The 121,896-nt window shown below is 41.2% G+C and overlaps 3 protein-coding genes across 8 annotated transcripts; 2 read left to right on the top strand and 1 right to left on the bottom strand.

Moving 5' to 3' along the window:
• The first annotated feature begins 1,059 nt into the window (after positions 1–1,059).
• On the top strand, positions 1,060–14,891 carry TMPPE (transmembrane protein with metallophosphoesterase domain). Of its 3 annotated transcripts, none has more exons than XM_078151766.1 (2): positions 1,060–1,275; positions 5,499–14,891. In XM_078151766.1, exon 2 carries the CDS (start codon positions 5,589–5,591, stop codon positions 6,924–6,926), a length of 1,338 nt encoding a protein of 445 aa, XP_078007892.1. In that variant the 5' UTR covers positions 1,060–1,275; positions 5,499–5,588; the 3' UTR covers positions 6,927–14,891. The 3 variants fall into 3 exon arrangements, with proteins under 3 accessions (XP_078007892.1, XP_020843059.1, XP_020843060.1); XM_020987400.2 differs by lacking the exon at positions 1,060–1,275 and adding an exon at positions 1,532–1,622; XM_020987401.2 differs by lacking the exon at positions 1,060–1,275 and adding an exon at positions 1,539–1,622 and having other exon boundaries at positions 5,503–14,891.
• Positions 1,437–80,070, top strand: GLB1 (galactosidase beta 1). Of its 3 annotated transcripts, XM_020987397.2 has the most exons (16): positions 1,441–1,622; positions 19,043–19,206; positions 23,587–23,737; positions 24,833–24,893; positions 28,580–28,674; positions 34,611–34,791; positions 38,399–38,457; positions 39,102–39,223; positions 39,847–39,887; positions 43,588–43,700; positions 52,587–52,661; positions 55,939–56,028; positions 63,342–63,452; positions 63,577–63,708; positions 69,326–69,553; positions 79,339–80,070. In XM_020987397.2, exons 1-16 carry the CDS (start codon positions 1,494–1,496, stop codon positions 79,561–79,563), a joined length of 1,977 nt encoding a protein of 658 aa, XP_020843056.1. In that variant the 5' UTR covers positions 1,441–1,493; the 3' UTR covers positions 79,564–80,070. The 3 variants fall into 3 exon arrangements, with proteins under 3 accessions (XP_078007883.1, XP_020843056.1, XP_078007885.1); XM_078151757.1 differs by lacking the exon at positions 69,326–69,553 and having other exon boundaries at positions 1,437–1,622; XM_078151759.1 differs by lacking the exon at positions 1,441–1,622 and having other exon boundaries at positions 19,206–19,277.
• Positions 80,071–106,975: 26,905 nt separating this feature from the next.
• On the bottom strand, positions 106,976–115,307 carry CCR4 (C-C motif chemokine receptor 4). 2 transcript variants are annotated; one of them, XM_078151754.1, is made up of 3 exons: positions 115,135–115,307; positions 112,120–112,302; positions 106,976–110,030 (listed from the first exon to the last, which is right to left on the bottom strand). In XM_078151754.1, the coding sequence occupies exons 2-3, from the start codon at positions 112,151–112,153 to the stop codon at positions 108,958–108,960; spliced, it is 1,107 nt and encodes a 368-aa protein (XP_078007880.1). In that variant the 5' UTR covers positions 112,154–112,302; positions 115,135–115,307; the 3' UTR covers positions 106,976–108,957. The 2 variants fall into 2 exon arrangements, with proteins under 2 accessions (XP_078007880.1, XP_020843169.1); XM_020987510.2 differs by lacking the exon at positions 112,120–112,302.
• Between the last annotated feature and the right edge of the window lie 6,589 nt (positions 115,308–121,896).

Below are 121,896 nucleotides of genomic sequence, written 5' to 3'. Positions count from 1 at the left end.
GGCAAAGACAGTGGAGTGGTTTGCTATTTCCTTCTCCAGCTCATTTTACAGATGAGAAAGCTGAGGCCAACAGGGTGAAGTGACTTGTTCAGAATCACATAAGTGTCTGACACCAAATCTGAATTACAAAGTCTTCCTGACTCCAGTCCTGGTACTCTATCCAGTGTGCTACCTACCTGCCATATTTTGATGACTATTTCAACATAGTTTCCTTTGCAATCCTATGTATTTTATGCATCTAAAAACCACTATTTTGGGAAGGTTTCATACTGTCCAAGGGGTCCATAACCAAAAAATAAAAAAAGTGAGGAAGCTCTAGCTCAACTTCTCCCTTCACCTCCTCCATTTTCCACATGACGAAACTAAGGCCCAAGTATATTCCACAATGCAAAATCCAGTCTGTGAAAAGCTTAGCTGAAAGCTTCCGGAGAGATGATCCCTAAGGCTCCTGTATAAGAAAGGGCAGATCATAAATTTCAAATGCTACAATAACTCAGCAGTTTATTCATACTAGAGTACTAGTACTATATACTAGCACTATACTTAGAGACGGAGAGTGGGACCAGTCAGTCATGCTACAAGCATTTATTAAGTGCCTACTATGTGCCAGGAGCTGCGCTAAGGCCAGGACCAACTGGACAGGAAGACAAGCCTGGACTTTTCTTTTGACGTGTGAATGATGGTGTCCGAACCCCCAGCGTTTCCCACTTTTTCAACTCTCTAGGCTTTAACTTTAGGGCCGAAGGGTGGGGTCCAAGTCACCAAATGTCATTTGAAGGTAGGAGACTGCTGGATAAGCAAAGTCAGAAAGTCCTCTGGAAAGCAGAGATATCTTTACAATCGCACTTCTGGGCCCTTTCCCCCCAGGAGATGCCGTCACGTGTTCCACGTGGAGCTCAGGAGCAGAACGTAAAACAAAAACAATCCCGCCCCCACCCCCCTCTTGCTGTCAGCCCCTAGGCCAGCCGGGCAGCGTTGATGATGCAAGCTCTGCAGATAGCGGCTGAGGGTATGTAAGCAGCGGCAGGCTGGCCACAGGGCTAGAAGGAGGCGGCGGAGGTGACTCGGAGGAGGAGGGGGAGGAGACTAGCCGGGAGAGGCCGGCTCGGGGCTGGGGCTAGAGTGCCATCCGGTGACTCAGGGCGGGCCCCGCAGGGCTCCTCTTGCTCGTACGGCTCGGCTCACGTGGCTAGGGCATCGGTCATGTCTCTTCGGGCGCTCTGGCGTTTCCTGCTTCTGCAGCCGCTGTTGACGGCCGCGGGGCGCAGTCTGCAGGTACTGTGCTCGGAGGGGAGGGGGCCGGCCTGGGGCCCGGGCTGCAGTAGGAGCAGCAGCAGCAGCAGCAGCAGCAGCTCCGACTGCAGCTCCTGTCCGGCCAAGCCACCCCCTCCCAACCCCTCCTCATCTGGGTGTTCTTCCGGGACCCCACGCGAAGGGTGTGTCGCGCCGTTTGTGCGTGGGTTGGGCGGGACGCAGTGTTCTCCTGCCGGGGGATGTGTGGTAATACGTGTTGTGTTGGTGCTTGCGTGGTGGTGAAAGCAGATGCTGTAGCGGGGTGCAGAGGGCTGGCTCGCCACTCGCATCTACTGGATGCTTCTGGAGACAGGGTGCTGGGCTCCCAGGTGAGCTGCAAGCTGGGGGCTGGGCGCTGGCGGCTGGCTTCTTCCCGCTCCTCTTCCTCGAGTTTCACGCTAGGAAGGCTGGCGGTTCCGGACCTTCCTCCGACTCTGCCTGTCTGTCCCCGGCCCGGGAGGCTTTTGTTTTACCTCCGCACTCTCCTGCGCAGTGGGCAGCAGTTGGGGTGGGGGTGGTGAGACGGAGAAAGCTTTCTTGAGCCTAGGGCCTGGCTGGGGTTTGGCTTGTTTGCTGGGGCACAGCTTCTTCCTCGCATTTCTTTCTTTTCTCGGGGTCAGGGAGGGCCATTCAGCCTGGGCATATTTGCCGAACTCTGCGCTGGCTTCTTTCCCAGGGCTGGAAGGATCGAGTCAAGTTTCCTACTTGGCCCCGGGGGAGGCTGGGCTGGAAAAAGGAAGTGGGGGTCCTGCTAGCATCTTAGCACTCCGGAGCGTTTGCGGAAGTCGGTGGCAGGAGCTCGTGGAGGAAATCCCCTCCTGGGCTCACGGAGTCAGTGCTGCCCGGCACCTTAGGGGCCGTCTGGGCCAACCCCTCCTTTTACAGGTGGGGAAACGGAGGCAAGAAGCCCGGCGACTTGCCCGAGACGTGGTAGCCTATTTCCACCCAGGGTCCGCTTTGGTTTGCTTGGTTTCCCAGGGGGCATTTCCCATCTTTGTCCCAGAAGTACTCAAATGAGTGCTTTTAAGCACTTTTAAGTTCTTAATACCCACCTCCAATTGGCCAGCTCAGCTCTGACAGCTTATCAGCAGGCTTGCCATGGTTTGAGCAGGAATTTTTAGTTGGGTGACCAGATGTGGGCAAAATTCACCATTGTACACAGTCAAAGGACGCTAGGATAGGGTGTGAGATGCATTTCTGCTGTAAAAGAAGGCAGAGGCGTGAGGGGTGGGGGCATACAAGTCACCTTGAAAGCATAGGCACCAGCTACCTGGGCTTGTTAAACATAGTATGGAGAGAAGCCTGGATCATTGAGTCATCAGGTGGGAGGTGAAATGCGTTATTGCTTGTGGATCTTGGCTTCCAGGATGGGGGCTGGGGAGGAAAGAATCATCCACCCACCTCTTGGTTGGAGAATGAGTGGGTGAATCAGAAACTCCCACAGCTCTGGCTTACTCTGTTTTCTGTTGGGAGAATGAAGGAATTCCTTAGCCAGCAAGCAATGGGACATTTTGTTTTTTATAAAGCAGAATTTAGTTGAATAAAATTTCACTTTTTGATGATAATTATTCAGGACACCTTGCATACCCAGTTTAAAAATGTTTTTGATAAAAGGCACAGAACTCTAAAAGCAGAGTCAGCAGCAGTATTATTGGTTTTATTTAAAAATTTTTATTTTGTTAAACGTTTTCCAATTTACATGTAAAATTTTTTTAACATTCTTTTTTTAGAATTTTGAATTCCCTCAGGTTCCTTCCCCACCCATTGAAAAGCAATCAGTATAAGGGGCAGCAGTGGATAGCACTCTAGCCCTGGATTCAGAAGGACCTGAGTTCAAATCCAGCCTCAGACACTTGACACTAGCTGTATGACCCTGGGCAGGTCACTGAACCCCAATTGCCTCACCAAAAAGGAAAAAAAAAATCTGAGGCAGGAGGGTCTTAATTTGGTATCCCTGCATAGATTTTTAGAGAGGGCATCCATTTCACTAACCTTTAACAGAATTTGAACATTTCTTTCAATTATTTAAAAACATTATTGTGAGAAGGGGTCCATCACCAGGATGCCAAAGGGGTCCATGACTCTGGACTAAGGGAAGGGTAATTTAAAAGCTGGGTATTGGCCCAAATAAAATCAAATGAGATAATAGTTAAAAAAAAAGCATGTACCTGGCTTTGAAAATTATATATATATATATATATAATATATATATATATATTATATATATATACATACACATACATAAATATATATATGTGTATATATTTGTGTATATATATGTATATATACACATCTACTTAGAAAACCACATGCCTGGCACTGTAAATTTACATATATGTATATATTTACAAAATTCATGCCAAGCACTTCTAAATTTATGTATATTTTTATTTATAAAAGCATATACCTGGCACTGTAAATTTAAATATATTTATTTATAAAAGCAAATACCAGGCACCATAAATTTACGTATATTTATTTATAAAAGCATATGCCTGGCACTGTGAAGATGCATGTATGCATGCATATTTATATGTGCATATGTATATGTGTATCCCCCATATAGCCTCCAGCTCCTTGAGAATTCCCTATCAGACAGGTTAGGATCCTCCCAGGGGCTCTTAGATTCCAAGGTACAAGGCCAGTGATGAATTCCAAGGTTCAAGACCAGTTTGCTGTTAGTGAACTACAGGCCATGTCAATGCAGGTTATATGAATGCTGTGAACTGGCTTCTTCTAACTCATGAGTGTTCCCCTTTTAGTCCCTTCTTTCTAGACTTTAAGATATTAAAATAGTCTGCTACAAAATTACCACCCCCACTTAATGTATAATTTCCTATGATTTCAGTATAGGAAAATTTGAAAACTAGCAGTCTAATTTTGTTCTTGGGAACATTCTGGCTTACTTTAAGGAAATCACAGGAATATAGATTGACAGTTGGAGGGGACCTCAGAACTCATTTAATCCAAGTATTTTACAGTTGAGGAAACTGAGGCATAGTCAATAAGCATTTGTTTAAGCCCCTGTTCTGTGCCAGGCGAGAGAATATGTGAATTGCCCAAGGTCAGATGGGAGATATAGAGCTAGAAGGGACCTTTGAGGTCTTCTAGCCCATCCCCCTCCATTTTTTTTTCCAGCAAGGAAGTTGGGGTTGAATGACTTGCCCAGGGTCACATAGCTAGTAAGTATTAAGTGTCTGGTCTGAGCCCAGACTTGAACTCAGGTCCTCCTGACTCCAGGGAAAGTGCTCTATCCACTGCACCACCTACCAGCCCCATCCCCTCTGTTTTACAGATAAGAGAAACTGAGACCCAGAGGAGTTAACTTTAGATTTGCTGAGAGTTATAGTCTGAGTGTCTGAGGTGGGATTTGAACCCAGGTCTTCCTGATTCCAAGCCCAGCATTCTGTCCATTATACCAAGTAACGGGTTCTAGATTTGGACTTGGGTGCTCTGACTCCAAATTCATGACTTTTCCCCCTGCTAATTAAGGTGACAACATGGGTTCAAACCATTTAGAACTCTGCTTAGGCCACACTTAATACCTTGAGGTGCAAATAGACCATAGGAGGCAAGTGTAGAGCCCCTATTTCATTTGTAACCTTTTAAGGTATCACTCTGCTTTGCATTTGATTCAGTAATATTAATAGAAGATTTTTTTTAAGGTTTACATATCACCTTGTCTTTTTTCCTTTCCAACAACCCTATGAGGAAGGGGCTACTATCATTCCCATTTTGAGGAGACTGATCCTGAGAGAATTTAAGGGATTTGTCCAGGGTCCCACGAGATTTGAATCCAGGTCTTCCTGATTTTTTCTCTCTACCTCTCACACTACTCCTGCCTTTCTCTGCCAGCTGCATCTTTCAAAGGGGTCTTTGAGCCTACCTCTGTATAGAAAGCACTGCAATCCATGGAGATAGTCTCATCTTGAAAATTTCATTCTAGTAGGCATCATAGTGCCCCTCACATTCACAGTGACCTGGACAAAGCCGCTCTAGCATTTTGTGTGTGTGTGTGTGTGTGTGTGTGTCTGTCTGTCTGTGATATGTATGTTCATTTTTCAATCATGAAGTCCTAACTGCCTGCTGCCTCTCTTTGTTTAGTTCAGGATAGGGGAGGGTAGGATTTGGGCAGATTTCCTTTTGTGTAGGGGAAAGGGATACTTGGATATTGAAAAAGAGCTGACGCAGGTTCCTGGTTGCAGGCAGACCCGACCTGGACTCATCTTCCCAGCTGGAGTGCTGCCTAAAGGACCTCCTCCCATTTGGACATCTCTCCCTGGGGAGCCAAAACAATGATTGTCCTCAGACCGCTGTCCCTGGAGGCAAAGGCCGGCTTGGCTGCGGCTGGAGTCTTCTTCTCCATCATGGTATCCCGGACCTTCCTGTTGGGAAACCTGGAGATTGGGGTGCGGCGCTGGCTGTTGAGGCTACAGACGGCCCTGTTTGCCAACGTGCTTATGCTGATTGGCTCCGTGTACATTTGGAGGAGAACGGTCACTCCCCTGTACCACTCCCCTGCGGTTGAGTGGAGGTGTTTGTGGCCCTGGAAGGTGGCCATCTTGGCCTTCCTGGGCTTGGCCCACTCTAGCTTTTTCACCATGCTCTTTCTTGTGGCCGAGGAGCCCTACCTGCTCACCATGGTGGCCTACTCTAGCCTTGGTGCTTATATCATTATGATTTTCTTCCTCTTTATCCTTGGTTGCATGGAGCAGGGGTTCCAGCTCTTGGCCTGGAGGGGGGGCAGGGTCAGCAGAAGCATTGATAAGACCAGGAAGACGGTCCTGAAGCCTGTCCTGGCTGTGGCTGTGACCGCCGTGCTCAGTGTGGTTGGGCTTCTCAATGCCGCCCAGCCTCCGGCGGTGAAGACCGTGGAGGTGCCCATTCACCAGCTGCCGCCGTCGATGGACAACCTGAAGGTTGTGCTCCTCTCAGACATCCACCTGGGCCCCACGGTCGGCAGGACCAAGATGGAGTTGTTTGTGCGCATGGTGGAGGCTCTCAAGCCGGACGTCACTGTGATAGTGGGGGACCTGTCTGACGCCGAGGCCTCCGTCGTCAGGACGGCCGTGGAGCCCCTGGGCCAGCTGTATTCTCGCCTCGGCACCTACTTTGTCACAGGGAACCATGAGTACTACACGTCCGATGTCAACAACTGGTTTGACCTCCTCAAGTCCCTGAATGTCCAGCCCCTCCACAATGAGAATGTGAAGATCACCACCTCTGGGACAACGTCAGCGAAGGGTGAAGATGACTGGATCTGCCTGGCCGGGGTGGATGACATCGCGGCGGACACCTTGCATTACTTCGGCCATGGCATGGACCTGAGCAAGGCTTTGGACGGCTGTGGCCCTGACCGCGCCTCTATCTTATTGGCTCACCAGCCCCTGGCGGCCAAGCGGGCCCTTCAGGCCCGGCCAGACATCAACTTGATCCTTTCTGGGCATACCCATGGTGGGCAGATCTTCCCGCTGAATGTGGGCGCTTACTTGCTGAACCCCTTCTTTGTTGGGCTGTACAAAGTGGGGCAGAGTACCTTTGTGTATGTCAGTCCGGGGACAGCCTATTTTGGGATACCAATGAGACTGGGAAGCCGGGCAGAAATTACAGAGATCATCCTTCACTCTCCCTGAACCCGAAGCCTTTTTCTCAACTTCTCTGCCCTCCCCTCACCCATTCCCAATTCAGATGATTTTGTCTGCCTTAACCTGTACTGATCCACCCTCTTTAGCCTTACAAACAGATAGTGGGCTGCTAGCCCAGGTTGAGTTGGAATTGATAATGGTATGATGTCAAGAAATCAGATTTCTTATTTTTCTATGTAAGTGGGGAAGGGCAGGTTGGTTAAATATTTATGGGGGAAAGTCATCTTTTCCTATTTATTTGTTCGGGGCAAGGAGCTGTTTGGAACAGACACACTGTAATGTCCAAGATCTTTAGATGATAGGGGAATGTTGAATATTTAGCAATATGTATTTTTTTCTGTTAGGACTTTCTTTTTCAGGATTTAACTCAAACAGGTTTCCAGGGACTTTCTGATTCAGGACCTTTTTTTTAGAAAGAGTTAGTGGGAAGGCCAAAGAGGAAATAAATAGTCTCTCTTTCCAGTTCCATCCATCTTTCTACCAGCTACTCTGGAAATGCAACTAACACAAAGACAGAAAAAAATCTTGGTTTCCTTATTTTCTATTAAAATCCTGACAGTATCAAATTCTGCCATATAGACCTAGATCTCATAGTCCTCCAAAGTACTTGACTGAAATAATTAACTACCAGCCACCTGTCCTAGAGAGATGTTACCTAATTAACTCTTATCCCTTCAGCTTTTGAAGAAAAACTACATAAAGCCTTGAGTGTTGCAGTTAAAACCTGTTAATAATATGAATACATTTGTATAACTCTTACACTGTATGTAATGGTTCGGCATACCCTTTGTGGTAGGTTGGATGAATGGTAGTCTTCTCATTTAAAGATGGCACCTACCTTCCAGGGTTGGTTGTTATGAGGATAAAATGAAATATTTGTAAAGCTCTTTGCAAACCTTAAAGCACTATATAGATCCTAGTTGTTAGTATTATTTGCAGAAGAGACTGAGGGCTCAGAGAGGTTCAGATGAACCACCCAGGTTCACACAGCTGGAAGATGTGAGGCAGAATTCAGGTACATTGACTGATAGTGCTGGGCACTCTTTCAGTGACCCCAAGCTGCTTTGTATAGCTGGCTGATTCCTACGCAGTATTTAATTTTTGAATTTACCAGAGCTGGGATTCCTTCCTTCCTTGGGACACCCTTTCAAGTTACTAGCAAACTAATTTATTTTGCTGCAGGTTAAATATTCATTGGCTCCATGGCTCAGGAATTGGGGGTAGGGGGCATCTGGTTTCTCAGGGACATGGTAAACTGACAAAGGGGACAGAGTTTGCCTTCCCTCCCCACTTAGCCTCCCAATGATTATTAAGTCAAGACTTGAATATGGTTGTTAGCCACTAAGCAAAGACTCATAGGAAGATGCATAGAGTCCTAGACTTGCAGCTGGAAAATGGACCTTAGTTACTGTACAATCCAGTTTCTTCATTTTATAGATGAGGAAACAGGTCCAGGGAAGTTAATCATCAGAAGTGGCATTTGAACCCAGGACCTTGGACTCCAGAATCAGTGTCATGCTTCTACTCTGGGTGTGAAGAATTCTCCCCAAACTCCAGAGAGATTCTCTGCCCATTCATGTTAGCCTGTCATACCCGGTATGGTCTCCAAATTACCCAGTGTCATTTAAATGGGAGCAACTCTGTACCTTTTGTGGGGCCTTTCCCTTCCATAGCACCCTAATTTTGGAAGAGCCCTCTGTCAGCGATCCAGTGACTTCTGCAGAGGAGGTCTTTACCTGTGCCTGCCCATTTAGGGAATAGCAAACCCAGCAGCACTGGATGGGCTCTGGTCCTGTAAGCCTGGGTAACTAATGATCACAGGCGTGGTGGGCTTCAGACACACGCCCACCGGGCATCTTATTAGCAGTGGACGATCCCAGAGTTGAATTGGAATTGAATAGACTGGGATTTTCACTTACCCATTTATTTTCCTGTTGCTTCAAGGGGACTGGCCCCTTGACAGAGACCATAGGAATTTACCACTATTTGAATGTGCTTCTGAATGGAAGCCCAAAGATACTTTTAAAAGCCCTGTTAACATGGGATCCTTCTCTGAACGTCTAGGATTAGACCTCAGGTACATAAGGAACGTTGGGCAGTTAATCCTGGGGAGAATGTTCTTATTGTGGAGGCCTCTCTATGTGTTAAACAATATTACTTGTATGTATAAAAATACTTTTTGAGTTTGTTTTACTGTATGCAGCTTGATTTTTTAAAAATATCTTCATTGGCCGTTGATGTCAACTGGCCTAATCTGAAAAGGCTTATTTTCTTAATAGATTTCGAGCTGGAAAGCCCTTGGCAGACATCTGGACCAATCCTTTTACTTTAAAGCTGAGGACACTTAAGTTTTTAGAAATGAAATGGCCTGCCCGTAGCCACCCAGATAGTTAAGTGAGAGAGACTAGATTCAAACCCAGGTCTTCTGACTTCAAATCCGACTTTCAGTGCCGTAGGAAGGTGCATTTTTCCCTTTCCTTTTTCTCTCATCTTCTTCCTGTTAGGGTATCACAGTTAGAAAGTAGTATGGTCTGCAATTCTGTTTCCCAACTTGAAACGTCCTAGGGACCAGGAAGGTATCTAAAGTCCCCACTGGACCACTCAGCTCGCCATGGTCTTAGTGTTCAGGCTCTCAGCAGCTGGGAGGAGTAGAGGAGGAGTGAGAGTGGGTGAAGGAGAGGAGGGCAACCAGAGCTGGAAAGAAGCCTGAAGCTAGAGTAGAAAAGAGCCACATGCTAGCAGAGGCTTCAAGAAGTGAGGAGCACTGGTAGGAAGGGGTTGGGGGCCCAATCAGAGTCATTGCTTTCTGTGGAGTAGAAAGAAGACACTACTCAACTCCAGGTAGATACTACCTACAGCCTTCTGGTAATAGAGCAGCAGGTGGGGAGCATGGATGTTGGGTGCGCCCTGTGCCTCAGTTTCCTTCTCAAATGTTACTTTTTAAAGTTTGAATTCAGCGAAGGGATTGTTCCCTTAAGGATCCTTGCAGTTCTAAAATACCATGACTGCTGGATGCTTTTTCTTCTTCTGGTGTGATGTGCCTTGCATATAGTAGGCACTTAATAAATGCTGGCTAATTAATGGGGTGAAGAGTCAGACAACAATTAATTGATCAGCAGCTAGGTGTTGAAATGGATAGAGCATCTGGCCTAGAGTCAGGAAGACCTGAGTTCAAATCCATCCTTAGAGATTAGTTGTGTGACTCTGGGAAAACCCTGTTTGCCTTAGTTTCCTGATCTGTAAAATGGGTGGAGAAGGAAATGGCAAACCATCCCATTCTCTCTTCCAAGAAAACCCCAAATGGGGTCACAAAGAGTCTGACGTGACTGAAATGACTGAACGACCACGACAGATTAATTGATCCATATGTTTGTCATTCTTCAAAAATGTCTAGAATGATAGAATATTTACTTGAGCTTGGCACTAATGTGTGTTACCATGTGCAGGGTTGAGACCATCTACGTCCTTGGCAGAGCTTACTGTTTCAAAAGGAGATTGGATCTGCATGAGGGCACATATAATAAACATAAGTGATTTCAGCCATTAATAAGTATATCTATGTGGGTTTTCTTAAAGTGATGAAGGTATTTATTACTTAGTTCTTCCATGGAATTCTAGTCCTAAAAAGGGCTTTTTGGGATGTTCTTTTTTTTTTTTTTGGCAATTGGGGTTAGGGTCACACAGCTAGTAAGTGACAAGTGTTTGGTCTGAGGCTGGATTTGAACTCAGGTCCTCCTGACTCCAGGTTTGGTGCTCTATCCACTACACCACCCAGCTGACTCCTTTTGGGATGTTCTTGTCCAGCATCCTCCTCTTACAAATGAGGGAATGAGGGGCTAAAGAGATAAAAATACCAGTGTGGGCACCAGGTAGTGTTTGTTTTCAGCAGTTATCCCTTGTATTTTGTTCCTTTCCAAGCATTTGTGCCTGGCTCGGTCTCCTAGGAGTGCCCAGTTAATTGTGCCTCTCTACATGGCTGTTAGTTCCTTGCATGTTCTTGAATCAGAATTTTACACATGGGAGGGACTATAGGGGTCTTTTAGTCTAATCCATAGTTCATCAGGCTTCTTTGTAACATTTAAGATGAGGTCATCCCAACTCCGGTGGTCAGCTTGACATCCTGCCCACTACTTCCTTAAAAAATTAATAAAGAAAAAAACTTTTGAATCCCAAATTCTTTCTCGCTTTCCAGCCCCTCCTCCACCTATTGAGAAGGCAAGTAATATGATACCCATGATACATGTTGAAGTCACGCAAGACGTATTTTGGTGGTGCTCACCACTTCCAAGACCCAGTTATTGCACTCTTGCCGTCTGGCCTTTACAAGATCAAAGAAAACCATAATTATGAGGGACATGTAGTCCAATCCATACTTGAATGAGAATTCATTCTCTGTCACACCAGTACAAGAAAGGAATCTCACCCGACAAGTTCTGATGACCCCATTCCCTTGGAGATCTCTGGTGAGGAGGAAGTGATGATCTCCCTGAGTGCCCTTTTTCCATGCTGGACAGCTCTCAGTGTTAGGAAGCTGTTTCTCACATCCCACCTAAATTAGAATTTTTTACAACGTCCATCCATGATTACCATCCATCCGTGGTTACTGGTTCTACCTCGAGACCAAGGGGAAGAACACTAGCCCCTTTAAGTACTTGAAGATGGCTCCCATTCCCCTCCGCCCACAGTCCCCATTTGAGTGCGCTCGGCTTTCTATGCTCTTCTGCCGTTGCAGGGCCTTTTTAGCCTTCCCCTTTTTTAACAGTACTGGCTTTTGTCCCCTGTCTCCTCAGAGGAGTGATATTAACCCATTTTCTTTGATCTTGCTGCCCTTTAACTCTGCTCCTTCCTTGTCCTCACTTATACTTTCCTTTGTAGCATTTACCTTTTAGATTCCTCTACAGATTTCATCAGCTTATCACTTCAGCTTATCACTTCATCAGTCATTCCTATATATGTTGAGAAATGCATTTCAGATGTTCATCTCAAGGGTGCCTCAGGAGACCCCCTCATGGTAGTCATCTCTTTAACTGCAGGAGGCCTCAGTTGAACCAGTTGTCCTGAAATTCGTCCTTTCTCAGGTTCATGCCTTTGTGGAAAAAAGACATCATGGGATTTGGGGGGGGGTAGTGTTTGTTAGGCCTGATGGCTGTGATGGATGCACACCTTCCTTTTTATTCCTCTGGTGAGTACAAGAGTTGGTTTTAGGGGTGGGGATCCTGGGCTGGTTTAAGTGATTGTCTCCAGGGTCCCTCTCAAATCTAGGATGCTATGGCTTTATGGGCAACTTCTGTCAAGCCACCTTCCACCTTCTTCCTCCATAATTTTTCCCTCTTTCCCCTTGGTTACGAGAACCAGCATACTTCACACACAAGTTTCATGGAATGACCCAGAGATGACCCAGGAGTCATTGTGTCCCACAAGCCATTTTCTCCATTAGTCCCATTTACCTTGTACTTACCAGGTTCAGTCTGATGGTGCCTCCCTTCTGGCTTTTGAACAGCTCATAGGAACTTTCTTTAGTAGTCATGCCAAAATAAATCTTTCTCCTTCATCTGTGACCCAGGTAATCCTGGCATGGCCTTATTCCCTTCTGGGTCTTTGTGAAATGTCTACTAAGTTTAATGTTGCCATCCTCCCTCCACCTTTCTGCCCACTAAAATTCTATTCATCTGTCATGCGTGACCAGCTCATATCCTGCCCTCTCTCACAGGCCTTTCTACCCAAGAGTCAACTCCTGCGTAGAACCAGACTTCTTCCTCCTTGGTGTTCTTCTAACTCCTCCCTCTTTTTTGCACTTGGTGAATATTTAGCATAGTGCCTTGCATGTAGTAGGGGCTTAATGTTTATTGATTTGACATTCCATATTTTATTTTCTGACAAACTGTTTTATTTTCCTTACTAGAAGCCTCTTGAGATCAAGGGCCGTGTTTTAATCATCTTTGCATCCCCTTCAGTACTTCCCCTGGGTGTTTTTCCATGTAATTAATTCTCTTGAATTAGAGGAATTATGGGATGGTAATCTTACTATATTTAGAAGTGAAAGTAGCCCAGGGGCCATCTAGTATATCCTCATTTAACAAATGAACAAATAGAGATTTAAAGAAGAGGGTGTGGCCTTATAGGAGTGCCTTCCTGTGGCTATAGGAATATCTAACCTGAACTCCATACCAGAAGAGGGCTCATCGTGGGGAAGGGGTGGATGTAGTCATTGATTTGGAGCCAAAAGGGACCTCAAGGGCCAGCTGGTTTAATCCCTTTATTTTTAACAGATGTGGTAACAGGTCAAGTTTCAGAGGTGAGAGTCAAACCCACATCCATCCTCTTTCTTCCTGGTCCTCCTTCATCTTAGTGCCTTCCTTCTGAGACTACTCTTGACTTCTCCTGTGTATATGTTGTTTGTAACCTCAAATGGAGTCACAAAGAGTCAGGAATAACTAAAAAACAACTGTACAACAGCAAACAGTTGTATGCAGGTTGTCTCCCCCTATTAGACTGAGAGCAGGGATGGTGTTTTTGGTTTTGTTTGTTTGTTTGTTTGTTTTGGCTTTTATTTGTACCCCAGTGCTTAGCATGGCGATTGGCATGTGGTATGTGCTTCATAAATGCTTGTTGCTTGGATTAACTCTAGAATCAGTACTCTTTCTCCTGTACTAGATTCCTTCTTGGCTCCACTGTGAAGTGGTCTTTGGGATCACTTGACACACCCCGATGGTTTGAACCTCTTGAGAAACCCTGACACATTTCCAGATCTTTCCAATGGAGCATTAGCATGGTAGCTCATTGGAGAGACTAGGGAAGTCAAATATGGAAATGTTAAAAAAAAAACCCAGCATGTTGGCCAGCAGGTGGCAGTGTTTTGTAGGAAGTGGAGCTCTGGGCTTCGAGTCTGAGGACCTGGCTTTGAATTCCACCCCTGTTATTTGACTGCTCTGTGATTCCTCATCTGTGAAATGGGAGTAACAGGAGATAATAGGTTATCTCTAGGGCTGTTAAGAGGATTCAGTGAGATGATGTATGCAGCACACTTTGCCACCCTCAAAAATGCTCTCCATAAATGGTAACTATTATTAGGTGATAAGTTTCTGACCATACTAACCCATCAAATATAGCTCTTTCTTGACAGACTAGTAGCTCAGATTCTCTGTCAATCATCAGCAAGCATTTAATGGGTGCCTACTATATACCAGGACTGTGTATGCTGTGGGAGTAGAAAGTCACAAAGAAAAAAAAGACTGCCCCTGTCCTCAAGTAGCTTCCATTCCAAAGGATTCTCTGAAACCTTGCAGCTGAGGTTACTCACATGAAGGACTCTTAGTGAAGTCTCAAGGCCATGGGGAGGGCTTATACCCAGTACATAACTGTGGAACTTGAGGGTGGCATGGCACACATCCCTCGTAACCATAGATCTCATGGCATGAAGCCTAAGTTGCTGCTATTAATGTTCTCACATGCTCTAGAAAATATCTGTTGTGATTATATTGTGCTGTAAACAGTTGCTTTTCCTTTCTCGCAGTCCTGAAATGTGCACAAATAATGTAACAAGAGCTGAGGCAAAGGGTAGAAAAATGGAGGGAATCTTCATAGATCCCCATTATGTGAATTGAATGTTATATGCAGTGTTTTAGGAAGGATTGTTGTCAGTGACTGTTGGAATATTTCAGCAGGAGAGATAACTTTGAAAAAGACAAGAGCAGTTAAGAAGCACTTATTTTATTATATGTCCACTGTGAGTTTCCACCTCTTCTGTTGCGTTAAGGAGTATTTATATCATGTCCATGTGAGGGATGATGATGGGGTCTGTGGTACGTATGTGTTTTGCTTTGCACTGAATTATTTCTGTAGCTAATGAGTTTTTCTGGAATCACATAAGTTGTAAACACTAGAATCTCAACAACAGCCAGACACTGCATTCTGATTATGAAATAAAAATGTCACACTTGGATTAACATTTCAGTGCTTGTGCCAGTTAATTTATTTGATTTTCCCCTGCAGATTGCTTGCCTAAGGCCCAAATATTTACCCAGTAAATCTTATCTCCTGGTCTGAATCCCTACCACCTGTCCCTGACTTATTTCTGGCCTTCACACCAATTTTTTTGTTTTTTTAACAGTAACCTGTATGTGGAACATGACATTCATTTTCAAATGTTCCTTCTCCCTTTATCCCATTAATGATGGGAGCTCAGGGCATGTGGTATAGCCATTACTATACTGTACTTATAGCTGGAAGACCTAGCTTCAAACCGTGTCTGAGATACTCTATGACCCTGGCCAGTCACTTAATTCAAGTAAACCTCAGTTTCTTCAACTGTGAAATGGGTGTGATAGCTCCTATCTTACAGTGCTGTTGTGTATAGATTTTTGTGAACTGTACTTACATAAATGTGAACTATTATATTATTCTTTTGAGATGTTTTAATATCTATCCTCCCTTCCTATTGTCACCATCCCAGTCCAAGACTTTATTTTTTCTACCTTGATTATTTTAATTGCTTATTAATTTCCTCTTTCTACTCTCTGATTCACAATTCACCAGATGGTCAGTCTTCCAGAGAGAGAGATAGAGACAGATAGACAGAAGCACTCTTGAAGGAAATACAAGAAAGTATTTTGTGGCCTCTGGCATCAGGGTGTTTATACTCTAAATGGGAAGAAAGAACCTTCACACATGAAGATTACAAGAACTCAAGACAATATATTGCTCCACAATATATTGAGGTTCAGTCACTTGGACCAGCAGTATCAGGAAAATTTCATGAGATGCAGTCAGAAGGCCTGCCATTTACTAGCTGTATACCCAGGGAAAGTAAGAGGTGGCCTTGTACTCTTACAGGCAGCTTTATGAGGTCGTTCAGTGTTTTCCTGAGCAAAGCTGTGTTGTGCACAGCTAACTCAGCTCACCACAAGAGCAAGGATCCTATACTAACTCTGAAGGGATGAGGCCAGCTTAACCTTCTGTCTCGAATGTGCATTGATGAGGCGGGAGACAAGATGGAAGCAACTCCGTTTCATTTTAACAAAGCATTCACTTAAGTAGTAAGGTAACAGGAACTTCTCAGGTTACAATGACGTAGAGCTCATGCTGTGCTAAGGACAGTGCATTCACATCCTGTGCACTTATCTGACTCCAATCACAGATAAACTGCTAATGACCGTACAATAACGAGGGGAGTTAAAGATTGTTAAAGATCCATAGAATGGAGCACCCAACCAGGTGACCTTTGCTCATGGATCAGTCACCCGAGAGGGCCTCCGCCCATCATTGAGATCTCATGAACAGCCTGTGGCCCTCTACATCCTTACACATCCCCAACAAAGCTGGGCTTGTCAGGTCCATGATTGTGTGGAACAAGGACAAACCCCAAGACTCATTTGCTTTGAATTTCTCAGAATCATACCAAGCAGTGGTGGACATAGTCATTCAGGAAGGACACAAGAAGACCTCTGCATTCCACTGTATCGTGCCCCCATGATTTGTCTGACTCAATGAAATAAAGCCACCTTCATCCAGACCTAGTAAGACCTCCAGGTAGTCTGTGGCCATTAGGGGCAATATGGTGGCTTCATAAAGAGCAACTTCTTTGAATGAATGCACCAATCTGAGCTTAAGCAAGCCCCAGGAGTTGTGACTCTGATTAAAATCATGAGTAGATCAAATAAGGGATGGGTAGGATTCCTTTGGAGTTGGGGGCTGTGCTTAGGTGCATTCACTGATCCCTCTGGTGTTTTGGTTTTCATGTTCCCCCTTTTCACCATCCGAGGGCAGACACCCAGTCTAACCAGCCCCATTAAAGGCAAAAGGGGAAAAAAATTCCAGTTACAGTGACTTTGAAGCCAGAGCATATTCTGGCTAAATTCTGCTTATTAAAAGACCCATAATACCTGTGTGACCTTGGACAAGTCACTCAAGCTTTATTTTATACATCAGATGTGCTGTGAGTATAATTTGGAAGTGATTTAACTGACACCCAGTCTTATGCAGCTGCTGATACTTGTGCTTTGGATGTGGCTGGAAGCATCCCAAGGATACTCCCAAATGGTAGAACCCACCTTTTTAAAAAATTGCAGGACCAATTTAAAGAAATCCCCATTGCCCTTTGTCAAGGAGACTGATGATTTCTGACCCCTCCTCCTGGTCTACTTGGCCTTTCTTGACGCAAACACGAATGCTGAGATGCCATCTAGATATGGCAGCCAAGAAAGTCAGTCTGACCCTGGGCTCCAGTTAAGAGGTGTATTTGATTCTGTTAAATTTAACATATTTAAATAATAAATACATTTAACATTTAATATGTTCAGTAGTTCAGTTTTATATACAAGCCTCTTTTTCTTTTTGTCATACATGGAAATATTGAGATCTCTTGATTTTTAAACTCATAATTTAAAAAGGTGGAAAATACCTAGAGAAATGTCATTTCCAAGAATAGAAAGGTGATAATTTTCCTCAACTTTTTTCCTGTTGGTGTGGTCTGGGGGCTGTAATTTAGGAAGGACGTTAATAGGCTTCTAGAATAGGGTTACCAGCATGGTGAAGAGTCTCAGTTTCATGCCCTGTGAAAATTGATTAGAAAAACTGGTGGAATACTGGGTAGAGGGGGACATCGTGGCAGTCTTCAGTTTTTTGAAGGGATGGGATGGCAAAAAGCGGTCAGAGTTGTTCATTTTGGCCCCAGACAGTGAGACCTAGAAATAGAGGGGGGAAGCTGCCAAGAGGCTTGAGGTAAGGGGGATCAGATTGCCAAGGCTCAGATAGCCAGTAGTGGGAGGGGGCTGCTCCAGGAGGAGGTCTGGGCTTCTTCCTCATTTTCAGGCCTTCGAAGCAAAGGTTGGTTGACATTGATTGGGTAGGTCACAGAGGGAATTCTGGTTCAGTTATTGATGAGGCTAGAATCGAGAGGTTTATAACTTCTGGGTTGTGAACTTTAAAAAATATTTTATTTTGAGTATTTCAGTAAATGAATTTCTTATGTATTTTATGTTGTGCATTTAAAAATCACTAGGCTGATTGTTGAAGCAGTCCAGGACTCAAAAAAATTTTTTTAGAACCCTTAGGGACTCTAGTTTCTGGGATTCCGTAATTCTGCTTTTCTCCACTAGAGGACAATAGTACCTTGGCTGTATTCTCTGTCTCAGGGAGGGTAACAGGATACGTCTCACTTCATCTTCATCATTTTCTCCTTGGGCCATGAGTATGACCTAGATAGTTACTGAGCAGAGGTCTCACAGTGACAGGGATATTTGCCTGTGGTTTCTCTTCTCATAGGTCGTAGGATTTGGAGCTGGAAGGGACTGTAAGAGGCTTACCCACTCCATTTTCTTCATTTTGGAGATGAAGAAATAGAAGATTTGAGTTTAAATCCTGCCTGTTGCTATCTGTGAGGCCTTGGGCAAATTACTTAACCGCTATGGGCCTGTGTTCCTCACTTGTAAAATAAAGGGGTTGGTCCCTTTATAACCCCTTTGTATAGGAACAGATCCCTACAGGCAGCACATTGACTTAGAACACCACAAATTAGCGTTATGGTGTGTTGTATTTTTATTTATTTGGTTAAACATTGCCCAGTTACATTTTAATCTGGTTCCTTTTATCTGGTATCTGAGGTCCCTTCCAGCAATAAATCTCTGATCCTGTGTCCTGTGGTACCTCATATAGCTAGTTATGTGCCAGAGATGGAGTTTGGACTCATATCATCCTGAGTCTAGATTTGGCTCCTAATCATAGGGTCCTGTACGTGCTTCCCATCTGCAGATACGATTTGAGTAGCGTGGATACTCTTACCCAATACCACAAAGGATGAGAGGCCTTTCTGCCCTTTGGTCTCAGTGGGCTGTTTTATCATTCTAGTTTTGTGTCGGTGTGTTCTGTAGCTTGGAGAGAAACTATAGGGAAAAAAAAATCATATCGTTTAGTTATTTAAGCTTGTTGCAGATTACAGATAAATGTGGTATTTTTAGATAAAGGTCCCTTTGTGATTTTATTCCAAGCTCCCAATGGCTTCTGCCAACTCCAGCAGGTGGAGCAGTGAGGCAATTCTGACGGAATCTTGTCTAAGAATGACTGAATGTACAAATTCACACACACGTTCGTTTTGTTGTTTTATACAGGCCAACAGAACCTTTAAGATAGACTACAATGGGGACCAGTTCCTCAAGGATGGCCAGCCGTTCCGCTACATCTCTGGGAGCATCCATTACTCCCGCATACCTCGGTTCTACTGGAAGGATCGTCTTCTCAAGATGAAGATGGCTGGGCTCAACGCCATCCAGACGTGAGTCACTAAGTACTTCTAAGGTTGGAATTGGGAATGAAGGCTGGCCTTGGGATCCCATCCCACTGGAAGTAAGTGGTCCTAAAGTCTCCCCATCAGCACCTGAAAAGAAGGGTTGATTGGGCAAGAGTATGGCTTACCAATGCAAGTAGGGATAGGAGTTTTTTGAGGGGTATGTTTTGTTTTTTGTGGTCAACTACCTCTCATTATCTCAAACGTTAGTAACTAGACCTTCATAATATTGTTGTGGTTATTATTATTTTGGTCCAGACCTGTGATCTTATCAGTGTTGGGAATTCCCAGTGTATGAACTCCATCCACCAATGTACTTTCCTGCTACTCATCCTAGAAAGTTGCCTGGGCCCCAGGTTAAGTGACTTGCTCATGGTCACACACAAGAGAAAAAGGAAGTTAGCATGTATCAGAGATGGGACGCAAGTACAGGTCTTCCCTGACTCCAAGGCTGGTGCTGGAATGTTAGCTTCTCTCTTTGTGTCCTTGGACAGTGCTGACATGTAGGTGCTTAATAGTGGATTGTTATTTTTATTGTCTAGACCTGATACATCTCTACCACTTTGGTTTTTCTAGGCTATTTGGGAAAATTGCTCTTGAGGTGAGGAGAGATGTTTCCCACCTCTCATTTGCCCTTATCCCCTTTCTTTCCTCTTAATCTATGACTAACCAGGTCACCACCTCCAGAGAAGGCTTTCGTGGAGATATTTCCTTCATCCCTATTAATTACTTCTTCTCTTAGTATAGTGCTTAACAGAGCAGGAAGCTCAGCTGAAATATCTGCCCTGGCTTTTGCAGAGCTGATTATCAGCATTGATGATTTTTAAAGATATGAAAAAACCCAGAGGCTGGTGGTGACGGAGATAATTCACTGGAGAAAGCCCTGCATCCGATGAATCACCCACCTCTGTGACCTTTGTACAAAGAGACAAGAGGCCGAATGACCTCGCTGTCCGTAGCCATTAGATGCTATGTGGTTTAGGCATTCCTTGGCCAAAGATTTCAGGCTTCTTTTCCTCTTCAAACTCAGAACCAAGGAGCAGGAAGTACCCTCAGGAATTATGAAGGCAGCTGTGTGGTACAATAGATAGAATGCCAGATTTGAAGTTTGGAAGACATGAGTTCAAATCCTGTCTCAGACACAGTGATCTTCAGCAAGTCACTTGACTGCCCCAAGTCTCAGTTTTTATATCTGTAAAATGGTCATTATAATAGCACAACAATCGCAGGATTGTGAGGACCAAGTGAAATAAGGTTTGCAAACTTTGAAATGCTAAGTAAATGCTCACTATTATTACTACTACCAATACTAATGATTTCAGGCTTTTTCAGTCGTATTCGACTCTTTGTGACCCCATTTGGGGTTTTCTTGACAAAGATACTGGACTGGTTTGTCATTTCCTTTTCCAGCTCATTTTATAGATGAGGAAACTGAGGCAAATAGGGTTAAGTCACTTGCTCAGAGTCACACAGCTTGTAAGTGTCTGAGGCTAGATTTGAACTAATAATAATAATAACAACAACAAATTATTCTCATAGTTAACACATTAAATTGAAATGATGTGGTTTGAGAGGTTCAGGAACTCCTTAAGGACCAGAGTACAGGACAGGATCTGGAATGAATTCATGGACTCAGGCATTCTTTAAGTCAAGTTGGCAAAGGTTTATTATTACACTATTCAGTGAGCAAAAGTTCTTAAGGCACCTGTGGCCTTAGAGGGGGACATAAAGTTTATATAGAATAAACTATATGTGCCAGATGTGCTAACTAGGTGATTCAGAGCAGGGATTAGGAAGTGATTAAAGAGTGGTCAGTTCTTAAAGGTAAATGCACTTTTTGTATCTACTGTGCAGGTGTTTTACCCAGAGTTCACCAGGAAAAGCCCAAGGGGGTGGGGGGGTTAACAGGGAGGTGTGGTTTTTAGGTCTGCTCAGTTAATTAGTGCTCAGGGCAAACTGAGGGTTGCCCAATCTACTGCCAAACAATGTCTTGTTTGGCAAGATAGATGTAGGGAGTCTATCTATCTATCTATCTATCTATCTATCTATCTATCTATCTATCTATATGGCTTAAGTCTAGGATATACATGAGGAGTCCAGGATGCAGATAATGAAGTAGGGAGTTAGTATAGATAGTCCGGTGGGTACCAGTATCTTTTATGAGCCAGCACAAAGCCATTTCAAACTCATAACTTCTACAAGTGTGGTTTGTAACTGCACCAGGGAGAGAGATAAGTGTGTTGCTGTGGCTCACTCATGAGTAATTGTTAGGCATAGTGTCCACGGGCTGGGGAGAAACTGCCACGGATAATGTTTCTGAGGCTAGGGAGAAATATGGTCTTGGAACTGGGATCTGAGTACAAGCACCCAAGCACTCCATCAATACTACACGGAACCTTGAAAGACGTTTGCTAAATCAGAGGTGGGGAGCCTGTTGCCTTGAGGCCACATTTGGCCTTCTGACAGAGTCCAAGTTTTATAGAACAAGTCCTTTTGTTAAGAGGATTTGTTCTGTGAAGTCTGGATTCAGTCAAAGGGTCGCACTTGAGGACCTAGAGGGCCACATGTGGCCTTGAGGCCCCAGGTTCCACACCTCTGTGCTAAATATTTGGCCTAAAAATACCAAAATCCTTAAGACATTAAAAAAAAGAAAATGAAACCAATGAGGTCCTTAGTTTCTTCATTTATATAGTAACTTGTACTAGATGCTGTCTAAAGACACTTCCAGTTCTAAATCCTGTCATCCAGTGGAATGAAGCTAATTTGCAATATTCTTACGTCCTCAGTTGTTGGTAGATGCCACAGGCACTTGTAATTTTGAAGGATTGGCACTAGGTGGCAGCATTTTGTGAGTATGGTTATTATCTGCTTTGAGTTTCAGTGCTATGGATGCTATGGAAATAATCATTGAGGCCTTTCCTGCAACAAATAATTGATAAGATTGAGTGCATTTTAGGTGCTTCCTCTAGGTTTGCAGCTGTGTAGGCATTTATGTACTTTATTTAAGAAGTCATGTTGGCATTTCAGAGGCATGCATAAAAATAATATAATAATAGCTAGCATTTATGTAGCGCATGCTTTAGACACATCATCATAGCTTCACAGCAACCCTCAGCCCTGGAAGGTAGGGGCTAATGTTATCCCCGTTTTACAGATGAGGAAACGGAGGCAGGCAGAGGTTAAATGACTTACTCAAGCTCATACAACTGGCAAGTATCTGAGGACAGATTTGAACTCAGGTCTTCCTGACTACAGGTCCAGCACTCTACCCACTGCCCCACCTAGGTGCCTTCCAATTCTGAATGAATGTACTGAATGAACAATACATCTCTAGCAGGGTTTCTACTTCTAGAGCAAATCTAGTTTCTTCTCTAAAATGAACTTTTTTGTTTTTTTGGTGAGGCATTTGGGGTTAAATGATTTGCCCAGGGTCATACAGCTAGTGAGTGTTATGTGTCTGAGGCTGGATTTGAACTCAGTTCCTCCTGACCCCAGGGCCAGTGCTCTATCCACTGTGCCACCTAGCTGCCCTGCCTTTTTTTTTTAAACCTTTCCCTCCAACTTTATTTTATTTATTTATTTTTTGCTAGGCAGTGGAGTTAAGTGACTTGCCCAGGGTTACACAGCTAGTAAGTGTTATGTATCAGAGGCAGGATTTGAACTCGGGTCCTCCTGAATCCATGGCTGATGCTATATCCACTGCTCCACCTAGTTACCCCCAACTTTATTTTTTTTAAAAGAGAAACAAATCATTTTATTTTCTTGTGCTAGTAGTATTTTTCCCAATTACATGTAAAAATAGTTTTCAACATTCATTTTTACAAGATTTTGAGCTCCAGATTTTTCCCCCTCCATCCTTTCCCTCCCCCTCCCCAAGGCAGCAAGCAATCTGATATAGGCTGTACATATACAATCATGTTAAACATATTTCCACATTAGTCACGCTGTGAAAGAAGAATTAGAACACAAGGAAAAAACAATGAGGAAAAAAACAAAAAACAACAGCATAAAGTGAAAACAGTGTGCTTTGATCTGCATTCAGACTCCATAGTTCTTTCTCTAGGTGTGGATAACGTTTTCTATCACCAGTCTTTTGGAATTGTCTTATTAAAATAGTTTTCTTTATGAAAGCTGAAGGACTATAACATGGAGCAAGATTTAAAAGAAAAACAAACATCTACGTATCACTTTTAGGATCTGGATTCCTTCTTGTAGGAAGTTTTAGGCTTCTTGTCTTGAATACAAGATGCTTTTCTAATTAAGCACTCCCTTCTCTGTTCTTTTTTTTTTTTAACTTATTAATGCTTAAGCAAAAGTCTTTATCGACTTTGTCAAATGCTTTAGAAGAAAATGTTCTTGTCTTGCCAGATATGTGCCCTGGAACTTCCATGAACCCCTTCCTGGAATGTACCAGTTCTCTGGCGATCGTGATCTGGAGTATTTCTTACAGCTTGCTGATGAGATTGGACTATTAGTTATACTGAGGCCAGGACCTTACATCTGTGCAGAGTGGGACATGGTAAGTGATTCCTGAAGGTGGTTTCTGTCCTTTGGTGCTGAATTACATATGTAGTTGTGTGTTTTCTTTTGCAGCATGGCTAATATGGAAATATTTTTTGCATGACTACACATGTATAATCTACATCAAATTGTTTGCCTTCCCAAGGAGTGGGGAGGAGAAGCAGGAGGGAGGAATTCAAAACTTAAAAATATTAATGTTAAAAAATTTTTACATGTCATTGGGAAGTATTTAACAAAAATAGATAAAAATATAGTAAATGAATGACATGTATACTCTTGCCTGGCAGAAGTTAAGCTTCCTTTCAGCAAATGGATGGATGCCTGTGTTGAAGATAGAATGAGGAAAGGAAACTGGGAAAAGTGGATTGGATTTCTTATTATACTTCCCTTCATTTAAATTGCGGGCAAGCCTAATAAGAAATGGCCCCTTCTTTCTAACAGTTTAGGTTATTAAAGTTTCCTAGCAATTCTGGGAAGGTAGCTATTATTACAGGTATGATTGTCCCCATTTTCACAGATGAGGAAACTGAGGTCCAGAGAATGTTAAGTGACTTGCCCAGTGTCACACGACCAATATGTGTCAGAATAGGAATTTGAAACCCAAGTCTTTCCTATCCTAAGCTCAGGACACTATCCGCTTTTCCCTGTTGCCTCTTAATAAACAGTTTAAAAATTATCCTAGAAAAGCATATGTATTCATAAGAGGTTATCTCATTGGAAAAAGTCTTACTCTAAGGAAGGCTTTCTGTTATTTTAATTTTACAAAATGGGATTAAAATGGTTCTTCCTCAAGACACATAGTGCCTAAATAATGTTCATAAAAGAATGGTAAGAGGAAGCTGAGCTCTTATCTTGGCCCTGGAAAACAGCTAATGAAACACAACTTTCTTTTCCCTGGGCAGAGGGGTGGAGGACTCACATTCTTCGATGTTTTCACTTAGCTATTTATCTTTGTTTCTAGGGAAACATCAGTGCTTGGGGTTGTAGGGGTAGGAGAGGAGGGGTCATAGCCATAAATAACTGATTTTAAAAACAAAAACCATCAATACATCTTTTTAAAAAAAATAATTCTCTTTTCCCCCTCCTACCCTAGGGTGGCTTGCCTGCTTGGCTGTTAGAGAAAAAGTCTATTGTTCTCCGTTCTTCTGATGTTGGTGAGTTGCTACCATTTGATAAACACATTGTTGATAGCCACAAGAAAAAAAAAGTAATTTCAGATGTTTTGATAGAGCAAGGTAACATTAATCTTTTTAGAAGCTTAGTAAATTTGAAAAGTTAGTTATAACCAGGCTCTAAATTCTCCCTAGATAAGGGCCTCTTCATGCTCTTTTGTGTGTATCATAGAGCCCTTTGGTAATTTGGTGAAGCCTATAGACCCCTTCCGAGAGTAATGTGTTTAAATGCATGCAATAAAAGCATAAGATTACAAGGAAACCAACTGTGTTTAGATACAGTTAATAAGTACTCTCGAAACAAGCTTTTAGACCCCAGTTTAAGAAACCCAGCTCTGGATAAAGTATAGAATAAGTTTCACCAAAGATGATAGTATCTACAATATTTGGCCAGATGCCAATAAGGAAACTCCCTCTATGTTGGTAGAGGGCATCTGTGGTACTCAGAGGACCACACAGTCAGTATCTCTTAGTGGTGAGATGTGAACCCCTGTCTTCCTGACCTCAGGACTGGGCCAGCTTTCTCTCTACTACAGATTATGCCACCTTGCCTATCTGGCATTTACATTTGCCATTTACTCTTATCACAGAGCTAATAGAATCATTGTCTCCATCCCTCTGTGTGTCTCTCTCTCCCTCCCTTTCCCCCTCCCCTTCTTTCTCTCTCCCACTCCCCTTCTTTCTCTCTCTCCTTCCCTCTCTCTCTCTTCCCATCCCCCTTCCCCCCTCTCTTCCTCTCCCACTCCTTCCCTCTCTCTCTCTCTCTCCTCTTTTTCTCTCTTTCCTCTTTCCTTTCTCTGTCTTTGTCTTTCTCTTCTTCTATCTTTTCTCTGTTTCTTATTTTCTCTCTTCCTTTGTCCTCTCTCTCTCTCTCCCCTTTTCCCTCCATCTGTCCTTTCTTTCTCTGTCTCTCTCTGTCCTTTCTCTCATTCTCTCTCTCCCTCTGTCCTTTCTGTCTCTCCCTTTCTCTTCCTCTCCTTTCTCTCTTTCTCTATCTCTGTGTCTGCGTCTCTCTGTCCTTTCTCTCCTCCCTTTCTCTTCCTGTCCTTTCTTTCTTTCTGTGTCTGTCTCTGTCCTTTCTCTCTCATTCTCTCTCCCTCTGTCTTTTCTCTCTCTGTTTCTCATTGACTCCATCTGTCTGTCCTTTCTCTCTACTCTCTGACTCTCCTCCCTCCCCAAATGTCTACTTCACTAAGAGAAAGTCGTTTCTTAGGCATTAGCAAGATCAGGCTAATGAAGTCAATGGTGGAAACTTAGGTAGTGTTGATATCTGGGGTGGTAACAGTACCTCCTATTTCTTTGGCAACTTTCAGCGTAATACTTGACCCTGAACCCATAATGCTATTTGTGTTCATTCCACCCAACTGGTGATGGTTATATTGGTATGCAGAATAACCAGGGATGAATTTTCATGAGCCATTTAACTGCTTTTTCATCCTCAAAGGCTCAAGTTCCTGATCGATAATGGATAATGACTTTGGTACATTATTAAGGAGGAGACCTAATGTTTCTATGTCAGTTTAAGGTTTACAAAGCTCTTTTGCATGTTATGTTGTTTAATCCCCACAACAACCTTGGGACATGTGCTATTCATATGCTCCTTCTATAGATGAGGAAACTGAGGATGAGAAAATATAAGTGACTTGCCCAGAGGTCCATAGTAAATGTCTGAGGTGAGATTTGAAAACAACATTCTATTCATTGTGCCACCTAGTTACCTCTCTCTATATTGTATGTGCCCACACCCACACCCACTAATATATGTGTGTGTGTGTGTGTGTGTGTGTGTATGTACATGTATATATATATGTAGTATACACACAGACATACACACATAGAAATACATATATATATATATGTACACATGTATATGCACATACATATACAGTGTATGTACATAGAGACATGCAGGGGTGTGCTGGAGCCGTCTCGTAGTGGCTCATAAGAGCTGATTGTTAAATTTTCAGTGTTAGCATTTACCTTTTAAGCTTCAGAAATCATCAAGTGGTCCAATTTGGGGCTTGATTTATTATTATATTTATTTTGTCTAGACTTAAGTGATGTTAATAGGGCATATTAAACATAAAAGTGTGCCGTGTCTACTTCCTCCCCCTCCATTGGAGAGCTGATTGTTAAACATCTAGCACATTGCTGCTATATGTATATATACACATATATGGTGGGTGGGGAAAGAGAGAGAGGGAAGTAGAGAGAGAGAGAGAGAGAGAGACAAAGGGAGAAAGAGAGAGGAGGGAAAGAGAGAGAGGGGAAATATTAATTGGATCTTAATGGGGGTAGGGAGAGATAAGCAGGACAAGGGAGGGGACTTAACATTTACCTACTTCATAGGGTAAAGTTAAGCTTTTGTTAAACGACATTGCTATTTCTGGGGACATGATTTGACAGTGGTATATTAAAAATTCCCCAAATAACCAAGCCCTGTTATAACACACTTCTGGTCCTGCTCCAGGACATTGTAGTGACCCTGTGTTCCTTTTTTATTTAATGTTTTCTTGATTTTTTTTCTTTCATATTCTCACTCCCCAGTAATAATCCCCCAACCCCAGCCCACGTAAGACCTTCTCCACCTGTAACAAAGAAGGAACATTAAGCAGAACCCTCTAAACTTGTGCCAAAGGGGACAAGCTCTGGCAGATATTACCTAGATGCGGAAAGGCTTAGGAGTAGGGGCCCCATGATGGACTTTCATTCATCACCAGATTGGCCACAGGGTGGTCAATGTCACTGAAAAGATCTTGTGTTATGAATTTAACAAACATGAGCAGTTATGAACATTTTAGGATACAAAGGGCAGAAAAGAAGATAATATATGAAATGGTGAAATTCTATTTCACACATTATGGTTTTTGTGTTAAAAAAAATTAATGGCTTAACAAAATTGTTCCACATGTCTGTGTCCCCTTTCTGAACTTCTGACTGCTCTTATTATCTGTTTGTTCATATCTCATATTTTTCCTTCCCTTCCCTTCCCTTCTTTCCTGTCTTCTTTTTTCTTCTTCTTCTTTTTTTTTAAGGCAGTCGGGGTTAAGTGACTTGCCCAGGGTCACACAGCTAGTAAGTGTCTGATGTTTGGTCTGAGGCCGGATTTGAACTCAGGTCCTCCTGACTTCAGGGCTGGTGCTCTATCCACTGTGCCACCTAGCTGCCCCTTTCTCTTTTATTCTCTCCTCTCCTCTCCTCTCCACTCTCCTCCCTTCCCCTCTCTTTTTCTTCTCTTTTTTTCATCACAATCACTACCCATCATCTCTCAAGCTAAACACTTCATCTTAGCTTGAAAATCTCTAAGTTCTTCTAGAACAGAAGGGGTAATGAATTTTTAAGCCATAGTAACTCTGGAATTGTCTAAATTGTAGAGGATTTCATTTTTTTTTTTTTTTGGAGCGGCTAGGTGGCACCATAGTGCATAGAGTGCTAGAGATAATTATTAGCTGTGTGACCCTGGGCAAGTCACTTAACTGTGTTTGCCTCAATTCCCTCATCTGTAAAATGAGCCAGAGAAGGAAATTATCCTTCTCATTCCGTTATCTTTGCCAAGAAAACTCTGAATGGAGTCATAAAGAGTTAAATATGACTAAACATTTTTTTGTGACAAGATTTTGGAAACACAAGTGGTGAGCTGTATGTGCCTTGTTCCTTTTGCCTCTCAGATTACCTCAAAGCAGTGGATAACTGGTTGGGAATCCTTCTGCCCAAGATGAAGCCTTACCTCTATCAAAATGGAGGGCCAATTATAACAGTCCAGGTAAGGAGTCAGGAGGGCTCTAGCCCCACGCCCACATGCTTCCTTTCAAGGAGCTTCTGAGGGATGTGATTTTATGTCCAGTTACGCCTGCTTTCAGGACAAAATGCTGTCTTGTGTCATCATTCTGTTTTAGCTTTTTCTTATCGAGAAGATACAATTCAGAACAAAACAAAATACTTCTTTCGTTGTGTTTCTTTATCATGTAGAAAAATACCATGGCGTAGTGGATAGAGGGTCCTGAACTTGGAATGAGGAAAGCCTGGGTTCACATTCTTTCCTTGATGCTTTTTAATTGAAAGACCCTTCTCTGAGCCTCCGTTTCCCCATCGGTAAACGGGGCTAATAGTGTAATACCTACCTCACAGGGTTGTTGTGAAACTCCAGTGGGACAGTGCATGGAAAGTACCATAATAATTATTATTGCTCTCTGAAGGAAACATCAGATTGCTTACAGCATGTTGTAATAATAATCATAATCATTATAGAGGTGCTTTGCATGCATTCATGACCCTCACAGCAATCACGTGAGGGAAATGCTGTGGTTAAATTATTATCCCCATTTTGTGGATGAGGAAATGGAAATTCAGAAAAAGTTAATTGACTTGTCCAAGGTTTGAGGGTGGGGCTTGAACTCCGAGTGTAATACTCTGCCCACCATACCATTCTGCTACTGCTTTACAGTTCATTTAGTGCCTCTGGGGTTGTTTCTTCATCTTTAAAATAAAAGGATTGGACGGAATCACCTCTGAGATCCATCCAAGATTCTGTGTAACAGGGGAAGAAAGTAGAAATGGACAGATGTGTTTTTTCTTTCTCCCCCCCCCCATAGGCTTTTAGGATTTAGAGCTGGCATGGAGTCCAATCCTTTCATTTTAAAGATGAAGAAACTGAGTCTCAAAAGCTTAAATGACTTGCCCAAGGTCTTGTAGTGAGCTTTGGAAGCAGAATTTGAACCAAAAGGCTCTGACTGTAGAGGCAACTGTTCTTTCAATTTATTGCACTTTGTCCTATCCTCTTTTCTATTTCTTGATTTCCTTCTTATATCTTTATTTTTCCTTGCCCTCTTCTATTTTCTTTCTTTCTTCCTTCCTTCCTTCCTTCCTTCCTTCCTTCCTTCCTTCCTTCCTTCCTTCCTTTCTTTTTCTTTCTTTTTCTTCCTTTCTTTCTTTCTTTCTTTCTTTCTTTCTTTCTTTCTTTCTTTCTTTCTTTCTTTCTTTCTTTCTTTCTTTCTTTCTTTCTTTCTTTCTTTCTTTCTTTCTTTCTTTCTTTCTTTCTTTCGCAATGGGGTTAAATTACTTGCCCAGGGTCACACAGCTAGTAAGTGTTATGTGTCTGAGGCCATATTTGAACTCAGGTCCTCCTGAATCCAGGGCCGGTGCTCTATCCACTGTGCCAGCTAGCTGCCCTCCTCTTCTGCTGCTTCTGGGAAGGTATCTGATAAATGGTTTCAGTGGTAAGGATGGATCAGACACTACTGTACATTAAAAATATCCCAGGCTGGATTTCAGAATGAAAACTCATTAGTATTGCTGTGGGCAAGGTCATGCTTTGGTGAATATTGTTGTCGTCTCATCAGCCTGTAGGACCTAGTTTACATGACTAAGATTGAGGGACTTTTGGGGTACTCTTCCTTAGAACCTTCAACCCATCTTCCCTTCAGTGTCTCTCATACTCTCTTACTTTTTCTTGTAGTCTGGCTTCCTTTATCTGTCCTTTTTCTTTGGCCCCTGTTTCTCCCTAAATCACTTTCAGTTTCTCCCCACAGCTTCTCCACCACATTGCTATTGAAACTTCTAAGTAATCTAAGTCATTATGAGCTCTACTGAATCTGATAGAGGCTTTAGGCCTCTCCTAGAAATTTCCTCCAACGTTTATTCATCCCCAGAAGATTTAGGCTGGAGGCTATCAGATTTGATGAGGGAGATTTGGGGGGAGGATTAAGGGGACATTCCTGGTGTACTGGATGATAGCAGATGGCTGATTCCTATCTTAGACTTTCGCAAGTCTGGCAGCCCATTCAGATCAGGAGACTGAGAAGGACCACACTGTCTTCATCCTGAGAGTTTAGGGCTTGAGTTGTCTAGGAGTACAAAGTCCTTGTGATTAGCCTGGTGATTATGGACTATCTTTCATGGCGGAGCCCAGCCAGAATTGAGTCAGATCAGAAAAATCAACCCAGTGGAATAAGGTAAACATTTAGCCCACTGACTCTGTGGGTTGTCTTGTCAATTATACAGGAAGCAATCATGATTATGCTAAATTTACTGGAATTTCACCTCTGAGACAACGACAGAATCTATTCCTCTTTGGAGTTGTCAACATCATCATCATCATTGTTATTATTTTGTAAAGTAGACTGACATCTTACTAGTCAGTGATTACTAAGTGAGTCAGTAAACATTTATTAAATGCCTTCTTTGTGCCAGACACTGTGCTAAGTTGTGGGGATACCAAAAAAGGTAAAAGATAGTCCTTGCCCTCAGGGAGCTCACAGTCTAATAGAGGAGACAAGAAGCAGACATATTTACAAGCAAGCTACCTACAGGATAAAATATTTTAAAAAGAGAAGGCACTAGAGTTAAGGGAAGTTGGGAAAGGCTTCCTGTAGATGACAGGATTTTAGTTGGGCCTTAAAGGAAGCCAGGGAAGTCAACAGGTGGGGATGAAGAGGGGGAACATTCCAGGAATGGGGGACAGTCAGAGAAAAATGCCCAGAGCTGAGAAGAGCATCTTGTTCAAGGAATAGCCAGGAGGCCTGTGTCACTGGACCAAAGAATATAAGATGACCGGAAAGGGTGGGGGGGGAGGTCATGAAGAGTTCTGAATGCCAAGCAAAGGATTTTGTATTTGATCCTGGAGATGTTAGGGAACCACTGTAATTTATCGAATTGGGGTTGGTGTGTGTGACATGATTGCACCTGTGATTTAGGAAAATCACTTTGGCAGCTGAGTGGAGGATTGGTTTGAGTAGAGAAAGACTTGAGGCAGGCAGACCCACCCCCAGGCTCTTGCACTAGTCTAAGCTTGAGGTCCATAAGGGCCCGCGCTGGAGAGGCGGCAGTGTCAGAGGAGAGAAGGGCACGTATTTGAGAGATCCGGCAGGCCTTGGCAACATGTTGGGTGTGGTAGAAAAGGCGAGAGAAGTACCTGATGGATAACACCAAGATTCTAATTTAGATTCTTGAGGGACTGGGAGAATGAGGTTGCCTTCAGCAGTAGTAGGGAAGAAAGGAACGGGGGAGGATTTCAGGGAAAAGATAATCAGTTCCATTTTGGACATGTTGGTTTTAAGATATCTGCTGGACCTGCAGTTTGAGATAGCTGAAAGATAGTTGGAAATGAGAGATTGAAGGTCAGCAGAAAGGTTAGGGCTGGATAGAAAAATTGAAGAATCATCAGCATAGAGATGGTAATTAAATCCATGGGATCATCAGAGAAGAAATTTAGAAGGAGAAGAAAAGAGAGGCCAAGACAGAACCCTGGAGATGCCTATAGTTAGGAGTGGAGGAGGTGTCTAGATGAGGATTGAGCAAAGGAAACTGAGAAGGAGTGGTCTGATAGGTAGGAGAATGAAAAGAGTGATGTCTTGAAAACTAGAAGAGAAGAAAGTATCAAGGAGGAGAGAGTGATTAATAGGGTCAAAGGCTACAGAAAGGTCAGGGAATATGAAGACTGGGATAAGACCATTGGATTCGGTACCTGAGTAACTTTGGAGAGAGCAGTTTCCTCGGATTGATGAAGTCAGAAGCCAGATTGTTAGGGGTTAAGGAGAGTGAGAAGAGAGAAAGAGGAGACATCAATCAGAAGATGGCCTTCTGGAGGAATTTGGTTACAAAGAGCGGAAGAGATATAGGACAGTAGTTAGCAGGGATGAAAGGATCAAATGAGTCTTTTCAGGATGGAGGAGACATGGGCATGTTTGTAGGCAGTAAAAAGTGAGCCAGTAGAGGGAGAGAGATTGCAAATAAGTGAAAAAGTGGGAATGATGGAGGAGGCGTTGTTGGAGAAGATGTTGGATGGAATGGAATTGAGGACTCAGCCTTGGTAAGGCTACCTCATCATGTGAGACAGGGGTGAAAGAGGAGACAGTGGCAGAAGGCATCTGAGTGACAGGAGATGAGGCAGAGGGGAGAAGAGAAAGTTCATGACTAATGACCTCATTTTTGGGGGTAAAATATGAGTCAAAGTTCTCAGCTGAGAGAGTGGAGGTAGGGGGAGCCATGGAAAGTTTGAGGAGAGATGAGAAGGTTTGGAAGAGCTGCTGTGGAGAGTGGGATGGTGAATGGAGAAGGGACGTGTAGAAGGATTGCCTAGCAGCAGTGAAAGCCCATTCGAGGTTGTGTAGGATCAATTTGTGGTGGACCCAGTCAGAACAGTTACATGATTTTCTCCATCTTCATTTAGCAACACAATAAGGCTGTTGGCAGATTAACCACACTGCTGCCACCATGTCCCTTAATTCTGTCTTCCTGCCTCTCTTGTGATATCGTTCATTGCGTCTTTCACCCCCACTTTTTTTCTAGCCTTTCCTACCTCGTGGCCATCCCCTTTCTTTAACTAGCCATAGGAAAGGACCAAAGCATATTTTTCACAATTATTTGTTATAATCTATTAAGTAGAATTTTATGTCATCTCTTTCTAATCTGAAGAGCAGGCAAATGTAGAATATTTTATATTTTCTCTTAAAAAGAAGACTTACTCTCTTAAGAAACCCTCCCACCTGTTTACAAATTTTTTTTGGCAGATTAGTGGTCCTCCGGTGAGAATATGCCATAATGTATCAAGGGTTCTTTAACAGCATTTTTGTGTGTCAGTGGACAACCTCTTTGGGAGTCTGGTGAAGCTTATAGATCTTTTTTTAGAAGAATGTTTTTAAATGCATAAATAAAATACATATGATTACAAAGGAAACCAATTATTTTAAAATAGCTTTCAAGATTTTTTTAAAATTCATGGGCCTCAGATGTTAAGAAATCCCCTCTTTGGAGACATCAATGATAAGTGAGTTCATAGATTTGGAACAGAGATAGCCAAACAAGTATTAGTGGTGGACTGAAAGAAGAGGCACAAAGTTATTGCCATCCTGTCTTTCCGGGTTTCAGATATCTTCTTTTTTTTAGATCAGAAGTTGTGTCTGAGAAAGTCCCATAACTTTTTGAAAAGTTGTATTTCATGTGGCAGCTTTTGTGTTCTTAGAAGTGTTGAAATAACAAAATATGAAAGTATTTGTCCAGGTGCTCATTTCCCTAGGAAACTGAGTACTTATGAAACTTTTTGGGACTTAAGATGCAAGAAAAGAGAAGGTAATTTAAAAAAAATTCAGTATTTAGTTGACTGTCAGGTTTTGAGGAACTGGGACGCATAGAATTGATTAATATGGCAGTGCATCCATGCCTTTTCAACTTGTGCAACCGTTATCTACTTCCTGTCCAAAGTCTACCTTAAAAAGTCCACCCTGCCTGCCATGGTCCTTCTTCTAGATCAGGGGTTTCTAACTATTTTTGGTCCCCTTGGCTTTCAATAAAACCTGTCCATACTCTCTTATATGAAAGGAAACGAATTCTAAAGGTTACAATGCATATGCACATAAGAAATTAGAGATTACTTTTTCATTAGAAAAAACTTTATTCAGATAAATACATTTTTTTTAGCAGCATAAAGTTATTAAATGTTTTTATTACATTTTTTCACAAACACTACCAATTTTAGAATGTTTCAAAAGGTTAATATAGTTATTTGCCAAATATTTTTTCCCCATACTCTTGGAGTGGGGAGTTTGCATATTCCAAGCCCGAGTTCCCTTAATATTTCTGGCTATCAGTGGAAACATAGGCTGTCCATTGTTTATCCCTCACAGTGTGGCTTGGAATGCCTGAGCCAAGATGTTACATTTCCAGAGGGTCATGATGGTTTTTCTCTTTTCATGTAATTCACAGGTTGAAAATGAATATGGAAGCTACTTTAGTTGTGATTATAACTACCTTCGTTTTCTCCTCAACCTTTTCCGCCAACACCTTGGTGAAGATGTGGTGCTCTTCACCACCGATGGGGCCGTTGTAGAGTACCTGCAGTGTGGCTCTCTGCAGGGTCTTTATGCCACAGTAGACTTTGGAACAGGTGAGTGGCCATATTAGCAAGCAGGGCAGTCTGAGCCAGGAGTGCTGGGGTGTTTTGGCTTTTCCTCAGGTTAAGTACCATGTGGACAGCTACTTCCTGTTTGCTTTTTAGAGTCACAGCATAACATAACTTCTCTTTCATCTTTTCAAGAAAGAGCTAATAGAATAATAAACAATGCATTGTCTTCCTACAGTGTTTTAGAATTTACAAAGTGCTTTTACATCAATCACCTTAGTTAGAAATTACAATAACTAGAGTGCTGGATCTGGAGGCAGGAAGATGTGAGTTCAGATGTGCCCTGAGATATTTACTAGCCGTATGACCCTGGGCAAGTCACGTCATCCTGTTTGCCTCAGTTTCCTCATCTGTCAAATTATCTGGAGAAGAAAATGGTGAACCACTCTAGTATGTTTGCCAAGAAAACCCCAAATGGCATCACGAAGAGTTAGACAGGACTGAAAAATGACTCAAGAACACAGCTAGCGTTGATATGATGCCTGGTATGTACCAGGCACTAAATTAAGTGCTATACAGATTTTGTCATCTCATTTGATTCTTAAAACATACCTTGGAAGTAATAATATGATTGAATAATAATTGGAATATAATTGGAATAATAGTATAATTCCCGTTTTACAGTTGAAGAAACTAAGACAAATGGGCTTAAATATCTTGCCCACAGCCACACGGCTAGTAAGTGTCTGAGACCAGATTTAAACTTGGGTCTCCATGTGCAGTGCTCTGTCCACTCACTATATCACCTAGCAGGCTTCAGATACTTTCTGTGTGACCCTGGGCAAGTTACATCACCTTTACCTACCTCAGTTTCCTCAACTGTAAAATGAGAACAATGATAGCACCTACCTCCCAGGTTGTTGTGAGGTTCAGATGAACTGATATCTGTACATCTGGAATAAGGTAACAGATGAAATGAAATAATAGATGTAAAAGGGTTTTGCAAACCTTGAAAGCTATATAAATGTTACTGGTGATGGTGACGATGATGGCACCCTTGATTTCCCTCTCCTCCTCCCAAACTAAGACTAGTAGGCCCTCACAACATCATCCCCTTTTCTCCAGCCGTTCTAGGTATGTGGTGTGAATATTTTCACGCTAAATGTCAATCAGCAAGCAAGCTGGAGACAAAGGACAAAAATAAAAGCTGCTCTAGCCTCAAGGAATTTATAAAATAATTTTTCTTAAAAAAATAAATAAAGAAGCAACATGAGTATACCTGAAATATATATCAGGTGAAAATAAGGCAGTTTCCTGGGAGCTAGAAAGAACAGCAAGCTGAGGGATTGGGCTTAGCCTCCTGCAGAAGAGGAACTTTAGTCAAGTCAGCTTTGAAGGAGGCCAGTGATGCTGCGGCTGACATAAGCAGGAAGTTACCAGACTCCTCAGTTTGACCTTAGTCATGCGATCATCAGCTCTTTGACTTGACAGACGTCATCTGGCTCTTCCTCTGTCATCTGTCGCAATGCCTGGTCCTTGCTTTGAAAAACATTCTGTTGAGTGACCGATGAATGCTGTGTCAGTCACGAATGCTTCTGAAAGCAAAGCTATATAGATGGGACCGTGAACCCACAGCAGAATTTACAGGACAGAGTAACTGACTGTCAGTGACATTTCTAAGATTTCATTTCTAAGGCCTTGTGTTCATGTTGCAAAAAATATATATACATATATAGATATATATACACACATACATGTAAATGTATTTTACTGTCTCAAAGATGTCCCAAAGAGTATCCTGATATTTCACGTTGAAAGCCACATTGAATACATTTGCTTTTTTTGAGGTTTTATATTAATTCGATCTTTAAGCATTGTCTTATTATAAAAAATACTTAGGAGGAGAATTTGTTTAGATCATGCATCCCCACAGCTAGTCAGTTGCATAGGAAGTGGTAATGCTGATTTCCTCTCTGCTCTAGGAGATACCTCCTTCCCCTGACAAGGAAATGCAAGTCCTTTCTGCTGGCAGGGATGATTGGCCTCTCCTGTTAAGAGTGGACAGCACTGCCTTTTTATAGCATCCTTCTCTATAGAGTCAAAGGACATCTCAGGGGAAGCAGAAACAGATTTGAGGGTGTGGCATGGTCAATTACAAAGTATGCTAACACATACAGATGTTGGTTCCCAGAAGCATAGAAGATCAGAGATTGTAGGATTGTTGATTTCCAGCTGGAAAAGATCTTTCCACTTCCCCTGGCTTTACCCTTCCTCAAGTCACTCAAGCTCTGTAGGTCTTGTATTCCTCATCTGTACAATGTAGGGTCTGGATGTAGAGGCCTACAAGGTCCCTGCCACCTCCAATGTTATAAATAATCCCCTGGTCCTGGCTCTAGGATTAGAATATAACCCCTGCTTTCAACAGGCCTACAGTCTGGTTGGATGGGCAAGACAGATGAGCATGAAGAATTTATAGTAGGATAGAGACTGGACCACAGGGAGGTCCCCAATGAAGAAATGCCCCCTCTCTACCAGTACAGATGGGTAATTCCCTAAGTAAGAGTCTTAGAGTTGCCCATAGCACTGAAGATTTGTGACTTGCCCAGGGTCACAGAATCAGTGTGAGTCAAAAGCAGGCCTTGAACTCAGGTCTTCCCAGCTCCTTGGTCAGTTCTCTATGCTATACTTCTGTATAATAATAATAACAATAGCTAAACGTTTATGTAGCAATTTAAAGCTTGCAAAGCACTTGTGTATGTGTATGCATGTATGTGTATTTTTATATTGTATGTGTATAATATTAACATAAAGTGACATATTACAAATATATACAGTATTTTATATATATATTATATATACACATATGTATATATACATACATATAATAACTATCACATGTATTATAGAATAAACTTATATATAATATATAATATATAGTATAACATACTATATAGTATAACATACTATATAGTATAACATACTGTATTATAAATTATATTGATGTAATACAATATAAATTAATAAAATATTTATATTAACATAAAATTATATATATAAAGTGATTTGGTACTCAGACCGACTCTGTGACGTAGGTTCTATTATTACCCTCATTTTGAGGTGAAGAAACAAAGAAAAGCTAAGTGACACAGGTCACACAGATAGTGTCCGAAGAAGGATTTGAACTTGGGTCTTGGAGGGCAAAACCAGTGAGCTTTATTTGTGCTACCTAATTGCTTATATTAAGATCCAGGTAGATTATAGATATCATAGGAGTCAAGGCAAAGTCATCTTCAGCTCTGGAGTCTTCCAGGAAGAGAAGAAATAAATACAGTGGATTTGCTATCAAAGTCCAAAATAAAGGAGCCTGTTTATGCTCAGGGACGATCAGGGAAAGTTTCGTAGACAAACTGTATGATTTCAATTGAATGCAATTCTTTATACATTTATTAAGTGCCTACCATGTGCCAGGGATTGTACCTTGAAGGACAGATTGGCTATTTGGATAGATGTAGACAGGGCATTCTGGGGTGGGGCTGGGGAGACCCCTCAGTGTCCTAATTCTTTTTACATTCTTTTTTTTCCCCTAATTTCTCATGAATGCCCATGATCTCTTTTTTAAAAATATGTTTTATTTTTAATCTCCTACATGCAGGTGGCAATGTTACAAATGGCTTTCTGATCCAGAGGACGATTGAGCCCAGAGGACCCTTGGTAAGCTTTGTTAGTTTCTTTCAGGTTAGTACAGGATGGGCCCCAAACAAATTATTGTTGTAGGGTCAGTGAAACATATGTGATGTATGTATGAAACATGTATGACAAAGAATCCCAGAATTTTAACCTTAAGAGGCTGTGTAGTCCAACCCATACATACCTACTCAAAAATATACTCAACATCTTCTGTAACTCTCTAGCCTTCACAACAACAAAAGAAAAACCAAACTCCATAAAGCCTGATGCCTTGTGGCTCTAACATTCTTCCCCCCAACATACCTGTTTTTTAAAAAAATATATTTATTTTTATAGCATCTTAATTTCCCATCCCCTCTTGCATGCAGAGAACATCCCTAATAACAAAGAATTAAAAAGAAAAAGCATTTCAGCTAAACTACACCACAAATAATTAAAATCTGACAATATTGACAATGTTCTACACTCATAGTCTCCCACCTGCAAAGAGGGGAGAGTTTCAAGTCTAACTTTTTGTAACACCATGAGAAGATATTATATGATGTCATTCTTCAACTTTTTTGAAAGTGGTACTACATATAACACGCTTCTATTCTATAGTGGTAAATGATACCAGTGAGATTCTCCCTTGTTCATTCACAGCCCCTTTACCCTTCTTCTTTTTGTAGGTCAATTCAGAGTTTTACACTGGATGGTTAGACCACTGGGGTGAAGCTCACCAGACAGTCAGCAGCAAAGCTATTGTCACCACTCTGACAGACATGCTTTCCCGTGGTGCTAATGTTAACCTGTAAGTGAACTTGGAGAAAGAATTTTTGTTTTCATTTATTTTTCAAGGAACATAAGCAACTCTTTTTTGGAGGAATACAATGAACACTAAATTGATTTTTTTTTTGTGGCTGTAAATTATCCAGCTCTTTGTTATATTGTATTATATTGATTAGAATATGGGCCAATTTAGGCCTAGTTCCTTACATGAGATCTCTTTGAAAGGCAAAAAATAGAGACATATAAGTAAATGAGAAATAGTATGCCTTAGTGGAAGCCCTGGGATCAAATCCCACCATTGTAATGTGTGTTGGCAGTGCCTGGCACGTATAATAAATACTTAGTGAGTTGAATAGTTCTCCATTTAGGGCTGTCTGATTTTTTTCTGCTTAAATTTCTTGGGTTCTGAATTAAAGCAATACTTTAAATATTTAATTTTGTTGGTTGCCGTTGAATCTTTTTTTCTTAATTGCATTTTTCTGTGGCACCATGGTGACCTTATCTAGGGGAGCAGTTAATCTTTGTGGCTTTATCTTTTGCCCTTCAACTTTGCCGAAATCGAAGTCCACAAAGAGTCTCTTTCCTGAAGTACTAAGGACTTCTTTTCATTCAGCAGAGCTCTGACAGCTCTCTTTTTCATTTTAGGTACATGTTTATAGGTGGGACCAATTTTGGCTTCTGGAATGGTAAGAGCTCATTTGATCTATGGGATTTTCATCTTTAGTTTTCTTTTAAAATCTGAGTGTTGCAGCCAATTATATTTACTCAATTCTATGAATTGCATTCCTTTTGTTGCTTTTGTTTAATATAATTCGCTGCTGTCTTTGTATTTGAAGGAGCGACTGAAGAATTCTCCTAATTTCATTGCTTTTTCCAAAGACAACTGGTCCTTTTGTGTTTTCTTCTTTTTTGGGGGGGAGGTCACCCCTCCTTCTGTGCCCCACCCTTCCTTTCTCTGTTATTCTGACTTTCCAGATCTTCAAGTTTGACTTCATTTAGCGAAGAGTTCTTCTTGATAAAATGGGTCTCAACCTTCTAAGTCTCAGATTCATGCCAGCCAATTCTAAATGGCTCCAGGGCTGGTGAAGTTACTTCTGTGGTTTTTCTTTTTCTTTTTTTTCAGTATGAGAGTAGATACATGAATCACCAGCTTACTGGTTGGGCAAAGAAAGGGAGAAGTTGTAAAATTTAAATAATACTGCTCATAGACCTCTAGTAAGCTCAAGGGTGAAAATAACAACATGAAGGTTTTGGCACTGTTCACAGCTTTGATGTAATCTGTGTACAACACTGGATTCTTATCACTTATGGTTGAAAGGAAAGCAGTGAATAGAATGGTGGACCTGATGTCAAGAAGACCCAAGTTTGAATCCTGACTCAGACACTTATGTCTGTGGGCAATAAATACACTTAACTGCTTTCAACCTCAGTTTCCTGATCTGTAAAATGAAGTGGGAATTACAGTAGCACCTACCTTTTTTTTTTTTGAAAGAGCTCAATTATTTGTTTTTGGTGGAGTTGGGGAAAAGGAAAAAAATCTGTATAAAAATCTTACTGCAACTTATTCACTCTGTGAGGTGGAGGTGAAAAGAGAGTATGTTCCAGGTGCGGGAGACAACCAGTACAAATGCATAAAGAGTGGAGATGAAGTACCGTGTGAGAAGAATAGCAAGAATGTTAAGTCAGTGAAGAAGTTAGTCATGTTGACAATAGTTTCAGGGTTATAATTGCCTTTGATCACCTCCTCCTACTTATTAGTCCCACCTAGTCTGAACCAAAGAGGTCAATGATAACTGTGTCTCCCCTCTCTTCTTGCAATAACAGGGAAACTGAAATCTGCCACCATTTTCTTTTTTTTTTTTGTAACATTTTCTTTTTTTCCCAAATTACATGTAAAAAACAATTTTAACATTCTTTTTTTTTTTAAGTTTTGAGTTCCAAATTCTATCCCTGCCTTCCTTCCTTTACCCCTCCCTTAGATGGTAAACATCTATTTGCCACCATTTTTCTTGGTAGTTGGGCTTTGGGTTGTGATCTGCATGGGTAAAGCAAGTCTCTTGTACTAATGAAGATGATAAAGCCATTGAAGTCTTCTAGAATGGGGTAGTATGAAGGAGGGAGAGAGGATCCAGGTATTTCAGTAGTCTTTAATTTTTTAATTTGTGATGCTCATATATTTTAAATTTCTTAATTCTGCCCCCTATTGCTCAAATCATTCGTCTTAACAAATAAGCAAAATCAAGTAAAAATAAATTACTACATGAGCATCTAGGTGGTCCAGTGAATAGAGTTCCAGGCCTAGAAACAGGAGGACTCATTTTCATGAGTTCAACTCCAGCCTCAGACTTATGAGCTGTGTGACTGCAGGCAAGTCACTTCACCCTGTTTCCTCCTCGTTTCCTCATCTGTAAAATGAGCTGGAGAAGGAAATGGCAAACCACTGTATCATTGTCAAGAAAACCCCAAATGAGGTCACAAGGAATCAAACACAACTGAAAACAACCAGACAACAAGTTGAGAGGCCTTATTCCACATCTGTAGCTCTACATCTGTCTACTGAGTGTTGAAATGGCTACTTAAGCACCAGTCCTCTGAAGGCACTAGTTCTTTTGTCTTCAAGGTGTTTCATGTTCTCACGGAGCTTATTTTACTATGTTTTACCTAAACTTTAGCTCCCTCCCCTCCCCCCACCAAGCTGTACACAGTAGGTACTTAATAAATATTGTCCAGTTGAGTTGTACTGGAAAATCATGAAATAATGGGTTTAGAGAAAGGCTTTATTTTTAGCCTCTGTTTCACATATCCAGAAGCATTTTCAAGTGTGTTAATAAATGAATAAATGCAAAAAAATTTTATTAAGTACTTACTGTGTTCCAGGCACTGGGCTTGAAGTATATGGTCCAGAATAAAAACTCTCACTCAGCCTTAATGCTAGTTTCTATCTTCACTTTAAGCCCCAGTCAGGCAACAGAGATGGTATAACTTGTAAATATCTAGTTCGTTGTTTAGCCTCATTTAGGTTACTTAAGAAGGCAAAAATTCTAGGGAAATTGTAGTTGTCCCCTTTTTGTGGGGCATAGGGAAAGTCACCCAGAGTATATATTGAGTGACTCTTTTCCCCAGGGATTAGAATTATTAGGAGGACAGTGTCTCTAGGTCATAGACCCTTCAGAGATTGTCCAGTCTAACCTGTCATCCTTTTAAGGAGGAATACCCTCAACGCCATTCCTAAATGGCGACCATTCAGCCCATGGTTGAATAATATGGGGTGATAGAGTTTTCAGGGCAGCCAATTCTAGGTCTGGAGAGCTCTAATTGTTGGAAAATTGCCCCTTTATATGAAGAACAAATCTGCCTTCCAGTAGCTTTTAACCCTTTTGTTCTAATTCTGGTTTTTGGAGTGACATTGAACATGTCTAATCCCTCATCCACCTCTAAGACTTTAGGAAATAGCTCTCAATCTCCCACAAATCATCTTTTTACAAAGCTAATAAACATTTATCATTTGACACACATTCATCACCATCCTTGTCATCTTCCAATTTCGTGGTGGCACCTATAAATATGAACGTTACTCTAGATGTGTTCTATCTGGAATATAGTAAAATGGGACTGGATTTCCAATTTGTTACCTTTTAAAAAAAATCATATTAGCTTTTTTTAGTAGCTGCTTCAAAAATTTGCCTTTTTTTTTTAACCTGAACTGTCCTTAAGCTACATCTCCTGTGTTCTCTTGTTTTTTTGAGCCTAAAAGTGTAGGACTTTACATTTGTAGCTACTCAGTTTCACCTCTTCCCTACCCTTTAGAACCTTACATTCTATTAGGGGCAGAGTATGATGTTCTATGCAGTTGGTTTCTTATATTTTTGGGGGGTCTAGTTTGGTCCTTATAATTTTATAGTCTTTGGTTTCAGTTGTTTTGTTTTCACTTTTTCCATTTATGTTGTCATCATTGTGGATTTCTTTCTCCTGGTTCTGCCTGCTACACTCTATCAGTTCATACAAGTTTTCCCAGAGAAGAACAATCAATCCTACTTCCACTTTCCGACTAAATAGTCCTTTAAATGCTTGAAGACAGCACTCCTGGCCCCTCAAGGGCCTCACATCTCATAGTCATTCAAGAACAGTTGCTTAGGGGGCAGCTAGGTGGCACAGTGGATAGAGCTCCGGCCTTGGAGTCAGGAGGACCTGAGTTCAAATCTGGTCTCAGACATGCAACACACAGCATTTACTAGCTGTGTGACCCTGGCAAGTCACTTAACCCCGATTGCCTAGCAAAAAAAAAGAACACTTGCTTGGCTCAGCTGTATGCCAAAATGATTGCCTTTCCTTGAACCTCTTCTCATTGTTTCAACTATTAAAAATTGTTACTTTTTTACTTCTTAGGAGCCAATACACCTTATGCACCACAACCTACGAGTTATGACTACGATGCCCCATTGAGTGAAGCGGGAGACCTCACTGAGAAGTACTTTGCTCTGAGGGAAGCTATTGGAAAGGTGAGTGTTTTGTATAAGGATTCAGGCCTTGAAGGTCTGATATAAGATGAAAGGCTCATAGGATTTAGAGTCAGAAGGAGTGCTCATAATAATAATGATGGTGATGAGTAACTGAAGGTTTGCAAAGTGCTTTGCAAGTGCTGTCTTACTTGCTCCTCACAACAACCCTGGGAGGTAGGTGATATTATCCTCATTTTACAAATGAGGAAACTGAGGCCCAGAGTGGTTAATTCAGGCCTTCCTCACTTTAGGTTCAGCGCTCTATTTGCTCTGTCACCTAGCTGTCTATAAAATGACTAGATGATTTTTTGTGATTCCTACCTGCTCCAAAGATGGAGATGTTTTGCACATGTGATTTGGTTCAAGTCCAGAGGGAATATTATTTTCCTTTGATGGTCAAAGCCAAGTCATCCTTGAGATTTACTCTGCATTCCTGTGCCTTGGACAGATGCTGGCCAGGCATTGATGCCTGCCTCTGACAGCGTGACCTGAGCCTCCCAGGTGGGGTTTCCTGTCTCTGCTGTGGCTTTTTACAAATCCGCAGTCTTTCTGCTCAGTCACTTGAGTTTAAAAAAAATTTTTTTTTCTCAATTACATAGAAACAAAAATTTTTAACATTTGTTTTTTAAAAATTTGAGTTAAGTTCTCTCCCTCCCTCCTTCCCCACCTCCTCCTTGAGAAGGAAAGCAATTTGATATAGATTGTGCATGTGCAGTCATGCAAAACGTTTACATATTAGCCTTGTTGAAAAAGAAAACACAGGCCAAAAAATCCCCAAGAATAATAAAGAAAGTTTAAAAAAGCATGTTTTAATCTGTATTCAGACTCCATCAGTTCTTTCTCTGGAGGTGGATAGCATTTTTCATCATAAGTAGTCACTTGAGTTTTGAAATAAACTTGTAGTACAAAGATTTTCCACTTGTAGATAGGGAAGGCACATGTGTGTTTTTAAAAGAAAATTGTCTTGAGTTTTTAATGTCATGTACAACCTTTACTTTGAGTTTTTAAAAATATTTTTCATTAAATTAATCACCTTTTTTTCTATGTCACTTTGAGACCAGAGGTTCAGTGACTTTTTAAAAGTTATACAGCCTTGGACCCCAACATTCCTCTATTGACCAGTGATCCTTCTATAACCGGGGGTGGGGTCTATAAACTTGTTTTGAAAAATATTTTAATAACTATGTTACAATAGAATTGGTTTCATTTGTAACTCTGTTATTTTATTTTATATATTTTAAAACTTTTTTTTTTTGGGGTGAGGCAGTCAGGGTTAAGTGACTTGCCCAGGGTCACACAACTAGTAAGTGTCAAGTGTCTGAGGCTGGATTTGTACTCAGGTCCTCTTGATTCTAGATTCGCATTTAAAAACAGTCTGAGAAAGGTGTCCAGAGGCTTTACCCAGTTACCAAAGGAGGGCACACAGAAAATTAAGAACCCATCTATTTTCCATGAAGAAATATTAAGAGAATAGTATTTAGATTTTACAGTCAGATGTCCCATGGATGATGGGACAGATCAGATTTAGGACCTGCTGTCCTACATAGAATATGGCCTGAATTTCTTCCCTGTCCTGCCGTTTCAGGACGGGGGATGTTGCTGGGGACGTTCTCTTTCCAGGGATCCTGGTTCCTGAGTCACATGCAGGGAATTCCTTCTGCACACCTGTCTTTGTTTTCCTGCATAGATACTTGGAACTCCTGTGAGTTCTGGTCACCACCCTTCCCTGCCTCCCCTTACCACTTCAGAATCTGATAAGGTAGAGAGCCCCTCCCACTTGTTTTTACTGAGCTGCGTGGGCTCTGCTCTTTGCAAAGGTGAGGAAGGGGTGGGGTGAATGGTTTGTAGCTGCAAAAGCAGCTCCTTCTGGACAGGCAGAGCAGATGGGCACCTGGTCCACCTATTTGGTGCCAGGAGACAAACAGTTGTTAAACCTCTGGTTTAATGCATTAGTGCGTGTTCAGAGGATGCAGGGATGAGTAGTCTTGACATTTTGGAGCTAGAAAGAACCGTCTGACCCTTTGGCAGTCTGATGCCTCTGGACCCCTTTTCAGAATAATATGTGTTTTTATTATATGCTGAATTTTAGAGTTTAGTGAAAATAAAAGTAATTTTTTTTCCATCCAAGCTCCCAGACCCCCAGAAATCTATCCATGGATATCCTCTTGGAGTTTTCTATCCAAGGTCACAGACCTCTTAGAGTTCTCTGGGATCCAGATAAAGAACTTCCACACTAATCTAAGCCTGACCTGAAGCATAACTGTCTCCTCTGTCATTCCTGCCAAGTGATCCTTCCCTTGTAGCATCTGCCTAAAGCTCTCCAGCAATGTAGAGCTCACTCCTTCCCCTAGATAGCTGCTCATTGCATTTTCGAACAGTTCTGTTTGGGTCTTTGTTTCCTTAGATGGGGCCAAAATCTGCCTCTCTGAACCTCTGGCTCATAGCGAGTGCTATGTAAATGTTAACTATTGTTCTTAGTCATTTTTGGCGGGGGGAGGCAGCAGTTGGGCAAAGTGACTTGCCCAGGGTCACACAGCTGGCTAGTAAGTGTCTGGGGCCAGATTTGAATTGTTGTTGTTGTTCTTCTTATTATTGTTAAAATAGAAATAGTCTCAGGTAGAGAAGGCCTCTATCACACATCCAAGTTAAAGATAATAGAATCAGATAATCTAATCTTTATATCAAAGCAGTCAGATTTAGCATTTTAATCATAGATTAGCCCTGGCGGAAACCTCAGAAGTCATTTAGTCCAAGAGGTCCAAAGAGATTAATTGACTTAGGGTAAGTTACCCTAAGTCAATTACAAGTCAGTTGCCCGAATTTACACAGAGAGTAAGCATCAGGAGTGAGACTAGAACTCAGGACCTCCGACTTCCAAGCCAGTGCTTCTTTCCCCTGGACCCCACTGCCTCCAACCATTAACTTTGAAGGGGATAAATATTTAATTTTCTGTCTCTCTCTCATCAATTATTAGTTTTTCCCTTACCAGCCTATTCTGAAACTATTAGCTTGGAGTCAGAGATCGCCATCTTTCTTGCTAGTTTGTGTTCAGCCTCTGCGACTACTCGGCATCAAAATCTGCCTGGGCCTCTTGCCTCTGCTGCTTTCTAACCTTTCTGATGAGCTGCCTGAATTCTTAGAGTCTCTGGCCCCTTTCTCCATAAATGGAAGAAAGCTCTCCAGACAGTCAGCATTGTTGTGATGTCTCCATCCTCACCCCTGAGCTGGAGGAGTCTCTTTTTGGGGGTGGGGGTTGGCCCCTCTAGCAATTTCCAGCAAAAGCAGCTCAACCGAGGCAAAATAATTTGAATGAGGTGCTTATTCATGCCTCTTAATTTGTGTTAGTTACAGAGCTTCCGGAGCTGTTTTGTTTGAAAGACTTTCTGACCCTTGTGGAGAACATGGTATACTGGAAGGGATTTGACCTGGTTTATGGAGGCCCCATTGAGTTATTTGAGGGTGTGAGAATTGTTAGTTTGTAGGCACATAAGCTCTAAAATTGGAAACATGTTAGCGATGTTCTCTTCTACCTCCTCATTAGATAGATGGAGAGCCTGAGGCCAATTCAGGCCCTCCCGTTCTTTGTGTAGACTTGACTTCTTTCTAGTACCATGGACTTGAATTAATCAGGGTAGCCTCATGGTCTTTTACCATGTGTTTATTTATGTCTTTGTTCTGTTCTTTTGAGGCCAACAGTCATTCCCCTTGATTGAGGAGAAAATAAGAAAGATCAAAATTGAGTCATTTGCCTTTTTTTTGTTCATCCATTATCATTATCATCTCCATCCGTGGGGAGTGGTCCTATCTGTTCTTTGAGCCTTCTCTTTTCCCCTCAATCTAACTAAAACCAAAGAACTCTGTTTTATTCCTCCTCTGAGCCATTCCTACCCAGCACACAGCAGGTGCTTAATAAATGCTTGTTGATTGGTTGCTGTAAGCAGGGCAGAATACAGTGGGAATATTATTTCTTTTGTTCTGCCTACTGTACTTCTTTTAATGTAACATTAAGATTGTGACCATGGGCAAGTTATGTGATCTGTGTTTGCCTCAGTTTCTTCATCTGTAAAGTAAGGATAATAATAGGGCCTGCCTCCCAGGGTTGTTGTGAGGATCAAATGGGGTAAAAATTGTAGAGCAATTAGCCCAGTGCCTGGCACATAGTGTGTGTTCTATAAATCTTAGCTATTTTTAGCTGTTATTATTAGATTGTAGCCCAGAGTGGATCTGATGCGTCCTGACCACGTAACCCTGGGCAAGTGACTTAATCTCTCAGTCTACACCTCCTCCCCAACCCCGTGCCTCTGCAGGAGTTCCGTACCTACACACCAATGAAACCACTGGTCCAGCCCAGAGGAAGCCATAAATAAATATTTTGAGCTTCTAGATCACAATTATGGTGACTTAGACTGAGTTTGCTATCCACTAAAGCCCATACCCCAAGACCTTTTCTTTTCTTTCTTTTCTTTTCTTTTCTTTTCTTTTCTTTTCTTTTCTTTTCTTTCTTTTCTTTTCTTTTCTTTTCTTTTCTTTTCTTTTCTTTTCTTTTCAGGCAGTCAGGGTTAAGTGACTTGCCCAGGGTCACACAGCTAGTGAGTGTCTAAGGAGGCCGGATTTGAATTCCTGATCCTGGGTCCGGTGCTCTATCCATGGTGCCACCTCGCTGCCCCTAGCCCAAGAGTTTTTGAAGTGAACTATCATATAGGCACAGTCCTCCCAATTTACAATAGCTCGTTATTTCTGCATGTGAAGATAAATTCTGGCAATGAGGCAGATACTTTGGGAGATAGTAAATGCCTCTGTCTTCTGACTCCTTAGCATTCTCTTCCTTCATATACCATATTGCCCAGACTTTCTCTATTTCTGGTTTGGGTAAGAATTAATTCAGTTTGATTCAACTTGCACTTATTAAACACCTACTATATGCAAGAATTGTTGTGAGAATCAAATGAGTTAACAAATATAAAGTGCTTTGCAAGCCTTAAAGCTCTGTATAAATTATTATTATTAATTTTCCTTGGGAGAATACAAGATTTACACAGATAAATAGATGGAAGCTGTTTTTAGGAGAGAAATCAAATTAACCACTGGGGGAGGGGAGAGGGATCAGGGGTATCTTTGAGGAGGTGACATCTTAGCTGATCCTGGAAGATGAGGTAGTGCCGAGTAGTGGTTAGAGTGCTGCACTTGAAATCGTGAAGACCTGGGTTCAAATTCTTTCTCAGACATTTACTAGCTGTGTGCCTTTGGGCAAGTAACTCTGTGTTTCAGTTTCTTTCTCTATAAAACGAGAGGGTTAGTGTCGATGGCCTCTAAGGCCCTTCAGCTCTAAATCTTAGGATAAAGAATCTGAGTGGTGGGTAAGAGGAGAAGACATTCCCAGGCCTGGGGACAACTTGTGCAAATGCATGGAGGTGGCTTTGGTTTGGCTCCAATATACATGGAATGAAGAGAGGTAAATGGTAAGGCTTAAAAAGAGTTAGTTTGTGAAGTGCTTTCAGTTCTAAGTTAGTTTTAATCCTATCCTATATTAAAATTCCTTTTAAACCCCTTCCTCATCCCCTGCTGATTCTCTTCTTAGCTGAAACCCAGGCGTTCTCATACCTTGATGTTGACTCGTTTCGGTCATATTCAACTCTTCATGATGCCATTTTTCATTTTCTTAATGTTATTATAATGTTATTATATATTATTACCTGTGATGGTGATGCTACTGAATCGTTGGCCACGTGGAAAAGCATAAGGGGAGGAGAATTTACGGATCTGGAGCAGTTGGCTGGTGCCTCTCACTTTTCCAGTCTGTAAAATGAGGTTTAAAAAAAAAAAGACCTGTCATCTTCCATGGAAGCATTTAGGATAGTAAAAATGGAAGTACTTTGAGGTCTGTCTTTCAGGCAAATAGAATTTAATAACGCATTAACAGTCATTCTTGAACTGTCTAGAGCTCCTTCCCTCCCACGTCAACAGTAAATTACTTGGGGTGATTGGGAGGTCTGCCCAGAATGGAGTCCATGAGAATTTAGACAGGCCCATGTCACTTACCAGTTTTCTGTCTCTGAGAGAGATGTCAGTATCTTGTGGCTTGACAGGTTACTGGTACTAAACAGTGATGACTCCAGGTAGCTTTTCTGGCTTGAAAATTTCAAGGTGCCACCTAGCTAGTAAAGAGTCCTCTTTGGTGTGGGTAAAAATCTGACTAGACATGGTTAACACTTCAGCCAGAGGTTCACGATTACTCTGCATACTTCAAGAACATTGTAGGAAGAGACTTTTTTTTTTGTCAGTTTTCATTTTAATTGTAGGTAACCTTTTCTGGGGGGAGAGGGGGGGTTCCTGCACAGAACTGTCTTAATTCATGAGGAATTTGGTGACAGTTGTCTGTTCTTCCTGCTCATCAAGTTTCAGAAGACCCCCTTTTGAAATTTTTTTGGTACTGGAAATTCTGACAGTCATGAGGGGCCCTGAATTCCAAGTCACCTATGTCTGCCCCCAAAGAGTAGGGAATATAATCAAAAGGACCCTAGGATTACATATTCAGAACTGCAAGAGACCTTACAGTATGTCTAATCCAACTCCATCATCTTATAATTGGAAAACTCAGGGCCAGAGAATAGGGAATTGATTTACCCAAGGCCACACAGGTTGTAAGTAAAATTCAAAACAAGATCTGCTGCTCTTATCATTGAACCTACCCTGTCCTCTCCCATCATTTCTGCTAGAAACGTAAGCCCTCTTATCATGTGTTGGCTAAGGAGCATAACACTTTACCAATGAGGGGCAGGTATCTGACAGAGAGCTGGCACATAGTACCTTTCAGGCTTTATTAGGTATTAACTTATTCTCATTCTCTTCCCCTGCTCTCTGGCCAGATTGGCCAGTGTTGAGCTTGGAAACTTGGAAGATTCCAGTTTCTATCCCAGACCCTTACTAGATGTTTTTTGGCCCTGCGCAAGTCATTTTAACCTATTAGCCTCAATTTTCTCATCTATGAAATGGAGATAATCATGGCACTTATCTCACTGGGTTGTGATAATTGTATCAAATGAGATAAAATGTAAAATGCTGTGTAAACTTTGAGGCGCTATATATATGTGGTATCTTCATACTGTCATCAAATCTCTTTGTACGGGCTGCCTCCCCTCCTCTGTCTCCCAAAATGTACTTCCTCCTCACCTCCAGCTCTTAGAATTCCTAATTTCCTTCCAAGGTCATTGCAAACACCACCTTCTTTTCCTGATTTCTCCAGCTCCTACCAAAAAAAAAAAACCCCACCAAACTTGCCTCCTAATTATTTTGCAAAAGGTGTCTCAAAAATCTAGTGCAGCTTAAAACTTTGTTAAACTGCTTTAAATTAAAATTAAAATTGTAAATGTTGCTTAAATTGCTTAAAACTAAGCTAATACTTTTGAGACACATGTATTTATTTTGTGAATACCTATGTGTACATGTCTCTATAGAATGTAAGCTTCTTGAGGACAGGGATTATTTCATTTTTATCTTTTAAAACTTCATTGTCTAGCCCAGGGCCTAACACGTAGTAAGTGCTTAATAAATGTGACCCTGGGCAAGTCACTTAATTTCCCAGTGCCCTAAGTGACTCGAAGATTCTGAGTCATAGTTGACTTTCTCATCTGCATTGCCACAAGGTAATTTCCACACTGGGAGTACCTTATAAAGATGAAATCATAAGTATGGGTCACAGAGAGGTGGGAATTTTGCTGATATGCAGCAATATTTGTGTGTTCCATGATGTGGAGGTGCCCAGGGACATGAAAGTATGGAAGTGGCATAAAATGAGGGGGTTGGACTGCTGGATGGCCTTTGAGGTCCCTGTAAGCCCTAAATAGTGTCCTTTGAGCTTTATGCTTTCTGATCAAGTTGTTCTTTATCTGTCTACTTGCCAGTAAGTCTGAAGGATCATAAAGAGCTAGAAGGGATCCTCATACATCTTTGAGTCAAGGGCCATCGTTTTCCAACATCAGCAAGGCTGATCTTTGCACTAGGTCATGGAGGTCATAAGCAGCAGAACTAGGAAGTTAGTGGCCTAGAACTGAATCAAGATCCACTTTGACTTCTGACTCATCACACATAATAATCCCTAGTTCAGACAAGGCTGAAGTGAATAAAAATTCATCATTAATACCGCTAAGCATCCTTAATCTGAACCTTAAATCTTCTATATCTGGTGATTGGGAAGGTTGGGGAAGGTGAGCCAGGAAATGAAGTCATTCTGTGGCACCAGCTTTCGATCAAGTTCAGCTTTGAGCAGAACAGAATTCAAATCGGGGCTTCCTTTTCTTCTGTATTTCTCCCACTCGCCCCCTCAGACTCTGAATTTAAGAATCCCAACATAGTAGAACTGGAAGGGACTTATGAGACCATCTGGTCCAGGGGTGGGGAACCTGCAGCCTTGAGGCTGCACATGGCGCTCTAGGTCCTCAAGTGCGGCCCTTTGACTGAATCCAAACCTCACAGAACAAATCCCTTTACCTGGACTCAGTGGAAAGGCCACACTTGAGGACCTAGAGGGCTGCCTGTTGGCCTCAAGGCTGCAGGTTCCCCACCCCTGATCTAGTCTAACCTCTCCATTAAGTATTTGAAGATCTGATAACTTCCTCCCTTTCTTCCTTCTTTTCTCTGGCTTTAGTGGCAGCCATTTCTCCCACCATAATTCTGCTCTTCTGCTTAGAATTGTTTGTTATTACAAAGAAGTTTGTACAGCATCTGGAACTCTGTAGAGGAAATGAGCTAGAAATAAACTTGTTTTCTGCCTTCTCTTAGAAGAGTGTTTCATTTTAGCATGTCTTCTAAAAAACACCACTGTCACTATATTTATCATGCTGCTGCTAGGGTTTTAACTAGGTTTTTTTTTTCCTTTCCTGTTCATAGTTTGAAAAACTACCGGAAGGACCTATTCCTCCATCAACCCCCAAGTTTGCCTATGGAAAAGTTGCAATGAAGCAGGTAAAGAGAAAAAGCACACTGAATTTGGGCATGGCGGATAATAGCAAGCGTGTAGATGAGTGTCTTATTGAACTTTATGGAAACTGTTTTTTTCTAGGGGAATAATTAGGCGCATCTAAGTTTGGTTTCTGTGAAAATAGAAAAAAGTAGGGGATTTTCAGGGGGGAAAGTGAGGGTGCATGTACGTAGATACCAGGTAGATGGGCCAATGTTGGGAAGGTTGAAAGCGGGGAGAATAATTGAGTGTTTAAAATATATCTGAGACCATTTTACTGGCAGAAGGCATTTGCCAGGTTGGTGTAGTGGAGTGACCTTGAAGTTGAGAAGACCTGGGTTTGGGTCTTACCTCTGATGCTACTGGCTGCGTAACAATGGACAAATCACTGTCTGTGTCCTAGGCAACTCTTTAAGACTCTATGTTGCAGAACAATTGCCCATCATATTGGTAGATGGGGAGTTCCCTATATTTATGAAATATAATGGGTCTGGATTTAAAAAAATCTCAGGACACTCCTAGAGTCTGTAGTGTCGTAAATGATATAGTATAGGATGAAAGCTTTCTCAGTATACCTTAGTTTTCTCAGTTTTTTTTAGAGAGAAACACTCTTTTCAACTTTAAATTGTACCACTGTTCCATCTTTAAAATCATGCCCTTCCAGTTGTGGTCTTTGGGTTAAGAGGAAGAACATGGAGAAAGACTTCTAAAATGAATCATAAACAATCTCTCTGCCATGATTGCTTTTCATAGATGGTCCCCCAGATTGATTAAGTCTTTAGGCTCTGTTGACCAGGACTGGGGAGGTGAGGATGGTCTCTTGATACTCAGCCTTGATCACATATGGAATATGATATTCAGTTCTACGCTGCACATTTCAGGAAAGACATTTATAAGCAAGAGTGGATTCGATAGAGCAGATGGTAGGTGAGAATCATAGTAACAACAGCTGACCTTGATGGTACATCTTTAGGTTTGAACTTCCCGATAACCCTGTGAGGCAAGAGATAGTATCCTCATTTTTACAAATTATGCTTTGGAGAGGTTCAGCTCCTTGTCGGGGGTCATTTAGCTAGGAAGGAGTCACAGAAGCCCAAGTGCTTCGATCTGTCCCCATATTGAGACTCCAAAAAATGTATTAAACCAGAGCAAACTTTTCAAGCTTGTATGTTTCTTGTGCAAAATTTGACGAGCATTCCACCATCTTTAAATTGTGCCATAGAATATATGTATATGTATTTGCGTATATGTGTGTGTGTGTGTGTGTGTGTGTGTGTGTGTGTGTATGTGTGCGCGCATGTATATTTTTATCTTCAGTGACATGTCCAATAAAATTACATCATGTTTCCATTCAAGACTCCTGTTGATTTCTAAGTACATAGCTTGGGGAGTGAGTCTCACATTTTCCATCCCTGCCTTGCGTCAGATATAGGTGCTGAACATACTTACAAGGAGTGTGGTTTCTGTGACTGATAAGAATCTTACAAAAAATTAATCTTAAATCACGCTTCTGAAGGGTCTTCTCCGTTTAGTTATTTTGTCTAATTGTTAGCTTGGGAAAGATTTTCTTTCCCCTGTTTCAAACATTTTTATTTCTGTTGAGGGCATCGCCCTTCTTCCAGATACTCAGGTTTGGAAGTTCAGGTGTCATCCTCAATTCCTCACCCTCCCCCTTCATTCCACATACCTACTTGACTGCCAAATCTCCTTTGCTCCTCCATCCCATCTCTAGACTCTGTCCCCATCTCTGCACTCACATGCCACCATCCCCTTCAGCCTGGACTGTTTCAGTAGCTGTTTCTGTCTGGTTTCCCAACTTCAGGGCTCTCCCCACTCCAGTCTGTCCTCTACACAGGTGCCACAGGGATTTTTCTAAAGTGCAAGTCTGACCATAAACTCCAGTGGCTTTTATTACTCTTGGGATCAGATATAAATTACTTTGTTTGAGCTTTAAATCCCTCTACGTCCTGGCCACAGCCAGCCTTGCTAGCCTTCATGCATTCAGTGGCCTGGCCAAACTGGATTTCTGGTTATTCCTCACGTGTAACAATCCACGTCTTGTCTTTCCCTCTCTCCCCCTTCTCTCTGCCTCGTAGAATCCTTAATTTCCCTCAATATTGAACCCAAATGCCAGCTTCTTCTTGAAGCTTTTCCTGACACCCCCCCCACAGTTGTAAGAGCCTTTTCCCCCAAATGTTCTTGTATCTGTTAGAAGGCACTCTCTCCTCCCCTGCCTCCCAGAAACCTTCTCTTCCTTTCTTCCTTCAAGCCCCAGCCCTGGCTCCACTCTCTACCTGAAGCCTGTCCTGTCCTTATCCTCTCATCTGCCCATGTTTTTTCTCCCAGACTTTCTTGTTGAGTCATTTCAGTTGTGGCTGACTCTTCATGATCCAGTTTGTCTGAGGCTGGATTTGAACTCATGAAGATGAGTCTTCCTGATTCCAAGCCCAGTGCTCTGTGCACTATGGCGCCTCCTAGCTGCCCTAAACTACTTTTCATGTATTTGTATCTATTTGTTTTCTATATACTTGTATATGTACTTCTTGTCTCCCCCGTTAGAATATGAGCTCTTTCTAAGTAGGGATTGTTTCCTTCATTGTACTTGTATCTCCAGTACCTAGCATAATGCCCAGGATGTAGTAATTGTGGATTGGCTGATATACCTTTATATTTTCTTCATGAATAGAATGTAAGTTCCTTGAGGGCAGAGACCGTCCGCTTTACTTTTTGTCTTTGTATCTCCATTAGCTAACAGTGCCTGGCACATCATAGGTACATAAGAAATGTTTATTGCTTCATTGATGGATTGATATGAGCATCTGACCAATCATTGATACGAAATGGAATTCAGATTTTTCTGAAAGATCCGTTAGAACCATGATGAGTGCATGCACTTAATATTTTATCTTAATTAATATTTTATTAGATTAATATTTTATCTTAACCTAGAAAATCATGTGCCTCAAAGGAGAGAAAAATGAGTTTAGGGCAAAGAAGAAAAAAATATGTTTTTGTATTCCTCCTTTAAGGGGGAAATTGATTTTTTTTATCCCGTAATTTAATGTTCTTGTCCTTTTAGGACAATATTGTCTTCATTTACATTTCTAGTGAATGGTGGTGGGGTTTAGTAACATAGTTGGGAAGCAGAGTGAATTCTGTGACTCGTTGTTTTGCATTTGGAGATTTTTTTCATATCCACTAAAGTCTTTGAACACTGGCTTTGATGGCATACATGAAGACCAGTGAGCATTGACTGGGCATCTGTTTCTGGTTTGTTTTCAGGTAAATACAGTGGAAGAGACTCTCGATATTTTGTGCCCTGCTGGACCGATAAATAGCACTTACCCCTTGACATTTGTCGAGGTGAAACAGGTACGTCTTCCAATCCATAGAATTACTGATTAATAACACTTCAATGTATTACCATTTTGCAGAGATATATTTCTGCATTGCTTCATTTTTCCATATCTGAATTTGGCTTAAATAGGGAACCAGGGATAAAAAAGACTTTGGGTAAAATAATCGTATGGATTTTATTTTCAGAATAAATTTTTATTTTTATTTTTTGTTCTTATATTGCTTAAAATTCTCTCTGTAACCATTCCCCTTCTCCCAGGAGCCATTCTTTATAACAATTTTTTTTTAAAGAAAAAGAGGAAGAACTTCTCAATGAGAGTGGATGGGGAGGGAGGGAGAAAATTTGGAACCCAGAGTTTTAAAAACAAATGTTAAAAATTGTTTTCACATGCAACTGGGAAATAAGATATACAGGCAATGGGGTATAGAAATCTGTCCTGCCCTATAGGAAAATAGAAGCGGAAGGGGATAAGAGAAGTGGGGGGAGATAGAAGGGAGGGCAGTTTAGGAGAAGGGGTATTCAGAATGCATGGGGAGATGGGGAGAAAATTTTAACTCAAAATCTTGTGGAAGTGAATATTGAAAACTAAAAATAAATTAAGTTTTAAAAAAGAGGAAGAAGATAAAAAAATCAGCAAAATTGGAATCATGGATTTTTACAGGATTTCATTTTTTGTTCACATACGGCTGAGTACCTTAGAGTTTTTGTTTTTTTTCTTTGCTTATTGAAGTCCAGTCTCTACTGGCATCTTCTTTCACTGGTGTCTCGTCTTGATGTATTGGTGACCTTGGGTTCTCAAAGGCTATGTCTAACAGAATTCAAACTGGAAATGCTTTCCAGTAGTAGCCTAGGGACAGGTTGTGTATATGTTTTCCAAGGACCAAATTGGCTAAGAGGCTTAGTCCCAAATCAGTGGCTCTCAGGTGATGATTTTTGGCCACAGTCTTCCTCTTCACCCCAATTCTTGCCATCATCTTTAGTGACTTCACTCTTCATATGAAGGACATCTTCTACTCTCACTTCTCAGGTCATTGGCCTTGTCAATTCCCATGACCCCCAGCCATCATTAAGGAGGGGTGATATATTAGACCTCACTATCTCTTCCCATCTTCAAGACACTGAACTTTGAGTTCCTCCTTCATTACTATGGTCTTCTGGCCTTCTACCACTCCCATCTCTACACTCCTCCCAAACCTGCTCTTTTCCTTATCATTTCCTCCGGTACTCTGATGCCTCCATTTTCTCCCATTTTATGATCTCGTCCTGATTCCACTGCCCTCTCTTCACATGTTTGATCCTTTAATTAGCATTTTTACTATGCATCAAATCTCTTGCTCTCTGGTCCTTATACTGTCATTTGCTTTCTTGTTTCTTACTCCAAAGACAATGAATACTGCTAGAGGAAGTCAGGAATCTGCTGACTGGATCCACTATAAATTCATGCTAACTCAGCTCAACTAGGTATGGCAGTTCTTTAGTTATGTCTCTGGGTACAGTGGGAAAAGTGACGGATTTAGAGCCACAAGAGTTGGGTTCAAATTCCACCTTTGTTACCACCTGTGTGATCTTGGGCAAATGGGCCTCAGTAGTCTTACCTGTAAAATGAAGAGATTGGACTCAGTGGCCTTCTAGCCTTAAATCCATTATTGTTTGATTTCATCATGCTTTACACAATGGCAACTCCAACCCTCTCTCCTCAAGCCCCCAGCTCTACCCAGCATGCTCTTCTCTATGCTTATTGGAGACCTCAACCTTTTTTCTGTTTTCATTCATATTCTTTTCTTTCCTGCTGGTCTCAGAGGATGAGGTGCCTTTCTTCCTTTCCAAATCAACCCTCCCACTTGTACTCTTGATCCCATCCCGTCTGGCCTCTCTAGTAACTTCCCCCATTGCACATTATTTTTCTCATTTTCATTCTCTCCCTCTGTAATGGTTTCTCCCTCTGTGCCTAAAAAAATTTTAATTAAAAAAATTTTTAATGCTCAAGTCTCTCCTGTCATAAAAGCAAAAAACCAAAACAAAATAAAAAACCCAAACCCTTCCCTTGACCCTCCTACTCCCTCATGGTATCATCTCTGCTCCCCTCCACTGGGGAGATTCTAGGTAGAGCAGTCTAGACTTGCATCCTCCACTTTCTCACTTCCTACCCGCTTCTCAACCCCAGGAGTCTGGCCTCCATCCCCGTCACTCTTCTGAAACCTCCTTCTCACCTTCCAGTGGCCATTGGACTTATTTTCAAGTTGCATCCTCTATAACCTCTCCATAGCATTTGATTCTGTCTGCCCCTGCTTCCTTCATGCGGATTTCTCATTCCTTGGCTTCCATGGTCCTGCCTGCCCTCTTGATTCTCCTCTTCCTTTTTTTTTTAGTCTTGTTCACATGAGCATTCCCCAAGGCTTGGTCCTTGGCCTTCTTCTTTTACTACATTCATTTTCCAGGACAATCTCATCTATTCCTACAGCTTCACTTGTCCCCTATGGGCAGGTAATTCCTAAAAAAGTACGTGCAGTTCCATTCTCTTTCCCTAATTTTGTTCCATGATCTCCATTTTCCTGCCAGACATCTCCGTGCTAGACATAGATATATTATCCATTGATTCCCTAAACTTGATAGTCTAAAATCAATCTCATCATCTTTCTCCTAAACTGTTTCTACTTGTAGTTTTCCTGCTCCCTTCCCCAACCTTGGGTCTTCCTCTCTTACCTAGGTTGAAAGCGCAATGGTAGACCCAATCCAGTAACGGACTCCACGTAAGATATCTTCCATGACACTAGAAATAACTATAAGTGAACCCATTTCTCTTTGTTTTATATCATTCAGTCAGGTAATCAAGCATTTAGTAAATGGTTACTCTGTTCAAGATGCTGTGCTAGCTTTTTTTTGTGTGTGTGTGAGATGAGTCCTCCTATCTCATGCAAGCTGGAAGTAGAGCAGCCCCTCACAGACCCATCCCAGCACTGGTTGGCACCTCATCTTTATCTGATCTGGGCCCATTTGCCTCCTCCTTGGGCAGCTTGATGGCTTCCTGTTTCTTGAGGGCTTAACATATTGGTGCCAGACTTAATGAGGACACCTGATTGGCTTTAGCTCATCTATAGGTCAGAACTTCAAACTCAAGTGATCTACAGGCCCCCCCAGTAACAGAGATTTTTATAGCACTGTATTATTTCATTTCTTCCCCTCAAAAACCCTGTGAAGTAGGTGCTGTTATTATCCCCCTTTTATAGTTGAGGAAACTGAGGCAAATAGAGGTTAAGTAACTTGCCCAGGGTCACACAGCTTGTGTCTAGGGCCCAATTTGAAGTCAAGTCTTCCTGACTCCTGAACCACCTGGCTGCTATATATACTTTACTTAGCGGCAATGGGGAAAAGTGAATCTTCCCAACCTGGATGTGTCTAGAGGCGGCAAGGCAATGGGGATGGGTAGGAACTCTAGTTTTTTTCACCTTCTTCCAGGAAGAGATTGAGCTCTGGGAATAATAGTAAAGCCTTGTGTGTTGGTTCAATGCTGTTGACCATTTCTTGGTATCTTCACATCATTGACTTTATTCCGAAAAAGACTCTGGAGTTGGGGAGGTGGGCCCTTCCCTGTTTTCCCTGAGTTCTGAGTCTGAGTAGCATTCTAGCCCTAGATCTGCCATTTCTTGGTGGTCTGACTTAACCCCTTGTCAGTTTCCCCATTGGTAAAATACTTGCCCTCCTTTCCTTGTGAGGGTCAGGGGAGGTGATGTGCCTGAACACACTTGGAAAAATATAAAACATGGTGGCTCAGTAGATAGAGCGCCGGCCCTGAAGTTAGAGGGACCTGAGTTCAAATCCAGCTTCAGACCAAACACTTGATACTTACTAGCTGTGTGACCCTGGGCAAGTCACTTAACCCCAGTTGCCTAAAATATATGTGTGTGTGTGTGTGTGTATACATTTTACACACACACACATACACACACACACACACACATACACACACACACACACACACACACACACACACATATAAAAAAACAGCTTCTAATATGAGGCACACACCATGCCAAGCCCAGGTCTTTTCCTATAAAACTGTAATACTTTTTGATTTTTAGAGAAAAAAGGAAGCTCCCATGGGATGGTTTTATCTGTCACTTAACCTAGACATTTGAAATCAGCGGGACCTATATAGCAAAAAAAGGCTAGTTCCAAGTGGGCACAAAAATACAAAACTAGGGGGTAGGAGGACGTATCTGGGGGTGGTTAAAAAAACCAAACACACACACACGTTTGATTTGAAGTCAGCAGACTTGGATGTAAGTTCTTATTCCCTAGGTGAACTTGGGCAAATTGCCTTACCTCTCTGGGCCTCAGTTTCCCCTTTTGTCAAATAAAGTTGTTAGATTAGATGAGCTCTGAGGTCCCTTCCGGTTCTAAATCTGTGACGTCTCTTCTTTCTTATTTCCCCTGATACCTAGCGCCATGCCTTAAATGTAGTAGATACTTTTATATATATATAATTTGTAGGATTGAGTTAAGTAAGAAATGAAAAAAAAGATTAAAAGCAGTCCTTAGCACAGTCAGTTCCTGTGCCTTCTGCCGCAGACACTGAAGGGACTTCCCCTCTCTGCCTCAGGACTTGGTTATGGCTTTGCAGGTATCGAGGCATCTTCCTCTCCTGTGTCAGAAGCACCTCTAGACGTTTCTCTGCCTCGGTGACGTCTGAGTGTTGACGTCTCATTTTTTGATGAGTCTTGACATCTCATTTTGATGTCTTGCAAATATGAGAAGAGGATTTTCTAGGGCAATGGAGGTTCTTTACCTTTGGGCCAAGGAGCTGTTTTTTATTTTTTTGAAGACTATAATCCTGCGTATGTTATCTTATGCATTCTAAAATGTTATTTTGAGGAGATGTTCATAGATCTCACCAGACTGTCCAAGGAGTCCATGCCACAAAAACAGTTAAGAACTCCTGGTCTAGAAGGAAATGTTCATTCATTTTAGGAGTGTTTGGAGTTCTGGGGGGAGGTGATTATTTGGAGGTTTGTTTTCTGCCCTTTGCTGTTGAACTAGATCATGTATAAATGCTTTTTCATATGAATATGAAATGTCCAGAAAATGCCATTTTAAGCTATTAGAGTTTGGCACACCCTGTATAACGAAGTCATCACAAGACCGTAGCTTTCAAAGGAGAGGGTTTGCTTCTTCTCCTTCTTCCCTTCCTTCTTCCCTCTTCCTCCTTCCCTTCTCCTGTCCTTCCCTTCTTCCCTTCTTTTTTCCCTTTCCCACTCCCCTATTCTTTCTTCTTTCCTCTTCCTCTTTTCCTTTATTTGTTTATTCCCTTCCTCTCTTCTTCCTTCCCTTCTCCTGCCCTTCCCTCCTTCCTTTCTTCTTTCCCTTTGCCACTTACCTTCTCCTTCCCTTTCCTCCTTCGCTTCCTCCTCTCATGTTCTACTTGCCAATTCATTCCACACCATCCCTTTCCACATCCCATTTCCCGTGCCTAGAATGCTTTCCTTCCTCACCTCAGTCTCATAGAATCCCTAGCTTCCTAATTAATTTTATGAGCTTGACAAACTTCTACAAACATGGACTTTTCCTTATGCAAAGAAGAAGAAAAACAGGATTACATATGACGTTATGAATCTCAATTTTATGTACAACTAATGTAACTTGGTAGTTTCAACACCACCTACTTAACTGTGTGTCCTCTTTGGAACATCCTTCTGCCCTCTTCTGTGTGTTTTTAAAGAATATTTCATTGCCCTTTTATTTTTTTCTTCCCTTTTGGAAGCAACGCTATCACTGCCTCCCTGGCCCCTTTCACTCCTTAATAATAAATAAATAAGCACAGTCTTTAACAAAACAGATTCTTTTATCAGCCATGTCCAGAAGCATACGTCTAATCCTGAACTCTTGAGTCGATTGTCTGCCTAGAGGTGAATACTCTAATTCATCATCAGTCCTCCAGAGTCAGAGTTATTCTTTGTATCGATCAGAGTTCTTAGTCTTTCAAAGTTTTTCTTTATAATGTTATTGTATACACTGTTCTCTTGGTTCCTGCCTGGGTTTTCACGAAACCATCCCTTTGATCATTTCTCAGAGCACTATAATATCCCATTCCTTTTGTACGCCATCATTTGTCTAGCTGGTTCTCAATTGACGGGCATCCCCTTGGCTTCCCAGCTTTCTGCTATAATGAGATGGACTGCTATGAATATTTTATTTACATAGGCCCTTTTCCTCTTTTCAGATCTCTTTGGGGTCTAGGCTAAATAGGGACATTGCTAGGCCAGAAGGGGTGCAGAGTTCATTGACTTCTTGGATATAGTTTCAAATTGCTTTCCCGAATGTCTGGACCTATTTATACCTCCTCCAGTATGCCATTATTGTGCCCATCCTCTCATATCCTTTATAGCAGTGATCATTTTTGTTTTTTGGCATCTTTGCCAATCTTATAGGTATGAGGTAGAACCTCAGTTATTTTAATTTGGATTTGTCTCGTTCTTAGTGAGGGGTAGCTAGGTGGCCCAGTAGAGTGCCAGCACTGTAGTCAGGAAGACTCATCTTCCTGATTTCAAATCTGGCCTCAGACACTTACTAGCTGTGTGACCCTGGCCAAGTCACTTTCCCTGTTTGCCTCAGTTTCCTTATTTGTAAAATGAACTGGAGAAGGAAATCGCACAACACTCTAGGACCTTTACCAAGAAAACCTTAAATGGGCCCATGAAGAGTCAGACGTGACTGAAATGACTGAAAAACAACAACGTTCTTAGTGATTTGGAGCATTTTTTCATGAGTTGTCAATAGTTTGCCTTCTTTTGAGAACTGCCTATTCATATGTGAAGTTGGCTTCAGGGCAGCATTATCCTTTGACCATTTATCAACTGGGAATTGGCTTGTGTTTTTGTATAACTCAGGCTGTCTATCGGAACTTCTAGAGTAGCTCATTTTCCTTGCCTCTTCTGTTTTTAATTCCTAAACTTGCCATATAAAGAACCTTTCGCACTAAACAGGTAAGACAGCTGTATTCCAAAGTCAAGTTGAACCTCAATATAATAGAAGAGAGTGCCCAAGGAAAATATAAAGATTTTGGATAAACTGTTGGTCTCCCCATGAAAACTGGAGATGCCACAATTGGGCTTACTCATATATACCCATGTGTGGACATGTTGTATCCCCTGTAGAATGTAAGTGCCTTGAGGACAGGAACTATTTAACTTTTTTATCTGTAAATTCAGTGCCTAGTATATAATTAGTGCTCAATAAATGCTTATTGTTGGCTGCTTTTACAACACATATGACTCAGTGTTCACTTAAAATTAGTTAGAGGATTTATTGATTTTCCCTCCCTTTACTCTAGTATTTTGGCTTCGTGCTATACCGAACAACACTTCCTAAAAATTGCAGTGAACCAGTGAGCCTTTCTTCCCTCAATGGAGTCCATGACCGTGCCTATGTTTCTGTGAATGGGGTAAGAATTGGCTTCCAAAGTACATGTTTTTTAAACCCTGTTGAGATTTTGTCGTATTTATTCTTTCTCAGTGTTTCCTTATCTTTGTGACTGAGTTCTTTCTTATTTGACATTGAATTTGTAGGTTCCCCAAGGAATTCTGGAGAGAAACAAAGTGTTCTCTATCAATATAACTGGGGAAGCTGGTGATACTCTGGACTTGCTTGTAGAAAACCTGGGGAGGGTCAACTTTGGAAGCAAAATTGATGACTTTAAGGTAATCTTAAAGTTGGGTTGGGGCGGTCATTTGAGGAACTTGTTTGGTCATTCAAGGCATTCAGAGAAGAACCTTTCAGTCATCTCAGGAATTTTGTGGCACTTAGCACTTAGTACCTGGCCCATCATATTAGGTGCTTAGTAAGTGTTTATTGACTGAATGAATGACTGAGTAGCTACAGTGGGTCTTTCATTACCCAATTCTTGTGACTGTTTTTGCCTTTAGAATCTAGTGTATGACACAGTCACAATCACAGAAGCTCTGCAGACCTATCCACACAGTGTTAGCATTCCAGGAGGTTCAAGGCTACAGTGAGTCATCACTCAGATGTACTTGTACTTGACAGGTAGGGACAGAGTTTCTTGGGTTGCCATGGTCAAAACATTCATTACCTGGCAACTAGCTGTCTGGTAATGAGCCTCCTGTCTTTAGTGAGGCTGGTCCCCGGTGCTGGTCATGTACTTACTGGAAACCTTTGCCTCTTGGAAGAGCCAGCCAGAGCTGTCATAGCCTTCCACCCACACCCCAGGGCCACATCCACATCAGGATGAGGATAGTAATGGGGGCAGATGAGGATAAAGAGATTATCCTGCATATGTGTGATTTCAGTGGCATAGGGAATGATTAAATGAGCAAGTATCCTCTACTAATAATGCAGGTTAGTGCCTTCTCTGTAGTTTAAATCCATATCTCAGGATCACACAGCCAATGTGTGTCAGAATCCAGATTTGAACCTATGTCTTCCTAACACCAGTCTTCTATCCATTAAGCCAAATGAAAGACAAGTAATATGACAAAATGGCTCCATGAACTAATATATAGCTAAAATTCCATTCTTTTCATTCTGAAAGTATTTGGAAAATGTTTCATTTGAACATAACATTGTTTCCTTTTTAAAATTAAGTATAATATTTTCAATGAACAAAATTCTATTCTCTCCTCACCCTCATTTTTCTTTGAAAAAAGGAAGAAAGAAAAACTCTTGTAGCAAACATAGACTACAAAAATAGTCACCAAATATCGGCCAGGATCAAAAAATCTATGTCATATTTTGCATCCCCAGTCAGTCAACATGACATTGTTTCCTGATTTCAGCCTAGTGAAGGGCATGTTATAGTAAATGATAGTGGAAAGATGATCATTTATTTGGAGATGGAAGGGGCTGTGAAAGGCATGGAGTACGAGCCTTTCATTTCAGTGGTAAGGAAGTTGAGACCTTGAGAGGTTAAGTCACTTACTCAATCTAATGTGTCAGAGGTGGATTACCACGGTTTCCTCTGGCTTCGTGTGCATAGTTCTTTCCTCTGTACCCTGCTAGCCACCTTTAAGCCACTTTTACGCCAGAGTGCAGCCTCAGAGGCAGAGTTCCGAGGCATAATGAAGTCCACCCCAACAGAAATCCTAGCGGTGTTCTCAGATTTATGGAATGGGTCAAAGGACAATAGATATATTACTTCAAGCCAGACCTCCCTCATTTTACAGAGGAGGGACCTGAAGCCCAGAGAAGGTGCCCATGGCCCTGAAGATTAGAAGACTAGCTCTGTGTAGAGTTTCAAATCTCTGATCTAAAATTTGCAAAGGAGACCCCTTGTGATCCACCTCCCCTACAACACACACACACACACGCACACACATACACACATTCACACACACACTCACACATTCCAAAATAGAAGCTCTGGTTCTTATTTTTGTGATCTCTCCCTCCTCAGAATTCTCATTTCATCACCATGAGGCACCTAGCACATTCTGCTTGAGATAATACTTTTTTTTTTTTTGAGGCATTTGGGGTTAAGTGACTTGCCCAGGGTCACACAGCTAGTAAGTGTCAAGTGTTTGGTCTGAGACCGGATTTGAACTCAGGTACTCCTGACTTCAGGGATGGTGCTCTATCCACTGTGCCACCTAGCTGCCCCCGATAATAATTACTTTTTCTATGTCTTGCCTGTCAGCTCAAGGGCAGGGACTAGCTTATTCATCTTCCCAAATCCAAAATGCCTTGTGCACTGAATATGCTGTATTTATTAGTAAAAGTAATATAACTACCTCATGTTTCTATGGCATTTTAAAGTTGATGGGAATGATTCATATCTATATGCTAGGTACCATGCCAGGGGCAGGGGAAAAGCAAACACAAAGCATGAAGCGCATCTCCAGGAGTATAGCTCGCCAGACTGTTGGAACTCACCTTTATAGAGCTCGCTAAGCATTGTAAAGAGCTTTATCGTTTTAATAATTAAAGGTTCACAAAGCATTTGATATGCATTTGACCCTCTTACCCACCGTATGAGATAGATGCTGTTATCATCTTCATCGCACAAATGATGAGACCTCAGAGGATGAGTGACTTGCCCACAATTACACAGCAAGAAAATGTCTGAGGCAGGATTTGAACCCAGGCCTTCTTGATTATAAACCAGCCTTTTAAGCACTGAGTCGAGGTGCCTCACAGAGCAACAGAAAAGGAAGCTTTGTTAAGCAACTCAGGAAAGCCACGTGTTTTTCAGGTAGAATACGTGAGCTGGTGCAGGCAAACCCAACCACAGTGGACCGGCTTCCTCCCTTTGCTTCCTTCCACCCTAGTATTTAACTCAATAACAAGTTGGGCATTCTGTATCCGCTGTTCAACTTTCCCATTATCTCAAGGACAAAATAAAAATTTCAGAAACAAAACACTTTCAATGTGGCAAAAACAGATGTTCCCCAAGTCAACCCTGCAAAGAAGGGTAGTGCTTATCTGATTTAGAGGGTAGGTTATTTCTTTAATGCTGAGCAATCTTGGGATAGCCAGGGTGTCCTGCCAACCTCATGACCCTCAACTCCAGTCATTAGAGAGCCAAACAAATGTCCTGAGGCCCACCATGTTTTATCAAAAGCTAGGGTGGCCATAAGGACAAGAATTCGGATTGGGACAAAATCCAGTAGAGCATGGACCACCATGTTTTTTGTCAACAACTGGAGTGGCCATAAGGACAGGAATTCAGATTGGGACAAAATCCAGGAGAGCATGGACCACCATGTTTTTTGTCACAAGCTGGAATGGGCATAAAGATAGGATTTCAGATTGGGACAAAATCCGGGAGAGCCCATTTCAGGTGTTGAGACTCAGAAATAAGCCCCTTAATGGCTTCTCTGGGTCCTGTCAGTCTTTGAGTGAATGGAAAGTCATCTTGGTTCCAGCAAAACCCAAGCTCAGCTCCAGGCTAGCTAACTCGGTTCAGCTCTAAAACAGAATTCTCCCACATCTAGATGATTTTGCAAATCCAACCCTAGGTGTATAAAGCATGTATACAGATCAGGAAATAGAAAGTGATTCCAGGCGTGGGAGGGGAACACAAATAACTACGGAGAAATCAATCAACAATCATTTTTTTAATTCATTCATTCATTCATTGATTTATCTATTTATTTATTTGTTCACTTATTTATCCATCTATTTATTTGCTTTATTTATTTTATTAATTTATTTTGATTTATCAACAATCACTTCCATATGTTTTTGAGTTTAAAATTTTTCTCCCCTTTCTTCCCCACCACCCTCCCCAAGATGGTGCACAATCTAATATAGGCTATACATTTATATTCCTATTAAACATATTTTCATATTAATGATGTTGTAAGGAAGAATTAGAACCAATAGGAGGAACCACCAGAAAGAGGAAACAAAACTCAACAGAAGAGAAAAAAAAATAGCAATTCAACTTCCATAGTTCTTTCTTTGGATGTGGATAGCATTTTCCATCACGAGGCCTCTGGAGATGTCTTAGATCCTTGTAATGCTGGGAAGGGTTCAGTTTATCAATATTAGTCATCGTACAACGTGGCTGTTATTGTGTACACCATTCTCTTGGTTCTGCTCACTTCACTCAGCATCAGACCATATAAGTCTTTCCAGGTTTTTCTGAAGTCAGCCTGTTCATCATTTCTTACATCACAATAGTAACAAACATTTATTAAGGACCTAGAGATGTTTATATATCCACTCCTAGAAAGAAAGAAAGCTGGGCATCTAGGTGGTACAGTGGATAGAGCTCAGAGCCTGGAATCAAGAAGATCTGAGTTCAAATCCAGCCTCAGACACTAGCTGTGTGATCTTGAGCAAGTCACTTAAACCCGTTTGCCTCAGTTTCTTCATCTGTAAAATGAGCTGGAGAAAGAAATGGCAAACCCCTCCAGTATCTCTGCCAAGAAACTATGGAACCTAGGGCTTCCTAGCTCCCTAAGAGTAAGGGACTAAGAGGTGGAGGTGAGGAAAGAAAGAATCCCAGGCAGGGGTGAAAGAGGACAGGATGGAAGCGTCATATACTGGGGATGCTAGCTGCATTTTTGGTGGGGGAAGAGGGGGTGGGGTCACTGTTGGCAGTTCTCACCTCTGACCCTTTGAGAAGCACACTCCAGACTTTTTGCAGGGATTCCTATCCTGCCATTAGGGTGCCAAGGAAAAGGGGAGAGGGTAATTTGGAAGCAAAATCTCCTTCCAAAAAGACATTCCTTCAACACTGTGCTCTATCTCCCGTCTCCATATCTTTTCACTGGCTGTGCTCCGTATCTGGAATGTTCTCTCTTCTTTCCTTGAATCCCCTGGTTTCACTTCAAGACTTAAGTACTTAAATTTTCTTTCCTAAACCACCAGGGGCCACATCTCTTCCTCCCCAAACCGCTTTTTATTAATTTTCACATATATTCATGTTTGTATTATGTATTTTATTATTTTAGTTTCTATTGTAATATTTATAAACATAACATTTATAATATACTTACAGACAGAAGTATATATTATACTTAAAATAGAATTACATATTTTGTTCATATGTATTTACTTATATATTTCATTCATTTTGTTCATATTTGTATGTCTTTTTGTTTCTATTATAGTTAGAAATATATATTTACATTTGTACTCTTATCTGTTATATACAACATAATATATGACATAATATATCTATATATATCCTTGTGCATATATTTATATATACATTTTATGTATATATTGTTTCTAATCTTTATTTTTGTATATGTTGTATTTATTTTGAATATATTTATGTGTGTCTGTGTGTAAACATAGACACATGTTGTTTCCAGAGGGTACAGACTGTTTGCCTTTAGCGCAGTGCCTAAATGCGTAAGAGACGCTTAACAAATTGCCTGTTGGTTGACTGATATCACATAGTACAAAACCAGACAGATGTTGAATATTGGATGATTGATTGGTATGTTTATTGAGTGCCTCCTTCACGAAAGGAACATAGTTGGCTCTAGATTCTTTAAGGGATAGAGAGTGGACCTGTGATGTTGTTGGCTGAGTGGGCTTCCAGAGGAGCAGGCTCCCTCTACCCACCATTGCAGGTCAGCAGCCTTGACATCATATGGTTCTAGAGAAGTGCCCAGAAGACTTAAGGTTAAGAAACTTAAAGGTCAGACAGCCAGTGTGCACCAGAAGCAACACTTAAACTCAAGTCTTCCTGGCTTCAAGGTTGTCTCTGGCCATTGCACCACACAGAAATTCCAATTTATCTCACAGGACATCTTGCATATGGATTCAGTCATGTGACTTGGAGACTTTGACTTGTCCTTTCTTTCTTTGTTTTTTTGTTTTTCCCTCTGATTTTTTCTTTAGGGTCTGATTTACAATTTAACCCTTGGGTCAGTCACGCTCAAAGACTGGTTAATTTTCCCACTGGATATGGAGGACGCACTGCAGTGTTATCTGAGCAGTGATGCAGCATTCAGGAAGAGTCCTTCCAACTCGACTCTCCCATCTTTTTATGTTGGTCAGTTGTCCATTCCTACTGGAATTCCCGACTTGCCTCAGGACACCTATATCCAGTTTCCCAATTGGACCAAGGTATGATCAACTTGGGGCTTGGGTGCTTTCTGTTTAAACAAAAGTCCCCATACGTAGTCTTTGGGATCTGTATATGTTGTCAGAGATTCCTTTTAAAATTAAATTTTACTTTATTTTCAGATCTGCATTGTTTCCCCTCCTATTCCCACTGAAACCCTTGTTACAAACATATATAGTCAAGCAAAACAAATTCCTGCATTGGCCACGTCACATCCTTCCTTCGTCCCCCATCATCCCCCCTCCCCTTAAAAAAAATTTGTCTTGGGCTCTTCTGCGTCTGTCGCGTCTCTATCAGGAGGCGGTAACAGGTTTCCTCTGGCGTTGTGGTTGGTTATTGTGTTGCGTTCCAAGTGTTCACAAAATTGCTACTGTATACATTGTTCTCCTGGCTCTGCTCGCTTCACTCTGCATCCGTTCGTGCACGTCTTCGTTTGGTTCTCTAAAACCATTCTCTTTGTCATTCATTTCTTATAGCACAATGATATTCCATAACAATGTAGATTGTAGTTGATGGGCATCTCCTCAGAATCTTGAGTTCTTTGCCGCCATAAACATAGATGCTATCAATATTTTTGTACGTATGGGTCTTTTTTCTCTTTCTTTGACCTCTTCAGGATATAGACTAAGCAGTGGTCTTGCAGGGTCAAAGGGTATACACATTTTAGTGACTTTGGGGCACAGTTCCAAATTGCTTTCCAGAATGGCTAGATCAGTTCCCAGTTCTACCAACAGTGTATGAATATACTTGTTTTCCCATAGCCCCTCCAACACTGGTCATTTTCCTTTTTGGTCAGTTTTGCTGATCTTGGAGGTATTTTAAATATCATTTCTCTAGTTATTAGTGGTCCAGAGCATTTTTTCCATATGGCTATTGGTAGTTTGGATTTATTCCTATGAAAACTGCCTCTTTATATCCTTTCACCATCTGTCAGTTGAGGAATGTCTCATTCATATGAATTTAAATCAGTTCCCTAGATTTTTTTAGAAATGAGACCTTTATCAGAGAAACTTGCTACAATTTTTTCCCCATTTACCTTCATTTTTTTTCACCATTTTAGCAGTGTTTGGTTTTATTTGTGCAGAAACTTTTTAATTTTATATAATCATATTGTCCATTTTTACCTTCTACGAACCTCCCTATCTCTTGTTCGGTCGTGATATCTTCCCCATCTATGGATCTAACAGATAATTTCTTCATTGATACTGTACTTCATTTATAATATTACTCTTGATATCGAAGTCATGTATTTGGGGTTTGAGAGATATTGGTCTCCTGTCTGTCTGTCTTTCTGTCTATCTACCTACCTACCTATCCATTGGTCTATATCTTGCTTCTGTCAGACTGCTTTCTAGTTTTCCCAAGTTTTTGTTGAACAGTGAGTTCTTGCCCCAGTAGCTGAGATTTTTGGGTTTGCCAGACACTGATTTCTGGGCTTATTTGCTTCTGTATATTTTGTGCTTAATCTGTCCCACTGATCAGCGTCTATTTTTGTAATTAGTACCAAATTGTTTTACTGATTACTGAAAAGCTGAGATTCTTAACCTGGTGTCCACAGCGAGATTCTGAGGGAATCCTTGAACTTAGATGAGAAAAAAATACATTTTACTTTTTACTAAATTCAGACTGAAATTTAGCATTTCCCTCAGATATGAATTTCTTAAAAAAAAAAGCAGCATTCTGAGAAGAAATCCATAGGTTTTATCAGACTGCTAATACTTAGCACAGTGCTTAGGTCACGTAGTTAAAAAATGCTTGTTGATTCGGCCTTTGACCACCAGGATACAAAAATGGTTAAGAACCCTTGATTTAAAGAACGAGAAATTACGTGATTGCAATATTAAGTGAGATAAGAATATGATAAGGATGTTTAATGTTGCCTCCCCTGGGACAGGCTTTGCTTTTATCCTATGAGTGTGGATTTAATAGTTAAGCATTTTTGACTGTGTAAAACTAAGAAGTAGAAGAGAGGGGTTAGACCAAGTGGCCTCTGAAATCCGTTTTATTTATAAACTTCTATGACTCTGAATGTGTCATCCTGGGATGCATATATTTGGCCATTTATCCTCTAAGCACTGGTCACACCCAATCCTCTCACTGCCACTTCCTCTATTCTGGTCCATCCCTGTCCTGCCCCACCACCCCCATCTTCAGCAGCCACTATGGGTCTACAAAAATGACTTTGATTTAATGAATGAAATAACTGATAAGGATGAGCAGCGAGAGAAAAATGAAGGCTAAGATTTACATGGATGATTAAACTGGAAAAAATAGCAGTTCTTGCTACTAAAATGTTTTTTGATTCACTCTTTGGAGGTTGCCGGTGATTTTGTCTTTCCTCAGCTGCCTGTGGCACCGTTAGTCCCCCCACCAGTAGCCATTCTGTGGCACTTAGCACTTGTTTCATTGCGCAGAGGCAAGCAGATTTCACCCTCAGGAAGGGTGAAATCATCACCTCTTCAGAAAGGCCAGCATTTTTGAGAAGCATGGATTTAGAGTTGGGAGCGACCTCAGAGGTCCTGGAATCCAGCCTCCTTATTTCACAGATGAGAAAACAGAGGCCTAGCTGGGTGATGTGATGGCCTGAGATCCCACAGGTAGGTAGTTAATGCCAGAACCCAGTCTTGAACCCAGGCGCTGTGACCCCAGATGCAGCAGCACTCGTTCTCCAGCAGTATCTCCGTCCAGATTCTTTTTATCCAGAATTTCTTTTCAAACTCCCCATTTTTCATGAGGCAGGTGATGATCTGTGAAAGGAAGTTTGGCCAGGAAGGAGATAAAAAAGTGTTACCAGCGTCTGCCCACACAATTGGTGCTTTTCCAGCTTATCTTTACAATCAGCATTTCAGATCGGGGAGATAAAGCTTGGCTTAGCAGGTGGAGGCCTTGGGAGCCCTCTGTTTGTGGGTTCTCATGCTTGGCAAAGAACTACTACCGTCATCGGATGACTCTTTGTCTTAGCTTAGGCCAGATAAAGTTCAGTTCAGCTGTGGGCAGAGCAGTGTGTGAGGCAAAAATGAGATAGCATAGGCCCTGAGGCTTTCATGGGATTTCCATTCTAGGAGGGGGGAATATTTATCTCTGTGTGTGTGTATGTGTGTGTATGTATAACTACATAAGAATTTGTGTGGTATGTGTACATATGTGTGTGTATATGAATTCATATATATAATTAAGCATGAATAGTATGTGTATAAATATATAAAGTACATATGTTTATATGCATCCATGTACACACATATATACACACATACACAGTGTACCTCTATTTATGATATCTGTGTATATATGCATACATATGGATGAATATCTACATGGATTTTGGCTGTATATGTACATTTATGTTTTGGCTTGTTTTTTCAGCCAAAGACAAGGTTTATTAGAACATCCGCCATATTGGCTAGACTCTTAAGGAATCTGAACATTACTGAGCTATTGGCTGGATCATAAGAATGAGCAGATTTTAAGAATCTGAGCTACATTTATGTTAATATATGTGTATAGACACATAAAGTAAGTGATCTCTATATATATATCAGTGCACACATGCACATACATGTCAGTGCACACGTACACACACATGTTTGGTCTATCTTTGTGCACATGTGCATACATAGGCATGGATATCCATATGTGTTTTGGGTATATATGTGTATGTGTACATTAGGTTTGTATACATGCATGTACATGCAAAACAAATGTTTGCATGTATTCTGCAACATAAACATGTATACAATACATAGGTGTATACTACATCTTTGTGCATACATGTATATGTGTATGCATGGGTGTGTGTGCAGACAGAAATGTGTATTTAGAAGGCTATACACATATGTATGTATTATATATAATATATATTTATATTTATATAAATGGGTATGCATAAATATATATGTATATATTTATACGGGAATATATAAATATATATATAAAACACCTAAAGTATACACAATATATATCCAAAAACACATGGCTGTTCATACATATGTATGCACATATTTCCATGTGTATGTGTATATGTATATATGCACACGTATATGAGTGTCCACATGCATGTACAGGATGTAAATGGAAAGTCTTATAGTTAGACTCACAAAAATCAGCTTCTCAAGTGAAGGATGGGAAAGATGTGGTTAGATCTGGTGGGTTTAGTGGATTTCAGATTGAATGTGAATCAGTAGTGTGATTTTTAAAAACTCAGACCTCCTGTGATTTTCACTGGTTTTTCACTCCTGCTGAGGAAACGACCTCTATTTAAAAAAAATTTTTAAATATTTTTCAATTAACAAGCATTTATTTTCTCTCTTCTACCTCTTGCATTCCTACCCCACCTTGAAAGAGAGAGAGAGGAAAAAAGAGAGAAAGGGAAAACTTTTGGCAGATATTGCTTAATCAAGCAAAGCAAATCTCCCGGACTGTCCAAAAATGTATGTCTCATTCTGCATCTTGAGTCATTACTGCTTTGGCAGGAGGTGGGTAGCATCTTTCGTCTTTGGCCCTCTTGATGCCTGGCCTGAAACTCCTGGTGACAGTGTGGATTGGCACCTACTTTTCAATTTATAATTGTTAGGTGGCTTACCCAGGATCACAGATCAACATGTCCCATGGTGTGGTTATAAGCACTGAGACTTTGGGGAGATACTATACGGTAGTCAGTAAAACTAACTCAGTATCCGTGGACAGACATAGTATCTGGGCCTAGAAAGGTGCTAATTTTTAATTTTGCTGAGCTCTACACCCTCTTTAGCCCCTCTTGTGGAGTATTGTTTACAATTCTGAACAATGTATTTTAGGAAAGATGTTAATAGGAGTATCCAGAGGAGGACATGTAAGATAGTGAAGGGTCTTGATCATACCATATGAGGGTCAGATGGAAAAACTGAGTGTCTTTGGTTTGAAAGAGAGAAGCGTTAGAGGAGGTGATTCAGGTGGTTTGGAAGAGACATTTCTTCCAGCTATCAGGAGGAGAATTGGGAGGAGAACACTGAGTGGAAATTGCAGAGAGGCACATTCAGACTCAATGTCAAGAACACTTTCTAACATTTAGAGTAGAAGGGGGTTGCCTCCTCAGGTACTGGGTCCCTCTTCCTCACAAGAGGTCTTCCGGCTCAGGCTTAAAGAGCCCTTCTTAGGTGTGATGTAAAGGGATACTTGCTTGGCCATGGGTGGGATTAGATGGGCTCTGAGTTCCCTTCCAAGTCTCAGATTCTATGAGCTAGCAGACTTTAAAAAACCATACACTTTATCAGCCAAGAAGTAGGTCAGATATTTCCTGGAATTAACATTCATTTGAACAGCTGAATGGTGGCTGAAGTTTATTATACCTGTGGAATAAAAAAAAAATTAATCAATAAATACAGGGTGTCCCAAAAGTCTTAGCGCAGGGCTTACGCTGTATTGGAATGCCTCCTTGCAGGAAGAGTCATGCAGAGAAAATTAAGAACCAGCTGTTCCTTAGATATATCACTGGCTGAAATCATCTCATCCAATCTACTTTTACCAGTGAAGAAACTGAGGCACCCAGGAGTGGGGAACCTGTGGCCTCCAGGCCACATGTGGCCCTCTAGGCCCTCAAGTGTAGCCCTTTGACTGAATCCAAACTTCACAGAACAAATCCCCTTAATAAAAAGATTTGTTCTGTAAGACTTGGACTTATCTCAGTCACTGACTACAGACACAGTGCCTAATATGTAGTAAGTTCTTTATAGATGCTTTTCGACTGACACTCTGGCATCCAGAGGGGAAGTGACTGGCCCAAGGTCACACAGGTGAATTAGAAACCTGAGTCATGTCTCAGGGATCTTATTTCTAAACCAGGGGTCTGGAATCCCTGTGAACTTGCTTTTAAAATATATGTATGTATGCATATATGTGTATATGTGTGTGTGAGTGTGTATGTGTGTCTATGTATGTATATGTATTTTTGATAAATGTATTGGTGTCCTTTGCAATCCTAATTGGGGTCAGTGGACCCGTTGGATCCATGGATAGATTTCAGGAGATCCATGAAGTGAGATGAGAAGAAAATCCATCTTTCCTTCAATATAATTGGTTTCCTTTGTGATCTTGTGTATTTTATTTCATGCATTTCAACGCATTATTCACCAGACTGCCAGAGGGCATGTCTACATGTGTGTCTGCACTGGATCTGTCTAGAGAGGCTGCTTGCTACCTGTATGACCCTGTACAGGTCCTTCCAAAACCTGACCCTCAGTTCTCATCTGAGGTATGTTCTCTAAGGACCCTTCCAGCTCTAAAGCTTATATGGTCACCGAAAACGGGGGAGATCAGATGCCAGACACAGACTCTACCCTTGGCCAGCCAGCCTGGCCTGTGGTGATGCTGAAGACATAGGCTAAAGCAAAGTCTTCATTGTAACCCTGAGAAGAAGCCCCTCATTGTGGTCTCTGAACCTCCCTTCACAGAACTCTTTTCCTCTTGACCGAAAAAGTGGGGTGAGTGTTCTTTCTCCCTTGCACCTCCACCCCCTACTACTGCAAAAACAAGCCACCGGCAGATTTCTAAAGTGATAAAAGCTTTTAGTATGCACACCTTTTCAGCATGGATCAAGATAGCATGTCCTCCTGCAGAAGCAATACAGATACTTCTCAGAATCCTCAAACTGTGAAACTAACCTTTTTTTTTTTCTAAATGACTGAGACTCAACAGCCAGTTTCTAATCACTGGTTTCTCAGTCCCCACTGACACGTAAATGATGTGATCATTGACTCTCCTAGGACAGGTAACCATGGCGATATTTGGTATTTTGAGAGGTGTACCACCCCACCCCATCCCCTCCTCTCGCCCCAGCTCCTTGCCCAGGTTGCAGATGGCAACCCTTCCACACCTTCTGCTCCTGGGAGAAAGAATCCACAATCTGGACTTTGGAGAAAACTGGATTTGAGGCCTGCCTCTGATACTAGCTACCCAACAAGCTTTTATTAAGAGATATGGAGTCTTAATGCAGATCAAAGTATATTATTTGCTCTCTTTTTTTTGTTTGTTTCTTCTTTCTTGTGGTTTATCCCATTGGTTCTAATTCATCTTTACAACATGACTAGTGTGAAAATAGGTTCAATATGAATGTATATGTAGAGCCTGTATAAAATTGCATACTGTCTTGGGGTGGGGGAGGGGAGGGGAGAGATGGGGAAAAAATTTGGAACTCAAAATCTTACAGAAGTGAATGTTGAAAACTAAAACTAAATAAATAATAAAAAAAAAAGATTATTATGTATGAAGCACGGGGCCTATGCTATATAGAGAGAATGAGAAGCTCGAGGCACTCCCATTCTTTTGGAGATTGCAACATAGACAGTTATGGACACAGTAATTGCAGGAATGAGAGAGCGCTGCTCACCAGGGAGATTAGGAGGGGCTTGCTTCCTGTACAAGGTGGCATCTGAGCTGAGTGATGAAGAATGCCAGATTCTAAATAGGAGAGCTGAGCGAGGAGAGCTTTCCAGGCATGGGGGCCAGTGATGGGAACTGGAAGAACCAAGTTGGGGGACATAGCAGGGAGGTAAATGGAGCGCATATTGTGTGATGAAGAGTAAAATGAAATGGACCTTTTAGGGGAGGTTGGAGCCAGATTGTGAAGGACTGTCAATGGGCAGTTTGTGTTTTATGCTGGTGGCATTAGGAAGTCCACTGAAGGGTTTGTTCAGGGGAGAGCCAACCAAGATGATGCTTGAGCTTTAGAAAGATCGTTTTATTAGTTGTGCTGAGAAAAGATGGGAAGGGGAGAGATTGGAAGCCAAGAGTACTTTTAGGAGATTGTTGTGCAAGTCATGGTGAGAGGTGATGAGATTCTGGGCCCAGCTATATGGCTGTGGATGGAGAGGAGGAGGAAGATGGGGATGGAAAACATTCAGTTGGGGGTAGTGGAATCAATAGAGTTTTAGCAATTGATTAAATGGAGGGGGAAGGAGAGGGAAAGAGTTAAGGATGTCTGAGATTGCAAACCTAGGTAACTGGAAATATGGTGGTGCCCTCAATAGACATAGGGAAACATTGACGGAGAAAAGCTTATGAGGAAATATAAGAAATTCTCTTTTGGACATGTTGAGTCTGAGATGCCAACAGGACATCCATTTGGAGGTATTGAAAAGCTGGTGACATGAGATTCAGGAAAGAGCCCAGAGCCAGATATATAGATGTGGGAGTTATCAGCATGGAAATGATCATTGAACCCAAGCTAGCTGATTGATCAACAGGGCTACTTACTTACCGTTTGTTGAATAATGAACTCATTTGGTGATGCCTGTGGACCTTTTCTCTGAGTTATGTTTTTAAGTGCATTTTACCAGGATTACAAAGTAAACAAACTATGTTGAAATAGTTTAAATATTTTTAAATCAGGTTCATGGACCGCAGGATAAGGATACCTGCCCTACAGAAAGGGTATAAAGAGAGAAGAGAAAGCATAGAAAGCCTGTCCTTGGAAGAAAGGACAGCAAAGGAAACTGGAAATCTAATGCATTGACAACGTGTAAATTGCCTTCAGAGATCTTAAGATGCCGCATAAATGCTACCCTCATCATTAAAGATCAGTCTGGTGGGAGGATAGTCAGGAATAGGCATTGTTTCGCAGACTTAGGGAGAGTGGACTAACCAGCGGGAGGCGGTAAACAGTGTTAAATTCTTGCCGTGAAGGATGAGAAAGGCCATTGGATGTAAGGATAATACAGTAATTGGTAGTTACATAGTGCCTGCTGACTGTTAGGCACCCTGCTAAGAGCTTCTTTACAAATCATATGCCATTGGATTCTCACAGCTACCGTGGCAGGCAGGTGCTGTTATTATCCCCACCCCCACTGTAAGGATTAGGAAACTGAGCAAATGACAGTTAAGTGACTTGCCCAGGGTCACACAGCTAGTAAGGGTGCAAGGCTGGATTTAAATTCAGGTCATCCTGACTCTAAGCCTGGCACCCTGTGCCACCTAGCTGCCCAATTTTATCCTTAAAATTTAGCATTTGAAATGACCTTGGTAACCTTGGAGGGGACAGCTTCAGTTGACTGATAAGGTCAAAAGCCTGATGCAAAGGACTGGGAATAAGTGGAAGGAGAGGAAGGGGAAGCAATGGACATGGATGGCTTTTTTTTCTAGGAGTTTGTCTGTGGGCAAGTCACTGAATCGTACTGAGCCTCAGTTTTCCTTGTCTGTAAAATGGGGATTATAATACTTATCAGCCTTGCTTCACAGGGCTGTCTTGTTGTTTAAACGAGATAATGTATGGCTCTCTTTTATAAATGTATGGCCTGTGAGCTCTTTTAGGTAGAGAGAACGGGAAATAAAAATGTTTTCTAAGTCAGAAAGTTTGACTCGGTCTTCCTAGGAGGTAGAACCCCTGGTCTCTTTGGGCACAGAAAAGGCAGAGGAGCATTTAAGGACAGTCCCCAGGACACAGGGAGTAGTTTAGAGTCAGTCCTCTTCTCTGGGCCTTGTATTGGCACCTGGTGGCTGCTGAGGTTGGCCACGAACCATCTTTGTTTCTCTGAAGTCGAGGTAACTTCAGGGTAACTCTTATTTTTCAGTGGTATAGCTTAGATGCCTTTGCCATCAGCAGGATTCCTTTCTCACGGCCTGGGTGCGCTGCTGGAGTTCTTCTTCATGTGGACCTGTCAGACCTGCGTTCAAAAGAAAGAAGTGCATTTGGGTGCACAGAGAGATGGCCATGATGACTGATAGGACTGATAGACCCTTATCACCAGCAGCATCTCCTCTTCCAAAGCTGTTTACCTTTTTGGGTGGACTTTGACGATGTCCATTCTCTCTCTTGCAGGGACAGGTATGGGTCAATGGCTTCAATCTTGGCCGGTATTGGCCAGCTCGGGGCCCCCAGGTCACTCTGTATGTTCCAAGACACATCCTGGTCACCTCTGCCCCGAACAACATCACTGTGCTGGAACTGGAGAGATCTCCATGTAATTTCGAGGAGAAATGTTTTGTGGAAATGGTGGACAAGCCTGTGCTCGATGGACCCCTGTCCTCGTCAAAGGAGTCCTAGAAGGTGGTCAGTTCATCGTGAAGGCTGGATGGTCCATGATGCCTTCAGAAGGACCATCTTCTTGGAATCTTGACTTTTTATAGAACCTAATGAATCTGGTCTAGTTGGAAATTACTGATTGGAAAATTGTGTGCGTGCCCGTGTGTGTGTGTGTGTGTGTGTGTGTGTGTGTGTGGTGTGTGTGTATGCGTGCACATGTGCACGCGTATATGTTAATTGTTAAGGCTGGTTTTATTTGTTGCCTTGTAAATTAAAATCATGAGCTCCCTGTGGGAAAGTACCAAGCCTACCCAGCAATGACATAAACCCCTGTAGTGCCTATTGCCTCTACAAGGTCTTGCACCCTGTGGGCGCCCTATGAATGTTTGCTATCACTGATCATGGTAATAGAACAATAAAGCACACACCCCGAGGATTTGATTTTGCCTCAAGTATTTTTTGATTTATTTGCACTGGAAATTTCTAGGGAAGAATTGTGTTTCCTGAATAAAATTTATACTCATTTGATCAATGTGTTTTGAATTGTTTTCCTTTAAAGTAACAGTTTGGGGTCTTTGTTTCTGTCTTCTATTTGAAGATTCACCAACTGGTAGTGCAGAGGATTGAGTCCCAAAGACTTGAGTTCAGATCCTGCTGAACTCTTGTAACCCTGGGCAAGTTCCTTAACCGGTGTCTGCCTCAGTTTCCCTATCTGTGAAATGGGGACAATAATAACACCTACCTTGCAGAGTTGTTTTGGGACTCCAATGAGATAAAAATGTTAAGCACTTTACAAAGGCATTTACAAAACTATTACGACAGGTAGGTTGCTCAGTGGGTAGAGAGCGCTGGACCTTGAGTTAGGGAGACCTGAATTCAAATGCAGCCTTAGCAAATTACTAGCTGTGTGACCCTGGACAAGTAAGTCACTTTACTTGTGTCTGCCTCAGTTTTCTCTTCTGCAAAATGGGGATAATAATAGCACCTACTGCCTAGGTTTGTTGTAAGGATCAAATAAGATAATATTTTTAAAGCATCCTGTAAACCAACCCTTTAAAACTTTAATTATTGATGATAATAAAATCTTTCATAAAAACCTTTAATACCTTAATTGTTGATTTAAAAAATCTAGCGTTTATGTAAACATGTAAAGAAAACCTTGTTTATAGCTTAAGATACTGTATAAACTCTTATAGTCTTCAGTTCTTCTGTCTCATGCTACGAAGCCCTTATATGCTTATAAAATGACTGCTTTGTAGTTATATACAAATGAGGAACTTTGGGAAGCTACCTGAAAAAGTTTTTTTTTAAAAAAAAATTATGCTTTATTTTGCCATTCATTTTTTAAAATTTTGCATTCCCAATTCTCTCCCTGCTTCCAACTTCTCCCCTATCCATTGAGAAGGAAAGCAATATGATATCAGTTATACATGGGAAGTCTTGCAAAACGTATTATTATTAGCCATAATAGCCATAATAGCAAAAAATAATTATGTGAATGCTAGATATTATCAATAATCATAATACTTTGTTAATTCAAACATCTTTAATTTACTCAGTGTGGGTACTCCATCTACTAGTTGCAGCTTGGAGCTCTGATACAACTCTGATAAGATAAGCTGACCATCTTAGTAAAATGATTTTTGTAAGCTAGAAAAATTCATAGGGACGGCTAGGTGGTGCCATAGTGCACAGAGTGCTAGGTCTGGAGTCAGGAGGACTCATCTTCCTGAGTTCAAATCTGGCCTCAGACACTTACTAGTTATGTGACCCTGGGCAAGTCACTTAACCCTGTTTGCCTCAGTTTCCTCATCTTTAAAGCGAGCTAGAGAGGGAATTGGCAAAACCATTCCAGTATCTCTGCCAAGAAAACCCCAAATGGGGTCATGAAGAGTTGGGTACAACTGAACAACAACAATAAAATTCCTTCCTCTGAGCCCAACCTGATGATGACAGACCTGTAAGATAGCCTAAGCATGTATTAAGCACCAGCTGTGTCCTACGGCTTGTCCTCTGACAACAGGCATCATGCCCATCACCAGCTCTATATGTCTTGCTTGGTAGGATCTTCCAGATTTCCACAATGCAGGCCAGGACTTTGAGAACCCAGGATAGCCTTCATACCACAATGAGGTATTGATGAAGTCCCTACATTAGGAGAATATTTACAGGCTGGAATTTGTCCTGATGGGAACTAGGATGGTGAGAAGAGTAGAAAAACAATGCTGTAAGAGGCTCACTTGTAGGAACTGTAGATATTTATCATAAAGAAGAGTTAGGCTTAGGGAGGAGGTGATGGTGTCTTCAGACATTTTAAATAATTAATCTTGTGGAGGAGGGGTTAGATGAGTTCTGTTTTGCTCTAGAAGGCTGAATAATCAGCAGTGGGTAGCAGAGGGAGATTTGGACTTGATAGAAGGGAAGATTTCCTAATAAGCAAAGCTGTCTAGAAAGAGAATGGGAAGCCTTGGGAGGTAGGGAGCCCCTCCATTCTTACAGAGCTTCCAAGGGAATTCTGAATGGCCACTTTGTCAGGTGTGTTATAGGGAGATTCTTGCTCAGGTACACCTTGGATTAGCTGGTCACTCTGAGATTCTCTGGACGTGCTTAAATGTCATTCAGAAAAATGACTGATTGTTTAATGCCAGCCTAGGTGGAATACCTTGGCTTTGCAAAAAAATATGGCAAGGAGGTATTTTCATGAGTTTCGTGACTGTTCTGCCTGCCAGTTTACCACATCTGGTTTAATGAACCACATGCTTTCCCCCGTTTTAGTAGACGGATGTTTCATGTGTTAATTACGTAATGGAGGTTTTCTACAGTGTGGAGTGATATGTAGCTATGTGCCCAGAATGAAAAATATAGGATTGAAAACCCTAGCTTTGGGGCAGCTAGGTGGCACAGTGGATAGAGCACTGGTCCTGGAGTCAGGAGGACCTGAGTTCAAATCAGGCCTTAAACACTTACTAGTGGTGCAAGTCACTTAACCCCCTTTGCTTTGTGGGGGAAAAAAACCTACCTTCAGTAGCAACACATATGTATAAAGGTTTGTCCAGCTCCAACATTGTCTTCTATCTTTGAGGTTTTTTTTGTCTTAGTATATCGAGTTATTGCCTAGCAAAACCTCAGTTTTTGAATGGTTACTCAACAGTCACCAAGCATTTATTATTATATGCTTATTATATGACGGACAAAAGAAACACAAAAAAGAAAACCTTATTTACAGCTTAGGGTTTACACGAATGGTACAGTCTTCACGTCTGTCTCTTGCTGCCAAGCTCTTGTATGCTTCTAAAGTGACCTCTTCATAGTTATATTAAAGCAAGGAGCTTTAGGAAGCCACCTGACAAGATTCCTCTTAAAGCACCATAATCTTCGTATTTAAATTGAAACTTTCTCAAAGACCTGGTGTATTAGTGATTTCTGCAGAGCAAAACTCAAAGAAATTGTAGCTGTCCTGGCACTGTGATTCAGTCATCACTGCTATTTGCATGTTACTTACTTATTTGTGTGCTTGCTGAAGACGAGCTGAAGGTGTAACAAGGAACAGTGTGGGTGAGGAATACTCCAAGTTTCACATTGACTTGATTTCACGTAGACTTGCCTAAGGTTTTGTAGGTATTAATGAGCAGGGCTTGTATTCGAATCCAGGTCCTCCAATTCCAAATGCAGATTCCTTCCACTGTATCAGTCCTTAACAATGACCCCAACAGGCTCATTGGCTATTTAATCATCCAAAATAACAGGGAGGAATGAGGAAACAGCTTCATGAAGGTGGGGGTAGGAGTTATACAAGACCCCATTAGTAACTTTCTAAGAAAAGGCAACCCACAGCAGCCCCTAACTAGGAAGTTGGCCATGTGAGTAGAGAGAAGGGATTGGAGGAGAGGAATATAAAGGTAAAATTGATGAAACTTGGCCACTAAATAGATATAATAGAGAGGGAGAGAGAGGAGTCCAGGACAATGCCAAGGTTTTCAATCTAGGGGACTTGAAGAGTGATGGCACACTCACCAGAAAGGGGGAAGTTTGGAGAAGAGGTATGTGTGGGGGTCAGAGAAGGGAAGGAAGATAGTGAAACCAGTTTTGGATGTGGAGTATCTCTTTGGAGATGTCCAAAAGTAGCTGGTGATGTAAGACTGGAAGTTGGGAAAGATTGGGACTAGATGTATAAAATCATAGATTTAGAGCTAGAAGAAACCCTGGGAGCCATCTAGCCCAACTACCCAACCACAGGAAGACCCTCTAACATTGTTGGCAATTAATTTAGTGTAAAACTTTTGCATTTACATCGCAGTAACTGTGGAATATTGTTCTTTTGGTTCTACTCATTTCTCTCTGCATCGATTCACACAAATCTTCCTATAGTTTCCCCCCACCCTGAATTTGTTGTATTCATCAATTCTTACTACACAATAATATTGTATTACATCTCATGTACCACAGGTGATTCATCCATTCCTCCAATAGATTGACATCTACCTTTGTTTCCAATTCTTTGCTACCAAAAATTGCTGCTGTGACTCTTTTGGTTGTCATCTTTTTAAGGTGAATTCATTTTGGAAGAGGGACCCTGGAGCACAATCCTGTGGAAAGAGACCCTGAAATCCCCAAGGCCACTGCTCAGAAAGCCACCACGTTGAAGGAAACAGTGGAGAACCACATGGAGAAAGGATCCCACCTGAGAGCAAGAGTTAGGCATCATGTTGTCTGGTAACTTTCTACTTTCACTGATTATTTTTTGCCAAATATGTGCTAAAGTCAGTGGTTTCTATGCTGTTGGAAGAATAGATGTGCTACTAGCCCTACGAGTTTCAATGGCTAAGGCAAAACCCCAGTTCCTCCTAGTGGTTCTGTTTTTTTCCAGGCCATTGATGTGACTCAGACTGAAGGAGAAATGTGTTGTAAAGAGTTGTTTTTGTTCTCCCCAATGGTAACTCAAGATGGTTGTGATATATGTTAGGCCCATGGGAACCAAAAAAATCATAAATTCTAAATTTCAGGAAATCACTTTTGAGAAAAGTGATTACTGAAATCAAGATTCTGTTGTTCCCGTCACACAGCCTTCCTTCCCCTATCCCTAAAAAAGGATGATTCCCTTTGTTTTGCTCTTAATAGAAATCCTGTGTGTTTAGAATCATCAGCTATCTTAGTTTGGGCATTTGCTATCAGGAGGTAGGTAGGTAGGCTGATGTTCACCCCACAGGGCACCAGCTTAGAGACACTTCTCTCTGGTTCTTCCCTTATGAGCTCTTTCCCTTTTGAAAAGAAAGGTAGTCATTCTGAAAGCCCCTCTTTTTAGTCAGCGTGGGGACCTTTTCATGTTTGTGGTACAAGAGACAGTCACAATAGCACATAAGCTGAGAGGAAAGCTGTTGGTTTCCAGACAATGATTGAAAACTTTGATTTTAAAATAATTCTTAGTTGGAAGCTGAGGCCCTATCTTCCCATACTCATGATGCTTTCTCCCCTGTATTGGCCTTTGCCATAATAATCTGTGGTCTTTCAAGACTTCATTGTTATTTGGATGGTATTGTGGTAGAGGTTACCCATAGTTATCAGAAAATAGACTAAAAAAAAGTCCAAAGACAAATTCCTAGCAATCTGTCAAACACTGCATGAAGAAGCACTTGTGAGAACTCTAACTGTGTCGTTTCTACATTTTGCCAAGGAACTAGGGCTTTGCTTATTGGGAGCTCTCTTCCTGAAGGATTGGGTTGTCCCAGCTTCTAAAGTTGTTATCCATGTCTTTTCCATACCAGCATATTGGTGCTAGGCAGGTGTGGCAAATGTAATTAATAAAGGTAAACTGAGGTAAATAGAGCTTTGAACAAAACCAACAAAGAAGGGTTCTTGGTAAGTGTGGAGAAAAAGTGACAGGTTGTAGAGTTGGGGCAGGAACATTATGATTGGCTATACCAAGAAAGGTAGGCTGGCATTCATCTCCCCTCTCTGACAATTAAGGAATCTTAAATTGTTTGTGGAACCCACTTGCATCTTGTAATCTTTAGTAGGGGATCAAAACTACCAGACTTACTGTCTCCTTGGAAGAGATAAAAACCCTAATTTCACAAGAACAGGCAAAGACAGGTGACACATCTTTTCAGGATGGTTAACTCAGTTAATTTGTGGAACTTAAAGATAACAAACAGATATCCTGAAAGTATCCCAAGGGTTACTGTATGAGAGAAAACAACTTTTCTTTTAATTATAACTTTAATTTGAAGACTCATACTATAAGCAAACCAAGAGAGCAAGGAATAGTTTACCTGACATCTATGGAGAAGGGAAGAATTTATGACCAAACAAGAGATAGAAAACATGATGAAATCCAAAATAGATGACTTTGCATGAAATTGAAAAGGTTTTTTTCTCTTTTTTTATTAATTTATTTTGATTTATCAACAATCACTTCCATATGCTTTTGAGTTGAAAATTTTTCTCCCCCTTCCTCTCCCCCACCCTCCCCAAGATGGTGCACAATCTGATACATTTACATATCCATTAAACATATTTTCACATTAGTGAAGTTGTAAGTAAAAATTAAAGCCAATAGGAGGAACCATCAGAAAGATGAAACAAAACTCAACAGAAGGTAAAAATAAGTGATAGCGATTCGACTTCCGTAGTTCTTTCTTTGGATGTGGACAGCATTTTCCATCCCGAGGCCTCTGGAGATGCCTTAGATCCTCATAATGCTGAGAAGGGTTCAGTTTAACAATCTTAGTCATCGCATAACGTTGCTGCTATTGTGTACAAAGTCCTCTTGGTTCTGCTCACTTCACTCAGCATCAGACCATATAAATCTTTCCAGGTTTTTCTGAAGTCAGCCTGTTCATCATTTCTTATAGCATGATAATATTCCATTACGTTCATATACCACAACTTGCTCAGCCATTCCCCAATGGATGGGCATCCTCTCAATTTCCAATTCTTTGCCACCACAGAAAGAGCTGCTATGAATATTTTGTACATGTGGGTCCTTTTCCCATATGTTTGATCTCTTTGGGATATAGCCCTAGAAGTGCTATTGCTGGATCAACCATTTTTGTAGCCCTTTGGGCATAGTTCCAAATTGTTCTCCAAAATGGTTGGATCGTTTCACAACTCCACCAACAATGTATTAGTGTTCCATAAATTGAAAAGTTTTTGCACAAACAAATGCAACCAGTGTTTGAAGGGAAGCAGAAAGCTGGGAAACTATTTTTACAGCCAATGTCTCTGATAAAGGCCTCATTTCTAAAAATATATAGAGAACTGAGTCAAATTTATAAGAATACAAGTCATTCCCCAATTGATAAATGGTCAAAGGATATGAGTAGGCAGTTTTCAGAGGAAGAAATTAAACCTATCTATAGTCATATGCAAAAATGCTCTAAATCACTATTGATTAGAGAAATGCAAACCAAAACAGCTCTGAGGTACCACATCACACCTATCAGATTGGCTAACATGACAGAACAGGAAAATGATAAATGTTGGAGATGTGGGAAAATTGGAACACTAATGCATTGTTAGTGGAGTTGTGAACTGATCCAATCATTCTGGAGAGCAATTTGGAATTATGCCCAAAGAGCTATAAAACTGCACATATCCTTTGACCCAGCAATAGCACTTTTAGGTCTGTATCCCAAAGAGATCATAAAAAAGGGAAAGGACCCACATGTGCAAAAAATATTTATAGCAGCTCTTTTTGTGGTGGCAAAGAATTGAAAATTGAGGGGATGCCCATCAATTGGGGAATGCCTGAACAAGTTGTGGTATATGAATGTAATGGAATACTATTGTGTTGTAAGAAATGATGAGCAGGCATACTTAATTCAGAAGAATCTGGAGAGACTTATATAAACTAATGCTAAGTGAAATGAGCAGAACCAGGAGATCATTGTATACAGTAACAGCCACATTGTGCAATGACTGACTTTGATAGACTTAGCTCTTCTCAGCAATGTAAGGATCTAAGACAAGTCCAAAAGACTCACAGTGGAAAATGTTGTCCACATCCAGAGAGAAAACTATGGAGTCAGAATGCAGATGGAAGCATACTCTTTGCTCTCCTTTTCTTTTGTTGTTTTGTTTTATTTCTTCTTTCTTCTGGTTTCTCCCATTAGTTCCAGTTCTTCTTTACATCATGACTAATGTGAAAATATGCTTAATTTGAATGTATAAGGGCGGTCTTAGGGAGGGAGAAAAATTTAAAAACTCAAAATCTTATGGAAGTGAATGTTGAAAACTGAAAATAAATAAATAAATAATTTGAAAAAGAGAAAAAATAAATAGGATATTCTCAAAAAAAAATTACAACTCTAACTCAGAGGGAAAAACAAATTCCTGAGCTTAACTCAGACATAGAAAGGTAACTTTAGGCAGATGCAGATTCAATTACAAGATAAATTCAATACAATATAGAATAAGAGTAGTATTAATTTAATTTTCTTCACAGGGGAGGATGCTTGTCTGGCAGCCCACAGGGTTAGGAAGCAGCAGCAGGCTCAGACTGGTACTCACACACCTTCCCTTCCCTGTAGCATGTGGTGTTGGCCTACTCTTAAGCTTAGAAAGTATTCACCTAAAGAGAGGAATAGAGAGAAGCTTGTGAGACCTCTGGAGCGGGTTGGGGCAGTGGGCAGAAACGCTGTGGGGTGAGTTTTCTTACAAGTGCTTCTTTGAACAGTATTTGACAGAATGCTAGGAATTTATCTTTGGATTTTTTTTTTTTGCTCTGTCTTCTGATAACTACGAAGTAACCCCTGCCATGATACCACCCAAATAATAATGAAGGCTTTAAAGACCATGGATTATTTTAGCAAATGCCAATATAGGAGGGAAGCATCACAGGTATGGGAAGGTAGGACCTCAGATTTCAATCAAGAATTACTTTAAAATCAAGATGTGAGGCCATATCTCGAATCCATGGGTGTTTGTGAACTTAATTTGAAAAATATTTTGAGAGCTGACTTTCATTACAATAGTCTTATGCATATTATCCATTTAAAAAACCTTGTTTTGGGAAGGGGCCATAGGCATCACCAGACCATCAGAGGGCTCCAAGGCACTAAAAAAGATTAAATATCCCTGCCCTTGTCTCAGAAACGATAACAATAGATTGAAGTCACATAGCCTTTTATAATCACAAAGCTCTTTGTAGACATTATTTCATTTGGCCCTTACCATAATCCCTAGTGGTAGGTAGTGCCAGCACAATTATTCCCATTTTACAGATGGGGAAGCAGAGGCTCGAAGAAGTTATGATGTGTCCAAGATGGTGGACAGTCAGTAAGTGTTAGAACTAAGACTTGACACTAGATCTTCTGACTTGAAGTACAGTGTTCTTAACACTAATGAACTGGGATATAGATGATCGCTTGGTTCTAATTACCAAGGCCAAAGGTTCTAGAATCCAGATGCACCAGCCAACTCCTCTGGATCCTTAAATTCTTCTCCTCTTGTACTTTTCCATGTGGCCAACTTCTCAGTAGCATCACCATCATAGAAGGGTACCAGTTATGCAGTTGCCATAACAGGAGGTGGTGGGAAGAGTAATGGGCTGGAATGAGGAGATTTGGACTTGAAGTTCAATGATGGCGCTTAACAACTTATCAATACTTACCACCTGTGTGATTTAAACTCTCATGACCTCAGTTTCCTTCTCTCAAAAACAGGGATAATAATAACGATGACAGCACTAGACAGGGTGGATTACGCTTTGTAAACATTAAAATGCAAGATAAATGTGGTTTGTCATTCTTCCTGGGATCATACATTTAGAGCCAAATGAGCCCAAAGAGGTTAATGAATTTGTCCAAAGTAGTGAGTAACAGGGCCAAGATTCTGATGGAAAATTCAGCATGATTTCCCCTTCAGCATGATTCCTCCACTGATTTCCTGCTCCCGTCCTACCTGCATGATGGTACAGATACAACCTGGACTCTCAAATTCAATTCCAGCCCAGTCACAAGCATTGGTAGGTCCTGCCAAGGCTTCGAGAATGGGGTGGTGAAGGACTGTGCCTATTTTATCTGAAGACTTTGGTCTGAAGTTTGCCATCATGTTATTGGCAGATGTGAATTTCTTGGCTATTGCAATTCATGATGATCATCTCTTAGAGGCATTACGTGGTCTGGTGAATAGAGTCCTACAACCAGGAAGACCTGTATTCAATTGCTGACATTAGTTGTGTGACCCTGTACAAGTCTCCTAACCTCTCCAAATCTCAGTTTCCTTGTCTGTAAAATGAGAATAATCAAGTCCTGCCTCCTGGAAGAAGGCTTCTCTGGTGCCTCTTACCCTACCTCAGCCGCTACTAATGCCTTCCTTTCTAAGGCCACCTTCCATGTTTTCTATACAATTATCTTGCATATACCAATTTATGAATATATTTTCTACCCTGAGGTAGAAACTCCCTGAGGGAAAGAACTGTTTTTCCTTTCTCTTTGTATCCTCAGTTTTTAGCACAGTGATTGGCATATGGTGAGCCCTTAAATGCTTCTCTTTTGATGGGTAGTTCCTACCTCAGAGGGTTGTTATGAGGCCTAAAGGAGATAAGATCTTTGCGGACTTTGAAGTACTATAGAAAGGTCTGTTATATTGTTGTTGAAAGAAATATTCAAATGAAATCATGGATATCGGGCATTGGTGCATTATAAAGTATGCTATGTCTCCCTGCTATAGAGTGACACCAGCAGAACGCTGATATTAAAAAGTTGGACCTTGGTTTCTGGAGAAAGCTTGGAGTCATTAAAAGGGTTATACAATTTCCTGGATGCAAGCCATCTCACTCTACTCCTGTTCAACTCTGGGCCCAACTCATCCATACATGCTCTTCATGCATGGACTAGCTCTATAGGTTGTCCACCCAAATTCATATCATAGTGTGGGCAGTATCTATTCTTCATCTGTTGGCATTTCTTGTGTGGGTGGTCAGGCCGCAGTCTTTGAATAGTTATTGGTCTTTTCTAAGACACTCTGAAATCTTCCTAGGCTTAATGCAACCAGTACAAATGTCTTCTGAAAACGGGAACATCTGGAGGATTTTACCATCCTCAAGGAATTCCTTTTCATTTTGCCCTCTGCTCTCAATCTCCTCCATCACAATGCCTTTGTCGAGCATACGTCTCCTTTATTTTTGTGAATTGCCTGATGTTTCTGATAAGAGAGTTATTGAACCAGATTGTTTCTATTGTTAGAGCTTTTAAGGAATAATTTTTCTCTATTGATGTGAGTGGGCTGAAATATATAACCAATGAGAAAATTTTAAGGATAGCAGGAGTAAAACATGTCACTAGGGAAATGTATGGTAAAGAGAGAAGATGGGTTGGTCATGTGGTGAGGGCAAGGGATGACAGATGGATATCTAGATACTCCACTGGTATCCTCATGATGTCAGGAGCAAATAAGCAAGGCCTCCAGAATGTTGGGTGGATCCACTTTGGTGGATTTATGGGAAGACTTGAATGATAGTTGCACATCAAGGGCAAGCAGGAGTGGATTGCAATCTGCATCCTTGAAGGCAACACACAAGTGCCCAAAACCATGTACGACATTCGAGTATTATATAGTGATTAATGAAACCCCCTGCTGCTACTTAGCACCCACCCAGGGACTGTGATTTGGTTGAATTTGTGCCCAGAACTCCTGTCTAATCTGGCTCAGCATCATACCTCAAATTTCAGTCTAGTCTGGCTTCCTCTCTTTGCTGCTGTTCAGTGAAAGCTGTTGATTTGCGTAACTGGCCTTCATGCTCTTCCCAATTTAGTTCAAATCAACCCTTCCTTAAGTTGTGGTATAAGCCTTGCATAGTGAGGTTTGGAATAGAGATCTCTGAAATTATCTGCTCTTTTGTGATGTAATAACAAGTTGACCGACATTTGTTAAGCATCTATCACATACTGGGCGCTGTACCAGGCACCAAGGATATAAAAGACAAAAGGGAAACTGTCCCTGCCCTCAAAGAGCTTACATTTTACTGGTGGGAACAATATGTTTGAGATGCACCCTTACACTCCTGAAGGAGTGGATGATTTGATCAAGGATTTGATCAATGGATTTGATCAATGGATAATCGAGGACTCAGTGGTTTAGCCCAGTGGTTACCAGTAATGCATTGGAGTTGAAGTGAAATCTCTCTCTCAGGCCAGCTGCCTCTTTATGCCCCGGGCCCTGACCATGGCTTGTGTGTGATGTGAGCTCTTTGACAAATGGTGGATTCCCAAGGAACTACGTTGGAAAGTTCAGTGAATAGCTAGCCTGTCTGAAAGCAACAAGTGGGTGGAAATTACATGAAACAGACTTAGAGCAGTTATGACTACCTCTCATAGGTGGGGTCTCTACAGGGTAGGACGAGCTGTCCAGGGGACATGAGGAAAGAGAAGAACATTGAGTTCCTATGAAGTCATTAGTTAAATGATTTTCAGCATTGGAAATGCCCCTTGATGCTGATAAGGACAGCATTATTTTCTCTGTGGTTATTTAGAATTTTTTTTAATCCTTCTGCCCTTCCTGTATCATACAAACCATACTCTGGTTTCAGGGAACTGAAATACCCTAAGAGATGCTTAATGCTAGCATAGTTTTATCTTTGATGATTCAGAAGGGAGCTTTGGGTCATCAGTATGAACATGTTATCATTTCATAATAATGTATATTAACTAGAACCCAACGAATGTGACCTTTTAATAACTGTATTTTTTTCTTTTTTTCAAAATGTTTTATTAATTTATTTTTAATTATCAACAATCACTTCCATAAGCTTTTGAGTTTTAAATTTTTCTCCCCCTCCCTCCCTCCCTCCCCAAGACAGCTTGCAATCTAATATAAACTGTATTTTTTTCCCCAAACTAGCTCACCTTAAAGATAGATTTTCCTAAAAACATATTTGGATCATGTCCTTATGATGAATTTGGGATCATTGTGAATTCATTGAAACCTCCTGCATCTTTAAATCTGCAGCACTGGGTCAGTAAGAATTATTACTCAGTCCTGAGGGACTTCAAGTCCTGCATTATTCAATGATGTTTGCTACAGTGATGCTCCGTTTATGCTGCTTCATTTATCCAGTGGAATCAGGACTGTCCAGCCTAGAGAAGAGAAGACTCCGGGACCCATGTCTGAAAGGCTCGTAAGTGGAGGAGATGTTCAGCTTCTTCCATTTGAACAAGAACTAGCAGCAATGGGTAGAGGTCACAGAGGCAGATTTAGGCTGGATGTCAGAGAGAACTTCTGAGCAGCAGTCAGAGCTGTCCGGGAGTAAAATGGGCTGTCTCAAGAGATAACAGCTTACCTCTTCTTGAAGGTCTTCAAATAGGAGCTGGATGGCAGTTTGTTGGCTATGTTTTAGTGAGAATTGCTTTGGTGTCTGGATTGGACTAAAAATTCTAGGGGTCAGCAAATGTTGGGCTGAGGGCCAAATTTGACTCTCCAGTTGTTTTTATGCTGTTCTTGAGTTAAGATTTTTGTTTACATTTTTAAAATATAGTTTTATTGGGTTTTGTTTTGTTTTCAAAAATATTTTATTTTTTCCGATTACATGTAGAAATAGTTTTTAATATTTATTTTTTTAAAATTTGAGTTCTAAATTCTCTCCCTCCCTCCCCTCTTGCCACATTGAGGAGGGGAGTGATTTGATGTAGGTTATACATGTGCGGTCATGCAAAATACATTTCCATATTAGTCATTTATTGTTTCTAAAAAGCAAAAACCATTCTTAGCTCACCTGGCTGGACGTGGCCATAGTTTTCTGACCATTGGACTAGATAGCCGCTCAAGCCCCTTTCAATTCAAACTTCTGTGATTTTGTGATTCTTTGAGTTCTCTCCCCAGGAAGATGTATGGCAGCAGATCATGAGATGCTAAAATCATTGATTAATAATTTTTCAAAAATTATTAAGTATGTATTATGTACCAGGCACTGTTCTGGGCACTGTGGACGCAATGACACAAATGAAACATTCCCTGTCCTCAAGGGGGAAATAATATAAGTTAATAATATAATTTACGTGTGAATAAATACTTTGTGGGTAGGGTACCAGATCTTTGATTTTACTGAAACAGGGACTTCCAAGTGAGGAAATGCTCTACCAACACATATCAGCACCTGACCTACCATTTATAATCCTAACTTAGATAGTTACCTGTATAGCTCAAATAAATAGAAGGTGATGTTTTTAGGTGAGTAGGGAGCCATCAGGGCAGGAGGGGGGAGGCGGGAAAGGCCTTGTGGGGTGACATTTAAGCTAGATTTTATAGGAAGCCAAGGATCAAAGGAAGAGGAAGAGGTGGGGTGGGAGCGCAATCTCAGAACTGAAAGTGACCTAAAGGCAGTATGAGCATGGACAGATGACAAGTTTATTCTCACTGAGGACTTGGATACATACTAAAATAAAAAAAAAACCCAAAAAACAAGTATGACCAGAAAAGGTTGTGGAATGTCCATGTATCAAAAATGAGTGATAGTAAATGGACTTTCCACATGCTACATTGGTATCCTTGAAAAAAAAAAACCAATTGAGGTCGCCAGTATTTTGGTGGGGATCCTCTATGGAGAATTCCAGAACATTGACAGGAATTGCATACAACAAGAAGTTCTAGAGGTGGAGTTCTACACCCCTCATTCGTCGGGAAGAGAATACGCTTCAGGCACGAGGTCAGGTCTGTATAAACTAAGTGAGATTTCAAGGAACAAACTGTACCACACAAGTGAAATTTCTAGATTACTGACTCATGCCTCTTTAAATGTCAACACTTCTATGGATAAGTAAGTTTATCAATGAGAGTACTTCCTCCCAAGCACATCACAGCCCATCCATGCCTTCTCAAACCGTGTCATGCTTGTGTGCATTTTTGTGGATAGAATGCTGGACCTGAATTTAGGGAGACCAGAGTTCAAATCCAGCCTCAAAAACTTCCCAGCTGGGCAAGTCATTTAATCTCTTTCCGCTTCAGTCTGTTTATCTGTAAAGGGATAATAACAGTACCCATCTCCCAGGATTATTTTAAGGATAAAATGATACTATATTTTTCAAGTGCTTTGTAAACCATAAAGTTTCATATAAATGTTAGCTATTATTGTTATTATTATTACTATTATATTTTCATAAATTCTCCATAGAAGATCTACCCAAGACCCTAGAAGCATTTTTCTAATTTTTAAAAAACATTTCATTGGTTCTCATGTAGCACTCATACATTCAGTCATTTTTTTCAGTCATGTCTGACTCTTTGAGACCCCATTTGAGGTTGATTTGGAGTTCTTTTGGCAAAGATACTGGAATGGCTTGCCATTTTCTTCTCCAGCTCATTTACAGATGTTTACCTGAGGTAAACAGGGTTAAGTGACTTGCCCAGGGTCACACAGCTAAATGAGTCTTCCTGACTGAAGACCTATCACTGTATCCACCATGCCACCTAGCTGTTATTCTTCATTTTCATAATGTAATTAACTCCCTATCTCTTCTACCCATACAATATCCTTAAGGATGTCTTTTGTTTATTATTTATTAATAATAAATAATTGTTATCATTTATTATTGCAAATCATCATTGCTAATAGTAGTAATAGAACTACAAAACATTTTCCATTGCCTTTTTGTCAATTTTATTTTATTTTGAGGTTGCAGTGTTTAGTAATTTGCAGACATATGACATCATCAGGAGAATGTTGGTGTTAAGAAAAGTGTGATTATTGGCAGCAAGTAGTTTGAAATTATTGACTGAGCCACACAATTTTTAAAGAGTGACTGAAGCCATTTTCTTCCTTCTTTTTATTTCTGGGACCGGCTTACTGGCCATCTGTAATGCCTATTCAGGAAAAAAAAAAGTAGTAATAAATTGACTAACAGGGCCACTTATCCAACTGTATGTCATAATCTGGGCAATGTGGATTTTTGACCTGCTTAATTTTTCCCATGCATGTGGACTAACCCAATCCCTTCAAAATAACCATGGATCTCATTGAAGCAGCTATGTAGTATTCCACAGCTAAATTGAGTCAGCACAATGCCATCGGTGAACAAAAACATCTGGGAATGTCATCAACAATAGAGAATCCCTCTTTTGTACAGAATCTATGCAGGCTGTCTTCCATGACACTGGCAAAGACAATTTATGAACTCGTATATCATTTTGAGTATCAGTTATTGTCCTGTCCTATCCTCAGAGGCCACCAAATGTCCTCACAGTACTATGCTTTTTGAAATTTTATATCTGATTTTCTGTTTCATTTTTTTTTCTGCCAGTTGTAACTCCTTGATACTATCAGTTTGCATGCCTCTGACAGTTCTCTCTTTCCTTCTGATTTGTGATTCTTCATCTGCTGTGGGCTAGGAAACCAGATAGATAAGAAAACTGGTGGAGATTGTGTCTGAAAGAAGAGTCAAAAAACCCTGAAGGAGGGCCTGAGGAAATGTTCTAGAGTGGGGAGGGATTTTTAACCTTTTGGGTGTTATGGACCCTTTGACAGTCTGGTGAGGTTAATGGATCCCTTCAGAATAATACATAAAAGAAAACACATAGAATTACAAAGGGACCTCTAACTATATTCAAATATGGTTGTCAAAATATTTTCTTAAAAACCACTTTCTTGGGCTCCAGAATTCTGGAGTGAAGCCATGAATCCTGTGCATGGATTTTGTGACATATATTCCTCATACGTGATGTTTCATCTACTATATCATGCCTTTGCACGGGTTGTGCCACATGTTTGGAAAGCTCTCCCTTGTCCATTCTACCTGTTGTAGCCTCTGTATCAAACCTTTATGGCTTAGCTCAAGTGCTGCCACTTACAAGGGGCAGATGTTGACTCCCCCACTTTTTAGTGTCTACCCAGAAATTGCTTCATTTTAAAAATACCTTTTGTATTTACTTATCTGTGTGCATGTTATTTTCCCTGTGTGTAGAATATAATTTTTTTTGAGACCAGGGAATGTTCTGCAGGTATCTTTGTATCCTGACACATCGCCCAATACTTTTAACAAACGCTTGTTAAATTGCATTGAATTGAACTTCTAGATTCTATTAGGCAGGCAAAATTGCTGGATTCCTGGTTCTGCTTACTTCATTCTGCTTCAGTTCATGTAAGTCTTCCTATTCTTCTCTGAGTTCTTCCTTATCATTGTTTCTTATGGTGTAGTGATATTCCCTTATATTCCTGCGTCAATGTTAAGAAAATGTAGCCATTCTCTAACCAGTGGAGATAGACTACTTTGTTTGTAGTACTTTGCTACCACAAGACACTTTATTTTTTTATCCCTTTAAATGCACTAAGTATTGTATTATATAGCTATATGTGTTTGTGTCTTATCTGCCTACCGAGGGCTGGGTAAATCTATCATGGTGCCTAGCAAACTGCTGTGAACACAGTAGGTACTAAATAAATCTTTTAAGATCATGATAATGGTGCAAGATTATGGGTTATCTGTTGGGTCCCTGGGGGCCTCATTAAAATCCTAAATTACACTTTTCTTGACTTTTTAAAAGCAAAATAGTTGAATTATCTTTTATTTTAAAAATCATTTTGTCAGAATCAGTGATGTGCTAGAACTTTTGCTGACTCTCAGGAAGTACTAGGAGTGACTAACACCTGGGTTTTAAAATAATATAACTCTTTGGTTTCTCACCTTCTTGTTGCTATCTTGTTTTTAATAAAAGCTGAACTTTAGCTGTGTTTGCATTTGACTATTTGGAAAGTAAACAGTGGGTTGGAGAAAGATATTCTTTCTAGGCTAAACCACAGCCCAAAGAACCTTCACACATTGTCACTCACAAATGCCTGGTCAAAGATGCCCAGATGGTCGGTCACCTGTCCAAAAAAAAAAGGAGGCCCAAAGGTGCTCGTATCTGTTTACACTGGAAACAAAACAACAGGAGAAGCTTTTTGTTAGCAGCATAATTAGTTTGTGGTCTCTCATTTGCAGTGCAAAGTAATCTAACAATCAGTGTGGGCTAGATTCATATCAGTGCCAGGGAGCCACATAGATGCTTTCCCTGGTCACTTTCCCTACAATCAATATGCCAGGAGAGACACATAGAGTTAGAGAAAGCTCCTGAGAATCCCAGCAATTCAGTGACATCCAGTTGGTCCCAATCCTACCGTTAAGGCAGTGATTTTGACCAGGGAGATATATTTTGGAAAGGACATTGATGAGCTGGAGAGTATCCGGGCAGGGCAACCAGGATAATAAAGGGCTTTGTGATCAGGCCATATGAAGATCAGGTACTGGGAGTGTTGAAGCTGGAAAAGAGAGAACTTGAGGAGGGGGGAGATAATGTATTACCTGTTTCGATTTTGATTTGGTACAATTTATTTTTGCGTGAGAGGAAGAAGGCCCATCTCATTGCTGTTCCTGATATCTGTGGTGTCTGGTGCTTTTAAATCATCCCCAGGGATTGATAGAATGTAATCTCAGACAAGCACCATGTCAGTGAAATTGCCTGAGGTATCTCAAGAAAACCTTTGTACCACAAACTCACATTTTTAGCCAGTGAGGTACTGACTAGCCATAGCTCATAAGGTCTCTAGGTCGGGGGCAGGGGGGGAGAAAACCACAAATACACATGAGGTCTGGGGTCTGACCACACTCACTCCTATGACACCCAGCCTCAGCCTGCCACTTGGTTCATGGACTCATTCAATTTATTAGTGAGCCTTATAATGTTGTATAAGTATATTGAATAATTAATTTCTCATGAATAAATTTGCAATCTCTTATTAGCTGATTAGCTTGAGCTCCCACTCGAATTCATTAAATATTGATTATTCAATGAACTAGAAAAACCTTTTCTGTTAGTAATTACTAAGTACATAATTTATTAACAACAAGAACAATAACAATGTAAAGACACGCTATACATATATGTATGCATATCTCCATGTGTGTAAAGGGATATATTTATTTACTACTCTTCTTCTTCTTATCCATATCTGTTTGCTGTACAGTATTTTGTTGAGCAACATCATTGCCAAAATAACTTCAGACCATTAAAATGCCAAGTAATTGATTCCTCTTCAGTGGTCTGGAAGCAGTCCCAAATTATTCAATTCACTTTAGGTAGTGATTAAATCTGTTAAGTGTCTTCTTTGTAATTCTCTTTAGAATTAGCTTTTCCTCTTTGTTTTCCCTTTGATAAGCACAGGTAACAATCTCTCTCAAAATACATTGTACTACTAGTTCCCCACAGACTCTTTATAAAATTATCTTAACAGAGTTCTCTTTATAAGATTTCCTCATAAAAAGATTTCCTCATAGTTGTCATAAGAAAGAAGTCTGTTCCTACCTTCTTTCTCTCAGTTGTATAAATTCTTTGTAGATTCTCATGGATCACACATAAGCAAATGCCTTCTTCCTGACTACACAGGGAAAATCACATTCTTCATGCATCACAAACACACCTTCTCCCTGGCTCCATAGAGAGCCGTGCAAACAGTGTTCTCCCAACACCCATCTGAGCTGTTAAAGCTACAGTAGCAATATATGTAGTCTCTGGAGAATAGACATTTGAAGAAGGATTACACACACACACACACACACACACACACACACACACACACACACACACACACACACACACATGGATTTCCTCATCACCTTCTCAAGGATCAGCAGGATCACAGAATGATAGAATCTCAGAGTTGAAACAGATTTCAAAGGCCATCCAGCCCAATGGACATCTGAACAAGAACCCCCTCTATGACATACTCAACAGGTAGTCATCAGTCATTCCTCTAATATCTCCAGTGAGAGCAAACTCATGGCCTCTTGAAGCAGTCCACCTCCCTTTTGTGTAGTTTTTCCTTATGGCAAAACACTATTTGATGCTTTGCAACTTTTATCGCTTGTGCTTTGTTATTTCTCCCCTGGCGTTCAATAGAGTGAGTCTAATCCCTCTTCTTTTGGCAGTTCTTCAAACTCTTGGAAACAGTTAATATGCTGTCCTAAATCTCCTCACCAGGCTAATTAACCCCAGTTCCTTCAACTCTCCTAATCAAACGTGACCTTGAGTTCCTTTAGTATTCTATTTGGACACTCTCTGGTTTATCAATTTCTTCCAACAAAGTGAAAAGTGGAATGGGACTGTCACTTCAATAGTCATAGATGGTGCCATAAGGTAGCATTAGCCTTGATTGCAATACCGTTGACCCCTATTGAGCCTGCAGTGACATGGAAACCCTCAGATCTTTTTCAAATGAACTGCTCTCTGGCCTTGCTTCTCTCTCTCTCATCTTGTACTTGTAAAAAATATTTAACCCAAATATAAAAGTTCCCATTTATCCCTATGGAATGTATAATCTTCTTCCATCCATTCAGCCCCATGTTCTCGCCTGTCAAGATTTTTTTGGATCTGGACTGCCATCTGATGTGTTAGCTATCCCTCCTAGCTTGGGGTTGTCCGCACATTTGATAAACATATAGTCTCTGTTCCTTTGTTCAGAGACCTCCCTCCAAGTTGACATTGAACTACTGATAATGACTCTATGGGGTCCAGCCTTCCAACAGTTTTGAATCAACCTAACTGTACTACTGTTTATCCCACCTTTATCTTTCTTTTCTGCAAGAATAGCATAAAAGCTTTGTCAAATACTTTACTAAAATCAAAGCAGACTATATCTACAGCATTCTGAGCTACCAATCTACCTTGCCAAAAAAAGGAGGGGGGCATCTAGGTGGTACAGCGGATCAAGCACCAGCCCTGGAGTCAGGAGGACCTGAGTTCAAATGCAGCATCCTAGCTGTGTGACTCTGGGCAAGTCGCTTAACCCCAGTGCCTAGCAAACAAACAAACAAAAAAAGAAATAAGGTTGGTCTGGCATGAGCTGTTCTTAGAAGAACCCATGCTGGCTCTTTGTGATCACCTTTTCCTTTAGAGATATTCAATATCTATGCTTACACTAATATGTTCTAAGATTTTTCCAGGAGTGAGGTTAAGCTCACTGGATTACAGGTTTAAGATTCAATTCTTTTCCCTTTTTTGAAAATCGGGGCCTTTACCCTTTTGCAAATCCGTGGCACCTCTCCTGTTAAACATGATCTTTCTAAGATCACTGGTAGTGGCCCACATCCTCTCTATCACAGTTCTTTCAGTACCCTGACAGTACTAGGGAGATTTTGTTCCTCTGAGTCTAGAGTCTTGAACTCAGCAAGAAGAAACTATTTACTCACTATCTGCCTCTTTTGGGGAGCACCAATTCACTTTGGTCTGAGTCACCCTCCAGAAATAAACCTTAAGGCTGCCATAAGGCTTTATAGTAATAGCAGGGTTTTACTGTGATCGGTAAGATCTACTCTTCCTCCTCCTTAAATCCACTCCCCCATCCCCACCCCAAGATGCCCCTGAACTACCATAATGGTGGCTCAGCAAAGCTTGACAAGGAATGGCTCTGCATCCTTCCTTGCCACTGAACCCATTCAGATTTCTGTGACTTAGTTTCACTACTGCCTCTGGCTAGGATGCTGACATTCCATAGGGCGCATCACTTTGGACAGCCACATAGGGAAAACATCTGACTTTACCTATCCTACTTCAAAACCACAGGGGACAACTAGTTCAAAGTTCATGGGGTCATCTTCTCTGGGATTCCCCAAGAATTTCCCTCTCTAATGTCTATTAGCATTGAAATACAGTGACCCTACAGGATTCTTTCTAAATAACTAAGGCTCTTATTCCGCATCTACAAGGGCCATTACTAGCTAGGAATGTCATGGGGGCTCACCCAGAGGGCTTGAATTTCTTTTTTTTTTTCTAATTTTTAATGTTTTTATTTTTAGGCAATTGGGGTTAAGTGACTTGCCCAGGGTCACACAGATAGTAAGTATCAAGTGTTTGGTATCCATTGTGCTACCTAGCTGCCTCATTAGACTATCTATCCTAAATGATACTATGCCCTATATTATACTATCATATCATCATTGCCCCCTGGCTATTTTGAATGTGTCTTTCCTAATTAGACTGTGAGCACCTTAAAGAAAGTGACTACATCTTTCCCTCTCCTAATGTCCTCCATAGTGTCTTGTGTGATGCTGCCTTTGGACATGACGGGACCTATTCAATTCCATGTGTTTTATTGGTATCTTTTATTTTTACACAATTTCATTTTCAAATTTATCTCTCTCCCTTGACTCCCCAGAAAGAGAGAAAAACAATTAATTCAGCAAAAGTAACCAATGCTTTGTCTGAGTCTGACAGCATAGGCAGTGTCCAACACCAATAGCCCCCCATCCCTGCAAAGAAGGGAGGAAGGCGCATGTTTTCCAACTTTGCTCTAGGGCCACACTTGGTCATAATTACAGAGCATTCAGTTTCATTTTCATTTGATCTTTCCAGCAAGGTGGTCCAGTGGATAGAAATTATTGTGATGATTTTGAGTGTCCATCCCCTTATTTTTTGAGTGATAAAACCAGAGACATTAAATGGGTTGCCCAAGATCACCCAGATGAAGGTTTCTGTAATCTCCAGCCAGCACTCTTTCTAAGCTCTACTTTAGTTTGGTATGTTAGGTATAGACAGCTAAAGCACGCACAGAATGCTGGACTTGGAGTTAGGAAAACCAGAGTTCAAATCCCGCCTTAGACTTTTCCAAGCTGAGTGACCTTGGGCAAGTCACATAATGGCTCTCTGCCTCAGTTTCCTCATCTGTAAGGTGGGGGTGACACTAGCTCCTACCTCATAGAGTGGTGGCAAGGATCAAGTGAAATAACATGTAAAGCACTAATGTCGGCAAAAATGAATTCTGCTTACTTTGAATCAGTTTATGTAAATCTTCCCATGTCTCTCTATAGTCTATATATTTATCATTTCTTTCTTTTTTTTTTTTCCGGCTAGGCAGTGGGGTTAAGTGACTTGCCCAGGGTCACACAGCTAGTACGTGTTACGTGTCTGAGGCTGGATTTGAGCTCAGGTCCTCCTGAATCCAGGGCTGGTGCTCTATCCACTGTGCCACCTACCTGCCCCACACTTATCATTTCTTAAGTCACAAAAATATTTTATTATATTCATATGTGACAGTTTGTTTAGCCATTCCCTCCTTGATGGACATCTGCTTTGGGTTCAGCTCTTTCCACTTGAAAAAGTGCTGCTATGAATTCTGGGGTGTGTGTGATCTCTGTCTTTGACTTCTTTGGGTTGTACTCCAACAATCGACTTTCTGGATCAGAGGGTACAGACATTTTAGTCATTCTCTTACCATGATTTCACATTGTTTTCCAAAATGGGCCGCAAGCATTTCTTTAGCATCTGCTCTCTGAGACGCACTGTTCCTTCAGAGCGGTTGGGAGGGGAAGGTGTATGCTTTTGATAAGACAGAAGTCCTTGTTCTTACAGCTCCTGGTGGGGGTGGGGAAGGAGTTTCTTAGTGGGGGATGGGATGCAAATGCAAATAACTATACCACACAATTATATATGAAAAGTATATTTAAAAAGTCCAAAACAAAATCATGTGGGAGGTCTTTGAGAGAGGAATCACTATTGATAGGGGAAATCAGGGAAGACTTCATGGTCAGGAATTAAACAGGAAAAGGTTAGGTGAAGCAGATAATTTTTAGGGCACCTTTTCTAGCATCTTCCTCACAGCAGGAGGTGAGCATTTTGGTCCTTTGAAAGGTTGCTCAGACTCAGGGGCTGCATGGGGGAAGCTGCTGAGTCCCACTGCTGCCTCAGTCCAGTGAGAAGATGACCCTATGCCCTGGGCTGCCTGTGTCCAGGGTTGTGACTACAATTCTCAACACCTACTGCTTCCTCACTTGCTCATTGCCACAGAATTTTGAGGTAGGTAAAAAATGGCAAATGGTATGGGTGATGTCTTTTGACTCGAGCATAAATTAGATTTAAATGAGGCAGAGTTGCAACGCCTCACTCTCTCTTCCAGACTCATCAGAGTCCAGTGGCAAGACAAAGGTCAAGACAACTGGAGGTGGCTCAAGATGCAGTGGATGACTTTGGTATCTTCAATGTCTGACCATGCTCTGAGAGTTCCACAGTACCTGCTTCTGCCACTTGCATGGCCTATTGGCACAAATTGTTCACATCTGCCTGTTCTGCCAGGGCAGTCTTCACACCCCTTGAGCTCACCAGCCGGTCTGAGGCTTCTCAATTACCTTCAACCTGCTTTAGGTCATCTGCCAAAATGATTTGCTGGGGTGTGGCTTCTGTGCATGCTACAGGTTCTTGGAGCCACAGGTGAGAGGTGGGTGGCAGGTGGACACCAGAGGTGGAAAGTGGCCCTGAAAAGGGCTGAGCAGCCCTCACACCTTCCCAGAACACCCGCATACCCCAATAGGAGAAGAGAAGGAGGATGAATACTACAGACATCAGGAATAATCAATTAGTTAATCAACTAACAAGCTTACAGATTCTCCTGTGAGCCAGTAACTGTCCTAGGCAATAGAGATTCAAAGAATGAAATAATGCCTACTCTCAAGGAACTTACAGACTAGTGGTGGAGATAATATATAGCCAAATAGGTATATACAAAATATATACAGGGTGAATGGGGGTGGGTGGGTGGGGGAGGGAGGCACAGATAGTTGGAGGGCATCAGAAAAGATGTGATTGAGAAAGTTGTACTTGAGCTGAGCCTTGAAGGAAGTTCTGTTCTTACAGATGGAGGGGAGGACAGAGTAGAAACAACCATCTCGATATGGGTGACAGCCAGTACCAAGGCACAAAGTCTTGTATGATAGAGAGTAAGAAGGGCAGTTTTTCTGGACTCTCTCTCTCTCTCTCTCTCTCTCTCTCTCTCTCTCTCTCTATATATATATATATATATATATATATATATATATATATATACATAGATATATAGATATATAGATATGTATATATATGTATGTATGTATAATAATTTTATATATGTACATGCATGTATAAATATAGATAGATAGATGGATAGATAGACTGACAGATGGATGGACGGATGGACAGACAGACAGACAGACAGATAGATAGATAGGTAGATAGGTAGGTAGATAGATAGATGATAGCAGATTGGAGCTGGGATGGGAAGGACTTTTAATGCCAAACAGACAAGTTTGTATTTGTGTCTAGTGGTAATAAAGAGCACTGGAGTTTATGGGGTAGGAAGTAACATAGTTAGACACACACTTTAGGAATATTTGTTATAACAACTATGTGGTAGATGGATTGGAGTGGAGAGGACTTAAGGCAGGGAGGCTGATTAAGGGGCTACTCCTACAGTCCAGATTAGTGGTGAGAAGAGCCTGATCTAACATGGCGGGCTGTGTGAGTAGAGAGAAGAGAAACAAGAAATCTTGTGGAGGTAAAATGGTAAGATTTGACAACTGAGGTGATATGTAGCCTAAGAAGAATGAAGAGTCAAGGATGGTGCTGGAGTTGCAAAGCTGGATGACCTGAAGGACGGTTATGCCCTCAACAGAGAAGGGGAATTTGGAGAGAGTGGTGGGTTTGGGTAATGAGTTCCATTTTGGACGCATTGATTTTGAAATGCCTACATCTCAGTATGACATCCCAGTTCAAATATGGTGAGTAAATATTTGGAGATGGGGGAAAGCAAGAGATGTTTTGGAAGAAAAGGGAGTTGTCCGGTTTGGTTGAAGCATGGAGAGGTAAGATGGCACCAGATTGTGGAAACCTTTAAATCTCATGTAAAGAAGTTTGATATTTACTGGTGAGTAATAGGGAAGCAGCTAGGTGTCACAGTGGGTAGAGTGCCTGGCCTGGAGTCAGGAAGATTCATCTTCCTGAGTTTAAATCTGGTTTCAAGACTCTTACTAGCTGTGTGATCCTGGGCAAGTCACTTAACCCTAGTTGCCTCAGTTTCCTCATCTTTGAAATGAGCTGGAGAAGGAAATAAACTACTCCAGTATCTCTGACAAGAAAACTCCAAAAGGGGTCATGAAGAGTCGGATTTTTGAGCAGATAGTGACCTGACCAGATACATGCATAAATGTGATTATTCTAGCAACAGTGTGAGAGATGGATTAGATAGAGGTGGGAGCAGAGAGAGCCTGTGGAAAATAAAAGACTTGTTGAGCAATTATCACAGTAGTCCAGGAGGGTAGTAATGAGGACTTGTACTAGGGCAGTGGCCATGAGACTTGAGAGGAAAAGACAGAGAGATATGGTACAATTTTAGGGTTTTATATCAAGGTCCTCCCATACCCCCATGCCTATTATTCCACCATTAGTGATTCTTTCTTTTTTAGCTCTGTCCCCAAGTTTCTCCCTTAAAAATGCAAAAACTCATTTGTTGCATATCGTTGCCAACAGATTAGAGGGAATGACTTCATCAGATCTTTTTACTTCTTATCAGTCAGGACTTGGGAAGGAAGGAGGCTGTGAAAGGGAAGGAAAGCTGCAGAAAGTTGAGGTTAGGAGTTCAGAGCTACAAAGCACTTCTTAATATTGCCAAGGATTAGATATGGTGCTTTATGGATGTGTGGGGAATGCTATTTTCATTAAAAAAAAAAAAGCAAAGTGTCATACTACACATATTGTGTAACAGTTGTGTCTATGACTAGCATATGATGGGTTGGCATTTTTTGGTCTATTTTTTAGGAACACAGGCAATCACCCCAAATTGTGAGGTATATGCTATTTTATAGGAGCTTTCTTTTCTCAGAGAGAATTCAAAGAATTAAAAAGCAAAGCAAACAAAAAAAAATCAGCTCTCTATAACTTTTATTTTACATATCAGGAAACTGAGCCCCAGAGAGGTTAAGTTATTTGGCCAAGGTCACATAGGTAATGAATGTTAGAGGTGAGATTTGAACCCAGGTCCATCTGACTGGAAAGCATTAATGCTCTTTCCCCTGAACCATGCTGCCTCCCTGTCTTTTTGATCCAGACCCATAATCCATTTGCGTTCCCCTTCTTTCACTTCCGCTGCCTGCTAATCATAGATACATGTCTTTCCCATCCAGTCTTGGACGTGATTTTGAAGGCACTTACGACCTAATGGTGTAAGAATCACAGTAAGAACTCACAACCCATGGCTCTCAGCTTCCTGTACTTTTCATCTTTTTCCAGGTCTATTCCATCTCATCTCATAGAAGAATAACTCAGTATGGCATTATATGAAAACATGCAATTAGGTGAAACAATGGTTTTGAGACCAGTTAGTTCCATAGTCATAAAGAGGAACAGAAGCAACAGGGAATTGGAGCGCAGTACCCTTTGGGCTCGGAGCAGGGGCTGAGTCACGCTGACATCTGGTAATGAGATGACACAGTGAGGTTTGATAATGTTTTGACGACATTATTTTGTGGCTCAACCATGCTTTGTGCTGTCTAGGTGCCTTGCTTCATTACCCTTAGTTCTGCATCCTTTCAAAATGGGTCTCCAAACAGTCCTCAGACCCCCACCCTTGGAAGATTTCTTGTGAAATGATACATGGAAAAACAATGGGGATGAGAGCATTTAGATCTTCAGTAGTCTGAGGGTGCTAAACAGAAAAGTTCACCTGAAATATGTACAAGTTTATTTTATTTTTGTATACCATGTAATTTTGCATTGAAGAAGGTAGCTCAAAAAACAAATTGTCTTACAATCCAATGTATAACACTTACTACAAAGAATCAGTGTGAAAACATTAAGTAGATCTCCTCAAATGAGTATTTCATAAGGACATGGATTATGTCTGTAGCATTTACATAGTCCAGGACTTGGATGGCATCACTGCCTGGTTCTGTTCATTTGGTTTATTGATGAGTAATAGTTAGAATTTCTCTGGAATTATTTAAATTGGCTACATGATTAATACAGCATATATAAGACCTAAGTAATTGAATTTCTGTGTAAGTGAAGAGGAGAAAATTTGAGACAAAATTTTTAGAAGTGTAAGTGATAAATATATTCCCTGATGAGGGATTTTGTTCCCAGTATGAGATGACATAATAGCAGTTATTTAAGGATACAGTGCTTTAGGAGAGTGACTATAACACCAGCTGACAACAGCATGGGCTTTGGAAAGATTAGAGAGACAGTGCATTCCTCTTTAAGCAAATAGGATGACTCATAAATGTTTTTTCCATCTAGGATACATTTAATGATGAGTTAGAAAGGCCTTGTTTGTGAGCAGGTTAAGAATGCTTAAAGGAACACTGTTAACGCTTAGTAGATTGAAGGTCCTATTTCTGTTGAGTCTTCATTAAGTTAAGTACTGTACCTTGATTAAAGCCTTTAGCAACCAAAGGTAAATGAAAATGTGTTTGAATTTCACTATGTAAATACAGATTTTACATGATTTATATTTCACATTGGTGATTCTATCAACACATGAGATCTTATTTAAGGTAACACATTATTTCATTACAATAAAGTTATAAAGAGCTTTAATCAATTCATTTGCTTATTTGCTAATCCAAACCAGTGGCACATATGTATGTATATATGTATGTATGTGTATATATATATGTGTGTGTGTGTGTGTGTGTGATATATATATATATATATATATATATATATATATATATATATATATATATGTATGTATATGGTACATGCTTGATTTACATCAGGGATCTCAAAACTATGAGCATGGGGCTTCTTGCTGCATTCCCCAGGTAAACCAGAGAGCCCTTTGTTTAGATGCAATTGGATTAATGAATCTTTGTGAAAAGAAATAGGGTTTAAGGCAGAAGTAGTACAAGAAGAAGAGTTATCAACTTCAAACAAACAAGCTTGAGCTTGAGACCACCAGTCTATAAAATGCATCATGCACAAAGGATTCAAACAAGAATATATGATGACAACAGTCCAGAATTCTTTTTTTTTCTTTTTTTTTTTGGTGAGGCAATTGGGATTAAGTGACTTGCCCAGGGTCATACAGCTAGTAAATGTCATGTGTCTGAGACTGGATTTGAACTCATGTCCTCCTGACTTCAAGGCCAGAGCTCTAGCCACTGTGCCACCTAGCTGCCCCAACAGTCCAGAATTTAAAAAAAAAAACAACAAAAAAACCCAAATCTACTGTAGTAGGTAGAGAGCAATCAGAAACTTTTGCTCTCCGTTGACTTCTTACACACGAGGCTGGAAATGAAGAACCACAGCCTGACCGATCTCAAATGTTCTGGGTCTTTTTTTTTTCTTTTTGCCATCTTGATAACCTTTTGCTGTCTAGTCATCTCAGGCTACATTTTAATAGCATCACCATCTTTATTATCTGTCACTTTGTTGATGTTCTTCTCAGATAGGGTTTCTTAAAATCATCACCCGAGATGCTATTCTTGTTATGGGATACCAGAAACAAGGCAAGGTTTCATAGCCCAGATGCACAATGGCTTGGTCTGGGAACTATGCACATTATAAGAAGAAAAGCCCATTTCAGGGTGAGGGACAGATTGACACTCTGGGCAAACATTTATTGACTAAAACCTGAATAGGGAGCCCTGCAATTACTCAAAGGGTGTCGGTTCCTCTTTCCTCTGGTGGAAGGGAGTCTGCTGTCGTTTACAAAGCATCATGGATTTCATGATCCATAGTAGACTGAGTGTGAGATGAACTGGGTGTTTCCGAAGCATAAACTTGGAGAAAACTACAGTATTTGCAGAACCTTAAAGGTCCCCTGCAGGTTTTGAAGAGTTGCTTGATGTATTTTCGGAACTTTTCCCCTAGGAAGAAGTAGATGACTGGATTGAGGCAGCAATGAATAAAAGCCAGGGTCTCTGTGGCCTGGAGTGCATAGTCGAGCTGCATGCCAAAGGTGCAGTCCTGGAAAACTTCCAGTTCTACCAGGATCTCCAAGAAGAGCACAATGTTGTATGGAATCCAGAACACCAGGAACACAACCATTACTGCAAAGATCATCTTCACTGCCTTGTTTTTTTTGTCATTTTTGCAGCGATGCAGGGTCTTGATGATCATGGTGTAACAGAAGAGCATGATTCCAAGAGGAATCAAGAGCCCTAAGATGTTGATTTCTAGAGAGCTCAGAACCTTCCAGGTGGTTGAATTCCCAGGGTACTTCTCTTTGCAGTAGGTGGTGTTATTCTCCGTGTAAGATGTGCTGAATAACAAGACTGGAAGTGAGGCTAACATGGCCACCAGCCATATAACTAGACTCGTAATAACCCCATAGGTCAGAGTTCTGGCTCTCAAGGCAAAAATAGCATGCACTATTGCCAGGTACCTGTCTACACTCATGAGCATAATGAAGAATATGCCACTGTAAAACCCAACCAAATACATGTAGGAGATGATTTTGCAAAAGGCTGTTCCAAAAACCCACTGGTCAGCAACATAGTAGACCCAAAAAGGAAGGGAAAAAACAAAGAGCAGATCAGAGATGGCGAGGTTGAACAGGTACACATCAGTCATAGACTTAAGCCGCTTGTATTTGAGTAGGACCAAAACCACCATGAAGTTGCCCAGCAGACCAAATAGGAACACCAGGGAATATAATGGTGGCAAGAAGAGTTTTCCAAAGTCCCTCACTCCCCCTTTGCTGCAGGGACTGGGGAGGTCATAGATGTAATAGTTGCTATAGTCCAAAGTGGTTTCCATCGCTTCTGTGGTAGACTCAACTGGAAGAAGTGGGAAAAAGAGAAGAATGTATTTATAGTAGTGAAATCAACCAAGGCTACTCTGAATTAAAATAAATAAATAAATAACCATTTCATGAGAGGCAGCATGGTGTAGTGGATAGAAAGCTACCTGAAAGTAAGGAAGAACTAGGTTCAAGACCTGTCTCTGGCACATTGTGTGACCATGGGAGAATCACATAATCTCTCCATGCCCTACACAACTCCTTGTGACTATACACTGCGGAACCATGCCAGTGTGTATCAGTGAGAGGAGATTGCATAGGGGCAGCTAGCTGGTGCAGTGGATAGAGCACCGGCCCTGGATTCAGGAGGACCTGAGTTCAAATCCGGCCTCAGACACATAACACTTACTAGCTGTGTGACCCTGGGCAGGTACTTAACCCCATTGCCTAAAATAACAACAACAACAAAAAAAAAGAAAGAAAGGAGATTGCACATCAGGAGTTTCCCACAATGGACCATTCCCCCAGCACTTTCATATTCATCCTCATGAATATCATTAGACCTTTTACAAGCTGGAAACTCAGATCTCCCTCATGGAGAATACAAGCCAGTATTTCTCCACATAAACTATACTGCAGGCTGGTAAAATGTCTAAATTTCCTATGAATGACTCCTTCTCCCACTGGCAACTCAGTGTTTGGTGGCTCAGAGCTTGGGAAGTGGGAAAAGGAGGGAAATGGGAGGGGGAATACCAGGATCCAGAGAGAAAGAGAAGCTGCATTTAAAAAAATATGCAAATTTTAAGCAGTAAGGACTTTTGGTAGTGAAAGTTTTGAGGACAAGGAAAAAGTTGTCACTTAGATCAGTACGTTGAGAATATAATTTCATGGTGGTAGGGGGTACTCTCTCTACCACTGCAAACTGCAATCTCTCAATGACTTGTTCTTTAAGACCATCTTGAAGCACAGGTCTGACCATTCACCTCATCTCGTCAATAAACTGCAATGGCTCCCTGTTACCTCCTCTGTTTGGTCTTTAAAGTTCTTAATAACCTGGTTGCTTCATGCCTTTCCAGTCTTCTTACACTTTACTCCCCTCCCTTTATTCTAGAACCAGTGACCCTGACCTCCTTACTTCTCCTCACATACAATGCTCTGTCTCCCTTAGTGTGTGCCTTTTCACTGGCTATCCCTCATGCCTGGAATGCTTTTCCTTCCCTGGCCTTTTGACTCCCTTGATTTCTTTAGGTTTTAGTTAAACTCTTACGTCTGCGAGATGCCTTCCCTGGTTCTCCCCCTGATCTGCTGGTACCTTCTCCCAGAGACTCTTTTCAATTCATCCTGCATATATCTTATTTGCAGTTGGTTGTTTGCATGTTGGCTCTCTGTTAAACTGTAAGCTCTTTGAGAACAGGGGCTGGTTTTGCTTTTCTTTGTATCTCTAGCACTTAGCACAGTGTCTGACATTTAGTTAGCATTGAGGAAAAGCTTGTAGATTTGACTTTAAGACCATAGCTGTCACCCCGGAATTCATCCCTCTGCCACCAACGTGGTGAGTCTCAAAAATTTGTCACAAAAGACAAGGTGAGAAAGCCCAGGTTTAAGACGTTTTTCTGTCCGAGTTCTACACCATCGCAGTCAGTGGGAGGGGCTGAAAAGAATTCAAAGCCCTCCACCTAAGTGTTTTTGACAGAAATATGAAGTCACACTGAAATATTCAATACATAACTCATTTGGATATTCTCAGTTCTTAGATATACTTTCCCCCTACAAATCGGTGTCTCCCATCTCTGTAGGTGTTTATATGTGTCAAGTTGTGTTGCAGCAGCTCGTTACAGTGTGGACACACAGCCAGTCTCTGAGGTCTTTCCAAGATGAAGGATTTTTGCTGTGCTGGCTTAGACTTATGAGGAACCAGGAGAACCTCTGTACCACTATGAAGCATCACAGTGAATCTTTAGTGGAAGGAAGAGCTATAATTAATTAGATGATTTTTTTCTGACATGCAGGTCTGATGATGTCACCCTGCCTGCTCAGTGCTCCCTGTGGCTCCCTATTACCTCCAGCTTCAAACATAAACTTTTTGTTTGGAATTTAAAGCTATTTACAACCTCGACCCTTCTTACCTTTCCAATCTTCTCCAACTTTACTCCCCTCCATGACTTATAGGAGCAGCTAGGTGGTGCAGTAGATAGAGTGCCAGCCTCCTCTTCGTGAGTTCAAATCTGGCCTCAGACACTTACTAGTTGTCTGACCCTGGGCAAGTCGAATAACCTTGTTTGCCTCAGTTTCCTCATCTGTAAAATGAACTGGAGAAGGAAATGGCAAACCACTTCAGTATCCTTGCCAAGAACAAGTAGAGTCATGAAGAGTCAGACACAGTTGAAAAACAACTAAAAAACAACAAAGAATGAATTCTGCAGTACAACTATCCTGGCCTACCTGTAGTTCCTCCAACACAAGACTCCATCCATCATCTCCTTGCCATACACTAGTTGCCCTCCACACATGGAGTGTTCTACCTCTGCTTTCCTTTAAGACTCGGACTTGCTCTGATCCGACTTACTCTAAGAAGCCTTTCCCCTTGCTTTACACCCGCTAGTGACTTCTCCTCTTGGAATGCCCCCCATCTACTTTGTCTGTAGCTCTAAACTGCACTAAGACTTATGGTCCACCCCAAACTATCTTGTTTCTATCTAGTCATTTGCTATTAATTATTTTGCATTAGACTGTGAAGGAGGGGCTTTTTGCCTTTCTTTGTATCCCCAGCACTTAATACAGTGCTGCCACATACTAAGGGCTTAATAAATACTAGATGATTTGGCTCAATTGGAAATAGTCCAAATGAGACTGAGGACAATGGAGTTATAGCTTTAGAACAAGAAGGGACCTTAGAGGTTGGTCATGCTCTCATTTTATAGATGAAGAAGCTGAGGCCCGAAAACTTTAGATGACTTGTCCGGGTTAACCCAGGTAGTAAGTGGCAGATCCAGCATCTGAGCCCAGATGTTCTGATTTTAAATCTTGCAGTTTTAAACTTTTTTTTTTTCACTATTCCAAACAATTCTTTTGGAAGCAATTGAGCTAAATTCAGAGAGGTTGTCAGTGTGAGGAGATTGTATGTCAATGTGAAGGAGATTGTATGGGACATAAGTGGGAATCCAGCCAATGGGATGATTTTAGTATTCATTATTTCGGAACTTTGGGGAGCACTCCAAGCAATGAAGTATATAAGCACACGTGTGTGTGCAAACACGCACACACATTTGTGTGCACACACACACGCGCGTGCACACATACACATTTAAGGAGGCAGAAAGGAAGTCAGACCTTTAGATGCTAAGAGCTGGAACAAATCTTGCTGCCGTGTAAACCAATCCTGACCTGAATTATGATTTCCTTCTCCAGCCTTCCTGACAAGTGGTTGGCTAGCTTTCACTTGGAGACTTGTGAAGATAGGCAGGGCAGTTCACTAGGATTAGGTGGTTTGGCAAACTACAGTTCTTATCACCTTGTATGGTATTTAGCCACGTTTAACACCAGTCAGCAAGTTAGCAAAGGTGAAAGGAGAAATGAACTGGCTGAGGTTTTTTACTAGACTGGTTAGGTAGAAAACCTGCAGGTTTTATCATCGTCTTCGTCTGCTGGGGAGGGGGAGGGCTTGAAAGAGAAGGGGAGGCACAGAGCAGAAAATGGATGCTTCTTTCTTAACCTCACAACCCCACAGTGTACCTCTCTTCCTCGAAGAGAATATAAATTGAGATTTTGTAACTTGAGTCATCTGCATTGTGGGAACGCTTCCCTCCACCCCCAGGGCCTCCTTTGGAGTCTGCATTTCCACTACTACCCCTAAGGACACTGAAGGAAACTCCCCCCTCCCCACTATTGTCCTGCATTTCTAAAGCCCCCATTTCTCTTTCTTTACATGGGGCAAGAGAACTTCCCAGAATTCCATGTTCTCAATTTGTTTAGAGGCAAGTATGTGGCATGTTGTTGAGTCATTTTTCAGTAGTGTCGAACTTTGTGACCCGATTTAGGGTTTTCTTGGCAAAGATATTGGAGTGGTTTTCCCTTTCCTTCTCCAACTCATTTTACAGCCGAGGAAACTGAGGCAAACAAGGTTACATAACTTGCCCAGTCACACAACTAGTAGGTATCTGAGGCTGGATTTGAACTCATGAAGATGAGTCTTTCTAATTCTAAGCGCGGTGCGCTGTCCACTGTGCCACCTCGCTAGTATCTGAGACTAGATTCAAATCCAGGTCTTCCTGACACTAAGTCCAATGCTCTAACCACCACACAATGCTGCCTTTGATTTCAAATCCAGCCCACTTTCCCCAGCCCCATGCTGCCTCAAAGACCCTATAAATTAACAACAGTCAGGGAATGAGACAAACACATTAAGTCAGGCTGAAGAAGAGATTACTAAAATGAAATGGTTTGGTAGCCATATATTTCAAATTAGGTCAAAGAGCAAAAGCTCAGTAAGTCAATAAGGGAGCATCGGTAAAGAAACTTTGGGAATAGGTAGTTTACAAATTGACTGTTAAGTGTAAGCCAGGCTGAGCTAGTTGACATTTTCAATGGGAAAAATAAGATCTTTTTGGCAAATGCATGCATGAGTGCTATGGTTGGACAAATAGCCCGCACGTGTGTGTGCAAAAATGCATGCATGCATTTGTTCAAAATGGATAGTGGGGCCCCGGTGGGTATGTGTGCATGTTGTATATGTGACTGCAAAAAGCAAATGGGCCCTGCAAGTAGATAGGAGCTAAGAATAGGCATGTACCGTTTAGTGAGCCCAGAACAGACCTATGAAGTCTGGCTTGTGCCTGGGTGTGTAGGCTACCCATAAAAGGTCCCTGTGCATACAATATATCCACAAAGCTTGCACATTGTCCTATATTGTTCTGAGTGGGTCCATGAAAGATGTGGCAGATGTGTGTGTGCACCCAACCATTAAAAAGAAATGAGATAATCGCACGTGTATAACCTATATCTGATTGCTTACCATCTAAGGGGTGGGGGTGGGGGGGAGGATAGAATTTGAACTCAAAACTTAAAATAAAAAGTTTTAAAAATTAAAAAAAATAAAATCCTGAGGAAAAAAAAGAATTTAAAAACATTCATTTCCTTCCTACCTTGTCTTCTGACTATGGCTCCAAGGACCAGGTTGCTTCAGGTTTCCCAGTCGGTGCTAAACTTGCTCAGAAAGCTGGGTGCTAAATATGACTGGATGTCTTTGAAGGGGTATGGCGTGCTTCCTGTGATGAGCCAGTCACCTTAGTCAAAAGTCTTTTATCAGGAAAGAGATCTAGGCTTAGCTAAAATAGGCTTTCTCTCTCTTCATCAGCGAGCAAACCTACCTCAGGCAAGTGGGAGGAAGCTCCTTCGAGCCAGTTTTCATCAAACTAAGCTCCGTCCTGTACAAGGATGCTATAGAGAGCATGGGCATTCTTGACTCGTCACATTTGTTTTTCCCCTATTCCATTTTTTAAATTAAATTTTATTTTTAAATTAATAATATTTATTTTATCTCCCACTGTCCCTTTGTAACATGCATGGTCAAGAAAAACAAATTCCCACATTGATCATGTCCAGAAATGTATGCCTCATTTTGCATATTTATTCCGTCGGGGGTGAGAGACATGCTTCATCATTAGTCCTTTGAAATCATGACTGATCATTACATCGATCAGAGCACTTAAGTTTTTCAAAGTTATTTGTCTTTACAATGTTGTTATTGTATAAATAGATCTCTGGTTCTGCTCCCTACACTTGGCATCAGTTCATACAAGTCTTCCCAGATTTCCCTGAAACTATTCATTTCATCATTTCTTATAGTAGTATTCTATTATATTCTTATAGTATAATTTATCCAGCCATTCTCCAATTAATGGGAACCACCTTAGTTTATAGGAGTGAATCTTATCAAAGTGAAGGCCCTTTTTGGACAGGCATGCTACAGGGACGGCAGTCATCCTTGACCCTGTCTATCTGTTGAATTCTAGAGAATTTTATTACAAGGCTTCAGCTGACTTGTGACTGCCTGAATATTTAGTATAAAACAATATCAGCTAAATTGGATGATTTCTTTGGCCATTTTATGCTGGCTTGGAATCTTATTTTGAGGGAGCAGGCAAAAATCTAGCTACTTTTAAAAGATAGATGTGTCTATCCAATTAAAATTGTTTCTCTTGGGGGGGGCAGCTAGGTGGTGCAGTGGTTAGAGCACCAGCCTTGGACATAGGAGGACCTGAGTTCAAATCTGGCCTCAGACACAAAACACTCACTAGCTGTGTGACCCTGAGCAAGTCACTTAACCCCATTGCCTAGCCAAAAAAAAAAAGTTCCTCTTGAAATTTTTTTCCATTTTCTAGCTCAATGAACATATGGGGGGGGTGTTATACTTTTTTTCCCTAATGAGCTATTTATTACCTTCTTGTCACCATCCATTCATTGATGTGGAAAATTAAGGAATTTGCTGTTTACCAGACAGATAGTATTTAATCAATCAGTTAGAATTAATTAATTCTAATTAATTAATTAATTTAGCACCTGCCAAGCATTGTGCTAAAGACTGGAAAGACAACAATGAAACTGTCCTTGCCCTCAAGGAGCTTGTATTCTGGGAGTAGTGTTTGTTTCACTGGGGTTAAAGAGAGAGAGAGAGAGGTAGGGGGTGAGTGGAGAAAAAGAGAGACAAACGGACCTAAAGAAACAGAGACAAGAAACAGTGCCTTGAGGCTGAATTTGAACTCAGATTTATTTGTGCCACCTAACTGAATGATGTATAATTTCCTGCCCTCAAAAAATTTACAGGCTTGTTGAGGAGATAAGACAAGTGGGCTGAAACCTTAAGAAAAACTTTAGGGGCACTTATTATCATCCCATTTTAAAAGCTATCCAAATAAGTTAATTGAATATAATTGAAAATCTCTTGATAAGTTGAATAAATGGGCAGGAATCTATTTCTATATGATGGTTCATTATAATTAGTGAGGAAGTGGGAAGAAAAAATATTTTAAAGGTACTTTGACAGATATATTTTAAAATGACTGCTCCTTACTCTAGTGTTTTTGAGGCATTTGTGTGAAACTCAAACCAAGATACAGAATGAATTAAATTCCAATTATGAACAAAGGGATGAACTTCCAGATGGCATCTTGTAATAAAAAAAAAGTTGATCTGCTTCAAAGTGTATTATGCTCCACATGGAAAGTTCCATCACCTGAATGCCTTGAACCATGGACAAAAATGATTCACTTTTACTTTTCTAAGTGATTGACTTTGATTCAGTAGAGACTAACTCTAAGGATCTGACTTTAAATTTCATGTATATACATATGTGTACATGTTACATACACACAGCATAACTGAGTCTTAAAACATAAAGAAATATAGTGGGTATGATTGATGCCCCAAGACTTTATTTTTCATGATGGGGGCCCAGAGAACAATATCACTTATTGAAAGGGCCCCCAAATGCAGCGCTCTTTCCACTGTACCAAAACAACTAAAGATGGCATTTTGAGTTGCTACCAGAAAGAAAAGGGCAGATGCAGTCAAGCAGAGTTAAAGCTTTGGACCCCAGTTTGATGAGGGTCATTTCTACAAGCCATATGATCCAGGATCTCTGCAGTTTACGCCTTTAAGCACTGGGTTTGGTGCTTTTTGCAAGAGTTGGCCAGATGGAGTGGAATTGGAGAGGAATCTCTCAAAGACTTCACAGTTGTAATAATTGGAAGGAAGATTAACATAGGCAAATGAGGCAGCTAATAACAGTGCAAGGCTGCCATCTGTACCCAGTGCTAAGTAAGTGGTACAGACAATAAAGGTTCATGGAGTTCAGAGAAGAGAGAGGTCTATAGAGAGGGCTTTTGGAAGAGGTAGCTTTTACTGACTTAGAGAGACCCATAGTGCTCAATCAATATGTCCTTACCACATGCCAGACAGATGTGTTACGGATATGCAGACAGGCAAAAAGCAATCTCTGACCTCAGGGAGCTCACATTATAATGGGGGAGAGAAGATAGAAATAGCTACGGGTGTACAAGATATAAACAGAGTAGATGGAGGTAATCTGACAGCCCCTCGGGGGACTGGGAAAGGCTCACTTCAGAAGTTGACATTTGAGCCGATTCTTGAAAGAAGTCAGGGAAACTGAGGTAGAGTTGGAGGCAAAGCATTCCAGGTATGAGGCACAGCTAAGGCAAAGGTATGGAGTTAGGCAATGGAGCCTCATGGTCAAGGAACTTTAAGTAGGTCAGTATAGCTGGATCACGGAGTGCACGAAGGAAAGCAACATGTGAGAAGAGCAGGAGGATAGGAAGGAGGCAGGTCGTGAAGAGCTTTCATTGCTGAACAGAGGACTTTCTATTTGATCCTGGCAGTAATAGGGAGCCACTGGAGATCATTGAGCAGGTGAGTGACATAGACAAAACCTTGACAGCTGATTGGAGGATGAATTGAGTAGGGAGAGCTGGTGGTAGTTAGACCAACTCCAAGCCTATTGCAGCAGTCCAGGTAAGAGGTAATAAGAGCCTGTACCAGAGTGTTGGCTGTGTGAGCGGGGATGGCAAGAGGAGGTATGGAAGAGATGTCACAGAGGTAGAAATTACAAGATATGACAACAGATCAGATATTTGAGGTGGGTATGTGAGTGGAGGGAGGGAAGGGGACACAGAGATTTTCTTCTTGTTATTCAGTCTTTTCAGTTGTTTCTTGACTCTTAGTGACCCCGTTTGGGGTTTTCTTGGTAAAGACACTGGAGTGGTTTGTCGTTTCCTTCTCCAGCTCATTTTACAGATGAGGAAACTGAGGCATACAGACTTAAACTCAGCTAGTAAGTGTCTGAGGCCAGATTTGAAGATGGAGTAAGTACTCCTTACTCCAGACTTGGCACTTTATCCACTGCCCCACCTTGCTACCCCAGAAAAAATGTTGTAAATGTATTAATTATAAGATTTGACAACAGATTGGATATGTGAGGTGAGTTCAGTGGTGTGCTGATCAATATTTAACAATCAGCTCTCTGGAAAAATGTACACAGGACACATTTAAAGTTTCACGTGCATTATCAGCATCCTACCTATTCCTTTATTAAATATGGACAATCAACAAAAATAATAAATCAAGCCCTGATTTGTACTGTTTGCTGATTTCTAAGGTGTAAATGCTCACACTGACAATTTAACAATCAGCTTTCAAGTTAGTGGCTCCAGTACACCTCTTGGTGAGTTCTAGTGACGAGTCAAAGCTGATGCTGAGGTTGAGCCTGGTGATAGGGATAATGGTCATGCCCTCAATAGTAATAGGCAATGGGAGAGGGGAGGGTGTGGGGGAACTTTCTGCAAGTTTATTTTCTATAGGAAACAAGAGAGATTAATCTTCTTATGGCATCCTGAGCACAACCTCTTGGTCCTCATCTGTAAAATAAGTGGTTGGACTAAAACAAGGTTTCTTACCTCTTTCTGCCATTGACCCCGTTGGAAGCTTGGTGAAGTCCATGACCCTTTCTCAGAGTGATGTTTTTCAAGATGCTCAAAGAAATATATGGAACTACAAAGGAAACTGTGTTGAAATAGAGTTATCAAAATATTTTTTAAAAGTTTATGGACTCCGTGGTAAGATCCCCTGGACCACAAAACAGCTAAACCCTAAGATCCTTGATTTCTTTCTATACCTTCTGGTGACAGCCGTACAGAAGAGGAATGATTTCAGATTAATTTTCCCAGAGTGTGGAGTGAGAGGCCGTTCATATACATGACATTTGTTGTCATATGTTCAGAAGGAGACGATATGAAAAGCAACCAATCTTTATTGTTTAAGAAGGTTCATTTATTGTCTCAATTATTTCAAGAATATGATATCCTTTTGGAAATGGTCTCAAAAATTTAAAGAAGACTGCCCCCTAGAGGACACTTGTAATAACAACAGGGTCCTGATGCTCAGACCTCCTGAAACCCTAGGCTCGTAGGGATTTTTAGAGCTAGAAGGATTTGGGGAGTTAGCCCTGGAAGGAACTTGAGAGTGTCCTTCGGGCCTCCATGCTGCAATGAAGGGAACTTGGCCAAAGCCATTCCATCCAGGTCGGGGAGTCTCATGTTGTCCGTAGTCTCAATCTCTGTACCTGCCCTTGGTGAGGCAGCTACTATAACCCTGGCTTTGAAGTCAGGAGAGACCTTGGACCAAAGCTTGCTTCAGACATCTATGAGTTGTGTGACCCATGTAAACTCGCTTAACTTCTCAGCCTTAGCTTCGTTATCTATAAAAGGAAGATAATAACAACACCTACCTCATGGGAATTTTGTAAGGACCAATTTAGGTAACATACGCTCATTCGATTCATCCAATAAACATTTATTAAGTGGCTTTTATGTGCCAGGCACTGTGCTAAGTGCTGGGGATACAAAAAGAGGCAAAAGACAATCCCTGCCCTCAAGGAGCTTACAGTCTAATGGGGGAGGCAACATACAAATGTATACAAAGCAAACTATATACAGGATAAATAGGAAATAATTAACAGGGAAGGCACTGGAATTAAGAGGGTTTGAGGAAGGCTTCCTATAGGAGGTGAGGTTTTAGCTGAAACTTAAAGGAAGCCAGGGAGGTCAGTAGGGGAGGAGTGAGAGTGGAGAAGAGAGAGTATTAAAAGTATGGGGTTCAGCCATAGAGAATTCCAGGAGTTGAGAGATGGAGGATCTTGTCCATGGAATAGCCAGGAAACTGGTGAAATTTGATCGAAGAGTACATGTTGAGGAATAAGGTGTAAGAAGACTAGAAGTGTAGGCAGGGGCTGGGTTATGTGTCAAGCTCTCTGCAAATCTTAAAATACTATAAAAATGTTTTTGGATAAAAATATGCATAGAAAAATTTTACATTTATATGTCTGTTTGTGTCTGATGGTAGCCATCTCTAGGGCAAGGAAGGAGAGAGAGGGAAGAAGAAAAAAGAAATTTACATGATAACTTCATCATGTGTTCGAAAGGAGTAGGAAGTTATTTGCAGTTTCATGGGCAACCATCTTTTTTGTTATACTATGTTATGGAAATGCTTGTTTTTATTCCATGAATAAAAAAAGGAAAAACGTTATTGTTGCTAACAGCTCGTATTTAACTGCCTGCCTTTCTAGTCTTCTTAACACTTTCTTCCTCTCCTCACACTCTACTATCCAGCTCCTTACTGGTTCTTGAGCACATGGGAGCCCATCTCCCACGTCTAAATGTTTGCCCTGACTGGCCTCTCATGCCTGCAGTGCTCTCTCTCCTCACCTCTGCCTCTTCATTTCCCTGAATCCCTTCACTTCCAACCTTCTTCTCTGTAGGCAGCCTTCCTGTGGTCATCACAGCTGTTAGTGCCTTCCACTCTGAGATTTCCTTCCATCCACTCTGTGTATATTTTCTGTGTCCCTAATTATCTACACGCTGTCTTCTGCATTAGAATGTGAACTACTTTATCTTCATATAGATCCCAAGCACATAGCACAGTGACTGGCACATTGGGAGCACTTAGAAATGCTTGTTGACTGACTATCTACATGACTTTGGGCAAGTCACATCACCTGCGTGGGATTCAGTTTCCCCAACGGTAAAATGACAAGGTTGTACTAAATGACCGCTAAGTCCTTTCAAGTTCTAAGTCTGATTCTCTGATCTCTAAGGTACCGCTGAGCTCTAACGTTCTATTATTTTGTGATTTATACAATCAATTTTTAATTATCTGCACCAATCAAGCAGTGCTATTTACTGAGCATGGACTATGAATGTGGTACTGTGCCATCTGCTCTGAGAAATACAGAGAAGTGGAAGATGAGGCCTATGTCCTCAAAGCGCCATTAATCTAGTTGTGGAGGTAGGTGAAGACAGAATAGTCATTGCTATTGGGAGGGGGATTGTCTGAAC

Source organism: Phascolarctos cinereus, unplaced genomic scaffold (genome assembly GCF_003287225.1).
Source record: "Phascolarctos cinereus isolate Bilbo 61053 unplaced genomic scaffold, phaCin_HiC Scaffold_1;HRSCAF=81, whole genome shotgun sequence".
Taxonomy (NCBI): Eukaryota; Metazoa; Chordata; class Mammalia; order Diprotodontia; family Phascolarctidae; genus Phascolarctos; species Phascolarctos cinereus.
The sequence above is the reverse complement of the archived record's forward strand: the minus strand, read 5'-3'. Positions and strand labels throughout refer to the sequence as shown.

Coding starts and splice junctions, on each gene's coding strand:
- TMPPE (XM_078151766.1), top strand. CDS start 5,589: ATGATTGTCCTCAGACCGCTGTCCCTGGAGGCAAAGGCCGGCTTGGCT.
- GLB1 (XM_020987397.2), top strand. CDS start 1,494: ATGTGTGGTAATACGTGTTGTGTTGGTGCTTGCGTGGTGGTGAAAGCA. Junction 1,623..19,042: donor ACAGGGTGCTGGGCTCCCAG/GTGAGCTGCAAG, acceptor TGTTTTATACAG/GCCAACAGAACCTTTAAGAT. Junction 38,458..39,101: donor TTGAGCCCAGAGGACCCTTG/GTAAGCTTTGTT, acceptor TTCTTTTTGTAG/GTCAATTCAGAGTTTTACAC.
- CCR4 (XM_078151754.1), bottom strand. CDS start 112,153: ATGGAGGGGAGTAAAGTTGGAGAAGATTGGAAAG. Junction 110,031..112,119: donor AGTTGGAGAAGATTGGAAAG/GTAAGAAGGGTC, acceptor CACTTCTTCCAG/TTGAGTCTACCACAGAAGCG.